This window comes from Lontra canadensis, unplaced genomic scaffold (assembly GCF_010015895.1).
Source record: "Lontra canadensis isolate GAN:19392208 unplaced genomic scaffold, GSC_riverotter_1.0 scaffold182, whole genome shotgun sequence".
Taxonomy (NCBI): Eukaryota; Metazoa; Chordata; class Mammalia; order Carnivora; family Mustelidae; genus Lontra; species Lontra canadensis.
The window spans coordinates 2,040,326-2,181,107 of record NW_022631176.1 but is presented as its reverse complement, the minus strand read 5'-3'; the positions used below and the strand labels follow the sequence as shown (position 1 = coordinate 2,181,107).

The 140,782-nt window shown below is 56.4% G+C and overlaps 2 protein-coding genes across 4 annotated transcripts; both read right to left on the bottom strand.

The window, feature by feature from the left end:
* Positions 1 to 154: 154 nt before the first annotated feature.
* On the bottom strand, positions 155 to 19,850 carry MMP17 (matrix metallopeptidase 17). Its single transcript, XM_032846895.1, has 10 exons — positions 19,707 to 19,850; positions 9,999 to 10,131; positions 9,134 to 9,263; positions 8,402 to 8,685; positions 7,557 to 7,733; positions 6,135 to 6,234; positions 5,437 to 5,519; positions 5,169 to 5,321; positions 1,055 to 1,312; positions 155 to 542 (listed from the first exon to the last, which is right to left on the bottom strand). Exons 1-10 carry the CDS (start codon positions 19,848 to 19,850, stop codon positions 217 to 219), a joined length of 1,788 nt encoding a protein of 595 aa, XP_032702786.1. The 3' UTR covers positions 155 to 216.
* Positions 19,851 to 30,271: 10,421 nt separating this feature from the next.
* Positions 30,272 to 97,213, bottom strand: SFSWAP (splicing factor SWAP). 3 transcript variants are annotated; one of them, XM_032846899.1, is made up of 18 exons: positions 96,838 to 97,211; positions 94,093 to 94,262; positions 93,379 to 93,510; positions 89,091 to 89,176; positions 83,167 to 83,392; positions 82,131 to 82,237; positions 81,573 to 81,705; positions 67,690 to 67,927; positions 66,544 to 66,675; positions 65,659 to 65,752; positions 64,503 to 64,671; positions 57,807 to 58,037; positions 56,599 to 56,789; positions 48,708 to 48,973; positions 41,984 to 42,109; positions 31,869 to 32,033; positions 30,751 to 30,823; positions 30,272 to 30,607 (listed from the first exon to the last, which is right to left on the bottom strand). In XM_032846899.1, exons 1-18 carry the CDS (start codon positions 97,053 to 97,055, stop codon positions 30,542 to 30,544), a joined length of 2,823 nt encoding a protein of 940 aa, XP_032702790.1. In that variant the 5' UTR covers positions 97,056 to 97,211; the 3' UTR covers positions 30,272 to 30,541. The 3 variants fall into 3 exon arrangements, with proteins under 3 accessions (XP_032702790.1, XP_032702791.1, XP_032702792.1); XM_032846900.1 differs by lacking the exon at positions 96,838 to 97,211 and having other exon boundaries at positions 94,140 to 94,357; XM_032846901.1 differs by lacking the exons at positions 30,272 to 30,607; positions 30,751 to 30,823; positions 48,708 to 48,973 and having other exon boundaries at positions 31,923 to 32,033; positions 96,838 to 97,213.
* Positions 97,214 to 140,782: the final 43,569 nt, after the last annotated feature.

Sequence of the window (140,782 nt, the reverse complement as noted above, 5' to 3'; positions counted from 1 at the left end):
CGGCCGAGCGCCTGAGGGACAGCGCCCTCTGCTGGCCTCTTCGCACCCCGCGGGGCACGGGGGTCGGCAGTGCGTCCTTCTCCACCAGGCTGGGGCCCCAAGGCCACGTGTGGCGCTGCAGGAACTCTTGGTCTGGGCACTGCAGTGGGGGGGCATCGCCCATGTTCGGAGAGACCCCAGCCGCGCCCCCTCTGCCCTCTCGCAGGCCGGCGGCGGTCAGAGCGCCAGGGCCCGGGCCGCCGTCCACAGGGCGCTCGGGGGCAGCAGCAGCGAGGCGGCCAGCAGCGGGCCCGAGGCCCCTGCGGGAGGAGAGGCAGCCGAGGTGCAGGAGCAGACCTCGAAGGCGTCCTCGGCGCGGCTCTGGCCGTGCTGTCCTGGCTGGGCATGGGCCCTGGCCTCTCCACCCGCCGCCTCCGGGTCCGCCTGTGGATCTCTGCAGACCAGCCAGTCCCGCGCCGTGGACTGCGGGTACCCGGGGGCTACCTCCAGCTCACCATCCAGCACCTTCCAGTATTCCTTGCCGCGGAAGAAGTAAGCAGCACCTGGGGGAAAAGAGACTGTGAGCTGTGGCCCCGTGGCATGCAGGGGTGAGGCCGAGGGAGCAGAGCGCAGGCCAGCGGGGAGATGGGGGAGCGGCGTCTTCCACGGTGGTCTGTCTCAGCCCTGGTGGCTGTCTGCAGGCAGCTGGGGCCTCCCAGGGAGAGCCTGGGGCACCCGCCAGGAGGCAGGGGGATAGACGAGAGGAACGCTCGCTCTCATACGGGATGTTTATTGAGGGTCTACTACGTGCCAGGCCGCTCTAGGTGTTGGGGACAGAGCGTTGAAAACAGAAAGGAAGCATCTGGCCCCATCAGCAGCCCTTGTGGGGATGTGTTCTCCCCTCTGCCAGGCGGGGCTGCACCACACGGGCCTGAAGCAGGTGACCGGGCTGTGTCTGCGGGGTATGGGGCAGGTGCAAAGGCCCTGGGGCACACAGGTGCACGAGCCAGCTTCCAACGAGCCCGCCCTGATCCCCGTTCCGCCAGCAGGGAGACGGAGCCTGCGTGGGGCTCACCATCAGACCAGCGCATGGCATCGTCGAGTGTGCGGGGGATGCCCCTCCACGGGGGGCTCCGGGCGGGGTGGCCGGGGTCCATGCGCCGCATGTGCTCATCGAAGCGCCAGTACAGCTCGTCCTTAAAGAAATAAGTCTTGTCATTGTGGGCCCAGGCGAAGGCAGCGTCGACGCCGCCCGGCGGGAGGCCGAAGTCTGAGACGGGCCGTGGGTATCCTTCCTCTACGTTATTGTCCTTAAATACCCAGTATCTGTCTCCTGGGGGTGAGAGAGAGCGCCGTGGGCCAGAGCTCGGCCCACCCCGTGGGGCGCAGGCTCCAGCCGTCCCTCTCCCTGTCGCCAGCCCCGTACCATTGCCGGCCCCACCATGCCCCGGGGGCCTCTCGTGTATTTACTGAGCACCTGCTCTGCGCCCGGCACGGGGTCGGCCCACCTGCCGGCAGCCTGAGGACCCGGGTGCTGATGAGGCACCCGCTCCACAGACAGGGGACAGATGGCCTGACCCCCGGAGGCCGGGGGGCTCTGACCCGGTGGGGCGTTGTCATCTTCGCGGGCAGAGACAGGAAGGCCACTGGTCAGGGCCTGACGCGGACACGCGGTGCACCTCTGTCAGTGTTCACAGAAGCGAGACGTTTAGAAATCACTAAGTACTTGCATTCCATATGTCAAATTAAAAAGAAACGGTTTAGGGGCGCCTGCGTGGCTCAGTGGGTTAAGCCTCTGCCTTCAGCTCAGGTCATGATCTCAGGGTCCTGGGATCAAGCCCCGCATTGGCCTCTCTGCTCAGCGGGGAGCCTGCTTCCCTCCCTCTCTCTCTCTCTGCCTGCCTCTCTGCCTACTTGTGATCTCTGTCTGTCAAATAAATAAATAAAATCTTAAAAAAAAAAAAAAGAAACTGTTTAGGGCATTTGGGGGGTGCACATCCTTGACTGTGCTCAGGAAATATCACTATGTTGTTCTGCCAGTCAAGTTCTCCCCTCTGGCCTGGCGATGAGCGGCTCTTTAATACGTAGGAGAGGAGCGGGGAGCAGGGGGAGGGCGGGGAAGAGAACAGGTAAAAACCTTTTGCTAGACAAAGGATTAGAACAGACATTTCCCCAAGGAAGATGCTGAAATGGTCAAAAGGCAACATGGGTCAATGCCTGAGGTCACTAATTAGAGAAACACAAATCAAAACCAGCAGGGGATATACCATCTCACACCCATGAGAATGGCCTCGAGCAGAAAACCTGAAAAGACAGAGTGTTGGTGAGGATGTGGAGAAACCGCGCCCTGCTGGAATATAACTCCGCTGGGAAAACGCTTTGGACGGTCCTCAAAATATTCCACACAGAGCCTCCGGCAATCCCGCTTCCCGGTAGATACGGGATGAGTCCGAGATGTCTTCGAGGGGTCCGTGCGCACCTGCGTTCCCAGCAGCATCACTCACAGGTGCCAAGAGGGGGCAGCACCCCAGGTGTCCACGGGTGGGCGGTGGACACACACCAGGTGGGCCGACCACACGATAGATCACCTTGAAAAGGATGTACGCCGGGGAGCGGGGGTCGGTGTTTCCTGGGAAGATGGAAGCATCCTGGAGGTGGACGGTGGTGGCTGCACACCGTGGGAAGGGGCACATGGACATGGTTAAGATGATAAAGTTTTAGGTGCTCCTTTTTTTTTTTTGACCACAATTAAAAGCACAATTTAAAAAAATCCTTAGCCAGAGACAGGAGACAACTGGACTGCCTGAGTGGGGAGGGGGCGCCTGTTGCAGACCCCCCCACACACGGCCCCCCTGCAGCTGAGGGGGGCGGAGGGCAGCTGTGCCCACAACGCAAAGGGCAGGAGACACGGGGCGAGGGAGGGCTGAGCCTGGAGGGTGCGCTTGCCCGGGTGGGCGCAGCGGACGCTGCCGGACAGCCCCCGCTGCGGACGGGGCGGCCTAGGACACATCCGTCCTCGTGGCTTCTGTGGAAGGAAACGTGCGAGAGCAGAAGTCGCTCAGGAGAAACTGCAGGGTGACCTGCCCGGGGGGCACCAGTCTGGACGCGGAGGACGCGCCCGGGGCAAGCAGACGCTGGGTAAAGTGTCCCGGTGTTGGCCGCTCCCTCCCACCGATTCAGGAAAACACAGGCCCAGAACCGTCCGCAGAAGGAAAGGAAGCAAACAGTAAAATGTGAACACGGGGGCGAAGCTGGATGACGGGCACGCGGCCTCAAGGGCTGTTTCTGCAACATTCCCGGAAGTCCGAGATCACCGCGCAGCGCTGTGGAGCCACCTCCCAGCTCCCGCGGGTGCCGTGAGCCAGGGGACAGCCCAGCGCGCAGCGGCTGCTGTCTGCGCAGAAGAGGGAGGCAGCAGGCGCGCCCCGCGGCCCCCCACGCGCGCCACACGCTCTCTCTGAGAGGCGGGGCCCCACCCAGGGAGGCCAACAGGCAGCACCCACGGCATTGCAGGCGGCGTGTCCCATTTGTCGGCTTTGCTCTTCCTGAAGGTTGACATAACAGGGGCCATCGACAGGGAGTCCCCCGGAGCCTGGCTGCCGACTCGCCCCGCGCATGGGGACCGGACCCACGGGAGCCGGTGGGGGTGGACCGGCCACCCCGACAGCTCACAGCTGACAGCTGCCCAGCCCCAACCAGGTGTTGGCAGGTGACAGGCAAGAGCGCGAGAAACGTGCAGAGCATCTGCTACCTCCTCAAAGAGACGGGCCCCCGTTCCGGCGCGAAGACCGGCTGCGGTGGGCTGACAGTGCTCCCCCAAACGCACGCCCACTTGGGCCTCGGCGTCAGACTCACGGAGGAACGGGGTCTTTGCAGGTGAAATTAGTTAGGAGTGAAGTCACGCCGGAGTCAAGGGGTCCTCACATCCGCTGACTGGTGTCCTTGTCAGAGAGGACGCACGCGACGGAGAGGACGCAGTGAGACACACAGAGGGACAGAGCCCGGAGGCAGGGCCAGGTGGCGGGGGACAGTCTCCCACGCAGCCTCAGAGGGAACCAGTCCTGCAGCACCGGGCCTGGGGACTCGGGCCTCCACGGCTCCTCTCCCTGCTCGGCGGGACATGGACACGGGAAGGGCGGGGGGGCGCAAGGCTGACCAGCTCCATCTGCCCCGCTGGCCCGCACTCAGCTCAGGCCCCAGGCGGCCACACCGTCTGAGAGCTGGATGCTAGTGCCGCAGGGGTCTCCCGATGTTCAAATGTTGAGAAATAACCCCAATCTAGGAGACCATCCCCTGCAGGTCCCACCTCCCTGCCATGGCCTTGGGGTGCAGGACCAGGAGGCAGTGATTCTGCCATCAGGGGGCCCACGGTATGTGGCTCTGGGGGTCCCCGGGTGGGGAGGGTCAGCCTCTGGAGCCTGCACAAAGCTGGGCTGGACAGCCTGGGTCAGGGCAGGAGCGTGGCTTCAGCCCGGGGAAGTGGGGTGGCTCACCCCAGAACACAGCGCACAGGGCAGCACATGTGTGACGGGGAGGCACCCTGCCCGAGGTGCCCACATACCTGTGGGACTCCTGCCGCAGGCCCGGCATCCAGCCCGCGCCCCAAGAGCAGGCAGTGCCTCCCCAGTTCAGCCCAGGGAACCCTGCCCAGGGAGTGGGGCGTGGAGGGGTACAACACCCAGCTGGCAGCAGACCCGTCGTCGTTGTCATCCACAACCACGGGGAGCCCGTGGAAGATGTGGGACCTGGGCGGGGCTCCCACGGTGCAGAGAACAAACCCAGCTCCCTCCCCGTGGGCACACACCTGCACTTCTGGGCTCCCGCACCCCACTCTGGCCTCACCCCCTCCTTGGGAATCTGAGTGTCCAGCAGGATGGTTCTTGCCTTTGCACTGGCCATTCCTTCTACCTGAATGCTGTTCCCTCAGCTCTCCCTGACCCTAACTCCCTCATCACGTGCAGGTGCCAATCGTCTCCTGCGGGAATGAAGGGGGATCCCTGCCTGTGTTGCACACCCAGCAGCGGCCACGGCCACCAGGGTGTGAGGACACAGTAGGTGCTCAGTAAATACACTCAGGCCTTGTGCCCGTGAGTAAGCTGTCCCCGCCCTGAGCAAACCGCAGGGCTCCCGGGGCATGGCCCAGGCCCCAGCAGCCCTGCGGGCAGAGCGCCGGGTGGGGGTCCGCCCACCTTTGAAGAAGACGATCTTGTGGTCGCTGGTGCGCTCGTACACGGCATCCACGCTGTCCAGGCGCGGCGGCAGACCCCGCCAGAACCGGTGCATCTGCGCGGGCTGCAGTGACACCAGGTGCCCATCCCGCGTCAGTCGCCAGAAGTACTTTCCTGGGGGGACAGGGAGGGTGTGGGGCTGCAGACCCCCATCCCCACGTCTGCACCAGAGGGGGCCACCATTCCATTGGTCAGCCACTCACTGGGCCGCTGACCTGGTGGTGGTTACCTTTGAAGAAAAAGGCCTCCCCGCGGATCTGGGCCACAGCATCGAAGTCCGTACTACAGCGGTGGGGCACGTCCTTCCTGGGCCTGGGGGCAGAGAGAGCCAGGGGGCCTGGGGAAGGGGCTTGGGGGAGGGGCAGCGGGAGGGGTGCCTGGGTGGGGGAGAAGGGGATGCTGGGGCTGGGGGCAGAAAAGGGGAGAGGGAAGGGGGAGGGTGTGAGGGAGGGAGAGGTGGGGGCTGGGGGCACAGACCCAGGCGGGTTGGCAGGAACCGCCTTCCTGAGCCGCTCTGAGGAGCTGGGCTTTACAAAACCCCGGAAAGAGCCCCCACATCACTGCCTGCAGGCTCGGAGATGCAGGACGATGGTGTGTGCCAAGACAGAAAAGGGAATTAAAGGGAGTTTTGTGTGTCAACTACACTTAATAACCAAAAACCCACAGCCTGCACCCCTTTTCCAGGGTCCAGAGTGCGGGAGCGGGGCATCGGGGAGCATTATGGGGAGCATATCTGGGATAAAGGTGAGAGGTTCACCACCTCTGTTGCCCGGGGTCGGGGTGAACAGGTGCCCCTCTGCCGTCTGGGGTTTAGGGAAAGGGATGTGGCCCCCAGAGCTGTGGCTTTCTCAGAAGAGCCGGGAGGCTCTGAGCCACAGTCAGGGGTGGTGCCGGCCATGGTGTGCAGACCAGGGGCCCATGGCTTACGGGGAGTTGGACCGATTGTCGGGGGGCTCTGGCAGGAGCGGAGGCTCCTCAGGTTCCAGGGCATCTGGCTGCGCCGTGGGGGACACAGACTCCCGCACGCCTGTGGGGACAGGAGGACACATTAAACCTGAGTCCGCCTCCCTGCAAGCCCTCCCTGCTCCCCAGGACCCCCATACGGAACTGCGGCCACTGGGAGGCAGGCCCCACACGTGCGCAGGACCCAGAGCATCGTGGCACGAGTAGGAGACATACAGGTCCCCAGGAACGCTCCTTGACCTCTATCCCCCCAGGCCCCTTCGTGGGGAGAGAACCCAAAGAACCAAACACAGGGGTTCCAACCGAAACTCGTCTGTGAACAAGCACAGCAGCCAAAACGGGGGAAATGCTCCGTGTGTCCACCAGCTCGAGGGGACAGAGAACGCTTGGCCACCGAGGGAAGGAAGCGGTGGCGTGGGACGTGGGCGGGCGGCGGGCAGCCTCGGGAACAGGGCGCTCAGGGAGAGAAGCCGACACAAAAGGCCACACAGGTGCGTTCCATTTGTGTGAGAAGTCCATGGCCATGCACACACACAGAAAGGAGGTCGGTGCTGCTGGGTGGGGGGAGGGGAATGGGCTGATGAGGAATGTTCCAGAACCAGGCAGAAGTGGCAAATGGGCAACACTGTGAACGTGGTAAAGGCCACCGACCTGTATGCCCTGAGTGGTTAATGGGGCACATGTTACTCTCGTAGAAGAAGCCCAGAGGCTACGGAGGGTGGAGGGCACTGGGGACCTCGCGGCAGTGGGGGAGGGGCTGCCACGGGCAGGAAGGGGAGCAGGGTCTGGCCACGGTGCCGGGGGCACACTGGGGTCGGGGCAGGGAGACCAAAGCCGCACACGGGGATGGGACCACCGTCTCTGGCCCAGGCTGGCAGGCTGGGGCCTCCTCCTGTGCCAGTTCCTGACATGTCCACAGCAAAGCAGGTCCCCAAGGCAGGCTCTGTCGGCTGCCACAGGCCACCCAGCCTCCCATCTCTAAGTGGGGATGGCTGGTGCTCCCTCATAGGTGTGAAGACGGGGCGCTGCCGGGCACACGTGTGGTCTGCTCAGGCCTGGGGCGCCGTCCCTGCCCGCCGTGGTCACCGCCGACAGCTGTCTGGGGGCCGGCCCGGGATCTCGCCCAGGGCTCAGAGGCTCCGGGCGAGCTCTGTTAGCAGGACTGCAGGCGCCGCATCCAGGGAGCCCGGCGACAGGCTGTTTCCTCACCCCACGCGCACAGGGGGTGCAGCTAAGGTGCGCCACTCAGAGTGTAGACACTGAGCTCGCGCAGACGGACAAGACGGAAAAAGCCCTCCTCCTAGGGCGTTCTGTGTGCCGGGGGTCCCCTGACTTTCCGTCCCCATCCCTGGGGACTCTTGTGGCTGACTCTGGGAGAGGACTCACCATACAGTTGCCAGACTCGCACCCTGTCCTCGTAGGGGAGCCGGTAGTGCAGAGGGTCGCCCACCGGGCCCTGGTAGTAGGGCTGCATGATGGAGCTTGTGGCCGCCACGTGGCTCAGCCCGATGGCATGGCCAAACTCGTGGACAGCCACTGCAAACAGGTCCATCTCGTGGGTATCTGGGAACACGGGGAGCAGTGGGTCAGCGGAGGGACAGCCAGCTGGGCCGGGCCACAAGGATGGGACAAGCTCGTGCAGAGGCTGGGGGGCACCCATGGGGAGGGGTGTGATGTGAGGGGTTCGCTGTCCTGGTTCCTCCAGAGTCCCTCCAGGGGTCTACAAGGGTTTCTTGGGCCTGAGCTCCTGCCATGCAAAGGGCCCACAGGCGCTATGGGGTCCTTGCGGGTTCCTCAGGCTGGGACCGGCTCCCCCCAGGCGGAGTGTGGACTGACCCCACAGTGGCCCCCATCTCTGGGCGCATATCTGTGCCCTGGGCCACATGGCTCCGCCCCTTTGCCCACCTTGGGCCTGGGGGCCTGTTCCAGGGCTGGTGGGGCTCACGGAGTAAGGGGACGAGCGCGTGAAGGCCCACAGAGGCTTGCAAGCTTCTGCCGCCTCTTGGAAGCTGGGACCAGGGTAAGGACCAGCCCGCTTAGCCCATCAGGGGGGAGACACCTCGAGCCGCGCCTGTGAGCCCAACATCAGCCAGACATCTGGACGGCGGGGGGAGGCCGGCCTCCCTGCGTGGGACAGACACACGCCGCTCTGGGCTGCGGGGGCTCTTCCTCCCCTGGGCCTCTAACCCGGGGGGTCCCTGGGACTCAGCCTCAGCCTCAGCCTGACACACCTGAGGAGCGGAAGGCCCAGGGTTCGTCATCGTCAAAGTGGGTGTCCCCCGCGGCATGGTGGTCTCCGGGGAAGAAGGCGTGGGCCACTGTGCCGCCAGGGCCATCGAAGGGGTAGGCGTCGTTGTGGTCGGCCGTGGAGAAGTCGATCTGGATGTCCGCTGCGCTGCCCGCCACCTCGTGGAAGTTGAGGGGCGTGATGTCGCTCCAGACTTTGAGGGCATAGTGCATGAGCGCCCGCACTGTGTCGCGGCCCAGGGGCGAGTCCCGTGGGAATGTGCGGACCCTGGGGGGGTAGGGTTAGGGACCGAGGTCTGTCCACCAGGTGCAGGCCCTGTCCCCACCCCGGGCCGATGGGGGCTCCCACATCCTTCCCCAGGGCTGCCCATCCAGGCCTTGTTGGGAAACAGGCTTTTGCGGATGGAGTTAAGAGTGAGACGAGGCCTCCTGCATGGGGTGAGTCAGAGGACATGGCAGGGGATGCAGGGACCGGGGAGAAGGTCGCAGTGGGTCGGACGCGGCCAGCAGCACCCAGCAGAGAGTCTGGGGGTGGTTCCCCCACCGGCTCACCATGGAGCCTTGGAAGGAGCCAGCCCCGCGACCCCCGGACCTCCGGCTTCCAGCCTCCGGAACTGAGGACACACCCCCCATCCACGAAGCCTGGCTTGCGGGGGCTTGCTTCGGCAGCCCCCGACACTGGGCCCCAGAGGGTCCGGCAGGCGCAGCCCACCCACCTCCAGGACAAACTCCGTCTGTTCCACGTGGTCGGAGATGGGGCCTGGCGCCTCCTTCGCGCTGGGGCTGCGGCCGGGAGGTCGGGGAGGGAACACCGCGGGGTCTTCATCAGCGCCAGGGTAGCCTCGTCTGCGGGGGCAGGTGGGGGTCAGGTCCCCTGGAGCTGGCACCAGGCTCAGGCCCTCTTCCCCATTCCCTACCCGGGGCTCCAGTGTGCCAGGCCTCACCGTCGGGGGAATGTCCACGACCAGGACAGGGGCCACGCAAAGCATTTACTAACCACGGCAGTGCCTGGACCCATCGGAGGGGTCACCGCAGGGCCCTGGCCGTGGGAAGCAGCACGGCCCCGACCTGCATCCCACAGGCCGATGCTCCCGGCGGTGCAGAGCACACGCACCTGGCCAGCTCTGCTGTGACATGGACATTCATGCCTCCTCTGAGGCCTGGGCACAGAGGCGCTCCCTCCGCCCATGGAAGGGGCTCTCCAAGCCAGGGGTTTGTTGCCAACATGTAAACGCTGGTGCGCTCACATAGACACCCCAGATTTCAACTGGGACTGTGGTTGGGCAGATCCCGCCCCGACAGCTGGCCCCCTAGGCCCCCATGGGCTCAAGAGTGTGAGACCCTGCTAGACGGCATGCAGATGGGTCTGGGCACAGCTGGCTCACTCTCACCACACTGCACCCACATCTGGGGGTGGCGAGCGTGCTGGGGATCCCATGTCCCCAGGGACAGCGGGCCCAGCCCTAATCCCACTCCCCACAGGCAGGCTGGAGAGGGCCAAGGGTCCCAAGGGGCAGCCAGGGTGGGGCGGGGGGGGCAGTCAGGGGAAACCCCATCTCCCACCACCACTGGGGGACTGACCCAGGATGCCGGTGGCCTCCAGACCTCCGAACCGCTGCATGGCCACAATGGCCTTGGTCAGCTCCTCCTGTGTCTGCAGCTGCCCTGTTGTGGGGTCTGCCGGGGGCAGGTAGCCGAACCTGCTCAGCCACTCCTGAGAGCAGAGAGCAGAGTGAGGCGTGGAGGTGGCGGGCTCAGCCCCACAAGAAGAGCTGCCTGCCCTTGAGGTGAGGGGCAGGCCTCTTCCGGCCCTGATCACCACCGGCCCCAGCCCCCCATTAGCCCACAGGGCACCTCGTGCCCCCTCTTTAAGTTACTTTATGGACAGATGCCGGAGAAATATCTTAATAAACTTGATGCCCCTTAGAAGGGGTGAGCTTATACAGTGCACCACCTGTACGACTGTCCATGGCAGCCCATCCCACCTCACTTCTCCTGAGCCAGGACATACCCAGGGCACACTTGAGAAAGTGAAATTATAAAAAGGTTATTACATGTGGCAAGTGCCAAATTTAGGCCCGGAGCCGCCTTGGGAGGCAACAATCTAGGACCTGAGGTCTGAAATCTACACTGAGGAGGGTAGTAGGCTCAGACTTGGCTTTAAGAATCCTGTCATGAGCCACCCAACTCTGAAGCCAGGCTGTCTGGGCCACCAGTTTCTTGGGCACCTGGGACAAGTCCCTCAACCCCTCTGGGTGGTCTCCTTGCCTGTGGATGTGAGGGTACCATGAGTTAGAACACGGAAAGTGCTCACAGTGGCGCCTGGTGCAGGTGCTTTAAACCGCATACATGGCATTGACAGGGGACAGCTCTGCCAAAAAGCGCCCTGGCACTGGGGTCCCCTGAGCCAAACAGGAAGCAAGAATGGGAGGTGACCCTTCCCCATGGACACAAATAGAGCCCCCTCCCCAAGCCCCAGCACCTTCACCCTTGTGGGGGGATGGGGACAAAGGGCGGCGCTGACACCATTCATTGGGGGAGCCTCAGCTTCAACCCCCAAATGGTGTCACACCCACTTCCTTGCCTAAGTGACATGAAAGCCTCAGGCCAGGTGGACAGCGGTGGGCTCCCCAGTGGGTGAGGACCCGTAGGTGGGTGAGGGGTGAGGTTGCAGGAATTTCCTGAGCGCCTCCTCCCCCAGGTCTGGCTCCAAGAAAGGAAGCAACCTGCACACCTCTTTGTTTTTTCGTGGCTCACATATGCTACCTGCAGGGTCCCCAGAAGCTTCTGAGTCTGCGGCCCCTGCCAGTAGGACCCCTGCCCAGAGGCTCTGCCCCCACAGAGGGCCCAGCAGGTGCTCCGTGGGAGGGAGTCCACACTCCTAGAATTCTCAGGAGCTTCAATGCACCAGGAGGAGCCACCTCCATGATTTGCATACAATTTGCATACACCTGCAGAGAACCAGCCAGATTCCTCTCTTTCCAGGAAACACAGTCTTTCCTGGGTTTCTCTGTTCCTTTAACCCCTCAAACCCTTATTGGCCCAGAACTGCCAGTCCTGACAGAAGACCCCTTAGAGACTGTGCGGACCTGGGGCCCTCGGAAGCTGTCAGACATGACTGGGTAGTGGTGACAGTGACTTGGTCCTTGATGGACAGAAATCAGGAGACGCTCCTGATTAGAGGGGCCCGAGGAGTGATGCCCTATGCTCAGACGAGGTGGGCATCGGCTGAGACAAGCCCACCTCCCCACCCCGCCCAAAGATCTAACCCCCCTCAGGGTTAAATCTTTGCTGACCCTGAACACCCCTCTTCCTTTGGGAGGACCCCCTTCGCATCACTTGGAACACATTAAAGCGTGTCTATCTCAGGCTCCAAGACAGGACATGTCCCGTGACAAGCACCCGGCTAGGCATGAGAGATACTCAACACAAAACATGTATATTTGAGGCTATATGTGAAATTGGGAAAAATTTCACAAATATTTGAAACTTGTGATTTTGCAGTTTTCTTTCTGAATGTCAACACACACACACACACACACACACACACACACACACTTACACTTCAAAGCCCTGCTGCTCAACACCACAAGGCTGCCTCCTCCAGGAAGCCCTCAGGAGTCTCCTGCTGTACTGGATGCCAAGCAAGGGTGCCAGCCCCCACCCTCCTCACTGGGGATGGATCCATCCCAGCAGGTGCCTTCCCCTGCCCAGGCCAGCTGTTTCTGACCGGCTGGGGCTGAGGTGTTAGAGAGAAGGACCACCCCCCCCCCACCGCCCTGCCCTGGCTGGCTGGCCTGTGGGTCAAGGTAAGAGCTGGGTCTCTGCACTGAGAGGCTCCATGTCCCCCCCTCACAGGGTTCTGTGGGGCTCAGGAAGGAGTCCTGGCACCCCATTCCTGGGGTCTCCAGGGAAGTCTGGCAGGAGACTCCCATTTTTGGGTTTAGAGAAGCCAAGAGCACTTCAGGCGGTTTTGAAACATTTGTCAATACCGAAAAGCAGGTTTTAGCCGCCGGTCCAAGTGGCCAGCCCGGGTTAACTTGCAGAAGAAGGGGCAGCTGAGTGCAGGCACAGCCCCAGACAGGGACGGCTGCCCCCAAGGTCAGTGGCCACCCCCACTTGCCCTGGCCCTGGGAACACTGTAGCCTGAGGCACCCCCGTAGTGCAGGACCCTGAGATGGGGCCGAACCTGAGGGGTTGGCCAGGAAGCCCCCACCCGCAGGCAAGGGCTGGGGGTTTCTGTGTCCTCAATCACACTTCCCACCTTCCCCCAGTGTGGGTCCTCCTGATGACATCAGCATCACAGAGCAGTCCCATCTGAAGCCCCAGCTGTCTCCTCCCTGGGGCCCCCAGAGGCCCCTGCAGTCCTGGGGGGGGCAGGCTTCTGGGTCCATTCCTGGACAGTGCAGGGTGGGAGGGTGGGAGCACCACACCAGCTGGCCAGGGGAGATCCTAAGGAGGAATCTGACAACAGGATAAGCCCCTGGTGGGTGTGGGGGGACGCTGGTGGCCGTTGGCCCTCGGGTGGCCAGGGGGATGGGATTGGGCCTGCCAACCCGTGGGGTACCTGCCCAGGCCAGTCGTCGGTGGAGGCCCAAGTATCTGGAATCCAAAAGCCCTATTCGGCGGGGAGGCTCAGTGGCCCCGGCAGAGGCAATAAGGGGTCCTCCGGAAGAGGGGGTGGCTAAGACCCGGCTTCCTCCACCTGCCGGCTCACCTCCGTCTGGGGAGGAGACTGGCAAATTCCCAAATGGCCCGGCTTCCTTTTTCTCCCCGGGCAGCGCTACATTTTGAGGCCGGGGAGACTAACGGGTGCGAGCAGCGGGGGCGTTAACCCGGGACGCGGACGCCAGGCCAGCGCGGCACCGGTTCTCGGGTGGGAGTGGCGGGGGTCGCAGCAGGGGCCAGACGCTGCTCCTGCCTCGTCCTCGTGGGCACCCGCCGCAGAATCCCGTCCTCACCCCACCCCCGGGGGGTCCCGGCACCCCGCAGTCACTACGGAGCCCGCGGGGTGCACGCCCAGGCGCCCCTCCCTCTGCGCCCACCCCGCCCTCCCTGCGCCGTCGCCACGGCGACCGCGTCTCCAGGGCAACCAGGCTGCAGCAGCGGAGGTGAACCTTCCAGAAGGCCGTGGGGATGGGAGGGAAAGAGGAGGGGAGTAGAGATGCAGGGGTGCCCCAACCCCGCAGCTGCTGCCCCAGCCGGGAGGATCCCCAACAGACGAGGAAACGAGCTCTGCCTCCTCCTAGGGACCCCTGAGCTGAGCTATTACCCAGATGGGGAAACTGAGGCTGGGGTCATGGTGCCTGGTGCCAGGCCCTGGCAGGACACGGGGCAGTACATCAGGCTGGCCTTTCCTGGTTCGCACACACGGCCCCAGGCCTCTGGGCTTTAATCTTTCCCTGTGTGCTCATCACAGTTAATACCGGGGCGTCCAGCTACATCGCCAACAGGTCTAACCGCCCTCCCCACTCTTCAGAGTCTCAGGGAAGCGCTGCCCTGGCCCCAGGGCAGCCCCAGCAGGTGGGCACCAGGAAAGCAGACCAGGGGCTGCCGGAGAGGGATGGCACTGGGCTGCGCTGTCCTGTGACTCGCCAAGCCCACAAACACAAAGTGCTTACTGTGTGCAAGGTCTCATGTGGTCCTCCCCACTGTCCCACCATGTGGCTGCTGTCGTCCCCACATACAGGTCGCAGGTGGGGGCCTTTATAAAGCCTGTGGTGACCATGATCCCCTGGAGCCGGGCCTGGGTGCCTGTAGGTGTACCAGGGACCATGGCCGTGGATGGCTGACCTGTGGGCCCTTCCCCTACATGGCCCATCTCCAGCTGGACCCCCCAGCCTCTGGGGGGCGGGGCACAGAGAGCAGGTGTCGTTAGCATTCGCGGCTCTGCTCAGATGACGGAGCCCAGGCTCAGAGGCTGCTGTGGGGCCGTGCTGTGTGCAGACGCCAAATCCCCCACCTCACGGCAGTGTGGCTCAGGAGCCGTGGGGCTACCAGGCAGTGGCTTCGGAGCACCCTCAGGCCCCCAACACTCAGAGGATGCAGAGCAGAGCCCGGCTGGAACCCACACGGTGCCAGCTCACTGCCCGCCCGGCGCACCTCCACTTGGCACCCATTGGGGGGGCAGCGTGCCCACCACCTCCACTCAGCCCCCGAGACGAGTGCCCCCCCACCCCCGTCACATGTCCAGCCAGCAGTGGAGCCCGGAGTGGTGGTCTGGCGCTGTCCCTGTCTGGCTTGTTTTGCCAGGGGGGCTGTTATAGATCCTGAAGGGGAGTGACCCGAGAGGTCCTCAGGACGGGAACCCCGGTGCTTGTCCTCCTCTGGGAGCTGATGGTGGGAGGCTGCCGGAGACCCAAGCCCCAGTGTCAATCCCAGTGTCTTCCCCGTGGGGATGCTCCTAGGTACCCCCCCTGGACAGCCCTTCATTCCCTGTCCAGCCACCTGTCTCTCCCAGGCTGGGCACTGGCTGGGCCGGGCACCCTGGGGACAGCGAGGGCCTTGGAGAGCCCGCCCTGCAGACAGGGCTCTAGGCCCAGACAGTGTCCTAGGACACAATAATGGGGAGCAAGCAAACATAGCAACAGTGACACCGGACTGTGACTGTGTCGTGCGTGACCATCTTTAGCAGAAGTGATCCCAACAGCCAGCAGTCACTGAGACCTCCTCCGTTCGCTAACCGCTCCGTGCTCATGACACCCCTCAGGGCAGAGCTCCGTGAGGCCGGGGCTCATCGCCTGCAGTGTCCAGTCCATGCCTGGCGCACAGCAGACACTAAGTAAGGACTTGCTAAATAAATCTGCTGAGGTGGGCACCATTATCCCCATCTTACAGATGGGGACACAGAGTCTAGAGAGATTAGGACATGTACCCACAGTCACCTAGCAGGACAGGGCAGGGTTGGGACTGGAGCCGGTGGGGGGGTTCTGGCCTCAGAGCCTATTCCCATAACCTCTGTGCTAGGAGGGGACGTGGCAGGGTGCAGGCACTAATTAAATGGTGGTCAGGGAAGATGTGTCTGGCAGCCTGACAGCAGGCTGAGACCTGGAAGATGAGAAGCTGGTCAGGTGACAAACCCTACAAAAGTTCAGGGAGGTGGGCATGGCAGATGCAAAGGCCCTGAGGCAGGAAGCAACCTGGGAAGTTCCACGGAGAAAGGAGTTCTGTGGATTGTAGGAGGGAGGCGGATCACAGAAGCTGGCCACCGGGAAGGAGTGGGACCTGAGTCTGTGCGAGTGGGGAAGTCGGGCTGTGAGTCCTGCCAGACCACTCTGTTCTGCCCTCCTGAGAGCTGGACAGTGCTCGGGGGACACTGCTCTGTTTATGGGGAGCAGATGCCTCATCTTCCATGAGCAAAGCACAGACCCTACACCCAGAGCATCTCACTAGAAACTCAGACCACCACCGACAGGCAAGAAGCACACACCCCTGGAAGGCACTGTGTTAAGCCCCTGCCAAGCCCCAAATCCTGTGCAGCCTTCACTCCACCACCCCCGTCCCCAACACGCAGGCCGCTTACTCCCTGCCAGCGCCGTGGAGAGGACTGCAGAGGCCTCACCAGACCATCCCAGCAGCCCCGGCTCACAGACAGGAGCCTGGGGCCCCTGGGCTGGGTCCGGACCACCCTCTGTCAAGGGCCCGCATGAGAGGAAACACGTCCTAAGTCCCCAGGCCAGCTGGTCCACACCCCCAGGGCACAGCCCTGCCCACAGGATACTGGCTTGAAGGACAAAAGCTCCACAAAGACTTCTTTCAGACTGGCCTGAAGCTCCAAAGACAGTGGGTGCTGGGGGGCAAGGACTCCCTGCAGACAGCATGCCTGGGGGGGGCGGTGCTTGGGAGGGCTGGGGTGGGGGTCTTAGGTCCTTCACATTTATTTTTATTTTTTTAAAGATTTTATTTATTTATTTGACAAAGATCACAAGCAGGCAGAGAAAGAGAGAGAGAGAGAGGAGGAGGCAGGCTTCCCACTGAGCAGAGAGCCCGATGTGGGGCTCACGATGTGGGGCTCACGATCCTGGGATCATGACCCGAGCCGAAGGCAGAGGCCCCAAACCACTGAGCCACCCAGGCGTCCCAGTCCTTCACATTTAAATTCAACCTCCCACAGAGGTGCTGGCAGGAGCTTTCCCTCTCCAAGGCTCAGGACAAAAGCAGGCTAGTTCTCTGCCCTGGGGGTGAGTGCAGTCTGGCCCAGGCCCAGGTGTCTGTCGCTGAGGTGTGCGAGGGACAGTCCCGGTCCCAAACCAGGTCTGTGACTTCAGTCCCGAGGGTGCAGGGCCCACAGGCACCCCTGGGTGCTGAAACTGAGGAGTAGGGACCCAGAGGCCACTGGTGAGGGTGACTGTCACCCCTGCTGCAATCAGCCCCTGGGCCAGGAGGGGGACACGGGGCTCACACTCGCTCTGAGGTCCTGGCTGGCGACGAGTGTTGCCACTGTCCAGCCTCATCCTGCCCATCCCTGAGGGGCCTCCTGGGGCCTCCTGGGCCATGGGAGGGTCTTGCCCCTTCCTGGCCATTCTCAGCCACACACAGGCCACCTGCCCTGGAAGTCAGCGACCACAAGCTCCGCCAAGATGCCGCGTGGTCCGGGGCCCTGGGAACTTTGTGGCTACAAGCAGAAAGCTGACAGAAACTCCAGGGGACTGCCAACACGCAGGGCGTCTCCTTTCACACCGCCCCCCACGCGCGCCCCCCCAGGCCCGGGTCCCCCTCATCGGCAGGTTGCAGGTGCCAAGTGCTCCCAGCACTGCTGCCGGCTTGGCAGAGTAGCAGTGGCCTGCCCGTCTGTGCCCAGGGCTGGCTGCAGGATGTGAACGTCCGGATGAAGCAAGCGGGGCTGAGCCCCGAGCATGGGCAGCCCCAGACATCCCAGCACCGAACGGGCTTCCAAGGGAATACAGCCGGCGCGGAGCAGCGGGCAGCGGCCCGTCACCCACAAAGATTAGGGGCCCAGGTCCCCACGTCCTTTTGAGTGCCCAGTCCACCTCCAGAAGGATTCTCAGGAAGAGAGGGAGGGCAGGGAAGATGGGATTTCTCCCGCGCGCCCTTCTGTGTGGCCCAAATATTGTGCTACGCTACGACCTACCCAGAAATTAAACAGCGAAAAGCTGGGACCCAGCAGGACTCCAAGTGGACAGCCCTGGGGAGCACAGCGCACTCCTCTGTCCTGCGCCCGAAGGCCCCGGCTGGGCGCAGCAGTACTCAATCCGGGTCTTTGTCCCAACTAAAGCCGGGGGTTTGCTGGGCAGGCCGGCCTCTCCCGGACACCAGCCAGGGCTCCAGACCCGCTGGGCTCACCTCGGGCAGAAGCTGGTCACACTGACAAAGGGGCCCTTCTCTTCCCTGGCAGCCCCAGATCTGAATGTGCAGAGTCAGTGAGCCCCGGGCAGGGGGTGGGGGGCTGGTCTACGGAGGGGATGGAAAAGAGCCCCCTCCTCCCCATAAATCCTGCCTGCGAGCCTTCCTGCACCTCCGGGTCTGGGGCTCTGAGCTGTCATTCCCCAGAAAGCCGCCAGAGGCCGCCCTCCACCCACAAACGTGGGCAGGAGGTGGGCCGGCAAGGCCACACCAGGAGGGACAGTCCTGCCTTCCCTGGGTGGAGGGCCTCCGCTGTTTCCCTCCGCTGTTTCCCCACAGGGCCAGATGCCGGGGCCCTGCTGTCTCTGGGGCTCCAGGCTGAGAAGCCCTATCCCCCCACCCCTCAGTGTACCCCCCAGAGTTTGGCCCAGGACTGCCTGCCCCCCACCCCCCTGGAAGCTCTGGGGAGCCCAGGGAGGGAGACGAGGAGGTGCCCAGGCAGGGCTGGGAGGAGTGTGCCCACCCGTTGTCTCCGGGCAGGCAAGAGAAAAACTTGAGAACTGCAGGGGATCTGAGAAATGAACTTGGCCGCATCCCGACTGACGGGGGATGGAGTTGGGTCCTCCTTAGCCTCCGGAGCAGGGCCTTTCTGGGCGGGAGAGAGGACCCCGAGACCCACTGCCCCCCTGATCAAGTGCTCCAGGAGCAGGTCCAGGAAGCCCCCAGCTACAAAGGAGCCCAGAGAGCGTGAACTGAGGCACCCCAACTTCAGGGCAGTTTGGCTGGGAGGAAGCCCAGTACGGGGTCCCTCAGGCATCTGGATGCCGTCTGCAGGGACTGTGGCTGTGCCCTCCCAGATGGCTTGGAGCACTTGGCCAGCTGGGCGGGGGTGGCCCCAGCCTGTTTCTCAGCCAGAACCTGTGGCCAAGTCCTGCCAAGTCTATGGAGCTGCGGATGACTCCCAACAGCCCCCATCCAAATGCCCCCGCCTGCCTGAACCCCGCCTGCAGCCTGCAAGCTCCCACAGTGCTGGGAGAGGGGTCGGCCTGCACCCCTCAGGACACCGCTGTGGGCCGTGTGCGGGGATGGGGAGGCCGTGGCCCCAGTCGCATCCCCGCATCTCAGCAGAGCAAGGGCAGCAGCAGGGGCGGGAGCCCCAGAAGAAATCGTTCGGATCCAGCGGCCCCTCGCGCCCTCCCTGGCCTCTCGAACCTGGGGACGGCGACCTATCAATCCTCCGGGTCCAGAGGAGTCTGACCGGGGGAGGGGTGCGGGAAGAGGCCACTGCCGCCGCCCCCAGGACGGTTCCCAAGGCAGGGAGACAGCCGGTGTTACGGGAGGGGGCGTTGGGGACGGCGGTGGGGCCGCATCAGAGCCTGGGAATGGAAGGGGGACCCCATCAAGCTCAGACAGGGCCAAGGGGGCGGCCGAGCAAGGCTGACCGCCCTGGAGGCGGAAGGGGACAGGGAACATGGCCAAGATTCATGCCCAGCGAAGGCAGGGGGCCACTTCTCTTGCTCCCCAACACCCTACGCCGAGCAAACTCGAGAGCCCCCGGCTTTCCCGGGCGCCCACACTCCGCAGCCCCGACCTTTCCTGGGTGGTGGGTGCGCGCCCCTACCCCCCGCCACTCCCACTGGGAACGCACGCGGGGCGCACTGCCTCCGGCGGCTGCGACGGCTGTCCCACTCGCCTGGGGTCCCCCTTCGGGGCCGCTCCAAGCCGCGCACAAAGGCTCGGGCCAGGAGCCTCAAGCTCCGCTGCCTCCGGCGGCTGCGGCGCGCGGCGAGCGCAAGGAGCCGGGAAGGCACGCGGCGCCCCTTTCCTAGCCCCGGGTGCGCGCGCGTCAGCCGCTCACCCTGCGCCCCGGCCTCAGCTTTCCGCCTAGGAAATGGGTCCAGGGCTCCCCGAGCTCCGGCAGGCGCCGAGGGGCACGGGCGGGGTCTTCCCCAACCGCGGGACCCCGTACGCCAGCCGCGCACTCACCACTCCGAAGCTGAGGTCCTCCGCGCGGGGCGCGGGCGCGCCCCAGGTCCCGCGGGCCGCCAGCGCGAGCAGCAGCAACGGCAGCGGCGGGAGCCGGGGCCGGGGGGGCGACGGGCCGGGCCCGGGGGCAGCGCGGCGCCCCATCCCGCTCGCGGGGCCGTCGGCGCGGCAGTGCAGGTCCCCGCGCTCCTGCGCCCCGCTACGCCCGGCTCCCCGCGCCAATGCGCCCCGCTCCGCTGCTCTGCGCCCCTGCACTCCGCGCCCGTGCGCCCGGCTCTGCTGCGCGCCGCTCCCGGCCCGCCCGAGCCCGGTGCACCGCCTCCCAGCGGCGGGGCGGGGCATGCTAATATATGCTAATTACCACCGGTAGCGTTCGCCCCGCCCACCGCCTTAAAGGCCCCGCGTCCCGCATGGGTGCTTGGACCCCACCCGCGCCCCCTGCCTCGCGCGTGCACCGGGGACTGGGGCTGCGGCGGCCGGAAGGCAGGAGATTTCCGAGTGTCCCTAGACGGTCTCGGGGCGGCGGGTGGTACGCGGACGGGGCGCCCCCCGGGGACTGACCCGGTCCCCCCCGCCCACCCGCGCGCTCCGCGGACCCGGACCCAGACCCGGAGCCCGGATTCTCGGTCATGGTTGGGCACCCCAAGCGGCAGTCGCAGCACGCCCTGCAGACGCCTGGTGGAGCCCTTGAGCCGCGAAAGAAAGGGGTGACTGCTGGGAGGGGGCGACCATGGGGGCGGGGAGGGGCGCTGGCGGAGCGCGAGTCTCCTGGGGCCTGGGCTGGGGAGGAGGATGGGAATGCTGACGTTTACTGGAGCTCAGACTGCGTGGGGCACATGTCCAGCCTGGCGCCTTTATCATCTCATTGGCTTCTCACAGCATCTCAAGTGATGGGAACGGTTATTCCCATGTTTCAGACAAGGAAACTGAGGTCTAGAGAAATTAAGTAATTTGCAGGGCGGGGGGGGGGGGGAATGCTGCGAGGTTAAGAGTTCAGATGCAAAGGTCCCCACACCTGAGTGAGATTTCTCATCCTGCTGGTCTACAACGGCTTCCCAGCCACGGCCCCTTCACCCCCTGGTCCCTGCTGCTGCTGTCAAATTGAGGCCCTAGGTCAGGAAAACTGAGTCCCAGACACTTCCGCTGGATCCCCATCCCCCAGTCTGGGAGGGTGTGGCGAGGGCTGGTTTCCAGGCAGAACCCCCCCTCACCATTCTTCCCTGTTACTCTTAGAGCCTCAGTGGCCCCTTTCGGAGCGAGGAGACCTTGCACCTGCTTCCGAACAGCTCTGTACTGACGCACTGAGACCCCTTGCAGACAGGCAGCCCCGCACACACTGACCCTTCACCGGCACATCCCCAAATTTTGCTCATGTGCATCAGGACAACCTGGTTGCCAGGGGCAGAGACCAGCTCAAACTGGTTCTAGTCAAGGAAAGAAAATTTAGGGTTTTATTTATTTGGCTGGGACAGCCCGAGCACACTGAGGGCAGGCAAGGCTGAATCAGGTTGCACAAGGACCAGACCAGAACTCAGCTCCTCCCTCCATTTCTGCGTTGGCTTCATTCTCTGGCAAGGTTTCTCTGAACGGCAGCCAAGATGATGCCGGGCAGCTTCAGCCAACATCCTTGCCATGGTGCAAGCCCAGCCACACAGACCCACAAGCCACAGACCCAGGGCCATCTCTCGCAGATGATGTGGATTGTGTGTTTGTCCCTGAGTCAACCATGTGGCCCGGGGATGGAAATAAGCTGATCTGCCTGTGTAGCCCATGGGAAGGAGGGGGTTTTCTAAAGGAAACTGGAGGTGCTGCAGTCAGATTAAGGAAGATGGATGGCAGGCAGGGCTGGATCAAGGAGCTCAGAAAGGGAGGCCGGAGCCGTCCACCCTTGTGTAAGGGTTCTTCCTGCATTTGAGGGTCTGGAGCAGGATGCTGGGGCGGGGTGGGGGTGCTCATTCCAGTTGGTGCGCGGAGAGGTAGCTGTGACCATGGCCTCAGGAGCACAAACATAAGTGTGGACCTTAGGTGGGTCTAGACGGTGGCTGGCGACCTTGGCGAGATCTGAGGAAGCTGGGCTAGGACACACTTGGGGGATGTCACTTCATGGCGGGGGCCATGCCACCCCAGCTGCTGCTCCCTCTTTGAGCCTGCCGCTGAATTCTGGCGTTTGAACATGGACAGAATCCAAGCACCAATGAACAGCCACTTTTCACTGTCAGATGGGTGATGTTGGAAAAGTGATATATCATTGTGCACCCAGGGTGTGGGATGTGGAGACTTTGGGGCCATGGGGTGGGGGTGGGGTACAGACGTGCTGGAAGGCCATCAGGGAACAGCTATTAAAATTTAAAAAGTACATTTTCTATGGCTAGCATTCTTGGTGTCTGCCCTAGAGAAACACTCCCATCTTTGCATGAGAAGGTGAAGGCAGGACGTACTAGTTCGCTGTCAGAAGCTGCCCGCATGTCCATGCAGGGCTGACCCACTAAAGCGGGACAGCGTGTTGGGTCGCTTGTGCCGGCTGTGGCCCAGGACTTGGCTGAGGGCGTTGCCCTCTGATGTGTGATCGCTGGCGCGGGGATGTTTCCAGCGAGAGAAGCAGGCGCCTCTTCTAAGACCCAGGAGGTGCCCCGGACAGACACACCAGAAGACAGAACTACCTGGAAGTCAGAAAGAAAGGACTAGGGGCGCCTGGGTGGCTCAGTGGGTTAAGCCTCTGCCTTCGGCTCAGGTCATGATCTCAGGGTCCTGGGATCGAGTCCCACATCGGGCTCTCTGCTCAGCAGGGAACCTGCTTCCTCCTCTCTCTCTGTCTGCCTCTCTGCCTGCTGTGATCTCTGTCTGTCAAATAAATAAATAAAATCTTAAAAAAAAAAAAAGAAAGAAAGGACTAGATGGGGGTGCCCCAGCGGGGCCACCCACACACCTTGTTGAGTGAAAAAAACAAAGTGTGGGAAAAGAAGTCAGAAAAAACCCACACAACAACAAGAACATATAATGATATAAGCCTTCCAAGCTCTAGATCCAGCCTTGTCTGCCATTCATCTCCCTTTCTCTGGTGTCAGCATCTCCAATTTCCTTTAGAAAATACCCTTTGGCCCCTGTCCGCCCAGGGGTTTGGGACGCAGACCCCAGCCACCTGGAGCATAGAAGCCAGGATGGGCCCATCCTTCCTTACCATCTCCGGGCCACATGACTGGTTCAGGGCTGCCCCCACAGCCCACGTCCTGCAAGGAGGGACAGCCCTGGGATGGTGGCTTGGGCTTGCTGAGCTGGACGGATGGGGGCTGCAGCTTTCCTGGGCTCTGTGTGTGTGAGAGGGAAAGTTCTGGAGAGAACCCACTCCAGCGTGCGGTGAGGACTCCAGGCAGGAGGGCAGGGAGCAGCCTCAGGCCCGAGTTCTACCCATGTCCTCCACTGGGCGCTGCCCCTGCCACTCTGTCCCGGGCCCTGAGTGTCAGGCCCAGGAGTGGCGCTGGGAGATGCTCCAGGCCCTCGCATGTGACCTGCCCCCTCCAGGGACACTGCCTCTCAGGGGCTCCTTTTGCCCTTCCTGTTCCTAAAACCCTGGGCAGGTTCTCTGTCCCTGGGATCCACCGCCTGGGGTCTGCTGCTGGAGGGACGGGGGAGGACCCCGGGAACACAGCTGGGGGCGGGGCAAGGCCTTCAGCTTCTCAGCCTGCTTTACCCTCCTACCGGGAGCAGCTATTTCTGGTTTGCTTGTGTAACTGAAAATCAGTAAAGTGAGAACAAGAGAAGTGTTAACTACGTGTGTTGGATGCAAAAGGCAGACTTACTCAAGGAGGGGCCCTCCTCCAAGACCGGGGCTTCCAGGGGAGGTGGTGCCCTTAGACCAGGCCACTGCCTTCACTCTAGCAGGGCGCTGGGGCTCGGGCCTTGAGGCCCTGCCCTTGTGTGGGGACACGAATCACACAGGCAAAGTGCAGAACACAGATGCCCTGTCCCAACCCTCAGGATCCCAGAGCAAGGTCCCTCATGTGGCCAAACCGGCTGCAAAGCCCCGTGATCAAGTCAAAGATCTTGGGATGCGACTGTCCTGGAGGGTCTGGTGGCCCAGTGTCATCACCAGGGGACTTACAGGAGGCAGCAGGTCACAGGACAAAGGAAGCGGTGGCCAAAGTGAGCCAGCAGCTGGGGATGAGGGTGTCCCTGACGGCCAGTAGCCCTGGAGCCCCGCGGGCACCTGCTTTCACCCCAGCAAAGCTGAGCTCCGTCTGTTGGCCTCGGGGCCGTGAGAGCCCGACTGTGTCTATGCCAGTGAGTGTGTGCTCAGTGTCACGGTGGCCACGCAAACCCTTACTTGTCAGACAGGGTGGCAGTGGGGACGGGCAGGACAGTGACAGAACATGGATGGTCAGCTCAGCTGGGGCAGGACAGCCCGTGCCCCGTCCCTGGGGCAGCCTCTGTGTGTCAGAGGAGCCAAGAGGGAGGAGGCCGGGCGGTGGGATCAGAGGGTGAGGCGATGTTAAAACATGTCCTTAAGGGGCGCTTGGGGGGCTCCGTTGGTTAGGCGTGGACCCCTGATTTCCGCTCTCCCTCTGCACCCCCAGCCCCAGCCGCTCTCGCACAAGCCTGCACTGGCATGCACCTTCTCTCTATTTAATAGATCTTTTTTTTCTTTTAAAGATTTCATTTATTTATTTGAGAGAGAGACAGCACAGGAGAGAGAGAGGGAGGGAGGGAGAGAGAAGGAGGGAAGGAGTGAGTGGGGGAGGGGCAGGAAACCGAGTGGGAAACTCAACACGGGGCTGGACGCGGGGCTTACCCCAGAATCCCGGGGATCATGACCTGAGCCAAAGGCAGACGCCCAACTGATTGAGCCACCCAGGCGTCCCAATAAATAGACCTTAAACAAAAAATTAAAATATGTCCTGAAACTGTGACTCTTGTCCCAGGGAGGCACTGCCCTCCGCTCTAGACAGAGCATGCCTTTGTGACCGCTTTCACGAGCAGATGGGCCCGAGGACTCATGTGATGACTTCGGAGCTGGCTTTGCTGGGTCCCTCTGCTCACTCAAGCAAAACATTTCCTGGCAGGGGTTGGGGGGAGGGAGAAAGGGGATGGGGAGGAGGGGAGAGGAGGAGGAGGAGGGAGAGGGAGGAAGGGGGAGGCAGAGGGGGAAAAGAGTGAAGGAAGGGGAGAGGAGGGGGGAGGAGGAAGGGGGAGGGGAGGGAAGGAGAAAGAGAGGGCAAGGGGGGGAGGGGCTGGGAAGGGGCAGGGGGAGGGGACAGAGATTGGCCAGGACCAGGGCGGTCCCAGCCCCCCCCCCCATCTTTGCTCTGGGCTCCGGGTGCTGAGCCAGGGGAAGAGGGGCAAGGGCGCCTTCAGGGACCGTGAGAGCAGCTCCGTGCTGACGCTGTGGGGACGACCTCACAGGCCTCTAGCTGTACCAGCCCACTATTTGTCGTGTGTGCTTCTCACTGTCCTGAGGTGCAGGGCCCCTGCCAGGCGTGGCACAGCTCCCGTCCCCAGCCCCCAGCGGCAGGGCTGCAGGCACTGTCGTCGCTCCCCATCCTCAGGGATCCTGCCCCCTGCGTGTCTGCGTCCCGCTCTGCTCTCCGTGGGTACTCAGTCCTGTGGGCCGGCCTGGGGGACAGCACGTCACCTGTCCCCCTGCGCACGCAGTCACATCCCGTGGTACAGGGGTCAGAGTGGGGGCCAGTTCATTCCAGAGGGAGGGTGTGAGGTCAGGGAGTGGGGTCCTGCATGGAGGGCTCGGGTGAGGTCGCCATGGGAGTCAGGGTCCCCGTTGGTGTCTCGCTGTGCTTGGAGGCACAGCCCGCTCCTCACGCCCTGCCACACCTCTGTCCCGGGGCTGGTCCCCGTGCCCAGGCCGTGTCCCCCAGGAGCTCCGCAGTCCCTCTTTGCACCTGGGCGACCTCTCCTCCCCACGGCCTAGACCTCCCCGGGTGGGTCCTTGCGGGACCCGAGACGTCCCCCAATTTAAAAAGAACCACGGAGCTACAGAGTGGGAGGGTCTCTGCAGGGTCGTTCAGGGCCGCAGAGCGCAAACACCACCGGCCTGTGGATGGACCCCCGGGAGGGGGTGCACCCACCGTGGGTGGGGCCAATGTGACATGTCCACAGCCGACATACGGGTCACCAGAGGTTGGGGGAGGGGTGGGGAGTGACTGTTCTGGGGGAGGTGGAATGTTCTGGAATCCAACAGAGGGGGACAGATGCTGAAGCCATGCAGGTGCGCTTGCCCCCAGGGAAGGAGTAGTCAGGGCAGCTCCAGGCCCCAGAGCTGCATGTCCCTGTCTCGTGACCCCTGCACTCAGGACCCTGCTGCATGAGCGGCACCTTGGGGAGCTGCAAAAAGCCAAGTTTCCGTGGGCCGCCAGGTCTGAGTGGCGCGGGGATGTCAAATGGCTTCCAGAAGCAAGAGTGCTGCGGGCAAACCAGGACGCGCTGCTCTAGGGTACGCCTTTGGTTTCCAGCTTGTGGGCGACACAGATCACCACTGTTCCACTGAGGGCATGCGACAGGACAAGCGTCCAGTGAACACCGTGCTGGTGGGGAGACAGGCTCGGGGGGTGTCGTCTTGGCACCAGGGAGACGGGTCTGGGGGTGTCGTCCCAGGGCGGGGAGACAAGGCCCACGCGACAGGCGCTTCCTAACCGGTGCCTGGAGGAGCACAGCCAGGGCGGGAAGGCCGTGGCGCGGTGCGACTCTCGCCCTACACCCTGCTCAGCCCAGTGCTCCTGGGAGCTACAGCAACTACTCTGGGGTCTCGGGGTTTCTTTTAGAGCCCCTGAAGTGTGGCAAACGGTGTTCCCCCAGATTTACTTCCGCCCCAACCTGAGAACGTGAGCTGATCTGGGAAAAGGGCGCTGCAGATGGAAGCACACTTAAGGATCCCAAGAGGAGATCATCCGGCTGGGGGGCGGGGAGGAGTCCCGAGTCCGGGACTGTGTCCTGAGAAGGGGGAGCGGAGGGAGCAGCCGCGGGGGCACCTCCCCCAGAGCATCCAGTGGGAGCCACCGTGTAGCCCGCATGAGGACCTCAAACCCCAGAGCTGAGACAGTGGGGTCCTGTGGTTTGGGATGGCGGGCTGGACACTGTCACACCTCCTACCTGCCCCTGCACACACCCTGCCCTGCTAGTCGCAGTCAGGGCCGCCTTCCCTACGTGAACAGGGGTGGGGCCCTCTGCCTCACCGGTCAGGGGCGTCCCCTTGCATTCAGGAGACATATCGCAGCTCCTGGTCTGGTCTACGGGTCCTGCCCAGGCTCCTCATCCCCACCCTCTCCCCTAAACTGGCTGGAGCCCCCACCCTTCTGCTTCTCCCTGTCACTCAGGCGCATTCCTACCTCAGGACCTTTGCGCCAGCAGCCCAGAACCCCGCAGTGCCCCCGGACCCCTGCGGACCGTGTTACCTCTAGCCGGTCGCCGTCCCTGCCAGCGCCTCAGAGACGCCCCCTCGCTCGCCTTCTCTGTACAGCCCACTCGACGCCGACCTCACACCACTGCTTAAGACAGAAAGACAGTGTTGGCCGTCCGCCCGGCAAGTCCTGTGAAGGCTGAGCAGCTCGTGGAGACCTGGTTTCTTGGATGATGCGGTGAACCGTTGGTTCTTGGAAGCCTGAGTCCTTCCCACCTTCTTTGGACAGCAGCGCCCGATGTCCTGGGGGGGCTGGCTTGTTCCCACGGGCTTCGTCCGCTCCCGCCTGGGGGCCATGCTGTGCCATGCCCCCCGAAAGCCTGGGCTAGAGCTTGGATCCCGACCGTTGGAAAAGCCCGAGAAGGGCTGCCGCTCCTGGGCTCCGTGGGCTCGCACAGCTGCCTATCCCCTGGGCCCTAGGGAGCCACTGGGGCGCTCGGGGTCCCTTGCGGGAGGTCCTGCGGCACCGGGCTCCAGCCCACAGGACTGAAGATGCCGTCAGTGGGGGCGGGCAGAAGGGAAGGTGATCTGCAGGCTGCGGCCCACTCCAGCCCCCACATCGCGACGCATGGGCCACGCTGGGTCAGGCCCACCGCAGAGCACTGTGTTGGGTGGCCCTCGCTCTCACGCGCGCCGACAGCTGTGCCGCAACGTTCATTAAGAAGACACCACGGGAGAGGTTCACGGTCAGATACAAAATCGTTCCAAGGCAACGGTCACCCCAGCCGGAGAGGACGCTGGCCGGTGACGCGCCCCCTCGGGTGTGAGGACGGCCGCGGGAGAGGCCGGACAGCCAAGAGCAGGTCTGCCCGTGTCTGTGCAGGGGCGCGGGAGGGTGCACCAGGGTGAACGGGTCGCTCACGCCAACCCCCCAGTGTTGCTGGAAAGCGCCTGCTGGGGCGCCCCTGTTCCGGGTCCTTCCCACCGCCCGCCGGCTCCGCGGCTCTGTCAGGGGCCCTCCCAGCAGCTCCGGAGAGTGCCGGGAATCTGCCGGAGCATCGGGCTGCGCCGCAAACAGGCAGCAAGAGGTTCTGGAGAACAATTTTACTGGCCCATTTTTAAGAGCCTTAAAAATAAATCCAGTAAAGGGCGCCTGGGGGGCTCAGTGGGTTAGGTTAAGCCTCTGCCTTCGGCTCGGGTCATGATCTCAGGGTCCTGGGATGGAGGCCCGCATGGGGCTCTCTGCTCAGCGGGGAGCCTGCTTCCTCCTCTCTCTCTGCCTGCCTATCAAATAAATAAATATTTTTTAAAAATCCAGTAAAAATACGGCAAATTCATCATGAGAGAATCTTTCTAAACGGGGAAAACTCTTGACCCAACGCCGATGGCACTGTCCTCTGTGGTGGACTGCGTGGAAGCCGTCCCATGTGGAGCAGGAGGGCAGTGTGTCGGGCGGGGGGCACAGACCGGGAGGGCAGGGGTGCTGTGGCTACCTCTCCCGTCCCACAGAGCACGACAGCCTGGGGCTGGCACGCGGGCTCAGCGATGGTGGGGCAGAATGACAGACGTGTCCCACCACACGGCCCGTGTCCCGGCACCCCCCTGTGCAGCCAGCGCATGGTGGAGGCTCAGCAGGGGACCTGGGAGGGCCAGGAAGCCTGTGTGTGGGGCCCTCCGCATGTCCCCTTGTGTGACGGCCCCCAAGCACAATCCCCATGGCTCGTGCCTGTCTGGTGGGCTCTCCGGGGCACGCTGCTAGTGTCTATGCAAAGCCGGGGTATCCCTGGCGCGCTCCCAGAAGCCAAGTCAGACGGGGTCCGACCGACCGCAGGCACCGCTGGGGACACAGGGCCTATGCTGAGCGCCGCGGCTGTCCTGCTGTGTCAGCCCCAGCAACTCCCTCCCCATCCACACTTGCTTCCCGCTCCTTCAAGGGGAAAGGACACGGCTGAACGGCGCCCGTGGACAAGGAACGAGGGACAAAGCAAGGGCCTGCCCGAGGCCACGAGAAAAACAGGTACCATATAAGCAATGTCTGCACAGAAACACGGGACCTGCAACCGAAAACAAGGGACAAATTAGAAAAAAATGACTTAAAAATAAACGGTGCAGAAAGGACTCAGCGGGACACTTGGAGCGCTGGGACGCAGGCAGACGCTGAGTGACGGGCAGCCCAGCCACAGGGTCTGCTTGGCAGAAGAAAACACAAGTGGATGTTTCGGAGAGAAGCTGCTCCATGTCACCCCTGATGAAGAAATGACACATCAGAGACAGCGTCTGAGGTCACACTGCCCTGGGGAGGGAGCACAAGGGCACGCAGACAGGTTGGGGAAGAGCTTTCCGGACAGCACGTGTTCCCACGAACTCAAAGCTGCGACCGTCCTCGCACAGCCAGGGACCCACTCTGCAGGTAAAGCCGCCAGCAGGCCACAGGCTAACTCCTGGCGCACTCCAGTGGGGGACAGCAGCAGGACTGGTGAGCCGAGACGGGGCAGGGCCAGTCCCTGCGAGCCACCGTGGTGCGTCTGGAAGGCTCAGAGGACGGAGCCCAGAGCAGTATGTGAGGCTGAGTGGTGAGTGTCCAGATGCTGGCCAGTGGGCGCACACATCTGGACGGACACCTGGCAGTGGACGGGGGCTTCCTCCTCTGCTCTGCACCCGTCCCCCGGGCTGGGGGCCCCCAAAGACCCGCCGCCGGCCCCTCCCATCTGGGGCAGAAGGAGCTCCGGGGAAGCAGGCGGAACCCTGGGGACTGGGCCACGGACAGGTGGGGCGTGTGCACGGGCAGCAGACTGCTGCAACGCCGTTCCGAACCTCGGGCCACTGCCGGTAAGCCCTCGTGTTTGTGGTGTTTTGACTAAAATTGGACCAGGAACAGTGTCTCCCGCACGACCCGGCCTGCTGGCACCCACAGTGCCTGAGACCCTGGGCGAGGCAGCGAGTCCGCACTTTCCTGCCCGAGGGTGGATGCCTGCCCAGCGCCAGGAACCGGGGGGCTGAGCTGCGCAGGGCTCAGGTGGAGACGCGCGGTCTCCGCAGAGGATGTGGGGGCGGCTCAGGAGGGACCGCGGGCGCCTGCTCCTCCTGCTGCCCGGGCTGGGAGGTGTCTGCCCATTGCCGCCAGGCCGCCACCTCTGTCAGGACGCGACAGGAGACCCAGGACAGGTGACAAATGGTGAAAACGCACTCACAGCCAAATAAGGAAGAATCCGCCCCACAGTCGCTAGCTAGAAAAGGTGTTTTCCTCCCATTTTATTTGATAATACATTTTCACAGAAACATGATATTATTTACAAATATACAGGTAAGAGACTGCTGGTCAAAAATCTTAAACTGAAAATGTCATCAAAAATTAATTTACAAAAACCACCAACTGCCCAGGGGAGTCCTGGGGGAGAATGCGGACGGCGTGGGACGGGTCTGTGCGTGCGGAAGTGTCCTGGCTCTCCAGCCCCGCAGCCCGGCGCTGGGCCGGCGTGATGCCCGCGTCTCAGGAGGCACTGGTCTGCATGTTCTTGGAAGCGGCGAGCATCGCCCTCACTTTGGCCATGAGATCCTGCACGGAGAAATGCACGGGGTCCCTGTGGCTTCCCGCTCAGACCCGGCATGCGGACGGCGGGTACAAACACGTCGGTGGGACGGCCTGGTTGGGGACGCTGAGGGAAAGCCAGCCTCCCGGAGAAGGGGGTGCCACTTTACCTGAGTTATTTTGCTCTGCACGGAGGAGACAATTGCCGAGGAGATCTGGCCATCTTTTTCCTGAGAAACTCCCCTAATGTGAACAGAGAGAGATCACAGACTTGAAAAACACTTAGACGTGCTGTCGCTAACTGTTACTAGCGTGTTTAAAGATGCCAATGTTAAAAATACGTATTTTGCGTTCACGTTTCACGTTACAGATGTTTGAAACTTTTTGTAAACTGCAGCCTAATTCCGAGAGCATTTCCCGTGAACACCCTGTGAGCCACAGGTAGTGATGATGAGAACAGGACGGAAGTGGCGGAAGCTGGAGGTGCTCAGACTGGCGACCCCGTGGCCACGGGCGCTCCAGGTCGCGTGCCTGAGTCTGGCCTCAGCGGCCGCCACACACTCCTCAACCTACACCCGCAGAGCCACGTCTCAGGTCGCGACCCACCCTGGGAGCTGGCTGTACGCCTGCTACCTACGAACCCGTCCTCTAGTTTCAGGGCCCGCGACCCACATGGACGAAGACAGCGGGTCCGTAACCAATAATGACGGAGCCTCGCTCTGGAACCACCGGCTCTGGAGCCCCTGCCCAGCTCTGGGTGGGCGGGCGGCAGGGGCATCTAGCAAATGCTTCCTGACGGCCACAGGCATCGAGGACACGTACACCCGTGCCACTGGCAGGCTGCTCACGTGACGACAGCTGTGGACTCTGGTGTTCAACCCCTGACTCCTGTGGCCTGGGGCAGTGGGGTGACTGGGCTGGGTCCCACTCACCACCGACCCCCACGCCTGCTGACTCCGGGATCAGGCCGGGCTCTGCAGCTGGGGCCACGCCCGCCCCAGGCGGCCCTTGCTGAGGACAAAGGCGCCATTGTTGGTGGTTTCAGAACAGCTGTGGTCACACCAGGCACCATGTCCCAGTGGATCAGACAGTGGGGAGTCCTCTAGCCAGCACCTGGGGGGGTGGCCGGCCCACCCCGGGGACCGCCACGGAGAGGGCCACTGGGCGGGGACTCCCTCTGCTAGAGCCAGGGCATGGGGGCAGCTTCCAGACCAGTGCTCCCGAGGCCTGAGCCCAGTTCCGAGCAGCCGCGTGCGGAGAGCCCAGGCCGGGCTCAGGATGGGCTTACCTGGAGCGCTCCTGGCTGGAGCCCCGACTCTCCACGGGAGAGATGCTGGCCGAGTGGGCCGTGTGCCGGCGTGTGGCCTGCTTGCTCGGGGATGCCGACTGGGACCCAGCCTTGGACTCGGTCCGGGACCGCGAGCGCCTCTTCTTCTTCTTCTCGTGGGGGCTTCTGCAAGGAAAGTGGCTTCAGACCAAGACACAACAGGCTCCGGAGGAGCGGTTTCGAGCGTCTTCCCAGGGCCAGCTGGTGGGGTTGGCTAACTCCTTTTGAAAGCTGTGCACGTTTTACTTAGCTCGCAACTGACAGATGCAGCAAGTCACACACACGGAAGGAAGCCCCTCTCCCTCCCCAGTAGGAGGTCTGTCCATTTCAAGAGGCCTGTGGGGTTTGAAACACGGTCAGCACTTTATCTGCATTTAAAAAACTGAAGAAGAGGGGCGCCTGGGTGGCTCAGTGGGTTAAAGCCTCTGCCTTCGGCTCAGGTCATGATCCCAGGGTCCTGGGATTGAGCCCCGCATCGGGCTCTCTGCTTGGCGGCGAGCCTGCTTCCCCCTCTCTCTCTGCCTGCCTCTCTGCCTACTTGTGATCTCTCTGTCAAATAAATAAATAAAAATCTTAAAACAAAACAAAAAAAAAACTGAAGAAGAGTCACCAAGTGCCGTTCACGCTGCCTGTCTGCACACAGACGTGAGGACGACTCCTCGTGCAACATGGGGAGGATCACAGCCGGGGCCGTGCGTACAGCAGCTCTTGCTCCCTGACCTGCGCTCCTTGGGACTGCAGGGCCCGTCCCTGCTCGCCCAGCAGCTGACTCAGCCCACGTCCCCCTCCAGGGCCCTCCATCCCTCGCCCCTTGCAGACACAGCCTGCTCCCCACACTCCGGCCAGCAAAGCTCCAGTGCACACACTGCCCTGTGACCCTCCTGTGACTCCCCAGAGAACATTTCAGGAGGAGAAAGAACATATATGGGAGGTCCAGATGGGTACTGGGCCTCCCTGCTCTTGGCCTCTCTGTTTCCTCCGGAAACGATGGTCATTGCTGTTTTCAAACTGTGCCCCTCACACATGACAGACACGTGACCGGGAGGCGACCGAGTACTTGCCGGACGGTCTATGTGCAGTCGGTGCCGTCGTGAGACCCTCCCATGTGCCCACGTGGGTCCTGTGGGTGATGGGACTCACGACGGCAGGCACCTGTGTGTCTTCACGAGCTCGACGTCCAGGGCCAGCCCACATGGCCCACTCTGCTCGGCGCCTCTGAAAGGCAGAGCGGCTCCCGGACCCTTCCCCACCTGGCGACCCCACGGCCTGTCCACATGCCCGTCCGCGCTGCCCCCAGGCTCCCCACAGTGCTCTCACACAGAGGCACGCGTGCACACCGAGGAAGCTGTCGGACACTCGGGCGCGCCGAGGAGCGCGTGACCTGCTACCACGACTGTGCTCTCTCGCAGGCGCAGACGTGTGCTCTGCTGCCCGCTGTGGCAGTGACAGATCAGGTCCTCCCGAGGACGAATGTTCCCGGCGGGTGAGCGGCGGGAAGGACCGCGGGGCAGTGGGGCCAGTGCTCGGTGTCCCAGGAAGCGGCCCGCTGCTCCCGGAGCCCCACGACCCCATCGCCGGTCCCCGCTGAGGCCACCCCGCGCCGAACCTGAAAGAGGCCAGCGCGCTCGGCCGCTCTTCAGAGGCCAAGTCCAGAGGCCGCGTCCGTGGACTGTTTCCTCAACTCTGGTCACCGCTGGCTCCTCGGTTGGGTTGCTTCTAACGGACACGGGCCCTTGGCAGAGACACACGCCGCCAGCGCTCTCCTCCCTCCGGGCGGGCTTCTCGGCTGGCGGGGACTTCCGGGAGTGCGGGACCCTCCCTGAGCTCAGCTGTGTGCCTGCGGACCGCGCCGTCCTCCCTTCGGACAGCCGGGACAGCCGGCCGCGGGAGCGAGGTCCAGGGCACAGCGCTCGTCCCAACCTGCTGGCGTCCCTGCTGCTTCAGGGCGTCAGCTCGTGGCCTCCCCGGGAAGCTCGAGTGGGGAGCGGGCAGGGAGTGCCTCCCAAGCCTGCCCTTCTGTGAGACCGTGGTGCCCACTCCAGGTCCCCCTGCGCACACATGAGCGTCCCGTCTGCCCGCGCAGTCCTGCCGGGGCGGCACGGCATGGACAGGTCAGTTCAGGGAGAAGAAACCTGAGGGACGCCGACCTTCCATCCATAAACACGGGCTCTCTGTGTACTTCCGGTTCTTAGATTTCTCGAAAATGTTGGCGGCTTTCAGTATAGAGAAGTCGATGTGGGTATGGCTATGGTCACCTTCCCCACTGTTCCAGGCTGGATCGCAGAAGGAAACACTTCCTTTCCAGTCCTCCTGCCTTTCTGCCCTGTTCTCGCCCCGCTGTCTTGGCGGCCGGCTGCTGGTCCTGGGGGCGGCCAGCACGCCCCCATCCCCGCCGGACGCTTCCTCCGACTCCCTTTGCTCAGAGCTGTGTCTCCTTGTTTTCTTTCTTTTTTTTTAAGAGATTTTATTTATTTATTTGAGAGGAAAACAGTGACATAGATAGCAGGAGAGAGCACAAGCAGGGAGGGAGAAGCAGGATCCCACTGAGCAGGGAGCCCGAAGCAGGGCTCGATCTCAGGCCTCCGGGTTCATGACCTGAGTTGAAGGCAGATGCTTAACCATTTGAGCCACCCAGGCGCCCCTCCTTGTTTTCTTCTTGGTGAACGGTGAAGCGTGTGTCCGACAGCTCTCCTGCCTCTGCTGGGACGTCCTGGGACTTTCCTCCCTGACTCTGAACAGTGACTCACCAGGGTTGCCGGTGGACGGTAACGGACCTCGCAGTCCTCAGACAGACCCACTCAGCCGGGACGCGTCTCCTTGCACTACGCTGCTGGGCGCAGATTGCAGACACCCCGTAGGTCTCCCCACCTCTGTCCCTGAGCATTTTGGTCTATGAACACACATGCCCGTCTGCACAGTGCACGCCCCCGACACGCCCGCCGGCCTCGGTCTGCAGGAGCCCCCGCCACGGAGCCTCGCACCGTAAACTGCCAAGCGCTCCCCGTGTTCTTTCAAGATGGTCTGTAAACTGGTCTCTCCTCGCCCTTGAACACTTGTCAGAGTTTAATGACGGAAGTCATCTGGGCCTGGAGTCCGGTGGTTTTAAACGGTACATACATTCTTTGGCAGACACGGTTATTCAGAATTTTTATTTCTTCTGGTGACAGCGTGGTCACTTGTATCTTTCAGGAACTCGTCCACTTCACCCAAGCTGCCAAACTAACTAGAAACAAATTTCCATATTCTCCTTTTAACGTCTGTAGGCTCCTTCACTCTTGATCAATCTAAAGGAAGACACTGGTTTTTGACCATTTTCTTTTCTTTTCTTTTTTTAAAAGATTTATTTATTTATTTGACGAGATCATAAGTAGGCAGAGAAGCAGCCAGAGAGAGGAGGAAGCAGGTTTCCTGCTGAGCAGAGAGCCCGACGCGGGACGCGATCCCAGAACCCTGGGATCATGACCTGAGCTGAAGGCAGAGGCTTTAACCCACTGAGCCACCCAGGCGCCCCTTGACCATTTTCAAAGAGCCATTATTCAGCTTTACCGTTAGTCTGTTTCCTACTCTCTCCCCTCCTCTCTTTAAAAGAGGTCACGTACAGACGACACACAGTGTTACGCTAGTTTCCAGCCCCCACGCGAGTGCGTGACACTGTGCTCACAAGTGCAGCCACCCTTTGTCACCAACAACTCTGACTGGACTCCCTGTGCTGGGCCTTCAGCCCACGACCTCCAGGGCCCCGGCGGCGGCATCCCGCTTGTTCTCTGCACTGTGGGTCTGCTCGCTTCTGCAATTCCACAGACGAGTAAAATCCTGCGGCAGTCGTCTTGCTCTGACTTACGTCGCTCAGCACAACACCCTCTAGCCCCATCCATGTCACTGCAAATGGCAAGAGTTCATTCCTCTTCGATGGCCGTGCAACATTCCCCGGTACAGACCGCGCCTCCTCCATCCACTCATCGGCCAGCGGGAGCAGCTTCTTCTGGTTCAGCTGTTGCAAATACTGATGCGATAAATACGGGCGCACACATCGTCTCGTCAGGATTTTCATTTTCTCTGGGTAAATACCCAATAATGAGATGGCCCGATTGTAATTTTTTCTATATTTAACATCCTGAGGACCCTCCATGCTGGTTTCCAGAGTGGCTGCACCAGCACGCGTTCCCACCAGCAGTGCAGGACGGTTCCCCTTTCTCTGCATCCTCGCCATTCGTTTCTTGTCTTGTTAGTTTTGGCCATTGTGACAGGTGTGAGGTGCGATCTCACTGTGCTTCTGATATGGCTTGAACTCATGACCTTGAGATCAAGACATCAAGACCTGAGCTGAGATCAAGAGTCAGATGCTTTAAAAAAAAAAAAAAAGGAGAGAGAGACAGTCAGATGCTTAACCAAGCCACCATGGTACCCTTCTGCCCAGCTTTAAATTGGATTATTTTTTTTGGGGGGAGGTGTTAAATTGTATCAGTTCTTGACAGATTTTGGATACTAGCCCTTTATCTGATACGTCATTTGCAAGTATCTTCTCCCATTCTGTCGTTTGTCTTTTGGTTTTGTCGACTTTTTCCTTTGCTGTGCAAAAGCTTTTGATCTTGATGATGTCCCAATAGCTCATTTTTGCCTTTGTTTCCCTTGCTTTTGGTGATGTTTCTAGGAGGATGTTGCTAAGGCTGAGGTCACAGAGGTTGCTGCCTGTGTTCTCCTCTGGGATTTGGATGGCTTCCTGTCTCACACTGAGGTCTTTCATCCATTTTGAGTCTGTTCTTGTGTGTAGTGTCAGCAAATGGTCCAGTTTCATTCTTCTGCATGTAGCTGTCCCCTGTTCAGCACCATTTATTGAAGAGACTGTCCCTCTTCCACGGGATGTTCTTTCCTGCTTTGTCGGAGATTAGTTGACCATAGAGTGGAGGGTCCACTTCTGGGCTCTCTGTTTTGTTCCATGGATCTCTGTGTCTGTTTTTGGGCCAGTATCATACGGTCTTGATGATGACAGCTTTGTAGTAGAGCTTGAAGTCTGGAATTGTGATGCCCCCAACTTTGTTTTGTGTTTTTTTCTGATTGCTTTGACAATCGGGATCTTTTGTTCCACACAAATTTTAAGATATGCATTTTTCTATTTTCCTGATTTCTTTTTTTTTTTTTAAGTTTTTATTTATGTATTTGGCAGACAGAGATCACAAGTAGGCAGAGAAGCAGGCAGAGAGAGGAGGAAGCAGGCTCCCCACTGAGCAGAGAGCCGGATGCGGGGCTCGATCCCAGGACCCTGAGATCATGACCTGAGCCGAAGGCAGAGGCTTAACCCACTGAGCCACCCAGGCGCCTCTATTTTCTTGATTTCTGATCTTACCTTTATTATTTCTTTGCTTCTACCTACTTTGGGTTTAATTTGTTATTTTTCTAGGTTCTTTTTTTGAAGATTTTATTTATTTTTCTAGCTTAAGATAGAAGATTAGATCATTATTCTTAGACCTTTTTTCTTCCCTGATACAAACATGTAAAGCTACTAACTTCCTTCTAGCCAAATGAGCCCACAGATTTGGCTGTAACGTTTTCACTATCATTTAAAAATATTTTCTTTTCCTCGTGATTTTGTCTTTGACCTACGGGTAATTTAAAAATGTACTAACTTCCCAACATTTGGGGATTTTCCAGGTTATCTTTTTATCGATTTTTAGACTTGCGGCCACATGGTAAGGGAACACAGCCTGCACGTTCTGAGTCTCCAGGGACTTGCAGAGCCTTGTGCAACAGCACGGTGGACGAGCTAGCGTGCGGCTGTGTACGGCTTCCGTATCTGCACGGTCCGGCTGTCTGCCTGTCCCCAGTTCTCTCAGTGTTGCTTCAAGTATTTTATTTCTTCTTCTTACTATTTTGTCTTACTCATGTGTCAGACTGAGCGAGCGAGAGAGCACAAGGTGGGGGGGCGGCGCGCAGAGCAGGCAGGGGGAGAAGCAGGCTCCCTGTGGAGCAAGGAGCCTGATTAGAGACTGGACCCCAGGACCCTGAGATCATGACCTGAGCTGAAGGCAGAGGCTTAACTGAGCCACCCAGGCGCCCCTTCTACTTAGTTTTTTTTTTTTTTAAGATTTTATTTATTTATTTGACAGACAGAAATCACAAGTAGGCAGAGAGGCAGGCAGAGAGAGAGAGGGGGAAGCAGGCTCCCCGCCGAGCAGAGAGCCTGATGCGGGACTCGATCCCAGGACCCTGAGATCATGACCCAAGCCAAAAGCAGAGGCTTAACCCACTGAGCCACCCAGGTGTCCCTCTACTTAGTTTTTTTGAGAGAAAGAGAAAGAGAGCGTGAGAGAGTGTGCACACCCGAGTCGGGGCGGGGCAGAGGGAAAGAGAGAATCTTTTTTTTTAAAAAGATTTTATTTATTTATTTATTTGACAGACAGAGATCACAAGTAGGCAGAGAGGCAGGCAGAGAGAGAGGAAAAAGCAGGCTCCCTGCTCAGCAGAGAGTCCGATGCGGGGCTCGATCGCAGGACCCTGAGACCATGACCTGAGCCGAAGGCAGGGGCTTAACCCACTGAGCCACCCAGGTGCCCCGAGAGAGAGAATCTTAAGCAGACTCCACGCCCGGCACGGAGACCGCCATGGGGCTCCATCTCACAACCCTGAGAGATGAGGGCCTGAGCTGAAATCAAGATTCGGAAGCTCAGCGGACTGGGCCATCCAGGCACCCTGCTGCAAGCATCTGAAAGTGCTTCCGCGGGGGGCCTTCCCAGAGGAGCCCGTAGGCATGAGGCTGGCCCCCTCTGCAGCACCTCCCGTCGGCGCGGCCACCCTGCCCTTCTGCTCAGAACACGGCATGCTTCTCTCTCCCCGTCTTTTCATTTCAACCTACTTGCACACTGAAAACCTCTCTGCAAGCAGCTTAGCATTCGGTTTTGTTGTAGCTCAGTCTAAACCCTCTGTCCTGTCATTATTCTTCGTCTGCCGGCACTCAACACATGGGTTTGCAAGGGCTGTGCTGAGCCTACGTTCCTCTTGTTTTCTGTTGTCCATTCACTTTTCCCTCTCCTTCCCCACTTTTTTTTTTTTTTAAAGATTTCATTTATTTACCTGAGAGAGAGAGACAGAGAGAGAGAGAGAATGAGCAGGGGGAGGGGCAGAGGGAGAGGAGGAAGCAGAACCCCCGTGGAGCAGGGAGCCCGATGCGGGGTTCGACCCCAAGAACCTGAGATCATGACCTGAGCCGAAGGCAGAGGCTTAACCCACTGAGCCACCCAGGCGTCCCTCTTCAAGCAATTTTAAGGTTCTGCCTTATGTCCTCTCCTGGCTTTTAACTCCTTTTCCTTTGCAGCGGCTGCCCTAGGGAATGAAGACACGTGGGCTTCGCTGACGAGGTCTACTGTCGATGGGCAACACATAGCATGTAAGAGCCTGCCACGGCGGGTGTCACTCGATGCTCACGGACGTGCCCGGTGCAGCGCTAAGCGAAAGTGGTCGGTGGCCAACCAGCCGGAGCAACCACGTACTACTCACTCTAATAAGAGGACAGGGGCCCTGCGAGGTGTGCCGTGGTACGATGTGGCCATTTGCATGGATTCTACTCTTTAAAAAAGTTCACTATAACCACATCTTGATCTTCAAAAGCTCAGTACAAGGAACCAAGGATCCTTGGACAAAGAGCAGACCCCCGTGCTGGGGCAGGGAAAGCACTGGCAAGGCCTGGAATATTTGGGGCCAAAAAGCAACAAAGTGCTTCAAGAACCATGGGGCCACATGTGGGGTGGATGTCGCCGTCAGAGCTACACTGGCGATGGATTCGTGCGGCACCGACAAAAACACAAAACCCCAAACCAAAAGTCCACAGTGACACAAAAGCGAGGGGCGTGTATCTTCTGTAGAGAAGAAGACAGAATCTGAAAGGCACCACTTGGCCGTGACCACTGTGTGAACCAGTTTTGCGTCAGTGAACGCTAAGGCCAGTGGGGTGTTCGCACGGCATCTTGGTGCCATTGTCTGACAACCTGTGTGGGGTGTGCAGCATCACTGACAATGGGACAGGCAGCTGGTGGACACAAAGGAAGTGACATGTCACTTTTGTGGTGCTCCTGCCAAAATGTTTCCCACGAACCCAGCCACGGTCACACAGTAAGACAAGTCCAAGTCACGGGACACACAGGCAGGGGCAGGAGAGGTCGGGAGGGAAGGAGAGGTGGCCGGTGGAAGCACTCTGATCCTGCTCAGTCAGGCTGACACGCGCACATGCACGCCCCCTGCACTGTTTTCAACGGTGAGTGTAAAACTATCTAGTAAACCAAAAAAATTTTGAAACAGGAAGTCAGTGAAAGGGGCACTCAGAGATCACCTTGTAGAGATGATCCTTCAACTCGGGGGCTGAACGGGCCCCCTGCTGCCACGGGAAAGGAGCGGCCTCACCCCTGCTCTGCATGGAAGGCTGCAGGGGAGCGGTGACTGCTGGGTTCACGGGCTTGCACACGTGCCCTCTCCTGGCCCCACTGGACCCGGCGCAGCCTCCCACTGCCCAGAGTCGGGCGCTCGGGGGAATCCCACCCGATCGGGCAGGGAGTGCGGCTCTGTGGTCGGTGGAGCCTTCACTCGCTTTCGCACAACTCGTTAAAGCTCCAGCGATCACACACGTTCTCACATTCCTGACAGAACCGCCGCCTTCTCCTGAGGCGGCTCCTTGAACGCAAAGGTTAATTTGAGGCCAAAGCCAGAATGCTTCTGTGGGGAGAGATCTTCTGTTGCAGGAATTAATTTTAGACCATGTCCTTTACATACACCAGAGGTGACCATGAATTTCAAATGTTCAACAGTGACAAGGTCAAGGAGTACAACGGGAGGTGGACCTGGAGCCCATCACGCGGTCCGGGCCAGGGCGGGCGCCTCCTGTGGGAGCAGGGCCCCGGGCAGAGCGCACTCGGCCTGCGAGGCGAGCCCATCTGCCGGCTCTGCCGCCTGCACCCCTGCCCAGACCTCGCGGCTTCCAGAGAAAGATCACACTTTGCCAGCGAGCAGACTGCAGGCCCGCTTCCCCGTTAGGAACGTCTTTCCAGAGCTGTGGCCACGATAAGTCCCGCTGCAAAGGGGCCCCTGAGGCCGCTCGACCTGTGTCCTCTGCAGACAGGGAGGACCTGGGGAGGGCAGGGCCCCTGACACCTGCCATTCAGGTGTGTTGTCTGGGAGGCTCGGGAACCCCAAGTGTCCCAACTCACATACATGCGTAAGCAGTCACGAAACCGGAGCAAAGACGCGCACAACCCCCTGCCCCCGCCTCCTCTGGGCCGGTATGTCACGGGGACAACGATGCTCCCCGCCCAGCTACCTGAGCCGGGGCTCGGGCAACGCTCCCATGCAATGACACGAGAAATGAGAGCTCCTCCCTTCGGGGAGAAAGGAACAATGAGTGATGGGAGGCCGTGGGGTGGCAGCCCCCATGCGAGATAATGCTCTTGCAGTGCCCTATCGCTGAGATGGAAACACCTAGGGGCAGCCCCGTCCACCACCATGCTTGGCAGGCATGCCAGCAGGCCCCAGACAGGCCCACACGGCCCAGACGTGTCCCGTCACGGGGGCGGGGTACCAGGACTTTCCGTGCTGTGACTTGGTGCTGCTCTCTCACTGGAGGGGCTGGGGACGCCGGCGGGCTGGGAGTCGGAGGCTGGGGGCCAGGCGTCCTGGCTGAGAGGCCTACCGTAGAGGACACGGCAGCCGGTCTCTCTAGCATCCCGCGACCATGACAGCTGTCAAGGGGAGGAGCTCTCTCTGCTCTCAGCCCGGGAGGACTCTGTGGTCCTGCCCACAGCACCTGCTAGCCCGGGAGTGGCAGGGACTCACTTGGGACTCAAACTTCTCTCCTTTCATCTGTGTGTGCGGGTCCGGCAGGGTAGCTAGACCCCGGGGGCTGGTGCTGGGCACTGCCCGATGCCATCCTGACCCCAGGGACACAGAGGTCCCTCTGCAGTCAGCTCCAGGAGGAACAGAGGAGCTGCCAGGGGCTGAGTGTCTGCCGAGGGCCGCGTCCCCGGCTCGTGCCAGCCCTGCGGACACACGTTTGCATGCCCGGCACCACAGACCGTGTCTATGGACTAGCTGCCTACCTGGACCGGGTCCGCTTCCTGCTGACGCCTGGGCTGTTACTCATCCGGTAGGCAGTGGGGACACTCCTTTCTTCCCTCCGTCTCTCGGGAGAATGTGCTCTTCTCCGAGGGGACCGGGATCGTGACCTGGGCAGAGGAACAGAGGAGTTTTAGTCCGTGCGGCCGGAAGGCGATCACGTCCATGCCGAGGCAGCGATGGGCCTCATCTGGGTCTGCAGGTGCCTGACAGGTGCCGCCTCTGTGCTGCTGGGGGGCACAGTAGTGGCCCCCTCCCCGGCCTCACTACTCCACTGACATGGAACTGAGTCCAGGCGCGGAGGCGGACAGAGACCCTGCTCCCAGTCCAGGACACTCAGCACACTGCTGCCCAACGTAACCGGGCACAGCACGCACGAGGCTGGTCCGAACGGCCCGCGGCACCAATGCGGCCCGATTCCAGGGCTGACCGGCTGACTGACGGCCAACTCAGGCCTGCGGTTTCGCGTCCTCCTTCTGCCTCTGCGTTTTACTGCCCTCAGCCATTTTCAGCTCACAGACCCCTCGATCCAAATGACACAAGAAAAGCGCTGATGATTGGGCGAGCTGTTTCTCTTCGTTCTGAACACTGGCAGCAGAAGAGAGCAGACGAACCAGAGCCACTACTTCGAACCCTCTCTCGTTCACACCCTCCGCACGGCCTCGCGGCGTGAATGCTGAGCCGGCCACAGCAGTTCAACTCCCAGCACGCGCCTCTCTAGATAATTTACGTTTGGGAGATGCCCCGGATTAAAACCTTCCTTTACAATATCTCATTCTTCCTTCTCAGGTTCCTGGAGAGACACTCGCTCTATCTGGGCAGTGACCCTGTCCACTCAAGGCAACCGGTGCTCGGAGCACCGACTCCAGACCCTCACCCACCGGGGGTCAAGGCCCTCCGAGGAGGGTCCTGTAATGAAACGTTTAGGATTCTCCTTTTTTGTTCATTCAGTGAAATTACTGTTTTAAGAAGACAAAGAGTAAGCAGAAATCTGGACAAAAAACCAATTTCTTTTCGTTCTGTTTCTATGACAACCCATTCAAAAATAATATAAAGAGCAGTTTGATTTTGCCATAAAGGATTCCACACCGAATCATTTTAATTACAACCCCCCCAAATAACACACACCGTTGTTTCGAACATCAGCTTATCATCACGGTCCCGGCTCCTGCGTCACAGAGAACCCTGCATCCCTCCTGAGAAGATCAGCCGTGAACGGCCCCAGGTAAACCGTCATCGGCTTCGTCTTCTCCAGCACCACCATGTTCTGGCTTACAAAATGGTGTTGACGGTTTTTCTTCCAGACCTTTCCCAATATTTACAAACTACGAGAGTGAGGTCCATCAGACACCTCGACATTTTACCGGGTTTCCCCTCCAAAGAGCTCCGGGAGTCGGGGAGAGGAGCTGCTGACAGCTGGTACGGTCGGTGCTCCCGCTGGGCGAGGGAAGCTGCCGCGCTCTGGGCTCCGGGGCCCTGGGGAGGCTGGGGCCTGTGACATGAAGGCACACACTTTGCACGGAGAATTCAGGGTGCCGGCTGGGGTGGGACCAGAGCCCCAGAGAAAGCTCTGCGTAATCAGACCTCTACACCCATGCAATGCTCACACGGAGAACGATACACTGGATAATCAGGAAACGTGTATTAGTTTTTAGTGCCTGTGGATTCCTAACTCTCACACAACACCACTCTGCAGTGACCATCCCAGGTCTCTGAGGGGAGGTGGCTGTCCCCAGTAGATGTGGAGTCCTCTGGGAAAGTAGCCCGCTCAGTACCAAGGGCAGTAAGCTTCGTCACATGATACTTACGTTTTATTTCTTTCTTTATTTTTAGGTTTTATTTATTTATTTGACAGCGATCACAAGTAGGCAGAGAGGCAGGCAGAGGGGAGGGGGGGAGCAGGCTCCCCACTGAGCAGAGCCCAATGAGGGGCTCGATCCCAGGACTCCGGAACCACAACCTGAGTGGAAGGCAAAGGCTTTAACCCACTGAGCCCCCTAGGCCCCCCTTAGGTTTTATGTTAATGAAAGAAGCACTGATGTTTTAATTCTGTTAATGAGGCCGTTAATACTGGTATCGCAACAACGCCAGAAACAGGAGCTCTGTTTTATAAGTAAATAACCCGCACGACGAGGCTCAGACACTTTTTCTTGCGGCTCATAAATAGCGGTCTGCTTTCAGATAGCAGCGGAACGCAGCTCTTCACCTGAATGACAGTGCTGTTTGCAAAAAGCTTCTTTCCTCCTGCGTTTAACCACTGAAAGCATCCCCAGCCCCGGTCCCTCCACCGCTCTGGAGCAGCTCCTGGCGGGCATGGGGTAGCAGGGTCCAGTGATCACCGGCCTGAGCAGCCAAGAGCTCCCACAGCTGACCACACTCCACCCTCTGCCCAGGCAGCTCCCAAGGGGCCAGCTGTCCCTGCATCACTGCAGATACAGAGAGCCTGCAGGCATCTGCTGGGTTAGGGTCCACTCCACAGAATGGGGAACCCCTGGCCCTCACCCGCACGCTAAGCACTGAGCGTCCCCTCTTGGGAACCCTGTGTAGAATGAGATTGTATGAATGACCATCATTACCCCAATTTTGCTGGCGTAAGCTGTTTCCAAATATTAACTCTGACTTAGAAAACGTGTTTCTAGGGACACTTGGGTGGCTCAGATGGTTAAGCTTCTGCCTTCGGCTCAGGTCATGATCCCAGTGTCCTGAGATCGAGCCCAGCATCGGGCTCTCTGCTCAGCGGGAAGCCTGCCTCCCCCTCTCTCCCTGCCTGCCTCTGCCTAATTATGATCTCTCTCTGTGTCAAATAAATATAAAAAAAAAATCTTAAAAAGAAAAGAAAAGAAAACATCACTCTAATCCCTAGCTCGTCCCCAAGCGTAAGTCTGGAGGGAGCTGGGGACTGTGTGGACGCTGCCCCCAATACTGGGGACACAGAGTTCTACCCGGAACCTGCCCCCATTCGGCCGCCCCTTAAATACTGACGAGCCGATGGAACAGAGGCTGAAGGTGATCTTCTCTAGCGCTCTTCAAGTAGCTTCACTTTAAGCTTTAGAGTCTTACAAGATTTTAACAACATCTAACGATGAAAGCTCAATTTTTAGGTGATACACTAATGGCTTGAGTACTACTACTTCGTTCCATTTACAGCAGAGAACCTGGTGAGACAGAAGCGGAAAGCACAGAGAGGAGCATCTGGGTGCCTCGGTAGGTGGAGCCTCTGACTCTTGATTTTGGCTCAGGTCCTGGTCTCAGGGTCATGGGATTGAGCCCCGAGTTGGGCTCTGGCAGAGCACGCAGCTTGCTGGTGTCGCTCCCTCCCCTCTGCTCCTCCCCACCTGCGTGCGCTTTCTCTCTAATAAATAAATCCTCACAAAAAAAAGAGGAGGAAAAAGGTCTTACATTTCAATTAATGCTGATTTAAAACACACGAAGCACTATGCGGTAATCACTGCCCTTTCTAAGAAGCAACTTACTGATTTTGGAAATGGCCCGGCTGCCTCTAGAGACCCAGGGCCCTACAGCTTTGACGAGCTGAGCACTCGGACCGCAGGCATGCGAACGCCACTTACCTTCACACGGAGATCACGGCTGCTAGGAAAGGGCCTGTCTAACCCCAGCCTTCTATGCCTTACAAAGCACTTCAGTAATTCAGTATGTAAAAGAAAATACATTTCAACCACAGAACTCTGCAAGTACAAATACTGACCAATGAATTTGCCTTTTACTTGGAGGTGGCAGGAGTCTTTCTGAAATAATCAAGTCTTGGGGCGCCTGGGTGGCTCAGTGGGTTGAGCCTCTGCCTTCGGCTCGGGTTGTGGTCTCGGGGTCCTGGGATGGAGCCCCACATTGGGCTCTCTGCTCAGCAGGGAGCCCGCTTCACCTCCCCCTCTGCCTGCCTCTCTGCCTACTTGTGATGTCTCTCTGTCAGATAAATTAAAAAAAAAAAGTTTATTAAAAAAATAAAATAATCAAGTCATGCGTCAGGCCCAGGAACAGTCTGACGGGTCCCTTACTGTAAAGGGTAGCGCTATCTGAAAAGACAGTTGACAATATGACATTGTCTTTAGCAACTTCAAGATATGGTTAAAAATTGAAGTATTTTTCACACATCCAGATTCAATTACTGAGAACACCAGGGTCTCCTGGTTTAAATCTGCTGCAGTGTAAACCCACTGGGGTCATCCAAGCTGGCAGAGCCTGGGCTGAGAGAGCAGGGGCGACTGCCCAGGGACACATGCCGCGTTCCCAAACGAAGCAGACGCGCGGCTATCAGCTGCGAGCCCAGGCAGGACACCCCTGGAGACTGGCGTGAGCCGCCATCTCCTCTGAGCGGCCCCGGGGCCGAGGGACAGCTGGTCTCTCCTCTCAGCCCCGAGCCTGGCGGGGTCCGGCTTCAAAAAGCATTGTTGTCACACGTGATTTTTCAAGGCAAAACATCACGGATTACCCTTGGCGGGCTTTGTGTCATGATATAATTTTGATGATTTTATAACGAAGTGCACTTTGCCCTGATATCCTATGAACTGCCAGTCAGAGGCCGGAGGGTCTGGCTGCCTCAGTGGACGGAGAAGTCAGCCCACGTACACACAGTCCGCCGGAGGGAGCACGGAGACACTCAGCCACCACAACTAGAACAGCCTGAGTCATGAAAAAATCAGCTCTGGTGACAGGTAATTTTAACTGTAGGTCAAATTAAGGTGAAGCTGGCAGTCTGCCATCGCAGAACTCAAAAGCAGAAAATTTTTAACTTTTTTCTTATAACTCAAGGTTACACACTAAGAATTAGGATTTTGCTTTTTGCACTTGTCAGCATTGAACATACAGAAAAATATAAAATATATTCAGATACAAAGTATGTAACTCTGAATCTTTTCTAAAACAATGATTTAGGGGCGCCTGGGTGGCTCCATCAGCTCAGCTCACGGTCTGGGGGCTGCTAGACGGAGCCCCGTGTTGGGCTCTGCGCTGGGTGTGGAGCCTGCTTGGGATTCTCTTTCCCTCTCCTTCTGCTCCTCCTTTCCCTCTCTCAAAAAGTAAAAACCAAAAACAATTATTTAAAAAGTATTAAAATAGGGGCACCTGGGTGGCTCAGTCAGTTAAGTGTCTACCTTCGGCTCAGGTCATGATCCCAAGGCCCCGGGATTGAGTCCCGCATCAGGCTCCCTGCTCAGCGGGGAGCCTGCTTCTCCCTCTCCCTCTGCCCCTCCCCTTCTCATGCTCCCTCTCATGTGCTCTTTCTCTCTCAAATAAATAAAACCTTAAAAAAAGTATTAAATGACATATAAAATGCCTTACTCTATTACAGTCAATTAAAAAGCACATAAAACCTAGAACTCACAACTCAGAGTCAGACGAGCACTGCAGCTGTGATGAGAACAAGCTGGGGAGACGCTGGTGGCCACCCCCTCCCCGCCACCACAGCTGGGGATGGGCTACACTTGGTGCTCTATGTGCAGAACACTCGGGATCAGAGCACAGCTCGCGGCTCGCACTGCAGATGGGACGAGTTTCATCGTTGCCAGTCCCCCAGACAAGAGCTCAGGGGCGCCTCACGGTCGCCCTTGTTAAAGCCGTGCGGTGAAGGACAATGGGCCAGAATTTACCAGGCACGTTACTGCTCAGAGGGCTGGTGTGGGCCGACGGGACTTATGTCCACTACACAGTACCATTTAAGAAACTCTGTCAAAAAGAAACTTTAAAACATTTTGATATTTACCTACAAATTTCAGGGAGCTTCCAAAAATTGAAATGCTATCAGCAAAGTCGTTCATTTAATGAAAGAACAAGGTGTGTTGGTGTGTGTCTGGGTGTGCACGTGTGTGTCTGTGCGGGGGGTGTGTGTGTCAAGACGGAACTTCTGAAAAACGACCAGAATTGCACGCAGCCGAGGAGCAAAGGTGTTTACGTGGAGAAAATCCAATTTCACTGCTGCCACACTTGTCGGGCTCTGAGGTCTGGTGTGGCTAGAAACAGGGACGTACTCAGAGAGGCGGGTGCGTCTGAGACAGGATGCGCCAGGCGCGCGCTTTCCCAGGAAAAGAGGCGGGCGCGCATCAGCTGCAGAGGACAGATGCGGTCCCTGCAGGCCGCGCGCCGTGCCAGAGAGGAAGCCGGCGGACCCCACTCAACGCTGAGCAACAGGCTGCAGGCCGGGATGCAGGGTTTAAAGGCAGAGGTTTTAAACCTGCTGCAGTTGTTTCAGACAAAACTGCTTCACTGGGCAGTGAATTCTGTGACCCTTTAAGGGCCGCGGTTGTTTCTGCGGCCTCAAGTCTTCACCTGCTCTCACACCTGGCGGTTAAGGGCACCTCTTGTAGGCGGGCAGAAGGGCAAATGGACGGAGGGAAAAGACGGGTGCCGCCCGCGTGGACATTGGGCAGGAGCCGCGCCGAGCCCCCGTCACAGCACGCACACGGGCAATTAGCACGGGAAAGGCCACACGGACAAAACGAGACACCCCACCCTTGTGAGTTTTACATACTGAACAAACCTGCTAAAACTTATATAGATCTGTTCTTAAAAAACCTGGCTGTAGGTTTAGAAATCAAACTCTGAGACAACCTGGAAAGATGTCACGGGGGTTTGCAAGCTGGACCTGCAGGTGAGCTGTCAGGAGGTCTGTGCTCGCCCCTGCTGGCCCTGCCGCTCTGGGGAAGGAGGACCCAGCACCCACGGCAGTCCCGCGCCATGGGCGCCCTGCACACCCACCTGGAACGGCGCGCCGTCCGATAGGCACTGGGGAGACAGTGCTTTGCTTTCGAGTGGGACCTGGGCCTGGATTTGGAGGACGAGTGGTACTTGGGGGAGCGCGACCTTGTGCGAGACCGCTTTTTGTGCTTTTTCTTCTTCCTCTCCTTCTCCTCTTCCCTCGGCGGGTCCTTACTTTTGCTGGAGGGCCCTTCTGGGGGCTTAACGTCTGAAGTGGGCAGAGGTCTGCCTCCAGCCAGTAGCGGACAGGGCACAGAACTGGCTTCCTGGGGACAGAAGCAAACATCGGGATGTTAAGAGGAAAAGTAGGACATTTCAAAACGCGCACACATAAAATTTCAACGTTGGGGCCCTCATACCATTTAACGCACCAACACCTCTCAGAAAGGAGCACATCTTTTTCTATGGCTCTAAAACATCGCCCTGGTCTCCGGGGAAGTGGCAGATGCCAGGAGTATACTCGACAGTTTCCCCAGCCCGTGCTCGTTCACCAGCCCCAGCCAGCGGCACTCGACCTCATCAAGAACGTGGCAACAAGGACACCGAGGCAGGAAAAGAGCCGTGCTTGTGCTTTCATAAATCACTGCGACCTTCCACTGACCGAGAGATTCTCAGACCTCCTGCATCGGGCTTTTATGAATCTCTACACCAATCTGAGAGTAATTTTTGAAGGAAGACCTGAACTAAGAGGTTCCTCTTTGATTTTAAGAACCTTCCTTCTTTCCTTCCTGTGCCTGAGTTGATGGATGTTAACTGAACCCTCGTGGCCATCATGTCACACACACCTCGGCGATCCCGCCGCGGACCTCACACGCACGGTGCGTGCACCAGTCACGCCTCAGGACCAGCGGGAAAACATGGTTCTCACAGCAGTCCTCACCCAGGCAGCTCCACGGGCACAAGCCGGTCGGCATGTGCTGATCCAGCACGGTCCTGCACTCAACACACTGTTCACCATAAACCCCTGCATCCACGCGAAACACGCAGAGGTGATGCACCCCGAGGCCCCACGGTGGGAAGGCCCACAGGTGGACGAAGACGGGGGAGCCCGTCAGCTGCGACCGTCATCAGGGCAATGCCAGTTCTAGCAATTCCTTCTGAAGAGCCAAGTGTGCACGCTGCATGCCCAAGGTCCCATGCCACGGGACCCTGGAACGACCACGACCTGCAAACGACCCTCGAGGGCACTGGTCGCATGTGATGCAGCCGGACAGGAAACAGTGCTCAGCCTTTAAAAATAAGGTGGTAACCCTACGTCCACTGACGGTCCGCATCGTAGTGTAAAATATCCAAGTTCACAGGCACAAAACACAACAAACCCCAAACCCACCCAAACCCGAACCTGAAGTCCAGCTCGCGTGCCGCCTGCCCCCGTCCCCGAGAAAGGTCCTCGATGCGCTCTAACTGAACACCGCGCACACTGAGGGACGCCCCGCAGCTCTGCATCTGAACACCGGGGGCATCCGAGGACCCAGCTGGGACGCTCCGGGGACAGCGCGAGGCGGGTGTTGAGCCTGAGGGAGGGGTGCACCTGCGGGGCAGGGCCCGCGGAATCCCGCAACTGTTCCTGTCCTCTCCTTGGGTCCCTGTGGTCCACGTGGACAAGGCCCACTGGATAAGGGGACAATGCTTCCTGCTAAAGCCACACCCCCCCACACCCCAGCCACATCCCCACCTGCTGCTGGGGCCTGAGCTGTCACTTCTGAAGCCGAGCCGCCCCGCACACTCAGGAGGCGGAGATGCCCAAGAGCCGCCCACAGCCTGGTCGACACGCCAGGGCAGGAGATGGGCAGGCTCGGTCACAGTCTCATGCAGGCCGTACCCCCCCACACCCCGCCGCCACCCGTGAGCAGGTGCCGGCACCAAGCTCAGAGACACGCCACCTGGAGGTTTTCGGGCCGAGCCCGTTCTGCACTGACAGGATGGCGGGGGCGGGGGGACGTGTTTCTGGCGCTCCAGGCACAGGCCCGAGGCTCTGGCTGCACAAACACAAGGGCAGGATACCTGAAGGCCTCTCGGGTGTCCCATCACTCGCTAAGGGACAGGTGTGCATCACTGGCCTCTCAGCTACCCTGGAGGGATTCCTGCTACACAACGAGACAGGCCAGGGAAATTCAAGGGACACCAAGGGAAGTTTCTTGAGGACGCGTAATAGCGACTTGGGCCATAAAATTCTTTTAGAAAATGTAAGCAAAGTGTTTGGACAAGTGCAGTAGACACCTGTTCCCCTACATGAGCAAATCCTGCCTGTGTGGGCAACGGCCCTTCCTGCCCCCTCAATCCATGAATTCCAGAGGACACATACTCTACCTGAGTGGGGGACAGACCAGAACATTCCAACTCCCTGGTTGCTGTGCCATGCGGAGGGAGAAGCACAAGAGCCTAGTCAAGCTGTCCAGGATTCAGGTCTGAGTGGGCGATGAGGTGAGTCAGGGCCGAGAACGCAGCTGGCCAGGGGACGCTATGCCTGGAGGTGAATCCTTGATCTCTGAGGGGGCTGCACCATGCTCCCACGTCAGAACACGAGCGCTGCTCTCTACTGGTTTTGTTGAGCCACGTGGGGGCAGTGGGGTCGGTTCCTGACCCTGTGCCATCAGAGCCTGACTGCGCAGCAAGCCGGACTTTCAAACCACTAGAAGACAGACTCAACAGCCAGCCAGCCGTATCCTCTGTGCTTGGCTGCAACAACGGAAGCCGTGGCCCGTGCACGGTGGTCAGCTATTGGCCACGTGTGGCCAGTGCGGCTAGGGACCTGGATTTTGAATTTCACTTAGTTTTTTTTTTTAATTTTACATCTTTTTTTTTTTTTTTTAGATTTTATTTATTTATTTGACAGAGAGAGATCACAAGTAGGCAGAGAGGCAGGCAGAGAGAGAGGAGGAAGCAGGTTTCCTGCTGAGCAGAGAGCCCAATGCGGGGCTCGATCCCAGGACCCTGGGATCATGACCTGAGCCGAAGGCAGAGGCTTTAACCCACTGAGCCACCCAGGCGCCCCAGAATTTGACTTAATTTTTAAAAAAAGGTTTTATCCATTTATTTGAAAGAGACTGAGAGAAAGAGAGCCAGAGAAGAGTGCGAGTGGGGGGGAACGGCAGGGGCAGAGGGAGCACCAGCCCCTTTGGAGCGGGGAGTCCGGCACAGGGCCCAGATAGTGACCTGAGCCGAAGGCGGGTGCTTCAGTGACTGGGCCCCCCAGGCGCCCCCATTTAATCTTTATCAAGTTAAACTTTAATGACTCTGGGCGGTAGCGGCTACCATGTGGGACAGTGCACGCCTTGAAAACACCCCTGCACACAAATGCTGTTCCTGCCTTAACCAGAGTCTCCTCCACCTCGCCTGCTTGAATGTCATGTACCAGCAGCCTGGAAGACAGACTCCCGCGGCTCCCCACGCCCCACTCTGGGTTCCGACGGCGGCTGGCCGAGCCCTCTGCGACCCCGATCAAGGACAGGCCGACGGGAAGGCAGCAAACGAGCAGAGCTGCCTTCCTGGGCTGGAATGTCACTGTTCCAGCAATGACGAGCGAAGCACAAACCGGAAGGGGGAGGGAGCACACGGGCAGGTCTGAGAGGCACTGGGAGAATTCAAGGAGGGACTCTGGGAAACCTTAGTGCCCCCAGTTTAGGACACTGGGAAATGACACTAGCTCGTCCTTTGACCACAAAGAAGAACTCGCCAACAGCTGGCACGAACCCAACAACCATCACGTCCTGCCGCGGGGACACGAACTGCCCAGAAGCAGACGAGCAGGTACCTGAAGACAGGACCTCCCCTGGGAAGGGAGGCCGCGTCAGCTGTCAGAGTGGGGGAACCCGGCACACATCGCAAGGTGCGACGGTGAGTCTGACGCTGCAGACTGAAACACGTCCTCTGCAGCTGCCCGTCTGGGGGCGCCTGGGGGCCGTCGGCGAAGCCCCTGCCTTCGGCTCAGGTCATGATCCCGGGGTCCTGGCATCGAGCCCCGCTTCAGGCCCCCTGCTCAGGGGGAGTCTACTTCTCCCTCTGCCCTCTGCCTGCTGCTCCCCCAGCTTGTGCGCGCACTCTCTGCCAGATAAATAAAACCTTAATAAATAAATAAACCTGCACGTTTGAATCTCCATTTCCTTCCCGTCAGTCACATGTCCCGCGCGGCCCCCACCCACGCAATCCGACAGCCGGAGCTAAGCGCCCACGCTGTTCTCTGCGTGTTCTGCTGCGTGGGCGCCGCTGGTCACCCAGTCGCTCACGGGCCTGCACAAGGCTCCCGCCGGCCCTCCCGCCGACACAGCGGCCAGAGCACACTCCTCCCGTGGAATCGCTCTCCCTCGTCCGCGTCCCTCTGATTCCTGCAGACCCGGGGCGGTGCTGATCGCTGCTGCCTCAGGCGGCGGCACCCACCTCCAGCCCGTGCGCGACCCTGGCCCCGGACGGCCCTCCCTACGGGGTCACCTCTCACAGGACCAAGGCTCCTCAAGCCCAGCCAAGACGCCATCTCCGCCTCCCGGAGGCCCAGGCACATCCACACGCTCATCTGCTCGGCTGCCCTGCAGGACAACCCTGGGGGACAGATGCGACTGTACCGTCACCGGGTAAGAAACAGGCTCCCCATTCATCTTCCGAGGTGCGCTGGCGCCTTGACTACAACAGAGGCTCAACCAACAGAGGCTGATTTTTGTTCTCGCGTCCCTGCAATCGCTTGCTGGCCCCATAAACTCGGTCGGACCATTACCTTGAACAAAGTACTAGCATCTGAAGGTGTCCTGACATGAGCTGTTACCGCCAAATGATCACGTGACAATGCAAAGGGGCTCAGATTTAGGATCACTGGTTTCTCTTCATTCTGAACCAAGAGCAAACCCCAAAATGAGCCACGTACATGAATTTCTGAGGACTCACGTACATGCTTTTCTGTGCCTTACAGACTGCTCCACAATGCACTGCCCCATCTGTCCACGGCGGTAATCCCGCTCTATGATGTGAGGTTGTACCCGGTCACGGAAGACCCCCTTCTGACGCGGCAGCGGGGGGCAGAGCAGGCGTGTACTCCAGGAGGCCTCTACAGTGAGCGGGAAGGTGAGGGACCCGGCGACATGCACCATGTCTAGCTATATGCTCTTGAAACTAAATTCCAAGGCATCCAGGCCACGGCAGACAAAGAGGAAAACCACCAGGGAAACTGTCACAAAAAGCCATGCCCAGCGAGAGGCTGGCAGCCAGGAGAACATGTGGAGAGGCTATGGAGGCGGCCCTCGGGCGGCAGGGGCCAGGACACCAGGAGCCCCTAGGAAGTCACTCGTGTCAGGACAGCTAATGTACACGAGCTAACGGAACAGATGCCGTCTTTCCACCGGTCGAGACCGACAGCCGCCAGAGCCTGCTGACAGCCGGCTCCCACTCGGGTATTTTCACAGCCCCAGAGAGAGACAAAACCCGCCACAATCGTGTCAGGGCTCACTCAGTAGTGCCTGAGATTTAGGGGCCATTTCCATGGTCAGGGGCCCGTGCTATGGCTCCACTCACTGGAGTGAGTGCGCGGGACAGGGGAGCACGGTCACAGCCCTAAGACCGGGCCAGCTGCACGTCCGCCCAAGGCTGGGGCAGCTTATGGGCTGGCAGCAGGCGCTCACCCGATGAACACGCTCAAGCGCGAGCCCGACGGACACAGGGAGGAGCTCTGCGGAGTGAAAAGCCCGGCGCGCACAGTAACGCACAGGGTGCGGTCCTAGGGCTGTGACAGTTATTTATCTAAATTTTAAAAAATCGTTATTAATTTATTTAACAGAGACAGAAAGAAAAACACAGTAAGGGAGGGAACAGAAGCACGGGGAGTGGCAGAGAGAGCAGCAGATTTCCCACTAGGCAGGGAGCCTGATGCGGGGCTCGATCCTAGGACCCTGGGATCATGACCTGAGCCTGAGGCCGATGCTTAACGACTGAGCCACCAGGGCACCCCAGACTGTGACATTTAAATCTACATGTAGAAACAGATCGTTCTCCCTCGAGAATACACAAGCACTAAAACACAGCATTCACATAAAATGGGTTACGATTCAGCTTAAAAACCGACATCGTGAAAGGTGACCCAAGCTGGTCCAGGAAGCACCAACACCCCGCCTCCACGAGGCCCCAAGGGCAGCCAGGCTGACGGAGACGGACGGCATGGGCACCAGTCGCCCCCAGCCAGCGGTGCACGGGGCAGTTTCATTCGGGAAGGTACCAGGGTCCTGACCGTGGAGGATGGGGACGGCGGCATGCGACAGAAGTGTACTCAGTGCCGCTGAATGGTGTGCTCGGAAAGGGTTAAGATGACCAGTTGTAGGCATGGTAATTTTACACAATAAAAACTACAATGAATAAGAACTTGGTACTTCCCTAGGAATTATGAAACAGGAACACATGGGAAGGGAAGCGTGTGTTCCCCTCGGCACCTTGCCCTTGCACGTGAACGGTCTGTGTCATGCGTACGTGGTCCTGTCGTGGAAGTCGAAGCAGATGCGCTGCCATAAAGACCTGCGGGGTCTCGAGCCAACCCCTCGGAGGACATCCCCAGCTGCCCTGCGCACGGCGGCTCACACCGACCTGGGGGCCGCACGCCAGAGGGCCGTACCCGGGCCGGCAGGGGACCGTTGTGCCAGCAGCGGCGAGTGACGTGTGCACATCGCAGCCCACGAACGCAGGCGGACCCTCTCCAGAAGCTGCTTCCAGCTACACGTTCACATTGAATCTCACTTATGACAATTGCCAACATAATTATTTTTGTTTCAAAGCAATTAAAGGCGTTTACTACCATCTGCTACTACTGTTACGTTTCTGTCGAAACAGTGTAGGAGCTTCAATCTCTCCCACTAGGTCTGCAAGGGGAATGACCCAGTGACTTAAACAAGAACCATCAGCACTCATTTCCACGTGTTACGATTCAGAACACACGCTCGAAAACAAGAGAGGTGGGACTCGCCGTGCATGGATAAACAGGAAAAACCCCGAGCTGAAGCCTATCTCGCGTTTACAGGGAGGAATCCTGCTGCCGGGAGGAGGCCACAGGGCAGACTGGGGAACGCGGTGCACGGACGTGGAGCGATTCTGGCTGTGACCAAGTTTTTGCTCAAGCACAGCGCTGTCAGGAAGCACAGCTGTGGCCACGTGACAGAGTCGGCTCCAACAGCCCCACACGCAGATGTCCACGAACTCCGCCATCCACTCCGCACACACACGGCAGCAGACCGCAGGACCGCAGGACCTCCGGGAGAGTTCCAGCTCCCCGGCCCCCGTGAGCCGCAACCGTCCCAGTGGAGGCTCTGTCCCTCCCTGACCGAGCCCCAGACCGACTCCTGACGGAGACAGCGGGCTTGGCCGGCAGCAGGAGGCAGGAGCTGGGAACTCACCGTGAGGCTTTCCTCGGAAAACAAACACACCCAGCAGCTACATGCGGCCCAAATCCATCTGGAGTCATGGCCCTAGACTCTCAGAGACGTCCGGGTGATCAAGAGCACAGGGCACCTTCTCCGTCACCAAGAAAGGCCGCTCCAAGACAGGCTGCGGACCATGGGAAGCGCTGGCCCGAGCCCGGGGTCGGGGGGAGGAAGCGTGGAGGGCCGGTCATGGCCATGACCACGTCTGAGTTTGCTTTCGAATTCAAGTGCTGATGTTGACACGGACCCGAGCAGTCACTGTTCTGGCCAAGAGTGTCCCCAGGCGGACGTGCGTCCCTCCCAGGGAAGCCCCCTGCGGCCTCATGTGCTCGTGGGAGCAAAGGTTCCCAGCTGGGGAGAGAGGCCCAAGTCTCTGTGACGGCGCCGGGCACTTGCTGTGGGGGGTCTGGTGGGAGCTTTGGCCACGAGCTCCGGGCCCCCCGGGGCAGGAGGCCCACACTCACCCACTTCTACCCAGAATGCTGATGTGGACTTCAACTCACCTCCGCACTAAAAGGATTTTCCTCAACTTTTCCAACTTCTGCTTCTGGCAGAGGATTTTTTAAGGTCTGTAAAAATAAAGCTGCTTTCCTTTTACGTTCCGCTTGAAGCTGCTTCTCCTTTGACTCCTTAGACGCCTGGGCCAGCTTCTCTCTGGCCGCGGCTGCGAGTCGGTCCTCCAGCTTTTGCTTTGCTTAAGGAATAAACACAGAAGAAAGCAAATGTTTACAACACGTGGTCTCTTACAAACACCTTGCTATTTTGATTTTCGCAGGCAGTGAAAGGGTCATGAAATACAATGCAGTTTTCTAAAAGATTAACACGACCCAAATTTCGGGACAGACGTATCAGGCAAATTGAATTCTGAGAGACTTAGTTCAAAACGCGTATTATTTCTAACATTTCACCTTCAGAATCAAAGCCACAAAGTTGATGGGACTGCACAGCAGGGACAGCGGGGATCGGAGAAACCTCAGAATGCCACTCACCCCGGCCAGGGATGCCGCGTTACAAGGTTTACTCCCAACACGCACGGCTCGGTTTACGGCAGTCGGTGTGAATTCAGACACACACGCACAGAGCCGAGCCTGCCGAGGGACGGTGACTTGCACCAGGCCAGGTCTGAGTGAGGCATCCTCCTACGAATGTGGCTTCACCTGTGCGCGTGTGTATAGAAAGCGCAGCGTACACCCCGGGAGCAGAGGCAGAAGCTGACGCTGGCGTTAACTATGTGAGTGTAGAGCACGATGTGTTCTGGGGGCGGGTGGGAGGCCGGGGGGCACCCGCACCAACGCCACTGGTGGTGCCGGAACAGCTGGTGGTCTGGCCGGGGCCCGCGTCACCTTGAAGGGTCGGATGGGCTCACAGCAGGGCATCTTCTTGTCTGGTATGGGGTCCGAGCCGGGAGCGTAGGCCGAGCGTTCGGCCCAGGGCTGTGGTCAGAGCGCACAGGCCCCTACCCCCACGACGGCACTCTGGGCAGACTCTGGAAACACGCTGCCGGGGCGCTGTGTCTGCCGCTTAGTGAAGAGCAGTGCTCACTGCTCTAACCAAGAACTTTCCTCGTGTACAACACCCCCACTGGACCCCCGCGGTTCTGGGGTCTGAAGGCTGGAGGTCCCGGCTGGCAGTCTCTGTCCTGTGGGCTGAGCGGGTTAAGCTTGTGTTTACATACTTTTTCCTTCAAGAAGTTGAAAACATACGGACAAACCTTGCTTCGCTTCTAGCTCCTCCTGGGTCAGCTGAGGCCGCTTCTCCTCAACCACTACACAGGGCGGGGTAACTGCCGGGTTAGTGTTCGTAGCACTACTAGAACTTTCCGGGCCTTCTTTGCCTTCTTCATCATCATCACTGTCATCATCTAGCTTAACACGATTTTTTTCCAGGGGAAGTAGATCATTTTCTTTGGCCTTGATTGCAAAGCTTATCGGAGCAAATGAAGCTATTGAGAAAAGCGAAAACGGTGATAGACTTTTAGGTATCTGGAAGCACAGAGCAGAAACCCGCAGGGGCCCCACCGTCCACAAGCACATCGGCCGGCGGGGTAGCGTCTCGAGTGGAGCCACTTCTCACATGGAGGGAGGTTCTAGGGCTGCAGGCAGCGCCTGCGTGGTCAGAGAGGGCCGCTTAGATGCACGCTGCATGCAGGGGGGCTGGCCCGGCCCGTGGGGGGATCCCATGCACGCCTTGCTGGGACGCAGGCCCTGAGGGTGAGTCAGAGTCACTGCATCTATAAAGGGTCAGTTGCTCTCGGGGTTTTCCTTCCTTCCCCAGACTCAGCCTATGGCTGAATCTGTACAGGACAAACAGGCACATGATGCGACTCGACTACGGAAAGGCATTTCTAAAAAACCCCACTTTATAACGTAGCCTCCTGTTACAAAGCAAAAGTTACTGGGCCCGGTGCCTCATTCAGCAAACACTTTAACACGCCCCTGCTTCGTGGAAGACGTGCTGTCTGACGACTCCACGGTAGCCACAAAATGTCAGGTGGTGCCATGTTCTCCCCAAGAATATCTACGAATTTTACTAAGAGAAATACAAAGGCCCGAAAGGAAATAATCTTCCCCGTCCCCATCCACGCAACACTCGCTCGAGAGCCCCTGGCTCCTTCGGACACTACGGGGAAGGTGATTCTGAACGACACCTGCCTGACTGTACTGCGTTACTTCACTCTTAAACACCATGAATCATGACCTAATGAAAGACATTCAAGTAAACCACAGCAAAGGAAAATTAAAAAAAAAAAAAATTTATTTATTCATTCGACAGAGATCACAAGTAGGCACAGTCAGGCAGAGAGAGAGGGGGAAGCAGGCTCCCTGCTGAGCAGAGAGCCTGATGCGGGCTCGATTCCAGGACCCCGAGATCATGACCTTTGCTGAAGGCAGAGGCTTAACCCACTGAGCCACCCAGGAGCCCCTGCAAAGGCAAACTTTAAAGTGCAGCACACACCGCTGACTCGGAGAACGCAGGAAGAGGATCCGGGAAGGTATGCTCATCTTCTGGATGCGCCTGAAACTTTCCATTACGAAACCCGGCAGGCTTCAGAAGGGCTGTGTCTGTGGGTCGGCAGGGAGGGGGCCCAGCTGGCCCCCGAGGGCCCCACCATCCGCACTCTGCGGCTCCACACCGCGGAAGCCTTGCAGCACATAAGCACCCTAGGTCTGCCACATAACCACCTTTTGTCCGCAACTGCCTCGGGCTAGAGCACAGTCACATGCCACGTGCTGCGAAAGGCACAGCTGGTGAGTCCCCTGGAAAATCCGCGGCGCACTGCCTGTCCCCATGCACACCACACCCCACACAGGGGCCATGAAGACGAAGGTTCGTTAGGGGAGCCCACATTAAGTGCAGGACTGTTATACAGTCCCGTCTTCCGCAGACATGCTAAATCGTCTATGAGTGAGGGGCTACGATGTCGGGGACTCGGGAGGGCAGTCGGGGGAGTGGGGTGCTGCGCTCATCATGGCACGCTGAGTTTGTACACCCTGACATTTTCTGCGAGAAAACAAGTTTAATATTACCCTTTACCACCTATAGTAACACGATCTCCTTAACAACATATGGCCAAGAGACCTTAAAAGGCAAAATAATCACTTAAATGTCAATCAAAATTGCTCACGGACTTGGGGCTACAGCAGCACATCCCAAGATAACTTTAACGATTCTCAAAACATCTCTTCCTCCAGACTGAATAAACCAGCCCTCAACAAACGCCGCATTTTACACTTCCTATGCTAACAACACGCGTACGGACTCCAGCACGTATGCGTGTGAAACGCAAGGCCAAAGAGCCCCGTTACTGACACAGACGCTGAAGCGAGTCGGCAACGGCATGGGGCAAGGGGCCAACCCTGGGCCTCACCTAACGAACGCGCAGCCGCGTCCGGGATGCTGCTGGGCTTCCTGCTTATAGACGGGGAACCAAGGCTACAAAGGCCAAGTAACTTTCCCAGGGAGCTGAGCCAGGGAGCGGGGGACCAGAAACCCTTCCTTCACGTAAGGAACCTAGCCCGGTTCCCCCTGCTGCAAGGATGTGGCAGCTCTGGCCCTGCCTTCACTGGCATAGCCTCCCTTCCCCCGCCTGCGAGGGGCTGCTGCTTCCTCCTTCAGCCTCAGCTCACAGATGCCCGCCCGGCCTCTCTCCTCAACTCTTCGGGTTTCGCATCGTGTATCCGCAGCCTGCTCACCCTGGGCTGCAGGGCGTGGGGCCAGGGCTGCTGGGAGCCGGGCCGGGGAGCTTGGTCAGTGCGTGTGTGACGCACACAGTCCCCGGGCCTGCATCCTGCACACGTGTGCCCCCGCAGGTGAGGGACCAAGCCTGGTTACGAATGTCAGCCTTCGCATGGACTGCGTTCTCTACGGAAAACTGACACCCCAGGTGGACAAAACGAAAGATCAGCTGTGGCACAGACACGCAGGCATGCACGGGCACACTCGAGCGCTCCAGCCCGCTCCACTCGGGGAGCCACACTGCCGCGTTCCCGTGTCAGCAGAGATCATCTTTAAACACCGGAGCCTCATTTCTTGGTATGGGCGTTCCAGTGTATTTCCGTCCCCACGACTACGTCCGAGGGTTTACCTCTAGGAGCCACGAGCCCGCAGGGAGCGCTCAGTCGGGGCGCCGGCCGAGCCGCAGGTGTCAGGCATGAGCACGCGGCGGTTCTAGGAGCTGCGCCCGTGCGCGCTTGCAGACGGCACGACGGGCTCCTGCTGCCCTGCGCCTTTCCCTCTCGGAGCATTATGCATAACTTGATTGATTTGAGAGGCAAAAGACAGCATTTTGTTAATGCAGATGTATCTCCTGACCATCGTCTTTTCTTCTTTGGTGAGGGATCTGCCATGTCCTTGGTCTACTACTTCTTTGCCACGCTTTCCTCACTGGTCACTGAGCTCTTCCCACAGTGTGCACAATGCCCCTTCTCCGGCCATGTGAACGGTCACCAACATTTTGACATTTGTCATTTAATTTCTTTCAGGTCCTGCCCCCATCAGACCTCCTTACCTTCCTTAGGATTTATGGCTTCAATTTCTAGAAAGTCTATTCCAACTCTTAGATTATGAAAAAGAAACTGCCTTTATTTTCTTCCATCTTCGTGTGTCTATTTTAAAAAATATTTTATATTAGAGAGAGACAGTGTGTGCAGGAGCAGTGGGAGAAACAGAGGCAGAGGGACAAGCAGACTGTGCCCGCAGCACAGACCCTGACCCGTGAGATCATGACCTGAGCCAAAACCAAGTTGGCAACTGCGCCAACCAGGCGCCCCTTCATGATGTTTTTTACATTTAAATACATAATCTGGGGACGCCTGGGTGGCTCAGTTGGTTGGACGACTGCCTTTGGCTCAGGTCATGATCCCGGAGTCCCGGGATCGAGTCCCGCATCGGGCTCCCAGCTCCATGGGGAGTCTGCTTCTCTCTCTGACCTACTCCTAGCTCATGCTCTCTCTCACTGTCTCTCTCTCAAATAAATAAATAAAAAATCTTAAAAAAAAAAACATAATCTATCTGGAACTATTGTTGTGAGATGTGGAGAAGCAGTTGTATTTACTTGTTTTCTGTAACGGGAGGCCGGACTTCCAGCCATCAGTCAGTCGCACTGAAGCGCGCTAGCCACACCCCAGGACACACCTATGCCGACCTGGGATCTGCTGCCGTGGCCAGGCTCGTGGGCTCCCACCAGGGCGGTGCCCACGGAGTGCCCCCAGGCCCCACCTGGCTCCAGGCCGCCCTGCATTCCCTTGGGAGGCCAGGCTCCTCTTTCTTGCGGGAGCAAACTTGACCTGATGCGGTCCTGCCAGCTGCCTGTGTTCCGGGACGTCATGGAACGGTGCCGTCCCCGAAATTCTTCCAGACCGTGCGTCCATCACACCTGCCTCTTCTTGACACGACAGCAGCGATTAATTACTTTCCTAGACCATTTTTTCAGTTATTTTCAAATTCATTCAAATTTAGGGTTACGTGTATGATTCGCGTGCACTTCGAAAATGTGCTTTTCTTCATCCGTTGTCTGCTGTGTATCCACCGGCAAAATGGCACGCTTCACCGGCCTTTCCCTACATCCTCGCCGGTCCCTGCTGACATGCATTGCCCCCCACCCCCACCCCCGTGTTTTTTTCATTTTTTTAAGACTTCATTTATTTGTCAAAGCAAGCACACAAACAGGGGGAAGGGCAGAGGCAGAAGGAGAGGCAGGCTCCCCCATGAGCAGGGAGCCCAAAGTGGGGCTCGATCCCAGGACCCTGAGATCATGACCCGAGCCGAAGGCAGACGGTTAGCTGAGTCACCCAGTTTTTCTAGGTTTGAGCTGAAGGGCTGTCACAGGTTTTCTTTACCAACATAAGCATACAAAGCTATGTAAATTTTTGTTTGACATTTTTGCTGCATTTGATATTTTTTTGATAAATATTCTCATTGGGGGTGTCCGGCCAGCTCAGTTAGTGGAGCGTGCGACTCGATCTCTGGCTCCTGAGTTCAAGCCTCACATTGGGTGTAAAGAGGACTTAAAAGTATCTTAAAAAAAAAAAAAGAAGAAAAAGAAGAAAAAGAAACATTCTCATCATTCTCATCAGCAACACTGACTCTTGACTCACTATTCCGGAAATGCTGACACATCTGTTAAGAGTCTCTGAGCTCGGGAGCACCCAGAAGACTTTCCGTTCAGAATTCCAGACACCCCCTTATCGGCTCTTCTTGCCGCAGACGTGGGTGTGATGGGCCAATCGTCCTTTTCTCTGCCTGGGGACAACCTGCCCCTTTCTCCCTCTGGATTCTTCTCATCCTTTTCTCTGTCTGGGGGCAACCTGCCCCTTTCTTCCTCTGGATTCTTCTGGGCCACCTCCGTCTCCTCCCCTGTGAATCTGAGAACATCTTCAGCCTGTCTTTGCATCCACTGTGCTCCTGAGGCTTTCACCACATTGTACCATCCAGAGGTTGTTTCCAGGCCGCTCCCACAGGTGTGAGGCTACTGGCAGCGCCAGCCCTGGCGCTCAGTCCCGCTGCCTCCCTGGCACCCATGGGCTCTGCAGCTCCAAGCCGCACTGTCCCACGCGTGGGCCATGTGGTCATGGTGGTGTGGGGGCAGCCGTGGCTGAGGGGCAAGCCACCTGCCACCGTGTTCCCTGCTGCTCTGGCCTCCCACCCACCGCCTCTCTGGCTGGCAGAGGCTGCGAAGGCCTGGGGGACACCACCACAGAGTACCAAGGTGTTCTTCTCTGTGAAGTAAATTCCAGGTACGCTGGCCAGTGAATACCTCCCCCCACTTCTGAGGCAAGAACTGATTTTCTTCTCTATTACGTTCCTTTGCTATTTCAGCGGGAGTCTGCAGGTGGCCGGGAAGGGTGAGCAACTCAACACGTGTGCTTAGCTAACTTGTGCAAGGAGAGGCTCAGATATACTGAGTTTCCGGGAAGGGTGAGCAACTCAACACGTGTGCTTAGCTAACTTGTGCAAGGAGAGGCTCAGATATACTGAGTTTCCCCGGTCAGTTGTCCGTGCGGGCTGGGCTGGCTACTCCAGATCACCCCCGCCCCCCACCCAACACGGCAGCCAGAGGCAAAGCACCGGCCTTCCTGCAGTCCTGCGACTCTCTGTCCCCGCAGCTCGCCCCTCCCCCCACCCCACCTTCTCCTACACTCTGTAGCCGGCCCCAGCCCCATCGGCACTCCAGGTGATGCCCTCCCCAGGGTACCCTCAGCCACCCACTTGCACTCACTCCTCTGACGTGGCATTTGAGACGACCCAAGTCCCGGGTCCCCGCGAGCTGGCTATGGCTGCTACGCAAGCCGCTCCCCCAGGACCCACCCGCCACTCCGACCTCGCCTCCTGTGGGCGCCTGCCCGCAGCTCTGGCCGCGCAGCCTCTGCTGGGGACCGCAGCCCTGCCCTGGGGTGCCTGGTACTCCGCAGCCTCTCTCGTCCCCGCCAGGCAGGACTCACTGCAGCGTCCTACGTTTGACCCAAACTGAGCCTCCTGCTGGTGCACGTGCATGGCTTCCCCAACCCCGTCCTAGTGCACTGGCTCCTTCTGTGCTCGTCTGTCTGAGCAGGTGGAAAACTCCTGCTGAGAACTTAAGAGCCATTGTGGAGGGTGCCTGGGAGTGGCCTCAGGACCCAGAGTCAACTAATCGCACTGGTACCAGAGTCTGCACGTGAGTGTGGCTGCGGGAGTCGGAGCAGGAGCCAAACATCCGGGAACTGTGCTGAACCTTTCCATTAAACTCGGCAGGACAAAGCTACGCCTCGGCTGAGCCCCCAACCACATGGCCCCACGCCCCAGCCGGGGAAAGCGCTGCGAGGCAGGGGATCTACGACAGAGACCTCCCAGGAGTGGCGACCCCCTCACCCCCTCCCCTGGCCCCCGCCACGACCTCTTGTTTGCGAGGGCGGCACTGGCAGCGGCCTACCTTTGACCAGCTTCCCATCCGCCACTGTCTTACTGGACGACGCCTCCTTCTTCCCTGGGGGGCCGCCTCTTCCTGCGTCGGCCGAGTCCTCACACACACCCTCCTCCCCACCGTCGCTCGGCTTCTCAGGAGCAGATTCCGCAGGAGCCTCTTCCGGTGCGGACGCAGCCTAGAGATGAAACGTGGCGATCAACGGCGCCGTCAGAGACGCCCGGGGTTGGTCACAGATAGATAGACAGACTCCATTCTGAAACTCAGACTTGCCACCTTCTGCTACAACACAACACAGAGGGGAGCGTGAGGAGGTTTTCCCTGTGGAAGGACAGACTGCCTCTCAAAGCTCTAATGCCATGCTGGGGACCAAGGCGCACTGCCTCTTCCTCGGAGACAGGTGTCCGAGAAGGCTTTCAGACCCCAGGCGGTGCGCGTCGGCTGCACACGAGTCGTTTTTGCTCAGTCGGAGCAATTACAGAGAAAAGCCCGAAGAAAGCCACTGATAAGAAGCAAGGCCTACATCAGCTACCCAAACAGGTCTGAGCAAAACACGAGGGCACCCACAGAACTGGGGGAGCAGAGCAGGAGAGAGCACACAAGGACGGGGGAGCGGCACCCAGCAGGCCTCAGGGTCCCACGGGGGGACGCAGCGGCACGGCCAGCTGCCCCCCAGGATAAAGGCCCCACCATGGACAGCGCCGCAGCACTCGGCCAGGAGCCCACACGCTTATAGTTTACCTATGGACGGGTCGCTTAACGCAGAAGAAATAGGGAATGTGGCCTCCACCAAGAGCTGTTAAAAGTAACAGCCAGCCAAAACACTACGTGCTTCAAGAGGCAGGATTCTTTGTCCAGAACACGCTGATCACCCATGGACTGCCAGGGTCAAAGTTTTCTGGGGATGCCCAACACAGGCTCCCATCTGAGAGGCAGGAAAAGTCAGACTGCGCATGCTGAGCACGACCCTCCCAGACAGAGTACGGCCAGAGAGCCCTTCGCTACCTCCTGAGAACAAGTACAAACTATTCCCACATCTGTGCAGCAGCGACACAGAGGCTTCCGGTCTCCCCGGCCCCTGCGGACGGGAACCTGCGCGCCCCTGGCCTTCCTGGCCCCCGCAGATGGGAACCTGCACCACCCCTGCACCCCCACAGATGGGTACCTGTGCGCTGTCGCCCCCTTCCTTCTGGAGGAAGAATTGCTTCTTGAACTCGTAGTAGGCGTTATACTGGTGCCATGGCTGCAGGAACTCGAACCTAGGAGCAGAGACAAGGGCAGGTCAGCTATGCGGACATGCAGGGCACCTACCAATGGCTCGCTGTGAGCAGACGCGGTCCCACATACTCTCCAACGACTAACTCGAGCCAGTTATGGCAACAGCCGTGCTCAGTAGGATGGCCGGATCCTACCCACTTCTTGGACATGGGAGACAGACGCACAGGAGGTCCAACGCTTGTCTGTGGTCACGGGATCACATGTAAGTGCAACCCTGTGCTGATGGCTTCTACCCGAGGCATGGAACGTTATTTGATTAAATGGTAGACTCTTTTCCCTGGTTCTTTGTTTTGTATTTCTTTATAAATACACGTCTTTTTTAAACTGGTATTTTTCTACCTTGCGTATGTACTTTTCCAGTTTTCATTTTCCTTCACTTGGTTACCGTACAGTGTGACGTTTGTTTCAGGTGCATGGAGTAGTGACCAAACACTTCCATACCCACCCGGCACTCATCACAACAGGTGCCCTCCTTCCTCCCCAACACCTACTTCACCAGTCCCCACCCCCTAAATGGCAGATTCTCGAAAAGCAGGAACTCCAGCCTGTTTTAGTAGCTTCAACATTCTTAACTTAAAAAACTTAAAAAAAAAACAAAACAAAACCAAACCCCACCACACAGCTATAAGTAATTCAGCAAGGTAATTTTAAGACATATTTATGTAAACACGTGAGGATTAAAACATTAAAGAAAGGATTCATGTAGCTAGACTAAAAACAAGCTACGTGAGACGCCGCGCGCCTGCATCTGCCCCCGCGCTCCGGCCCTCACCTCTGGTCGTTCTTGGCACGAACGCTGGTCTCAAACTTGAGGCCGTTGCGAGCCACATACTCTGCCAGCTTGTCGATCACGGGCTGAATGTCAGGGGGCGGGGGGATGATGGCCGCCACGGGGGCAAGTGCACTGCAGAAAAGAGCTTCGTCACACTCATGTGCAGGGACCCCCCTGAGACCACCAGCTGGCCAACCAGTGCGGTGTGGGGGGCTCTCAGCGTCCGGAGACACATCTGCACACACACACACACACACACACTCACACACATGGAGGCTCTGAGCACAACTTCAACCACAAAGTCAGTTCCTTGAAAAGAGACTGAAGTATCATTTGCCAATGATAAAAATGGGGTTTTGTGGAAAATAAGACTTAAAATCACGAAAACAGGTTCATTTTTGCCCCTAATGTTTCCCTGCAATGATAAGCCAACTCTTAGAAGCAACCAAGAGTAAGTCACGCACGGAGTCTTTTTCACGTTAAAACAGAGGACATGCACTTCAACACACCCGTTGGTGCCCCCTTTCTCAGCATGGTCAGAAGGGAAGTCCTTGCAGAAACACCCGAGTGTTTGGTCCAATTTCAACCACAGGCACCTGGGCCCCTGACACAGCGTCCACAGCGGGCTCCCCCATTCTGCAGACCCCGGACGCTGGTGTAAGACAGGTGCGGGGGCCCAGTCCCTGGTCCACTCTGCTTTTGCTCAATGCCCAGCTGGCCCGGCCGCCAGCACCCACCTGCCTACGGCTTGTGGGAGTCACTTCCGTCAACTTTATAAAATCCTGTATTTCTCGCACATAACCGCAGTGTCCCTTCTGCCTGACTTTATGAAGTTCTGCCCAGTTGAGATGGTAACATCAGAAAGGCCAGCTGTGGGGGGTCAGGGCGGCATGGGTGTTAAGGACCCAGAAGTTATGGGGGGCGGTGGGGTGCTGAGGATGTGAGAGTTGGGGGTGATGTGGGGGTCACTGGGAGTCAATTTTCTAAGTGTTTACGTCACGATGATTTCCGCTGCACTATCAACTCCGTAACTCTGGTATTTGGACACTTAAACCCTCAGGCAACAGAGACCCTACAAGAGACCCAGGTTGAAGACCCCAAACCAAGAGCCCAGAAATGCCAGGCGACAGGCAGAAGTGGGCCTACCTTGTGGTGATGGTGGAGGTCACCCCGCTACTCGTCTCTGCTGTGGTTGGGGGGGGCGGGGGCGTGGTCCCGGGGGGTGGCGGGGCGGTGGTCGTCACCCCGGTGGAGCTGGGCACGGCCACCCCGGCAGGCAGGGTGCTGTAGTAAGTGGCCACGTCGACCCCCGGCGGGGGTGGCGCCAGGCAGTAGGTACCATCAGGCAGCATGTAGTAGCTGTAGTACATGGCGGCCACGGTCGCTGCGGGAAGACAGGTGCCATGTCACTCCAGCCGTCAGCAACCACACCGTTTTCTAGAATTTATTCTACTACAAGGCAGGCAGCCCAGGGAACACGTGATTTGGAGGAAGCAGGCAACGCTGGGACACACGCCCGGGGACACGAGACAGCGAAGGGGCAGTGAACGTGCCGACGAGAAGCACCCCTCCAGCAGCAGGTGCCGACCAGGCCAATGAGCTCATGCGGCTGAGCGCTGGGCTCCTTTCTTGGTTATTCCGGGGGAGTCGTGCTTCCCTCCCATGTCTGTGACGCCATCTGTGCTTGTGACCATACATGCCCCCCCCCCCGATGCACAGCAGTGGGCCTACCACAGCCCACGGACACAGGTCGCTGGGCACCTGCCATCACAGACAGCGACGCATGACAGTTTCCTACGTATTCTGGGCACATGTGCAAATATCTGTAGGGAAGCAGCCTATTGTTTCAATAATTAAAAGTCCTATCAGCTTATTCATCTTTTTTTTGGGAAAATTTTTTTTCAAAAATGAACTAAATCACAGAAGATTCAATGATCTAATTAAGAATTTTATTTCTAATCCTGTTACAGATATGCAAATGGTTCCAACTACACCAAGATTTAATTTCCTTTTCATTGCAGAACGGTGAAAAGATCTTTCCAATTAGAGATTTAATTTTGAGGGTGCCCGGGTGGCTCAGTTGTTTAACATCTGCCTTTGGTTCAGGTCATGATCCCAGGGTCCTGAGATCAAGGCTCCCTGCTCAGTGGCAAGTCTGCTTCTCCCTCTGCCTGCCGCTACCCCTGCTTGTGTTCTCTCGTACTCTCAATCCCTCTCCAAAAAAACAAAACAAAAAAAACCCCTTAAAAATAATTTTATTTTGATTTTCAATGAATTCACTTTTAATAAGAGCATTTATCAACAGCAGACGCTTCGACCCCCGTTCCCAGTGACGGGTACTCTGCAGGGAAACAGCAGCAGACCGCACCTTGGACAGCTCGGCCCCTGCCTTCCCCCCCAAGGCCGGAACAATGCACAGGTGATCAGGCTGCAGGGCCACCCACCGTGACGCGCTCTGTTAGCTGTGCGTGAGTTCTGAGCTTGCTGTCCTCTCTCGATGTCACACACCAACCATGGTTACACATTTACAACGAAACCCTGAGCTTTCAGTCAGACACGTGGTCCGGGATCCAGTGGGCGTGATCCCTGCGGGAGGGTGGGGCCCATCTAAGACTGCCGGCCGGAGGCAGGGGCAGCAGGGACGGCTGGAAAGGCACGGTCACTCTGTAACCCAGCACGGAGCACGTGGTGTTCATCAGATGGACAGAGGGACGCAGCGGTTCCAGTGGAAGCTTTTCCTAACCAAGCCAGGCGTTTGCACACAAGCTTACGCCTCTGTCAGATACGCTGTCCTTACAAGAATGCAATTAGAGCTCCTACCCACTCGCCTTCAGGCAGTCATGCTACCGGGGTCCTTCTTCTCAGCCCCCAGGCAGAGCCACCCCACAGAGGAGACAACATGGCATCGGCGAGAACAGAGCATAACCCTGACCTGCCTCGGAGAACACCCGTATGCAGCCCAGGGTCTCCGGGAGAGGGGACGGGACCCCTGTTACCAACGAGTCCAGAGTGTCACATCTCAGTGGAAGGACAGACACTCCGTTCTTATCTGGGACAGTCAGCCTCCTGCCCGAAAGCAAGCCAAAGTACGTTTTAAGTCACAGCCACAACCAATGAGCCATGTGAACGCATAAAAATAGAAGAGTTTACCAGTTCTGACAACCGGTGTGGGTTAGGCATTCTTCGTGTTAACAGAAATCAGCAAATGGTTTTCAGAACTGAGCATCAGGCCTTTGGAAGTACTCACACGCAGGCTAGCCATCAGTCCATAGGACTTTCCTGAACCATCCATCATGTTAAATTTAACCAGGGTTAAACACTGCGCCTGGCAAGCCGGCAGACTCCCTCAGGGACCCACGCTCAGAACCCGGGAAGATGCTGGCTGAGATAAAGCGGAAGCTCTAAGAGCACCTCCGAGCTCACAAAGAGGTGGGAAGATGAGAGCACGCCCAAACCTGCTGCGCCCTGGCCTGGCCCGCAGGGGACCAGAGCTGGGGGTCCCGCTGAGCCGGTGTCCCCAGCCACCCACGCAGCCAGTCTCTACCCTCTTGAGAGCCGTGTAGTGAGCCTTCCAGCAGTCTTCATCACGGCAAAGGCAGACAGGAGCTTGACGATCTCCGTTTACCTAAAAGTAATGCTGCCAGCCAGCCCACACCACCGCCTAGTGAGACGCGGGGTGGCTCGCTAGCCAGCAGGCCTTCTGGCGCGGGATGCAGGTACCACACAGGTGTAATGGGTCCCCTTTCAGCTGGATCCTCACTTTGAGGATTGTCAGGGAACACCTCAGGGAGAGGGTCCTTTCTGTCCTTTTCCCCCAGCTCCGGGGGCTGGGGTGTGACGGTGATGGTGACCCGGTGACCCGCAGCCCGACACACGAGCCTCGCCTGTCCCACCACCGCTGGATCCCACTCCCGAGAAGAGTGCCTCGCTCCCTCCCCTCGGACACTGGGACATCCCACAGTGTCCTCCATGGGACACGGCCCCCTCCCACCCCCCCAGGCCGACTCCAGGGGGCACTGTGAGATGCAAGGGCTCCACATCTGAAGCTTAGTGGCAGGCAGCGGGCACAGCCCTGGCACACGGCAGGCACTCGCCCGGCATTTCGTGAGTGCGGCCAGCTGACAGCTGGGCCGGGAGCCTTCCCAGATGCTCTGTTTACGGCACACGCGGCCTCACTAGATGATACAGAGGCTTTTGGAAGACCAGGGCTCGACGACGCTACAGACCCCTGAAAACGGCCGTCAGAGCACGTGGGTTTTTTGTACACGTGCCTTCCCCCCCAACTCAGAGACAGTCACCAACACCCAGTTCTGAGAATCGCTGGACCACACCACAGGCAGGGCAGCAGAGGCCTGGTGCTCCAAGACCGCGCTCCCTTAGGCTCCCGGTCGTGTCGTCATGGCGGGGCGTGGAGTCCCGAACGGCCACAGCCGCTCTCCCTGCACCAGGCTTCAGGGACATCACACACCTCGCCAGGCTCGCTGCTCTCCACACCTAGGCTGAATTTCTGGGAGGCGGGTGGGCGTTACAGGAAGTTGGATGTGGACGGCCTGGTCAACATCAGGGGAGCCACAAATGCCTACTCCGTGAATCCAAGAGCGAAGTTTCCACGGGCACCTACATCTCCTAAGGGCAGACACAGCTGGCAGAAAACAAATCCAGCTGCTTCAGGGCGTAAGGCACGTGCGGGAGCCCCTCCTTCCCAGACTGCAGCTGCTCAGAGATGGACAGGGCGTCCTAACGGGGGGCAGGGGGGCAGAGCAATACACCTAATTCCCTCCCAAAGCCCTTCTATTCAACTGGCTTCCCGCAAAAATCAGAGTCAATTTACTGATACTTTACGTGCTCTTCATCTCATATACATTTGACTCCCAGAAGAGAACCCTGGCGTTGAAAGGGCTCGGGGGGTGGGGCTGGTGAGCAAGCCCTTCCACATGAGCCAGTCTGAGAGCCAGTCCGGGGAAGACCAACAGCATGCGTGTGCCCTGAGCACGGAAACGGCTTCACCGAGAGCCGTGGAACCAACCCACCTGACTTACACAAGAAGCCGGGAGGCTAGAGTGTGCCCGGTGGCCCTGGGGCCTGGACTAAACCATCTCACCCGTCCAAATCCAGGTCCTGCAGACGGTCCTCCCCATGCCCCCCGCGGATGTTCCTAGTGAGTTTGATGGCTTTAAACCCTCTGTGTGCTTGAGGATTCCAGAATTCCTACCTCCAGCTCTGGGCTGCCTTGCACATTAACCGCCCACTCCACACCCGCACTGGGACGTCTGATAAACAATTCGCTCGGGTCCAGATCTGGATCCCTGCCTCCTCCCGGCACAGCCACTCTCTCAGGCAGTGCCTCCTGCTGGAGGGTCAGCTGCACCACTCGCTCCCTGCCCCGCCAGACCCCTGCTCTAAAGCTCCAGGAGCACTGCCTGTACCAGACAGAGCGGCCCCCCCCAACCCCGAAACCCTCCCCTCTCTCCCACCCGGGCCTAAGCCACATTCCCTGCCTCCTGTCCCACTGCTGAGGAGGGTTTACATGACTTCAAAATGTATTACTTTGACTCAAATAATTTAAAAAAAAAAATCTTAATTACAACCAGAGAGATAACGAGCGTCCGACTTTCCGCCTCCCTCTGAACGCCAGGGAGGAGGCCCAGAAACAGCCTTATTCCCGCTCCTCTTCAAGGTATTACTGCGTGTGTCCATCCAGCCACCATTACTAAATACGTCCTCGCAGGACAGAGGAGTCTAGGGGCTGGAGGCCCCACAGTATCCATGACAGACCAGTCCTGCCCTCCTGCTGCTTCAAGTGAGGCTATAAAGGAAACCAGATGAGAAACAAAGTAAGCTCAGACTCTGAGAATGGCCAAGACAACATAAAACCCTGTGAGAAGGACATGAATTGAGGAAGACCATCAGCACAGCCAGGGGAGGTCTGACCTGAGAGGATAGTGTTTAAGTCCAAGGAGGAGCCCATGCAAAGGCCCTGTGGTCAGATCCCACTTAGCACATTTCAGGAACAGGAAGAGCAGACTGGGGGGCAGTGGAAGTGAGCTTCTGGAATCTAATTGGGATGGGAAACCACAAGGAGGTTCTCAGAAGAGAGATAATGACATGGGGTTCACCTTCAGGATCACACTGGCTGCATGGGCTGCAGGAAGGCAGCACGAGGACCGGGGGCTGCAGCAGATGAGGCTGCTGATGGTCAGTGGCTGAGACCACGAGTGGACCTGGTGAGAAGCGCCAGACTTGGGGGGAAGATCCTGAAGGAGGTCCCCAAGGGCGTATAATGTGATTACACGTGGGTGTGAGGGACTAGAAGACTCGCAGGCGCCCGCTGCTCTGGCCTAAACTGGGGGTGTGAGGGCAATTCGGGGGTCCTGCTACAGAAGCTGTGGATTCAAGACGTCTGCTGCCCAGCCCAGGGGCGATGGCAAAAAGGCAGGGAAGCAGGGGCTACAGACACAGATCTGTATCAACAGGATGTGAGAACGTTTCCTGAGAATACAAACAACATACTTGAGAGCTGAATTTTACCAAAACTGGTCTTTGCTGTGTAGGATTTTCATATAAAAAGAAGTCAATAAAATGAAGACATTTATATTCAAGTAAGGTCTCTCACTAATTCTGGGACAGAGCAGGAGTTGGCAAATGTTTCCTACAAAGAACCAGACAGTAAATATATTACTCCTCGTGGACCAAGAGGCAAAACTGGGGGCATGATATACTCAGAGAATAAGAAAAAGTCCCACACATCTTTTAACTGATGAAATTCCAAATATAATAAAAATACCTGAGTGTTTTTTTGGGGGATACCGGTGTACAAATGGGAATAATGACAGTCTTCTCGCAAAGAATGACATTTCACTTAACTGGGGTTCAAAGCAGGCTGTAAAGATGGGTCGCACATGCCCAGGCAGTGCTGGACCCGGCCTGCAGGCCTCCCACCTGGCAGCTTCGTTCACGCTAGCTACACCTCCCTCCCCTCCACAAACTGGAATATTTGTTTCTGTTTTCCAAAAGTCACACTTTCAGACTCTTCTAACCTCAGCGGTTAATAACTTCAAAAGTATATTCAGACATATGGCAAAGACACAGGAGTAACAACTGTCCTCAGGCCCACCATTATCTGGGTTTCCCTGTATTCCCTTCCCTTCTGTGACCACACACTCAGGGGTTCCTGAGACATGGGTAGATTCTGGGGAGAGGATGGGAGGCATATTCTCAAACACCTGGGGTCTGATACCCGAGCTGGGTTCACAGTCATCTGGTAAACACACAAACGTGCAACACTGCAGACAATTTCCAGATCACAAATGAGGTGCCTTTACCCTACTTCACATTCAAGCTAAAGCTAGACTTCAGGGCGCAGAGCAGGGAGGTGAGGGGGGAGCCACTGGGTAAAAGAAGTGACTGCACAGGCCCTGGGGGCGGGCACAGCAGGATCACAGTCCTCCCTGGTAGTTAAGAGCTGACAGACCAGAGTCAGAATAAGTAATTTTCATGGTGATCTCACCATGTAACATAAAACTCTACAACACTACCTCTTCTTGGGGCGCCTGGGTGGCTCAGTGGGTTAAAGCCTCTGCTTTCGGCTCAGGTCACGATCCCAGGGTCCTGGGATTGAGCCCCACATCGGGCTCTCTGCTCAGCGGGGAGCCTGCTTCCTTCCTCTCTCTCTGCCTGCCTCTCTGCCTACTTGGGATCTCTGTCAAAAAAATAAATAAAATCTTAAAAAAAAGTCTTTAACGGGTGCCTGGGTGGCTCAGTGGGTTAAGTGTCTGCCTTTGGCTCAGGTCATGATCCCGGGGTCCTGGGATCGAGTCCTGCATGAGGCTCCTGGCTCAGTAGGAAGCCTGCTTTTCCCTCACTCTCTGCCTGCTGCTCTGCCTGCTTGTGTTCTGTCAAATAAATAAAATGTTAAAAAAAAATTCCCCAAACGAAAGACTTGTCTCAGTCACCAAAGCCTTAGACTATGAGAATCTGCATGGCTGCGGCAGTGACGAATGTCGTCCGTTCAGCTGGAAAACCACCCAAACCCGTCAGTTTCGCCCTATGAATACAGGACTCAGGGACATTCCACCAGGGCTTGAAAGCAATCGCTCTCTTCCTGGCAAGTAACACCTTCTTCTAGAAAGCTTCTTGTCTCCACCCACTACGTAAAGCCTTCAGCAGGGACCCTCACACAGCAAGTTTTGAGTTTTCAATACTGCATCGGTTTGCAGCCCGTTACATCGAAACGGGCTCTAGAGCGCTCTGGGCCAAGAGAAGGAGCAGCCCAAGTGGGACCTGGACCGCGGGCGGAGGCGCCTGCCGACGCGCGGGGACGGCCTGCCGACTGGGGCACAGCCGCTCCACACCCGCTTGGGGGCATTTTTGGGCTCTCACAGGAGAGCCCAAGACGGGCTTTCCGGACAAGGCTGCGCTTGGAAAGGAAGACAAAGGGTCTCGGAGGAGGCGGGAATGGTGTCCAGGAAGCGCCGCAGCGTCGGGAAAAAGGCTCAGACAGAGCTGCCAGCGCGGGCAGGACACGACCAGGAATGGGCGCAGAGCTGTGCGGCCCCCACAGCCCGGCAGCGACCACCACAGTCAGGACGAAGACAGAAGGCAAGCAAGCTCGGAGTTTTCGGAGCCGCAGAGGAGGCTGGTGAGAGAGAATTCCCAGAGCACGAAGGAAAGGAAAGGAAAGCGAGCCGCCCGAGCCGGACAGGGCCTGAGTGGGGCTGGGTAACTGGGCTTGCGGCCTGCTTCCGCGCAGCCCAGGAGAACTCACGACGGTTCTGCATTTCAGCCGCTGAAAACAAAACAGGACGTTTCAAGACACAAATGTCCTCTGGAATTTAAGTCCGGGCACCCGTGACCCCGGTCTGCTGCAGCCCAGCCACGTCCCCTCGACCTCCTGCCGGTGCTCGGCCCACAGAGACTGGGGACCCGCAGGACCCAAAACGTGACATGGGGACCTTCCCAGCAAGTCTGCAGACCGCACTGTCGCACTGCGAGAATGGAGGCCCCAAACCATACCTTTCTGGAACCAACACATTTTAAACTGCAACGGACAGAAGAGGTGTGAGCGAGAAAACTGGTCACCGACACGGAAGATGACGGACAGAGACGGACGGACCCACGAGACTCAACGGAAAACAGCCTCCAGGACCCAGAACCGAATCTCTGAATCTGTCTCCAGGACAACGGAGAAGTGTGCGCCAGGTCACCAGGCATCCAGCCAGAGCGTGCCAGGCCCCCGGTGGCGAGGTGGGGGAGCGGCCGGCCCCTTCCTCTCCCCAGCAACGTCCATGTCCAGAGCCCTCTTGGTAGCGCTCCTGGGCTCCAGACAATGGGACTGCGTTCGGTTCTCTCCGCCACAGTGCTCAGCGACGTGACCAAGCTCCGAGAATGGCGGCTGGGGGCAACGAGTGACAGCCAAGCAGCTAACAACTCCACACGACTGGTCGGTGGCGGCAGCCGGCTGGGCCAGGAAAGACCAGGCTGGATGCTAGCTTACAATGTTGGGGAAGGGAGACGCTCCCCGAGAACTGTACACCCAAACCAGCTTTCCTGTCTGCACCAGGGCAGGAGGCACTTCTTGGGCACGTAAGAACGCATGAACAAGACCCTCACCACACAGGTTCCTGAGGCCTGAAAGCGCAGAGGTGCCCCGGCGGAAGCCCAACCCTCAGGAGGGAGGCCAGCCGGCCGGGGGGCCCGGGCTGCAGAGTGAGCAGCGGCACGGCTCACGCTCTCACAACACAACACAAAGACGGCTTCCTGAAAATCCGGAGCTGGGGGGTGGAAAGGGAAGGGATTTAGGAGTATTTTAATTCCCTCCAGTTTCACAGTTAATTAAGGACATCTAAGATAAAAACAGAGCTTTTAAAAAAATCTACAATCTCAATCTCTTTAAATGTTCTCCTAATCTCCAGAACAGAATTCTTGATGTACGGAAGAAACTTTTATCTGAAAATCAGCAACCACTACCTTTTGATTTTTGATTATAGGGTCTTCTGCTAAATTCAAGTAAGATTAAAAAAGCTTACTTCTACTTTAACACAAATATCTCTCTCTGTACGTCCAACCTTCTCATCCCTGCTTGGCACAAAGCTCATCTTTGTGCTCCCGGTTGGGAGCTTCCCACTCTCCCTCGCCTCACCACACTCACATCAGTGTTTCCCGCTGCGTCAGGGATGCTCCCTCATGGTGAAACTATTTCTGGGTGGTGGAATCCTGGATAATATCTTTACTTTCTTCCTTCCATTTCCCTTCACTTACAATAAAGGCGTTTTTTAAAAAAAAGGGTTTCGAAGGTAAACAAAGCACTTCAAGGTCATGATTTTGCAGGAAAAAAGAAATGCCATGAACAACTCCAGCAAAATCACACTTTAAAAAAACAGCAGAAACAAGAAAATATCTAGTCTAGCCGCACAATACAGTTTAATTTCACTTCAGTTATTTATAGAATGAAACATGAAAAAAAACTGGGTTGGCATTTTATTTTTAAAAAACTGCATGCCACACCAGTGGGCAGTATTTCAGTATCCCTGTTTCCTGCATAATTAACTGTATTTACGACCCTCTTCAGCAAAGATTTACAGCTAAACAGCAGGAGAGAACCAAATAACAGAAAATGACTGTCAAGCTAACACAAGCAAATTGTTAGTTTTACACGTCTCTATTTAAGGTTCTTTTAAAAAAATTCTTTCCAAATAAAAACAGACGATTTTCTTCCGAGGATGCCTCTAACCAGGAAAATCTCTCACTGGAAAGAAGTCAATCCCAAGTAATGGCCTGAGGGGATTCTTAGTCCTGGGCTAAAAGAAAGAATGGGAAAAGCTTGGTGACTCCGGCTCTGATGGGCCTCGTGGGCCCCAGGCTCCTGTGGGAAGGGCTGACAGACAGTGCTCAGACCGTGCGTTAACAACACAGGCCTGCAAGAGCCCCTTGGGGTGCTGGGGTAGTCTCACAGAATCATCCCACCCATCCCTGTGCTTTTTCTGGGAAGGGGACAGTCACCAACACAGTCCAAGAGGCACAGCCCGGCAGGTGATGCAGCGGGTCCCCACGGAGCCCCACTCCTACAGGTCAGCTGACCTGCTGGAGGCGCTTCTCTCCTTCTACACCTGCTCCACTCCTGGCCCCGCCCCTGTGCACGGACTGGGTCCCCTCCGTCCTCTCCCGAGGGCACACAGGGCATGTCAGTCTCCCACCAGCACTAGAAATCTGGCTTGCGAGGACACTCCCGTAGCCCCTTCCTCCCGTGCGGGTCCCAGGTGGACAGAGGCCGCCAGCCCACCAGCACTCGCTCCCGCCGCGGCGCAGGTCCCACCAGCATGGCTTCTCTGTAACTTCTCCCATCACAAAGGACTTCAAGCTCACTAATGTCAAATAACACTTTCAACGGCACAGAAACCCTGACTGCACCCCAAGGCTTACACCTCTCGTGCTCGAGCATGCCGCCCAGGGCCCACGACCGTCTTGCATCCTGCACACGTGCGCTGCAGTCTGGCGCGACGGCGACCCTGGCTCGCACTCCCCGCGGGCTGGGCTCTAGAGCCAGCAGGAACGATGCCATTCGGGGGAACTGCGAGGGGAAACCTTGGAAAAAACTGTGTGGCCATGTTACCTCCCTGAATTACTCACACGGCAGTCTGCGTTTCTGCTGCACATTTTTCTCTCCCATTTGACTATAAAAGCTGCTGGTGTGTTAGACCCTTCTGCTTCCTCAATCAGTGTTTTTCTCTTAGCAGAATCTAGTCATCTGTTGGCTTAAAGAACAGAATCCTTCACTGGTTAAAGTCTCCTGACTTTGCAGGGAGCTGTCCACGCAGCACCTCCGCCCGGAAGCCACCAGGCTGCTGGGTAAAAGGCGGGGCTCTTCCCCGGGGACCCCCTTCCTTCCAGGCTGCCTGCATCTCCTTCCCCACCCACTTCCGAGCGTGGGTCTCAGGGCTCTGGCTCACGAACACTTGGAAGGCGCCCCTGGTTTGCGTGTGGGGCGAGCCGGTAACGGGACATGCTGCACCCTAGGGTCGGGAGGCTCCTCTCCAGCAGCCTGGGCCTGTTTTCCCAACAGAGCTCTCCTGTGAAATGATTTCTTCCACAGAAGCTACCGTGATGACATATTTAATTAAAATTTATGCAAATGGATGGAAGGACAACTGCTTAGAAGACTGTGCAGGGGGCGCCTGGGTGGCTCAGTGGGTTAAAGCCTCTGCCTTCAGCTCAGGTCATGATTCCAGGATCCTGGGATCAAGCCCCGCATCGGGCTCTCTGCTTAGCGGGGAGCCTGCTTCCCTTCCTCTCTCTCTGCTTGCCTCTCTGCCTACTTGTGATCTCTGTCTGTCAAATAAATAAATAAAATCTTCAAAAAAAAAGAAAACTGTAAAAAAAAAAAAAAAAAAAAGACTGTGCAGAACCAGGGAAGAGGACGGGGCATGAGAGCTGTCACATCACAGATGCCACCCAAACTCTGCTCTGAGTGCCGGCACCCCTCACCACACGGCATCCAGCGCGGAGGGGGGCCGTCCCAGGCGACTGGCCAACAGCCCAGCTTGTGTCCTCGTCACGAGATGGTTCAGGTCTGCAGGCACCACTTCTAGACCGGTTCTTAGCACAGAGCTGGTTTGAACCACCACCTCGTCAGGCCCCAAGAGGTCTTCCCTGTAACATTTCATGGACTACCAGACGGGACTCATTTCCCTTCACCGCGCCTCCTTCTCAAACCTTTCATATTCTTGTTTTTTTTTTTTTTAATAACCATAGAATCTACAGACGAAAACAAACATCTTTGAAAACCTGAATACAGGTGCTCACACGTACTTGTGCCAGGGCTCTTCCTGGAAACTGGATCAGTGTGTCCAGCCGTCCAGGCCTCTTACCTCACCCCACGAGCACTGGACCCTGGACCATGGCCGCTGCGGCCACCCTGGGGCTGATGCTATCGTAGTCCCCACTAGGCACGGCCCCTCTCCCTCTGCACAGCCCAGCTTCAGAGGGCCCGTGCTCAGGCGTGCAGTTCTATACTGTCTGCTGTCCAGTTTCTGGCCTCCCCACGTCGATGGGACGGCTCTCGCTTTGGTAACGAGGTGTCTGCCTGAAGTGCGGACACCTCACAGTCTGCCTCCCTAGCCTCTAGAGCAGCTCTGGGACAGCCTGTTGCCCTCGCGCCTGCGGCCCATAAAGGGGATGTCTACAAGCAGCACCCACTGGGCCACGTGTTTTCTTGGCCTGCCTTGCATTTTTACAAAATATGATGTGACTGCCGACACCTGCAAATCGAGAAAGTTCACCTGAACATTTTAGATTTCTTGCCTCTCTGCAAACTCTGGCACCCGGTCCCTGACTCTGGCACAGCCGCGTGTGAGCTACCACGGGTCCTGTCAGCGCTGTTCTTTCAGCTCTTGGGTTAGACAGTTGAGCTGTGAGGCTGAGCACCAGGCGCGAGTCCCAGACACCCTACCTGCACCCGCCTGTCAGGCTGTGCTGCGTGGAGGCAGGCGCTAACTGGCGCCCCCTGCTGGAGCACTTCCTGGGGGGGGGCTGGGGTCCCGGCAGGGAGTCGCACCTGGTGCACCTGCCTTTTGTCTGAGGAGGGACTGGCTGGCATCAGTGGGGCTCTGCAAGCCCATAGGGAGCCTAAGTCACAGAGCAGCCACCGGGCCAGCTGTGTGGCGGGGTCTCCCAACCCAGTGCCATGGGGGCAGCGCACATGCTGCCCACCACCACCCTCGCTACTGAACCCATGTGCTCCATGACACAGAGTGACGAGATGGGGATAGTCACCCTGCCCCTGAATTTCCTCTCTTCTGTGCCAGACAGTTCAACAGCTCCACAGACCTAGTGGATGCACACGGACAAGGTGTTTAACTTGCAGAAGTTCAATCACAGGTGTGAAACTGGAGAACGAGGAAGCCGAGGGATGTTCCACTCAGCCAACTTCCACGGTCACTCCTGGCTCCCACTCACCTGTGGGACCCTGTCGTCCACACAGCACTCCCCGCCGTGAGCACTGCAAACCCCCAGTCCTTCACAAGGCTTTCAGGATACGCACATTAAGTTCCCTCAAGTCACTGACGTGTAAAGCCTGCAGATGTCACTTCAGCCCATCAGTCACACACGGCCACGGGCCGCGCCAGCACAGGGGCGCAGGGGGCTCTGGCTACTATTTTGGACAGACACTCAAATAATGAGCAGCCTATGTCTTAAAAGAGAATTACTCTCTGGATGACCTCTTGCTCTCTGTGACGAGCTTTATGGATAGATCACCCAATCGGATCTGTCGGTGCAAGACCACGAACCCCCACAGCCATCCTGAAGCCTCTGCCCTCGTTCATCGTTAACTTCTGAGTAACTTTAAAAAGATCGGATAAAGAGACCGAGCTCCAATACTTTCAAAGGATTACTTGAACAAAACCTCAAGATTTGCCTTCTATTAATAATCTTCTGGTAATTAAGAAGATAAAAGGCCAGCAAGCAGGCTGGACAGAAGGGAACATACAAGCCAGAATGCTGAGGCACACATCGCACGCTAGCTCGAGCTGTCTTTTGCAGGAAAGCAACATGCGGACAGCGCCGCAGCCCGCCAGTGTCCACGCTCCCTGGGCTTCGTAACAGAGCTTCAACTTCAGTTAGGGCCGTGGCATGTTGGACTCCAGCCCCCACTGCAGGCCAGGAGACCACACGACACTGTCCTGTCTGCGAGGGTCAAAGGGAGGCACCAGGCATGGCTTCTTGGGTGGGAGGGGCGGGGCACCCTTCAAAGAAGGGCAAAGTCCCCAAACACCTGCTTTCTGTCCTCGCCCTTCTTCTTTACCCTTCCTGGAAGGCACGGCTGACACTGGACACAGAGCAGCCATCTGTCACCATTAGGGGACGCACGACAGGATGAGGCCACATACCGAGGACAGCTACCCACGAAAACCCAAGGGACCGAGTCCTCCCAGCACCTCCACCGGCCCCGTGCTGCATGCACGGCTGTCGTGCGGCCCGGCTGGGTTGGCTGTGCAGCAGGCCACGGGCCGGGAGGCGCACAGCGAGGTACTCACAGTCAGCGGCGTACTCCGCCTGGGAGGGCTGTGCACTGCCGTCCGCCGAGGGGGGGGTGGGAGCGGGGCTGTCGGCCTGGGCTTTACGGACCAGCGCGGCAAGGGGGTGATCCGGGTCCACCACCTTCAAAGGCTGCAGACAGAGAGGATGTGTGGTCACATCATTCCCATACCCGGAGTCAATGGGAACCCTTTTGTGGCCAAGAAGGCTCAACTCAACCACAGAACACAGTGTTTTGGAGCATGGTGGACGCGCTTCAGGACACGGAGAGAGCCCGAATGACCGTGGCCATGCTCTACGTGGCTGCTCGTGAGTCCCAGGGGAAGCGAGGGAACACATGGCTTCCACCTTCTAGTAACCACTCGGGAAAGGAAGGCCGGATGGCCAGGATTGTATTGCCACCCATAAAAGTGCGAGCCACCAAGCAAACAACAAAAATGCAAAACAGACTTTGATGATGATAAAGTAAGATACAAAAAAAATGGCCGCTTCGTGATTTCCCAAAACTAGACTAACACCAGTTCTGTTACGGCATAAAAAACACAGAAGATCGAAACCTTCATCAGCTCCTCCAGGCGGTTACACTTCTTGGAAGCGAAGAGAGACGGGTGCAGGTAACTCCCATCTCCTTCATCATCGTCATCATCAGAGCTGACCCCCGACTCTGGAAAGCAAAAGCGTGTTTCAAGATTCTGGTGTGTGGGGAGAGACAGGGCACAGATACGCGACGGGAACACTCAGAAGCAGACAGAGGCAGGGCTGCAGGCAACCGTGCGGCCGTTCTCCACCCAGAAAGCACCCCTGGGGAGCAGCCCCCGCAGCACTACGCCCGATGCACTTATGGAAAGCGCGGGACACCGTGGGCATGCATCATGGGCCCACCCAGCATAGCCGTCCAGCGTCCCCTAGTCTGGGGCCTTTGTGTTTTAACTTTTTAGAAAAATGGCAAAACGTGCTGATGGATGAAAGGTAGAACAAGGCAACAGACACTTTAGAAAACTAACAGATGTGAGAAAATGAGATCTGTAACCAAGGTCTGTACAAATGAATCTGAAAATCCTGTTTCCATGGCAGACACGTACAGATAGACTGCTGTCCCTGAATGTTATGCAAAAGTTACTTGGCCTTTGTGGTAAGAATTCCCAATTTAGATATTTGATAAAAACAACAGTTTAAGGTAGACACGAATAAAAAAGGGAGAGTAGAACTAACTCCCATTTTTGTGCACACGTAACTTAACCTCAGGCCCTAAAGCCGCGTGTGCGTGGATGGCGGGAACCATCCCAGGAGGCAGATTTACTCTTTTCTCCAGGAAACGTGAAACAGCCAAAATGAGAGGAAAAATTTCCAACCCAGATGACTGTGTTCTGTTAGCACCAATATTTAATTATACTTCACTGTCTCTGGAAGTAATTAAGATTCTAGTGTGTTGTCAAGATTTCCTCAAGGAGAGCTTCACCCCACCCTAAACCCCAGCAGCGGGTCTGATGAACGCCACAGTGGTGGGCCGCACGAACATTCTGGAAGCCCTGCAGCGCGGGCTTATCCCCAGCACAGGCCCCACGTCCACACAGGACACGCAGTCTCACATACTCTTTTTCTCTTCGCTTCTGTTTTCTGCCAGCACCGTATAGCGTCCTTCTTTCATGGCTTTCTGAATGAATTTGTAGTAGGGGTTGAGGTAGTGATCAAAGCGTAGAAAGTCGAATTGAGAGTTTCGGGCCTGCTTGGCTTTCAGCATTATTTCAAACTGTGCTCCCTGTTTACACACGAAATTTGCTGTGCGCTCGATGATAGCGTGCATCTTGGCTGTTGGTGGCTATGGAAAAACATACATATTCACATGATCAATCTTTCCTCTTTTTCACTGGCCACATGACTTAAAACAGAAGAAAAACCTCGTTTTACTGTCAAATACATGAAGTAAGAGACATTTCAAGGGGCGCCCGGATGGCTCAGCTAAGCGGCCGACTCTTGACCTCGGCTCAGGTTACGATCTCAGGGTCCTGGGATTGAGCCCCATGTAAGGCTCTGCACTCAGCGGGGAGTTTGCTCGTCCCTCCCCCTCTTCCTCCCCCAACTTGCATTTTCTCTCTCAGATAAATAAAGTCTTTAAATTAAAAAAAAAAGAGAGAGACCCATTTCGGTCAGAAGAGCCCCATTTGAACAGCCCCTGGTTGGTTCCACGACACTGGTCTGTTTCTGGATTCTGCAGTATCTCACGGGGAGAAAACTCACAGACCAAGGCAGGCCACTCCAGCTTTGAGCAGAACTGACTTGAGGCAACCTTTTTTTTTTTTCTTAAGATTTTATTTACTTATTTGACAGACAGAGATCCCAAGTAGGCAGAGAGGCAGGCAGAGAGAGGTGGGGGAAAGCAGGCTCCCTGCCAAGCAGAGAACCCGATGCGGGACTTGATCCCAGGACCCTGAGATCATGACCTGAGCTGAAGGCAGAGGTTTAACCCACTGAGCCACCTAGGCACCCCTCGAGGCAACCTTTTTTATATCAACTCACTGTACCTCCATATTCAACAGGTTCTGCGATGGGGTTGGAGGCTGTGAACCCTCAGAAGCTGTATGCAAATTATGTGCATGTGCATGTTTCTAGGGAGGGTGTACACATTCCCCCAGTTTCTCAAGGGTCTACACGGCACTCCTCTTGCCTTCTGAGCTGGGACTAGATTTCCTAGCTTGGGAAGCAGCCTTTTTGGGCATCTGAGGAAAGCCCCATGCGCTCACCTGCTCCTGCACCTAACTCACCCCCACACCACGTGGGCACTGTCTGGCCACAACAGGGAGGGTCTGTCTCACCCGCGGGAACAGAGGGCACCCTGTGTTCAAGTGAGGTCTGCCTCCAAGTGAGGTCACTACCAGGAATCAGACCCTGCCAACCAGTTTCCTGACCAGGCTGCGAAGTTCCTTCCACCACATGACACGCTTGGCATTTCCCACCCACCAACGGAGCTCATCAGACCAGACGCTGAAAGCCATACTCCAAAAATACTTTTAATAATAAGGAAGAGATTAACACTTAGAAATTACATGCAAATAAAGTGGGAAATTATTCATTAAAAATGGGCAGTTAAGTATTCAAGATGCTTTCCATAATTCCAGAACCACATCCTTCATAAAATTTAAATGTCTTAATTCTCAAATTTAATGCCTGAAGTGATACAGTCCTTCACACTTAAATAGGATAAGTATCTACAATTAAAGTTATTTACTGTTCCCAAAATAAACTAGATTCCACGTCACAGGCCCACTGTGCCTGGAGTACGGATCCTGAGGCAGACTTTCAACGGCTTGTGCTAACAGCAGGATTAATCTTCGGATCTGTGTTCCACGCACACGTCGATCATTAACAGTGAATTCAGAACAGTGACCTTGAAAGGAAACCACAATGGCCTCTGTGGAGAGGCGCTCTCCGCCAACCACACTAAGCTGCTGGTTTAAAATCCCTAAAAGGAGGCCTATTCATGACACAACAGCGTGGTGAAAAGACGCGGCCACAGCGCTGGTGACTACAGAGAGAGGCGTGCTGAGCGCACTTCTGGGCCTGCTCCCAGAGCAAGTGGGTAACATGCCCGCACCTGGTGGGGAAAAGTCTTTGCTCTCCTCAGCACACTATCCTTATGCAGGTCTTTTCCTATTTATACCACGAGTATCCCTACCACAGAGTGGGATTTCAAGGCCATACACGCGTATATGATATGTTACAAAAACTAATGATAAAGGGGGAAATGCTTGTCTTATATAGGGAGGCCTTTGGTGTAAGAAGGTGCCTGAGCCCAAGAAGATAGGCTCATGCCTCCTCACTCCTCCCAGATTACAAACAGAGCTCTAAAAACTGTGGGGTAGGCGGTGGGAAATGGAAGAAGGTGAGAAAGCCCACGCCAGTGTCTGGTCTCCTAATAGCTCTGGAAAAGCAGAGGGACCAGGATGGGGTGGCACGGGAACGGAAGGCAGGGTGAACAGTGACGGGCCCCTGGAGCGGCTGGGCTGGCCCTCTCCTCTGCTGTGATCAGCGAAGGAAGAATCAAATGCCTACTTCATTCACAGCCCAAAATAAGTATTACATCAAGTCACAATTCAATTGTTAAAAACAAACAAACAAACACAGAACTATAAATGCAATAGCAGGAAACAGGAAAATATTTTTAAAATCTTAGAGGAGTGGGAAGGGACTTTCAGAACAAAATTCAGAATCCTGGGGCTACAATGGGACCTAGTGACGTGTGTGACTCCATAAACACATCTACATTCTGCGAGGAGATAGATGTTGGAAGACAAGGTGCTCGGAGAACACGCACGCACGGGGCACACGGGGCACACGGGGCACGCTCATCATACGTGAACAGTCCTTACGGATCCCAAAGAAAAGGCAAGAACTCCACAGGATGCTTCCCGCCCCTGTCCTGGGGTGACAGAACGGCTGAATCATGATGACAACAACACTCTAATCTCAACACCCACCAGCCAGAGCTCTGAGCCATCTAGACCTCAACGTGTCTCCAGCGTGCGGCGGCCAAGCGCATCTACTCCCCAGGCACCCGTGCTGCGAGGACTGAGGACAGGAGCAAAGCACAGAGCACGTGGTTGGCTACTGTCACCGCACGGCCTTAACCCCAGAGGGGGAAATGTTGAGCATGATGGCAGTTACACATTGAGTCCTGGCCTGTTCTTCCTCTGGTTCATAGAGTGTGTTCAGATGAGCGTGTTTCCCCCAGAAAGAACTTCTAACCGGATCTGTGGGGCAGCAGCACTTCCAGCCCCCGTGGTTGACCAGAACAACCCTCCCTCCCCACTGCCAGCGGAGCTCTAGGTGTGCGCCAGGTGTGGGGCACACAACTGAACACGAGCAGGTGTGGGCAGAGTACACCCTGAATCAGGACCAGGCACACGGAGAGCTCAGGAGGTGACCAAGATGGGCATCCGGGTCCCTGAGAAGGGGACAAAGGGCTGAAAACACAACCCTGGGACAAACGATGCCAGGCTATATACCAAGGGAGAAACACAAGAAAACACACACAGACTCACTAGGAAAAGCTAAAACAAAGCTGTGAGGTCACTTTAGAGGCCCGGTAGGATGTGGAGCTGGGAGGGCTGCTGGGGTTTCGTGGAGGACACCACCAGCCATGGCCTGTCTCGAACACCCACCGACATCTGTCTCCCGAGTGCCACGATTTCTAACTACTCATCTTCACACAGCCCCACGGATCCCGTCACTAGGCTCTCCTCCAAAAGCCCAGTTTCAACATCAAGAACACTCAAGTACCTGCTTTCTTTACTGAGAGGGGCCCCCGCGCACAGAGGCAGCACCGCTCCCCCACCGCAGGCCAGAAGCTCCCACTGCAAGCACCGGTGTTCCACGCCGCGCCCCCCCCCCCCCCCCGCCCCGAACATCACAGTGAGTCACAGGCCACCAACCGCTGCCCCAAGCCCTGACGCCGGCACGAAGGGAATGACCCTCCAGCAGTGCCCCGACAGTGCTCAGACATGAATCAAACAATGTCCCACTTGAGAGGCCGCTCTGCGATACTATCACAAGAAACTCTTTAACATCAAGAAGGCAAATTACTATTCTGGTCTCCAAAGGGTAGCGACTATTTTTAGCTCCAGGAGACCATTAAAACAGCTTAGTGACGCTTACTCTGGCTGAGAATGCAGAGCCATTAAATACTTTAATAGAAAGTAAACAACGCAATAAAATCCATTATACTTCCACGTTTATATCTGCATAAAAGTTTAAAAATAAACTTTCACATAAAAATAAATAAAATTCCATATAGTCAACCTTAAATAAACGCTCTCAACATTAAATATAGGTAAGGGAGCAACTTGTTTTTAATGGGTCTCTCATGTAAAATAAATAGCACATTCCAGAACAAGAAGGAATATAACCCAGAACCACACACAGGAAGCCAGTAACACAAGTCTCAGGATAACCGACGTTCAACTGGCACGTTCAGCTTTAACTTAACGCTGGAAATGGGGAAACAAATACGATAATTCCACCCAGCAAAATCCACAGACATGGGGCGCCTGGGTGGCTCAGTGGGTTAAAGCCGCTGCCTTCGGCTCAGGTCATGATCCCAGGGTCCTGGGATCAAGCCCCGCATTGGGCTCTCTGCTCTGCAGGAAGCCTGCTTCCCCCTCTGTCTCTGCCTGCCTCTCTGCCTACTTGTGATCTGTCTGTCAAATAAATAAATAAAATCTTTTATTTTTTTTTAAAGATTTTATTTATTTGACACAGAGAGAGATAGATCACAAAGATGCAGAAAAACAGGCAGAGAGAGGGGGAAGGAGGCTCCTCGAAGAGCAGAGTCCAATGCGGGACTCGATCCCAGGACCCTGAGATCATGACCTGAGCCGAAGGCAGAGGCTTAACCCACTGAGCCACCCAGGCGCCCCAATAAATAAAATCTTAAAAAAAAAAAAATCCAGACATTTTCACTCCTACTTGCACAAAGACTGAGACAGCGAAGGAGAGAGAGGGTGTGAGTGTGTAAATGTAGGAAGGGACGGGGTCGAGGCTCTGCCACTTGCCATCGACACGTGAAAACAGGGGCTAGAACCTTCCACCAAGAATTTGGCCCCCCATGCACCCAGAGGCTCAGAACCAGGGCAGGCCTGCGTCCATGCCACTAGAAATTCAGTCACAAAAATGTCACGGGAAAAACCACCCCGAACACCTACATCACCCCCCCAACCCCAGCCTCTGCTGAGTACGCCCAGGCAACACTCCTGGCCCTCCACCAGCATGGCCACGGTCCTCTCCTGCGGAAAGGGGCCAGGCACAGCAGCTAGCATACGGGCCGTTAGCATTACATGACACAGAAGATACACAGCAGCCAGTGCAGGGCTGGGAGTGTAGGAGACCCCCAGAGACGCCCACCGTAACCCAGCCTGAACCCCTCAGGACGCAGCTGGAAGAATGTCGTGAGGGGAGCGTGAACCGCGCCACTCGGCCGGGCTCAACCTGCAGAGCACTCAGGCCAAGACAAGCTCTGCCCAGGCTTCCTCCGGAGTGCCAGGTGGCCTAGAGATGCCACCGGGCCTTCGTCCGCAGGAACGGGAAGCCTGGCTGTGAGAGCAGCAAGGTAAGGTAAAGGCATTTCCCTTAAGACCCCGCCAAAGCCACCCTGGAAAAAGCCGGGACAAAGCCACTTCCCCACAAGCCACACTGCCGTGATCGAGGCTGTTCGTGGGCCTGAATGGGGCTGACGGCTTCCTCGCCGCTCACCCTGACGCTTCCGCCGCGCTGGTAAATGTGCGGGCTTAGCCCTACGGCCCCCGCAGGCAGCTCCTTGAGTCCCTGATGCTCTGGGCTAGAATTCCTCCCTTTCTCTTCGGAGGAGGACAGGCAGGGTGTGGTCTGGTGTCCGTGACTCACAGATCATCTGGCAGCACCACGACCTTACGGAGCCGTCAGGGCTGCGGCCGGGCTCCATGCGCCCGGCGCTCCTGACCCACAGCGGGAACGATGGGCAACACCGGGACAGGAGGCACACGTACCAGCTCCACGTCAGGCGGCACGTTCAGCCCCACAGGGGCAATGAAAGGCTCCTCGTTTTCCTCTATGTTTTCAGCCTCATTTTTTTCTGTATAAAAAGAAAATATAAAACTTCAGAACAATGACCAGGAAGGAAGGCGGCCACCAGCAGTAAGCAACAACAGAGGGACCAGAGCGAGTGGCGCTCCCCGGATCTTCACCTTCACATCATCACCTCTAGAGACACTCACCCGTCGCCTCTCCCGCCCCGGCACGTGCCCGTCGGGCATTACCAACCCCCTCTGGATGAGGCCGCTGGGGCACGGAGCTCTCCCAGAGACCCAGCTCCAGGCATCTCCCCACAACGCGCCCTGCTTAGCGGGCGCTCAGCCTGCGGTCAGTTCTCCCCGCTCCCAGCTCTGTGATCTGTGTGTGTGTTTAACTGGCACTAAGACCTCCTCTGAGTGGTTTCTGCGGGATCCCCAGGGAGACAGCACAGCACGGGTGCCCAACCTCCACATGGCAGGCTGATTTCACCATCGAGCTGTAAAGCCCTTAAGAGCAACGGGCAAGACTTCTCGACACACGCAAACCACCTCCCTACCATCAATAACCAGACGCCTCTTTCCCATTTCCATCTACAAACAGCTCTGTCCGCTGTGGGTCACACAGGACACTGCTTGTCAGAGCCTCCCGAATCAGAGGGGACCTGCATATCTCGCAATCTCTCAGGGGATCACCTACTGAAAGGACATAGTGAAATGTACAAAAGCCTAAGAGAAAACTTATCAAAGCTAACATTATAAAGGATTTCAAGACACACACAGGTTTTCCTGCCCAAAAAAACCCCCCAAAAATATTAAACACGAAATCTTCATCAAAATCAACGCTTCCGGGGTGCGTGGGTGGCTCAGTTGGTTAAGCAACTGCCTTCAGCTCAGATCATGGTCCCGGAGTCCCGGGATCAAGTCTCGCATCAGGGTCCCAGCTCCATGGGGAGTCTGCTTCTCCCTCTGACCTTTTCTCGCCTCTCATGCTCTCTCTCACTGTGTCTCTCTCTCAAATAAATAAATAAATAATCTTTAAAAAACAAAAACAAAAACAAAAACAAAACACAATGTTTCCACCACATGTGGTTTCTTGATGAACAATTTTGAAGGTTTTCTATCACATCTAATTCTTCTACGAAGCCAAGGAGGGCTTATAAGCAGGTTTCACTGTACCTAAAAACCTGGGAATTCTAGTCGGATGAGATACGGGCAGATGAACACCGTCCATCCTGTCTGTTTCTGCTTAGGCAGCCTTCTTCTCCCCTAACAACCAGAGACACACTCAGACCTGATCGCTTCACGCGATCAGCAGCCCCGCAGCCCGGCAGCAGGGCCCAAATGGCCCGGTGTGGCTGCAGGACACCGGACACCCTGATTTGCAACGCGTCAAGGAGCAACTCCAAATCTCACAGTCTCCCTGAGCCTGGGGCTGCTGCTCCCGAGTAGCGGAGCCCGAAGCAAGAGCTGTGTGGGACACGAGGTTACACGGGGCTGCTCTGTCCTTACACACACCTTAATTTACAGAAAAATGGCTTTAGTAGCACAGAACAGAACATAGCCATTGCAACACTCAGATTCAACTAAATTCAAATCCCCTTTTTTCACAAAAGAGATCTTCGATAATGATAGGAAAAAAACAGGCAAAGGAGAATCTGCCATGCGGGAGGAAGAGGGGATGGTGCACAGACACAAAGCTGGCCGCCGCTGGCTGGCAGCATAAAGCTTCAACTGTCCCCAGAATGCCAAGACGGCAGAGTAACTTTGAAAATCAAGGAATATTTAGACCTGCTGATGGCACCGAAAAACCCAAAAACCAAAACCAAAACCAAAACCAACTATATATTTATATTTTTTAATAATGCAGCACTGAAGTAGAACTTCCTTATCAGTGGTACTGGGCACCAACCTGAATTCTACTGTGTGCAGGTACGTGTGGTGTTTTCCTGCATTAGCATAAGCGAAGCACAAAAGGCCGAGAGGTGAGTTTCACATGGGCCCGACTCTCACTGGAAAAACTGATCAGCAGGGCGCCTGGGTGGCTCTGTCCGCTGAGCGCTGGCTCTTCATTTTGGCTTAGGCCAGATCTCGGCTCCTGGGATCTGGCCCCACGTTGGGCTCTGCACTCGGCGGAGTCTGCTCCAGATTCTCCTTCTCCCTGTGCCCCCCACCCACCCCGCCCTGCTCAGGCACATGCTCTGTAGTGCTCTCTCTCAAATAAATCTATCTTCAAAAAAATTTAATCAGCATATAAGGCAAAGTCCTGAGGACGACTACAGAAAAGAAAACAAATTATAAAATACTAAAGAGAACTTTATGTTTAAGAGAAAGCATACTGTAACTTCGAGGGCAAACTAAATCACACTGAAATTCTTAAATTTCAGTAACTATAGAGAAGTTTAATTATACCGAGACAATATCCGACACGTGTAATAGGGGTTGGCAACTTTCGGGACAATGCCAGATGGTAAGCTCACTTCCGGCCACACGTGCCCTGTGGGCCAGCTACTCGACTCTGCGGTTGAGACACAGAGGCTGCCCAGACGCTGCGTGCACAAACCAGTGTGGCTGTGACTCCATGACACTTCTCTGACAAAACCTGCTGGCTGGGGTGATGGTGGCAGTGTGCACAGCTCTAATAGAGAACGTTAAGAAATTAGTATTATGGATTTTTCCAAAGATTGTTACTTGACCTTGCAAATGACATTTGGCTTTTATAAATTTCCATTCTTCAGGTACAAAGTTATATAGCACGTATTCCTTCCTTCTGATCAAAACCACTATGTGTTTAAAGCATACGTAATGCACACGATTCGGGAACAAAACAACAGAATCTACTATCCGGAACTCTAGCAGAGGTACGTGTGGACAGAGGAGCGAGCGCTTACTTCCGGACCTGTAAGAACATTCCCACTGCGTCCTCACTTCTGAAGGTGTGAAATGCCTTAACGAGGCTTTAACTGATCACAGTCCCAAAGACAGCTGGAAAGTCTTATCACAAGCTCCTAGGACACAGCCACACAGCCATGACCGCTGCCCACGACACAGAGAACAGGATGAGGGGAAGGGCAACAAGGAAGCACCTGTGCAAGACCGCCCTCCGGCCTGTCCAGTGAGGGCCGCAGGAGCCCCCAGGTGGCCGCACCAGGCTGGGCAGACCACGGTGCATCACGGAGCGGTCGTAACCACTTTAGACCTGTGAGGAGGTTTGCAACTGAAGGAGAAACCAATTAAGTCCCAAATAACCAAGTGTTAGCCCTAAAACCAACGCCCTGGTTGATATGATTCTAGTTCATTATTTTAAACATTCAAATAAAGTTAAACATTCGAAAAGTTAAAGTTCTCCTTCCCTTTAACGTTTTTATGTGTTTATTTTAAGCTCCACACCCAACGTGGAGCTAGAACTCTTGGCCCTGAGATCAAGAGTCACGTGCTCTATGGACAGATCCAGCCAGTGCCCCACACAGTTCTTCTTCCCCTTAAACAGAGTGTCCTGCACACAGTGACTCAGCCTTACGGTTTTCGGCTCACGTTGTCATTATCGATGTTAGCGTCTGATCGTTGCACAAGGCTGTGACAATGGTGCTCTCAGAGTCTACCAAAGTGGCAGGGTATCTGTTCCTGCGCTCACAGTCCAGCTACTTCGGGGCACTCTTTTTTTATATCCAAAGTTCCTAGAGTTAAAGCAGCAGAGTAGGATTTTAAAGTGTCCCATTTCACATCACTATGACTGTGCACCACCACACGGGCGCGCACGCTGCGGGTCCTACTGAGTCCAACTGGGGGGGGCAGGGGAAGGGTCCTCCGGCTCTTCCCTGCTGAGGAGCAAGGAACTCCTCAGCCAGCCTTCTGCTGAGCCCCGCTGTGACTTCAGGTGTGGAGGGCACAGGGAACGGGGTTCACTCGAGGGCAGTCAACGCCTACTCTACTCTCTCAACACCCCGAGGGCAAATCACGGGGTCTCATGAGTTAAGGAACAAAGACTCCAGAGTAAGTCATTTCCAGTTACCGGAGTCCAAGCGAAATCTGCGAAAGGCAATGAGGTCTAATGCAGACCCGAGTCTGCAATCAGTTTCCACCTCCAAGAACACTTAATTTTCTGGCTTCTAGCTCTGTTCTACCCTGAGAAGGAGTCCGCTAATGGTGCCTGCGTCGCTGTGAGGTGACAAGTACTCAGCAGCCGCACCCGTACCTTGAAGACTTTCCCACTGCGTATGCCATAGCCGCCAATGCTATGTCACCCGGCGCAGTGTTCTCCCCTCACCTCTCTGTTTAGAAGGTTCCTCCTCTTCTGTGGGCTCTGACGGGTCATAGTAGTCACTACCGTAGGTGAAGCCCACTGCGTTATAGCTCCCATCCTCTGCCAGGGCTTCACTCAATCGCTTGTATTCTTCCTCTTGAATAAAAATGAGAATTTTATTAACAAAAATAGAAACTTACTGAGAAAAATTTTATATATTTCTAAAGTTGTGGCTATCAGTAAAGCATACAACACACTTTTTTCAGCCTCTTTTGGAGGCAAAAACGTTTTTACAAATTCACACCTCAAATCTATTAATATGTACTTTTGCCAGTACACGTTTACCACAGATAGCAGAATACACGTCTTTTGTGGAAAATTTCTTCCTGCTGAGAAATTTGGGGATTAAGAACTGTATTAAAGATTGTTAAGGCAAAGACAAGAACATCAATTTTAGTTTATACGATACTGTTAAAGAAGAACAGTTAAAGAGTTTGGTTTTTGTTTTTTCAAATCCCAGTCTGCCCTCAAAAGCTGGGAAAATTCTTTGTGGCTCTCTATATATAAACTATCCTGAGGTCCTCTCAGAACGCAAAGACTCCTGTTTTTCCAATCCACTGGGTACTGTCAAGATAATATCAGAAAGAGTGAGTATAAAAAAATGAATGGGAGTAAATTTTAAATACTTAAAAAATTTTAAAAAGTTTGTTGCTTAAGTAAGTTTTTCTTGAGCAGTACCTTGCCTTGCCTCCTCCTCAAGCAAGTCCGTATGCAAGGCTAAATACCTCTCCTCATCACACAGGGCATCTATTCGTGCCTCCTCTTCAGAGAGCTGGTAATCGCGGTTCCACGTGGAATACTCAGCATCGTACTCAGAAAGGTCATGCAGGTGACCGCGCCCATCATATCTGTAATATGAACACGCTGGTCACTGGGAAGAAGTTAACGTCTAGGTTGGTTCGTGTGGGCTGTTTCACATATATACTTACCGATTAAAACAAATAAAAATATTAAAACAAACATAAAAAAATCTTCTCTGATTTATATTTAATTTGGCTAGTCACATCTCACCTACTTTTAAAACTCAAGTTATCTTAACAAAGTCTAAATTCCTTTGTATAATATGATAAGGCTTATAATTAAAGGTAAACAATCCTTTAACAGCATAAATGGTGCCCACTTCACTGGCAGTGCTTACCGTTTATGGTTTGGTCAACCATTCAATGCCATTTGCAAAAAAATAAAAACTAGAAATTTTTTTTTTCTGAGAAGTCAAATATCATAGCTTACATTCACACAAACCGAATACATAAATACCTATCCGTAAGAACCCAACGGTCGAAATTTCCTCGCTTCTTTCTGCTAGTCCCGAACTCTCAGGAGAGATCTTCACCAAAGAAACTTGCGTCCATTGGAGGTAAAATCTTGGCTAGGCTCGCCCCCTAGCCACTTGGCTGAGGAAATAAGTGCTGGGTTACGTGATAGAGAGACACACATACATAGGAACAGTGACATATACGTGCAGTTTAAGGAGGTTCACTGGAAACAGAGCAAAACTATTAGCAGGTGCAGTATAAATATCTTCTTCTAAACTTTACACCCCCAGGGAATCACAGACGTTAAGACGCATCCATGTTTATGTGCATGGACCAACAGGCACTGTAGCCAAATTAGGAATAAGAAGGGCACTTTTTGTTACGCTTTTAACATAAAGATTCAGGGAAGCTGCTGTTGATGTGCAGAATCAGATAATAAACGAGTGAGTTAGAAACACTCAGATTTAGGCTTGCAAAAACAAACAGAGACAAACAAAAGTCTGCCTGATTTTTTAATGCTGACTTTTGTAATGCGGACCAAAAAGTATAAAAAAAAAAAAAGACATTTACAAGAAAAAAGGCCAAAATTCCAGAGTAGCCAAGTTATTGCACTTTATTAAATTTCAAAATTACTTTTACTTTGCTGTAAACCTCCTTAACTTACAAATGTAGATCATTATTTGAAAATATTATACATGTACATGTGTAGCGTTTGCTCCCCATTAGTTTTGGAAGACCTCACTCCAATCATGTACAGAATGATACCGAAAACTGCGTAAGTAGCTCAGACTTGTTGCTTACCAAGCTTTAATAATAAATATCACAAGTAACACTTTGTAACACTTTGGAAAAGCAAGCTGCCTGACAACTCAGGCAACACTGATCACAGAAACTAAGGTTTAAAGGCACAGCATGTTTGAGCAGAGTATGGAGCATCAGGTCCAGACCTGCTCCGGCAACCCTCCCTTCCAGAGTCATTGTTGTCTAGATCTAACTCCAAACGGCAATGTCAGGGATGGAAAAAGGCCTATTTGGTCATGAATGTGTCCATTCTGGCCAGCTCACAGGTTATCCCTACAGTCATGTCCCAGGGCTTTGCAGAATCCAGCTTTAATCAAACGACGGGCTTCCTTCACTCGGAGACACTATTCCACAGTTAAATGGCTGGTCATCGTTAGCTTTTCAGTCCGGGCCCCAGACGTAGAGTTGCCAAACCGGCAAAAAACCAAACCAACAAGCCAAAACTCCAAGGAGGAGAAGGAAAGTGGGACTGAAAATATGGGGGGGCGGGGGGGGGGGCGGGGAGCAAACAACCTACACCATGTAATGCCATCCTTTTCAAACCAAACATCTTTAGAAATCCCCAGTCCCGGGACCCCTCTGCCCAAAGTGGCTAAACATCCTCCAGGGCGATTACCTAAAGCAGGTTTGATTTGAAAAGAAACACATCTGCGTCCCAGTTCCACCCCTCGGTTTTAAGAGACCGTGAAACCAGCCCTAAGAACACTATCTCTAACAGCAAAGCCAGTGTCTGCCCCAAGTCAATCGGCTTCCAACTGACTGGCACCTTCACCCTCGGTCTGAACCAAGTCAGCTTCGCCAGATTGTCCCAGTGGGGAGGAGGGGGCTGGCGGAATCAAATGTCATGCCGGCAAAATGCCGGCGCTCCACAAGGAGGGCGCAGGCGGCACACGAGCTTCAAGGCTAACTCTCGGGATCCAAAAGGTTTTCTAACAGCGCGGCCTCCGCGTGCGCATTTCGGGGTTGCCCTGTCACCACACGGAGCTGTGGGAGCGCCTCGAGTAGGGAGGCAGCGCACTACCCCCACGAGAACGCCGATCGGGAGAGGCCAGTGCACGGGCCGCTTCCACCGCGCGGAGTGGCCAACCGGAACCAGCGACTGGGGTGAGGGGTCGCGAGGGGCTGCAGGAGCAGAGACGATCCCTCCGGCGACACACGCGGCGCGCAACTCCAGCCAGTGTCTTAGGGCAGGTTTCACCGTCCCCCTCCCTCCAAAACCTGGGGGTTGTAAGGACAGAGGAGGGGGTCCCCCAGATCCCCGCTGGCTCCACAAAACCCCTTTTTAGTCCTGGCCATCAAGTCAACATCAGACGAAATCAAGCGGGCGAGGGAAGGGGAGGACCGGCGGGTGGGGGGAGGAACCGACCTGTCGATGAGGATCTTGTGGTCCCCCATCCAGGGGATGAGGTGCTGTCCCTGCTCCTGGGCCAGCGCCCGCTCGTCATCCCGGAACAGTTTGCAGGCATAGCCGAAGACCAGCAGCTCCACTCGGTTCCCCCCACCGCCGGCACCGCCGGGTCCGGCCTCCTCCTTCGCGCCGCTTTTCCTCTCGGCTTTGGCACGGCCTCCGCTCGCGCCGTACATGACAGCGTCCCCGGCGTCCAGGCTGGTCCTCTTCTGCGCCGCGCGGATGTCCCCAATGCCTCCGCCTGGCCTACCCCCTCAGTCAAAAGCGCCGCATCCCGGCCCCAAACTCGACACCGCCGCCATAGCGGGCAACAAAATGGAGGAAGCGCAACTTCCGGCGAGGGGCTGCCCTACTTCCGGCGAGCGGATTCCGCAGATTCGCTACTCCTTGGAGCCGTTCGAGGCGCCAGAAAGTGTTTTGGTTCTAGCCTTTTGCATTCGGAGGCGTCGCCACGGTAGGAGCTGATGTGATCAAAGGATAGCGCATGTGTGGTGTTCGTTTACTCAGACCGTAGTCCAGAGCAGTGGCGAAAGCGCGGCGCCGGATTACGCGCTACCTTCATCGGGCCTGCTGGGCGCTGGGCGGAAGGAGGGCGGGGGCTGCGCAGGCAGAGTGCGCGGCTCTCTGGGGCGGCCCCTCCCTGCGCCGGGGCGAGGTCTCCTGGTACCCGTTGCTGGGTCGTGGGTTCGGGCCGAGGGCTGGGGTTCAGGGGCTGGGCCCTGGGGGACCGGGAGATTCTGGGGCTGGGGATCTCTTGGGCTGGAGGGCTGGGGGCCCAGGGGCCGAGGGGCAGGAAACTCGGGGAGCGCTGGGTCTGGGGGGCCGTGGAGCTCTGAAGGTAGAGGCTGGGGCCTGGGGGAGCCGGGGGAACTCTGAGGCTAGAAGCTGCGGGGGAGCGGGGAGCCCTGAGGCCAAGGGCATGGGGGCCAGGGGGCTCCGGGGGTTGGGGGTCGGGGGGCCGGGGAGCTCTGAGGTTGGGGGCCAGGGGGCTGGGTAGCTCCGAGACTGGGGGTTGGGTGGTCGGGGAGCTCTGAGCCTGGGGGCTGGAGTTCAGGGGACGGGGAGCTCTGAGGCTAGAGGCTGGGGGCTGGCAGGGGAGCTTTAAGGCTGGGGGTTCGAAGGCCGGGGAGCTCTGAGGCTAGGAGCTGGGGGACCAGGGAGCTCTGAGGCTGGGGGCCAGGAGCTGGATAGCTCCGAGCCTGGGGGCTGGGGGCTGGGGTCGGGGGACTGGGAAGCTCTGAGGCTGGAGGGCCAGGGAGCTCTGAGGCTGGGGGCTGGGGAGACCCGGGGTTGGGGGCCAGGCCCTGCCCTGTCCAAGGCAGTCACTCCAGGTTTCTGAGGCCCTGGTAACTTCTGAGGTCCTGGGGATCGGGACCTTCATCCCGTCCATCTGGGAATATTTCCGTAGCAGAAACCAAAGGGCTTAGCAAGCCGTGAAGGCTCTCCCGGTAACCCGGCTTCAGGGTGTGGGGACTCGTGGGAAAAATGTAGTCGAGATTGGTACAGAGGGCCTGGTTCTGGGAGACCAGCCACCTGGATGTGGAGTGACTGCTACTCCTCCTTGGCCTCGGTTTTCCCACCTGTGTATTCTGAAGGAGAGTGGCACCTTCCAGTCCAGCCTAGACCTTCAGGGCAGACTGCCCAGCGGCTGGAGTGCAGAAGCACTTCTTGGGGCCCCGAGCACTCTCCAAGCTGCGCCTCAACTGGCAGTGAAGTAGATGTTCTTTCCGCCAGCCCACATCTCTTGTCTGTGAAATACAGCTCTTTTCGCTAATAAGGTTGAGATAAGGTAATGCATATAAACGGTAATAGGGTTTTAAAAATTAAGCCACGAGCAGTTTCTACCTCAGGGCCTTTGCTCTTGTGATTTCTTTGGCTGTGTCACTCTTCTGGCTTTTTCTGGGCCAGGCTTCCCATCCAGGTCCCAACTCTGTCCCCTTTTCAGCCTGGCTGTAGGTGTGCACACTAAGTAGAATTTCCCGCACTGGTCCTCCCTTCTTGGGGTTGATCTGCCCTTGGAGCACCAACCACTGTCTCACATTACATCCTACATATAGCTCCCCTCAGTATTTGCTCCAGGAGAGCAGGAGTCTTGTGGGTTCTGCTGAGCATCCCAGTTCCTGGGCTAGGGCCTGGCACACAGTTGGCCAAGCATGGATTTCTCTCTGTAGAATGAACATGACAGAGCCATGGTCCTGTCTGGCTCCACAAGGCTGCCTTGCTACCACTGAGGGAGCATACCGTAGCTTTCTCAGTTGCTCGGTAAGTCCCACTGGATGCTCTAGGCACCTGCAGGTCTGGTGGGATGCTGCCTCTGCTTCGAGCTTTTCCTGGAGTTCAGGGAGCTGGGTGAGGCCCAACGCTCCCAGCCAAATTCCACCGGTCCTTTGACCTGTAGGGATTCTGGGAGCCTTCAGACCCTGTGCAGATGGCCTTTTCAGCCTGGCATGGGATTTTGAAGACCTGGGTTGCACTCCTAATCCTGATTTCAGTTCCACTGGAATTTTGAGTTCCGTTCTTTCTGAACCTCTCTTCTCTGTAAAGAGGGGACAGGACAGGACTCTGTCCTTCGGAAAGCTGCTGGAGGTCATAGCACTGATAGCCGAGGATGTCCATTCTGCCCCAAGTGTGTTTGCAGACAAAAGCGCTGAAGCATGTGTGTGTTGGGGGACGTGGGAGGTTAGCTGTTGAACCGGTTCGGTGGTGTTTGAACTATGGGCTGCAGTCTGTTGCTGCCTATGGAATCCATTCAGAGGCTCGTAACCAGCATGAAAACAACGAAGAAAAAGTCCCTATGTTGGTTCTCTGCATTTCCAAGTGAATCTTAGAATTAGCTTGCCCACTTCTTCCCAGAAGCCTCCACATGTTGCTGCTGAGATTGCCCGGGGAGGGCTGACACCTTGGATGTTTGCTCCTCAATCTACTAGGCGTGCATCTGTTGAAAATTCCGTCAGTGTTTACTCACAAACTCGTGATGCCTTTTAAGTCCCACTTGCAAATAGCTTGTCGCAGAGAAGACGGTCTTAAAACACTGAGTGTGTGTGTGGCTGCCTCGTCCAGCTCTATTATTTCTCGTTCTTTATCTGTAGCTTGGTTTGGATTCCTGACCTGGACAATCATATGGTCTGTGACTGATGCCCACTTTGCTTCTTCCCGGTCCCACCCTCTCTTTGCCGTCCAGTCATTCCTCCATTCTCTCTGTCCCCTCCTCGTAGCATGAGCGCCTCTGCTCTGACGGAGGACACGTGGACGTCGTGCACATGCTCATTTGTTCCTGATCTCAGTGTGAAGGTTTTACCAGCTCCACTGTTGAGTGTGGCTCAGGGTGGGGGTTCTTGGAGACCACCCTTTATCAGAACATTCCCTTGTATTCCGAGTTCATTAGGTTGCGTGTATGTGTATTTTAATGAAAGATGGTAGAATTTTATCAAATGCCCTTTTTGCAGTGAGATGATTATTTGATTTTTCTCTTTTAATCTAATAAGTGAATTACACTGATTTTCTCTCTTTTTTAAAAAAAGATTTTATTTACTTATTTATTTGACAGACAGAGATCACAAGTAGGCAGAGAGGCAGGCAGAGAGAGGAGGAAGCAAGCTCCCTACAGAGCAGAGAGCCCAATGTAGGGCCCCATCCCAGGACCCAGAGACCATGACCTGAGCCGAAGGCAGAGGCCCAACCCACTGAACCACCCAGGAGCCCTGCATTGATTTTCTAATGTTAAAGTAACCCTGAGTTTTTCAGATCATCTCAACTTGGTCATGATATTTTATTCTATATATATACATTGCTGGGTTTGATTTGCCAATGTTTTGTTTAGGACTTTTTGTTGTTGAGAGGGGAGAAGACTTACAGTTGACAGAAGTGCAGAATATGTAAGGAGCTTGTATGAATCAGTAAGAAAATTAATTAAAAAATGGGTGAGGACACCTGGGTGGCTCAGTCTGTTAAGCATCCGAGTCTTTGTTTCAGCTCAGGTCATGATTTCAGGGCCGTGAGATTGAGCCCTGCACTGGGCTCCACGCTCGGCGGGGCATCTCCTCGAGATGCCCTCTCTCCCTCTGCCTCCTGCGCACTGGTGCGTGCAGTGTTTCTCTAAATAATAATAATAATAATAATGGTGAAAGATTAACAGAGGCTTTTTTAAAAAGGACACGTAAATGACAATAAACACATGGAAAGGAGCTTAATCTCTGTCAGGGAAATGCAAATGGAATACCGTTTGGACCCCAGAAATGTAAGCCCCAACGTGAGTAAGAGGGGTATGGACGGACAGCAACACGCACCTTCATCAGCCCCTCGCGGGTGTAAGTGGGTAAAACCTCTGTTTGGTTTATTCAATTTTTATTCTGTTTATTTGTTTCCTTAGTTTGTTTATTGCTACAGCCACAGCAGGAGACCTGGAGACAGATGTTTCTGGTGCCGTTCGTTGAGTGGCCACACACTGGGAAGAGCCCGTGTCCGTCCGGAGTAGAAGGGATGAGTAAATTGCGGGGTGTGGAGATACGTGATGGGATATAACGCAGGGAGACGGGCCGCCATGGTCGGCAAGAGCGTTGATGGGCCCTGCAAACGATTTTGAGCAAAGGAGGCAAGATAGAAAAGTGCAGACAGTGTTGGAGTACACGCACGATTCCACGCATAAAAGGCAAACAGGCGGAATCCCCCTGTAGTGTTTAGGGGCGCATATGTGGCTGGTGAGGTTAAAAAGAAGCAAAGTGGTGTTACAGGTGTTACAGCGGGGGAGGGGGAGGCAGACAGTCACCCTAGGATGCTTGGTCACCCTGGGATGCCGTTTGCGTTGCCGAGCTGGGGGGTCACTGTGTGGGTGATCAAAACTGTCAAGTGCCGTTTTCTCTAATGCCTTTAAAAAGGAAAAAGGACATCCCAGCTGTAAGTTGTTACTACTTTCTATATTTTAATCTCAGCTGCACCCACGCACACACGACCGTACTTCTTAGGGGGCTTGCTGTAAACATTTGGAAGCTGCTTGTGCTCTCTGGAAGGCGCCTTCCTGTTCTGTGATGGGGCGTTGTCACCAGCTTACGTGAGCTTCGTTCCCACAGGGGAGTGCGTGTCCGGGGACGCAGCCGGCGTCTCACGGGGAGGGTGGGTTTTGGGCAGGACGGCAGCCCCTTCCCTCCCTGCAGAGGTTCCTCATCTGTGGGACTAAGAACCTAGCGGGGCGGGGTCCCCCCTGCATGCTAACTAGTCATGGCTGGTCTGGGGGAGGCAGAGGGAATGCCTGTCCTAGGATCACCTACGGTGACAGGCAGAGGCCGGAAGTCAACAGTCACAGGAAATGGGTCCATATGTCTAGATTTTCTTGACAGTCCATTGTCTTGCATTTATGTTCTGTTCAGCTGAATGGGATCTGATCTTTATACACGTGGAAGGGCTCCTGTGAGGAAGGCGGTAAGTCAGAGTGACGGGCCCTGGGTCCCAGTTTGGGTTCAGGGTGATGAAAAGCAAACCAGTCGTGCCATCTTGCCCGCATACCCACTGTGTGTCAGAAAACACGGATTTGTATCCCAATGGCAACAAAAATCCATGACTCCGCCTCGGTTGGGAATTTTGTTCCGTGACAGATGACACAGCGGCCTCCAGGAGCCGGATGGAGTGGAGAGCTGTGTTTCCAACGAGGTGCTTTGTCTCCTTGAATAAAAGGAAGATTCTCTTGCTAACAAAGAATGGGTGCTGGGAGGCCCAGCCAGCCCCAGCAGCTGCGTTTTACATTATTCCCACTCAATGTGTAATCAAGTGGGAGGGGAAGCCACGTAAACACATAATTACTGCAAAGGGGCGTCCGGCCTGTGAATCTGCAAGTGCTTGGCTGGAAAACAGGAGCGCGTGTCCCCGAGCGCTTCGTCAGTCAGGTTTCAGTCTGGAAAACAGGCGGTTCGATGGAGGGAAGTTAGTGAGCACATAGTGAAGTCCCAGGGAGAGCTGCAAACAGCTGGGCCGGGCAGCCCCAAGCCCCCGCCACGCTCCAAGGGAGGAATAGGTCAGCAGTGACCCCCACCGGCGCCCAGACGGGGCCCCTGCGGGAGCTGGAGGCAGGAACTGAGGAAGAAACCACACCTGATGATGGAGAAAGCCCACGGCCTGCCCCCCTCCTCTTGCCCTCCGACAGCCACACGGTGCCACCATTGGCTGGAGCCAGGCGGAAGCCAGGGCCGAGCCCTCTGGGACACGGGGCCCAAGGCAGTGGTTGATGAGAGGACTGAAGACTGCCTCACCCCGGAGCACCTGTGTCACCCACTCAGTCCCCACAAGGCTGTGTTACAAAGAAGGCAGTGGGCCTTGGAGTCGTGTGTGCTGAGCCTCACGTCCCCAAACCAGGACAATGACAGTTTCAGACCTCCCAGAAACGAACTCCAGCTGGTCCTTCAGGACCGCCTGGTCAGCGCTGGTTGGGTCCTGTTAGACCCCTGCCTTCCCCCGAAGGGAGTAACGTCGCCATAACCAGACCGCTTTTATTTTTATTTTTAAAAATTTATTTTGGAGAGAGTGAGAGGATGAGTGGGAAGGAAAGAGGCAGAGAATCCCAAGCTGACTCAGCCTGGAGCACAGAGCCCTACGTGGGGCTCGACCCTGTGACCCTGAGGTCGTGACCTAAGCGGAAACCGAGAGTTGGACGCTTTACTGGCTGAGACTCCTGGGTGCCCCAAGAAACCCACTGATCTGTGTAGTGATGGCCTCGTTCCTGCTCCCTCTGCCTATGAAAGTCCGCTCAGCTCCTCGGAGCTCCTGTCTCTCTGCTGGCTGGATGCGGCCCGAGTCTCAAACCCTTGAATCAAGTCAGAAAGACCTTTACGGTTTGGCGAGTTGAATTTTGTTTTCTCACAGCCTCTTCCTGAAGAAGGTGCCGTGCTGAGCTCGTGGGCCCGTCCAAGGCTGCGGACGGGCAGGGGCCTCCCAGAGCCTGTGCTCCTGCCCGAGGTGGAGGTGGCGCTCTGCGCTGGCTGTGAGGCACGCACAGCCCGTCACTGAGAGGCTCAGAGCCGGGAGTGCACATCTGAAACGCCTGGGCAGCTGGGACACAGCAGAGGGAGGGTTTTCTTAGGATGTTTTCTCATTCAGTCTCTGTCCGCCCAACTCTGCCATCCTGTCCGTGATAGCAGGTGTCTCGGTTACCGTGTAACCCAGACTCGCCTCCTTCAAGCCAGTGTGTTTTTGGTTTTGTTTTTAAGATTTTTTTTTTTTATTTGACAGAAACAGTGAGAGAGGGAGAAGCAGACTTCCCAACAAGTAGGGAGCCCAATGTGGAGCTCGATTCCAGAACCCTGGAGTCATGACCTGAGCTGAAGGCAGGTGCTTAACTGACTGAGCCCCCAGGCACCCCTCAAGCCGGCGTTGTAACCGCCGAGTCTGAAGAGGAAGCCGGGTTGTGCTGAAGATGGTAGCCTGTGCATCAGCTGGAGAGGTTTTATGGTAAAGACCACATGCTCTGCCCTTAGTGACCAGTTCTCTGTCTTCCCACCGTGTCATTTCCAGAGGCTTCGAAAGCTCGGGGAGAAAAAAAGCACTCTTTCAAAACGAGGGCAGTAGCAACACACCGAACTCCAAATGCACAGATCTACCCACCCCCCGGCCCGTGCTGTTTGCTAGGCTCAGAAACTGCCACAAGACAACCCCCCAAATAAGCAGCCCAGTCTGCCCCCCCCTGCTCTGGCCCACGTCATCCCCAGTCTGTCCCTTTGGCGTGAGAGTCTCTGGGCCGTCGTGGGGCAGCCCTTTGGGAAGCATCTTTGTTCTCACTGGGGCATGCGCTCAGCTCCAAGGCGTGCCAGCCTCATGCAGCTCTGCCGTGTCATGCCTCAGGCTTTGGTCACCTTCATTTACCGATCACACCGATTCGCTGATTAGATAGGAGACTGTTTTACTCCTCACCAAATTCTTCCCGGTCATACTTTCACTCACTGGTTGGTGTGGTATTCGGGCTGGACTCCGGGCACCATTCCCGAACTGGCATTTCAGTTGAGCCATCAGGCTAAATTTGGGTCAGACATTACCCGGGCCTGGGGTGCCCTGGGGGACTTCAGAAACAGGAGTGTGGTTACCTTCGTGTGGTCTGTGGACCCCTGATCGTGGCTGTCCTGTGTCTTCCATTGCCTTGAACTCCGACCAAGTCGTTCTGTTAGACACGGAGGGCAGCAGCCCACACACATGCACTGTGAAGAGGTCTCAGATGGCCGAGGGGCTTTGCAGGCATGATGAAGTTGAAGGTCTAGAGATGGGGAGCCTGGATTATCAGGGGGGGAGCGCAATGTGACTGCCAGGGTCTTTATAACCAGGAGGTGGCCATGGGCACATCGGGGGAGCAGACCACGGGAACATGCAAGCAGGCTGGGCGCTGTGGCAACCTCTAGAAGGGAGCAGCAGAAAGCATTCTGCCCCCCTCCAAGGCTCCCACAGAACCAGCCCTGCCCACACCCGGATTGGAGCCCCTTGAAGGCTCATTCTGGACTTCCAGTCTCCAGAACTACAAGATGATACATTTGTGTTGCATTAAAGCCACTGAATATGTGGTCATTTGTTACGGCAGCCTCAGGAAATCAATGCATATGGTGGTAGCCCCATATGTAACTGTTCGAGGAACCGCCGACGTCTTGCACAAATGCTGTGCCACGTGCATGCCTACAGCCTGCGGTGTGGTCCGTCCCGTCCGTCTGAGCCATTTTAGCGGGTGTGAACCTTGCTGTGGTTTGGATTTGTACTTCCCTAGTGACTAATGAGGTTGAGCATCTATTTTTTTAAAATTTTATTTATTTACTTGAGAGCAGGAGAGAGAGCGAGTAGGCGGAGGGGCAGACAGAGAAGCAGACTCCCCGCTGAGCAGAGGACACGGGGCTCGAGCTGGGACCCTGGCATCATGACCTGAGCCGAAGGCAGACGCTTCACCGACCGCGCCCCCTGAGCATCTTCCCATGTACTTATCAGCCATGCAGGTATATTCTCTGGTGAAGTATCCCCTCAAATCTCTTAAAAATTGTGGTATTTTTCCATATATCAGGATATACTGATTGGCTTCCTTCTTGAAATGAACTAGTTCCTTGTTTTATATCACAGTAGCTGAGTTTTGCCTGTCTTTACACTGTAGATAAACGGAATGCTGTAGCGTCTTGGTCCTGATAATGTCTGTGAGTCCTTCCTATCGGGCTCTTCTCTGGGCTGAATAGCACCCGGTCGTGGTAACAGCATCATTCATTTATCCGCTGTGCTGTTTCGGGCATGGGACCGGTTTGCATTTGGGTGGTCTTAGAGACAGCGCTGCTGTGAGCCTGCTCACGCCTGCCTTTCGGGGAGCACTTACCCTGGCATTTGCCCATGGCGGGGATTGGACCAGGTGGTTCTGTCATCGGGCATTTCCCAGGTGACCCTGTTTCCGATCAGGGCAGACGCCACCGTCATCCTCTCGTCGTCGTGGCACAGGCGAGTGTCGAGGTTGGAAACCTGGACCGGGGATGGGGTGAGACCAAGGGTCTGCCGGCGTGCAGATGACTCGGCGAATGTCTGCTCGGGGCGGCTCTGCTCCGCACCACTGCAGAAATCACGTGGCCTCAGCTGTGGCCGGGGAATTTATTTAGAGCCACGACCGTTTCCCTGGGGGACTGGGGGGGCGGGGGGGGGGACTCCACCTGTAACTGGTAGACAGGTGTGAGCACCAAGGCGTTCCCACTGTTGCTAGGTTACCTTTGCTGTCTGTCAGGTGAACCTGCAAAGGACCAGGTGGCAATGGTGGCCTCAGAGGGCTCTCTCAGGGACATCCTTAGCCGAGCCCACACCACAGCCAAACCTCTTCTCCAGATCAGGGACGGAAGCAAAGCAGTGACACGCTGTCTTTCCCGGAAACACTGAGCCCAACACTTCATGATCTGCTTCCACCAGGGGCAGATACGGTTTTGGCAACCCGGCTATGGACCAGTTCCTTGTCCTTCCATCTTCCTGAAGCAACCTGAGTGTTTTGAGTCCTGAAAATGATCTTTTCCTCAACCACGGGTATTAAACTCAGGTGCTTACAGGGGCCAGACGTGATGCTCATGAGGTCACTCAGTGCTAGAAGGGGGAATTGGGAGCACCTCTCTCTAGAATTGAGAACCCTTGCCCCCATGCCCAGGGGCTCAGGGAGAAGCTGAAAGTCTGGTCTTTATGTGCACCCCCCTTTTTAAGTCAGAAAAAGCAGACCCAATAAAGCACTTTCCCTCAGGCCAGCACTTTGCAGTCTCTGTTCTGAATGCTTTTGAAGGGGATTGAATCCGCAGAATAGCGTTTCAAAGCGGAGGCTCCAGTGGAGAGACCCCAGGGAGAGCCCGAGTGCCACCGGCCCTTCTCCCTGTCCCTGGGCATGCACTGAGAAGGGCACCCTTGCCAGGATGCACTCCCCCGGAAGAGGGGTGGCCCACCCATGGGCCGATGTGACTGAGGACCATTGTCCTCCCGCTGAAGGGATGGAGAGGCGGTGTGATGGCACTCAGCCAGGGTGCCTGTGGGGGCGGTGTGGGGTGGGCTGCGTCGGGAAAATTCAACTGGTGAGGGCCCTCGGGGTTCCAGTATGGGACCCAGACGCAGAAGAGCAGGGGGCGGTCTGACTTCACACCCTGTCTGGTGCCCGAGGTGGGTGGTCTCAGTCAGGGCTTCTGTGACCCAGACTCTGCCTCTGACAACTCGGCCAGGGCCCTGCTGGCACCACAGCACCCTTGTGCAAACCAGGGAAAGGCCCCTGCTCCAGGGAACACCTAGCTACCTGGCCAGTGCACCACGGGCTCCTCCTCAGCCCCCTCGTGCCCCCTCCTGGTCATCCTGAGCAGTGCACAGCCTGCTCCACCAGCCTGGGCGGCCCTGACTCAGCCCTTGCAAAATGGGCTTGAAGCAGCTTGAAGGTTGAAAGCACTCCAGGCCTTCCTTCTAGAAATTCATCCCAGGGAAGTAATCAGGAGTGTATGCCAAGATTTATGATTATAGCAGTGTTTATAATGGTGGAAAAATTGGAGACTATCTAAATGTTTAAAAATAGGGCTCCATTAAGTAAATTATTGTGCAATACTCTCCGAGCATTCCAAGCATGCATTACGAATAATGCGCTAATGTGCGCAAGGACGTCTGTGCAAGGACATGCATTGTGGGCTTATTTGTCGGAACAAAAGGCTGAAGTAGACGTCTGCTGTTAGGGACCCACCTGAACTGTGGGGCGTCTGCGCAGCGGGGCTCTGCCGTCTCCCCATGGCAAGGGCGCTGCAGCCTCAGGACGCGGAAGGATCCTCCAGATGTTTATGAAATGTCCAGAGGCACGCTACCCTCTGTAAAAAAAGACGTGCGGTTATAGATGTAGGTGCGTAAGCGCGTTTGTGCTCAGGCTCTCTTGCTGAGGCCAGCAGCCCACTCTGGCTCACATCCCTGCCCTGGGTGCCCCCGGCACTCTATTTAACCATGGGACTTAATTTGGGGAGGAAGTAAACAAAACATATCCTAATATGCAAAAATAACGGGGTGAGGGCATCTTGTCAGCTTGGGGATGTGTCCAGCCCTGCCAGGACAGGGCCTCCTCCTCTGGCCCCACAGGATCCTCCCCACTCACCCTTTTCCTGCCCCAGCCCTGGAATTAGCTCTTCCTCCTGAAATGATGGACACACATGCCCAGGGAGTCCCTCCTTCCTGTCCTTCGAGGGAAGCGGCACATCAGTGCTGTTAGTATCAGAGAGCCCTTTGTGGGGGTGAGGCCACAAATGCGGGGGGAGGATGGGTCACAGAGGACTCTGGCCCGTGGATACCGCGTGCTGCCTGGGCTGAAGTAGAAGTTAGATCAATCTATGCACAATGCGATGGGCCTTGGGTCTCACACTCTGAATTTGGGGCTGGGACCTCTCCCTCCCGGGAGCTCCCTGCACGGCTGGTTTGTCTGCCCTGCTGGTCCGCTCCTGGGTCCCGGCTCCACCTCCCACCTTTCCTTTATGCCCTCTGGTCCTGTCAGACCCCCGGGGCCGCCCTGGGGTCCTGGGAGATCCGCAGTACCCACTCCTCCTGCAGGGGCCTCCTCTAACTGTGGGCTCCTAACGAGAGCTGCCTCCCGGTCCCTAGACACAGGGCCTGGGATGGGCTTGCTCACCATGAGGGGGGACGATTCCACGGTCAAAAAGCAGGCCCTGGGTGTCACCGGCATGTCCAGAGAGGAGCTGTCTTGGGAAGGACCTAGGGCCTTTTCCTCATTGGGTCCTTCTCTGGGCATAGGCAGAGGGAGACAGCTAGAAGTGTGTCTCTTCCCCACCCCCAAATCCCCTGCCTGTCCCCAGATCCCCCCTTCAGCCTAAGCTGGCAGGTCACTCTGAGAACACCGCCTAGTCTGTGGTCTGTCTCTCCTGAGGCAGGACAGGGCACAGCAGCACGGTGGCCCATCTTCCAAAACCAGGTCTCTCTGCCATCACTTGGCAGGGACTCCGGGAAGCCCGGAGGAAGCCCCCCGGAGGGCAGGACTTGAGAGGCAGGGGAGGAAGCGCTGCCCGTCCAGCGAGCAGGATGGAGACTCCAACAGCTTCGTTGTTCAGGGCCGGCCCTCCTCCTGCCGTCTGGGGTCAGCGCCAAGGACCAGGCCATTTTCTGCAACTGAACAGATTTTTCTGTGACATTTCCTTGATCATGTGCAAATAAACATTTCCCCAATTGGGGACATTTCAAGCTCTCTTTGAAGTGTGCTGGAGGTGGACGTGGCTTCCGCGCTCACCAGGCAGCAAGGACCTGGAGGGCGCCCCCGTTCCAGTGCTCCCTTCCAGGAGCGAGGAGACCCCCTTCCGGATGCCCGTCTTCAAGGGCTGGGCTCGCCGGGTTTGGTCAAACCAGAGGACTCCGGCTGCTGCTGGTGTTCTCACGCAGCGACCCTCCGGCGGTCCACGTGGCTCGGCGCCCGGTGGCGAAGCCCGGGTGCGCGGGTGCCGGCTCCTCGCGGGGGAGCCCCAGAACCCCGCACGGCCCACTCGACCAGGCGAGCATCCACTTGCAGGGAGGGCGCGGGACCCCAGTCCCCGCTGCGTGTCGCGAGGTCGTCACCGCCCTTCCCCCCGGGGAGCGCGCGGCGGAGGGTTCCGTTCTCGTCAGCACGAGCAGGACCGAGAGGGGGGCACCGGACCCTCCCAGGGAAGACCCGCCCCACCCCCTTCAGGACAGAAACTTGTCACTTACAGCCCCGCCCAGAGCTTGCCCCGCCCTTTCCCAGGGGCGTGGGGTGGGGGAGGGGCAGGCCGCCTCCGACGGGTGGGCGGGGCCGGGAAGGGGCGGGGCATCTGCGGAGCCGCGCCCACACGGACCGGGCTCCGCCCGCTGCTCCGACCCAAGTGGGGTCTCCCCAACCATTACTTATCAATCGCCAAGGTTTTGGGTTTTTGACACACGACGCATGCCAGGGGAGTTGCGTTCGGTGACCCCACTCCCGCGGCGCCTCGTGGGGGCGGGAAGCACGGCCGGAGTGCGGAGCGCGGCCATCCGGAGGCTGACGACGGTCTGTACTTGGGGGACAGCCGGGCTGGCTCCCCGTGGGCGTGTGAGGGGCATTTGCGGCGCAGAAGGAAGGAATCCACGTGTTGCGGCCGGCCCGCCGTGCGCCATCAGGAAGCTTCCCCTCCCTCCCTCTTGTCACCTGTGGGCCTCAACCTCAGGCCCTGCACGGGTCCCCCCCCCCCCACAGCCCAAGGTCGCCTCCCGCCGTGACCTCACCAGCCCTCCAGGCCCTCCAATCTCGCATGCTCTCCAGAAAGACCCCTTACTCGTCCAATAGCTCCTGCAACTGCCCGAATAGGACTCTGATTGGTCTGCATCAGGTTGCATGCCCAAACCCCAAATAACGCAGTGGCGGGGGATGCTGGGCATTGTTGGGTGACCCAGGTCACAGCATTCACGTGTAGGAAAAGGCAAGGGCCCTATATACACCAGAGCCTCTGGCGGCAGAGAGTGTCAGCCTCCAACACTAGAAGGGATAGGGAAAGGAAAACCGCAGGTGCCAACTGTGGAGAGTGACCTTTACTGAAGGCCGCCTGGCACTCAGTGCCCACGGGTGCGCCCCCTCCCTACACCAGCTCTCTGGTTCCTCAGGAGAGTCTGTCTAGCGAGCCCCGGCACTGCATCCATCAAGGGCAGGCGCTGGAAGAAGGCAGAGAGCCCTGGTCTACGTGGGACCCAAGTGACACAGGAAGGCTTTCCGTGCGGGGAGACTCCGGGGTGGGGGGATTCCTGATGGAGGTTCTGTCTGTCCCATCACTCGGGCCCAAACCCCTGGGGCGGCAGACGAGGCAGGCCCTCCTTTTCCTGCTCTGGGCCTGCTGCCATTTCCTGCCCTGGGATGAGGCTGCAGCTGGTTCCCGTGTGACCCTGAGCCTGCAGCGGCAAGCGGACGGGGACTCCGTTGACACCCCCGGGCAGCCTCGTGCCCACATCACCAGCTGTGGCCCAGAGTCTGTGCCTGCGCGCTGGGGGCAGGCAGAGGAAAAGCCAGGATCCCTGCTGGAACCAGAGCTCCCCACAGGCCGGGGCTCCAGGAGAGGTGGCTGGACCCTTGCTCTGGGGCAGGAGGAGGGGAAGGGCGAGGCTCAGAATTCAGCGGCCCTGGGACCTGGAGTCCACCACCGGGGCAATGAGGCCACCACCGGGCTCTCAGTTTACCTGCCCTGTGTCTTAGGCTGGCAGTGCTGACGACACGGGTAGAGTGGGTGGGGACGGCATGGACACATGGGCGCTCTGCGCTCCCTGGGTGGTGGGTGTTCATCTGACCTCACCTCTAGAATCTTGCCCCTCCTGGGGGCCTCTCCTTCCCACTTTGTGGTGGCTCAGCATTGGTTTCTCCAGTCCAAATCCTGAGCTCATTTCAGAACTCCTGAGGTCCTGAGCTCATTCCAGAACTCTGGAGGTTCCCACTCGTCATCTGGTCAACCCGGATCAGGCCTGTAGGCCCGACTCCTGCTGGGCTTTACATACCCTAAGTGGAGGGAGCCACACTTGGCTTGTCCATGACACATTTTTACTGAGTGTGTGCTATGTGCCAAGACAGCTGAAGTGGAGGGCACACGCCAGTGAGGACACAGGACAGCCCCGCCCAGCAATATGCCCAGCATCGGGTCACACCCAGACTGCCCCTGCAGCGTTGTGAATCCTGGGGGCAGAGAGCATATCCACCAGCCCCATCTCCCCTCTGCACCTACTGGGGCGCGGGGGAAGGACCTGCCTCCTAGAGCTGGAATAGGAGTGTCAGAAGACAGGAGTGTCAGAAGATACAGCTGGGGGCCAGCTTCTTTCTGGAGCCGTGCGTTTGGATCTGTGGGTTTGCCTCACAGAGCAAGAGGGTTCTTAGAGGGTGTGGGATCATCCAGCTGGGCTCTCCAGCCTGGCGGGAATGTGTCTGTGGCCACGCTCTGAGGTTCACAGCTCACTCTGAGTCCCTGTGGAGTGACAGGTGCCAATATGTCTCCCTGGAACCTTCAGGTCCCCCCGAAGGGGACAGCTCAGGTCCGTGACATTGTCACACCTGTAGGCCCGAGCACTCTGGTCCAGGCTAGATGCCCCTCCATAGCCCCTCCTCCCTGGCATCCCCCTGGCAGACCCCAGAGCCTGCTCCTGCTTTGGCCCAGAGGGCCGGGCTGCGCAGGTCTGGGACCCACGTCCTGGAGGGGCCTGAAACGGGTCAGAGCCATGACACAGGTGAGACCTCACTCTCGTGTCATTCTGTCTTGCCTTTGGGTGGAATCCAGCCATGGACAGTGTGTATATGTGCGCGTGAGTGTGTGTGTGTGTGTGTGTGTACGCACGTGTGTACCCACAGCTGAGCGAGAACAACCCTGTTTGAGCACTGCCGTTGATCTTGCTGGACCCCTGACTGAGGACAGATGGACAGAGAGACAGCACGTCCACTAGAACCCACGTGTTTGTAGAAGCACTGTTCTCAGCCAGATAAGCCAACAACCTCGTAGGAGAGATGATAGTGTAGTGCATGTGACTCGCGTACAGCAGCGAACGCTCAGAAGCACAACTTACACATGGCGAGTCCATCCCAGAAGGCCTCAGGCCCCGGGGTCATCATGAAAGTGGGCAACACACCATCCACGACAGACCATGTGTCTGGGAGGAAGCCTGGGGCTACAGCACAAATAAGCCAGGGGGAGAGAGGCACGCACTGAGGACCCTGACCCGTGGGCGGGAGGGGCCCCTGCGGTTGAACCCCAGGGCCCCATGCAGCCTCGGTCTGGGACTGTGTGAGCGTAACCCGCATCATGGCTCAGGGCGCCTCTGTCACAGAGGCCGCCGTGACCACACAGGGGAGGCCAGAGCTCAGGGCCTGTGCTCCTGGCCCGTCCCACACACGATTTCACTCACTTTGCTTTGTCGTGACCCATTCTAGACCGTCAGGCCCCAGAGTCCAACGTGGCTTTAGACTCTGACTCTCTAGGAGACTCCTTTCCTAAATTAAGCTGAATTCCTGAATGCCGCCTGTGCCACGGGGACATGTGTGGGCGTTGCTAAGGCTCTGTTCCCATGGAGCCGGCACCCAGCAACTGAACGTGAGGTGCCCCTGGAGGTGCGTCAGCAGAGCTGGACTCTGGCTACGTTTGTCCGTGATCCCCGTCCTGGGGCATCCAGGCTCCTAACCTCCTCTCCACCTGCACCCAGGGCCCGGGGCCAGGTGCCCACGGCAGGGCCACACCCTACTCGCTCCTTCTCCCTGGGACGTGGGAGCTCACTTCTGTGTCTGTCCCCACGGGAGCCTGCTCGCTCCCCTCGTCACCCCACAGAGGGCGTCTAGGGTGGTCACAGAAAGTAGAGAGACCTTATCCTCTTCCTGCACCCGCCTTCCTGAGCTTCTGTGCCCCGAGGCACTGCCCTTGCCCCTGCCCCTGCCCCTGTTTTCTCCTGGTCCTTCCGGGACTGGAAGCATAGTTTGGCTTTCCCCCAGCCGCCACCACGGGGAAAGGCAGGTGATGCTGCTCTAGAAAGTGCGGGAGGCTAAGCGCCCGCCCAGTTTCCTGCATCAGGTCGGTGGGAATGAGCTGACCATTACCCTTCTCCCTCAGAGACTTGCTCCCCAGAGGATGGGGTGGGGGCCCAGCTGGGACAGAGGGATGGGCCCCTGCTGTCCCTACACCATCCCAGGCACCAGGCGTCTACTCCCCTGGCGCCAGAGGGGGAGTCACTGTCTCTGAGCAGCCGACCAGGGCTCCTCCTGACTGTGATGTTCTCACCATCACGGGAACACACAGTGGTACGTGACTCTCACCTCCATGTCAGTAAGCAGGACCTCGATGCCCCCGCGGGAAGCGCCTGCTGCCCACACAGCCAGGGGGTGAGGACAGGAGCCAGGCAGACAGACTGGCAGATAGACAGGCAGACAGACAGCCCTGGTGAACACTCGCTGGGCTTTCTGCCAGCCGTGGGGCCGGGAGCAGCTCAGTCCCCATGCAGAGCCCTGTTTGCTCTCCTGGGAGCTGGGGCAGGGGGCGTCCCCTGATGTGCTGACCCCCTCCATCCTCCACCCCCCTCACACCCCCCACTTTTGTCCCTGGGAGAAGACCCCCCACCCCCAATTTCAGGCTTGTGGGCAGGATGTAAACTCTGCACCCCTAGGCCTGCAGCCAGGATCCGAGGGGACCCCAGACCCGGGGAGTCCCTGAGCTCCATGTCCTGGTCACAGGATGGGATCGGGATGGGGACCCACCCAAGTAGGCCTGGCAGATGAGATTCCAGGATCTGGGACTTGGGAAGGTGGGCGAGGAGGGCAGGTGCGTCCTGGACAGGAGTGGACATTTGCACCGGGAGGGGAAGGTCACCTCCTGAGGACAGCACAGGAGGGCAGAGAGAATGGGGCACGGGGACAGACCAGCAGAGGTGCCCGGTGCACCCCGTGGGCCCGCAGTCCTGGGGCCTCAGTCCCTTCCTTTGCTCTTCTGGGGCTCCGGCCTGACCAGCGGTTGCACAAACTTTACGAGGACGCGCTCCTGTGGCTCCCAGAGGCTCTGAGTCACCAGGGGGGCCGGTGCGGATCCAGCTCAGGACCTGCTTTCGGCACGTGGGACCCGTGTCCTTATGGCTCCTGGAGAACCCGCCTGCGACCCCGCCGCCCTTGCCGGCCACGCCTGCTCAGATGTCCAGGGCACAACGCAAACCTCTAATTTGCCGAAGCCGCCGCTGTTTTCTGAGCTTGCGTTTTCACTGGCCGCTGCTCCGCGCCTGAGTGGTTGTTCAAACGCTTCCGTGATGAGAGAATCCGGCTCCTTTCCTCCGGGCTGCGCTTGAGGTCCCTGGGCACCTGGTGGCCCAGCCCAGACGTGGTTCCGCGTGCGCAGAGCAGCCAACCCGAGAGCCTGCCCGGCGGCTCCCCTGGTCGGCGCCCAAGGGCCATGGGTCTGGTGGGGGCAGCTCACAATCCAGGGACCCCACCCTCAGGCGGGCACAGGGGAAGGGAGGAAGAAGAACTCATTCCTTCAGTCATTCATTTGTTTCTTCAACACGTGTTGGTTGAGTCCCTACCTTGTACCAGGCACTGTTTCCTGCCCTGAAAGCACAGCCTTGAATAAAACAACCAAACCCCAGCCCTCCTAGACGTTCTAGTCAGGAGGTGAGACCGACATTTATTTCACAGAACACACAGCGTCAGCTGGCGACTAGAGGTCTGGGTCAGAAGGAAGAGTCAGGGAGTGCATAGGAGGAGGAGGATGCAGGGCTGCCAGGTGCTGTTGGCCAGGTTGTGCACTGCCCAAGTCTGCCAGTACAGTTCCCATCAGTCATCCTAGAGTTATGCCCTCACAGGGCAGTTTCCCGGCAGATGGCAGTAACGTGTGTGAGGAAGGCCTGCTTGTAGTTTGCCCCGAGCCACGTCCTGGGCTCACAGAGGTGGGAGGAGTGGGGGTCTTGTCAGGATGACACAGAGTTGGGAATGTCACTTCCAGGCAGCTCTGCTGCCCTCAGGCAGCTTCTGTCGTGGCACTGCCTGTCCCAGCCCCCAGCAGGCTCAGGATGAGCCATCAACTCAATGCCCTCAGTCCCCACACAGGAAGAGAACTCCAGAGGGAGGGAACAGCTTGTGTAAAGGCCCCGAGGCAGGGAGACAGGTGTCTCAGGGACACCAGTGGCCATTGTGGTGGGAGGGATGGAGGAGGAGGATGTCTGCAGCTGGGAGAGGAGGCGTGTCCTGACCCACAGGTCACGGGGAGGAGTTTGGATTTTATTCTCAGTGTATTTGGGAGCTACTGACTTAATTGTTAGGATCAGTGCTGCTGTGGGGCTGAACCAGGGCAAGGGGGAATGGGTAGAAGGGATTTCTCATTTCTTCCTAATTACACCTACTTAAACATGATTAAACTTTCTCCGAAGCGAGCAATGCCTAGCTAGCTGATTATATTTCGTGGGCACATCGCACGGGAATGCGGGCGGCATCAAAGCTGTCGTTCTCACGCGGTGTGCACCACGGTGTGGGGTAGCCGTTGTGATAACGACATTGTAAATTCTCAGGCAGAGTCTGTAAGGGTCCCGTCCACAGCCGGTTTCAGGGGTGTTTTCCCTGTTCTGTGAACAGCAAGAGCGGGAAATGGTCTCTGTGTGTTATGGTGCGTAAATCACGGTGATGTTTGCTTGTACACAAGCTTGCTTATTCTAGAAAATGCTCAGCTGTCATCTTTCCCCCCACAACGGGGCATTGTGTCTACACCCTAGTAATGGGCTTTATTGAGTTCATATTTATTCTCATCATAAAAGAAAACAGAATTGACTTGTCCTAAAGTCGTGAGTTTGGGAAATCCTGGAGGTGAGGAGGCGGTGGCCGGCAGCAATGCCCACAGCCTCCCAGGTACCTGGGCGGGGACAAGACCTGGCCGGGGGCCCCAATTCCACGTGGAGGGTGCCTGAGTCCGATGGGCTCTGATGGGCCACCTGGCCATGCCAGAAGCCACCCTGGTGGCAGGAGGATGAGCTCCCCCATGGCTCACACCTGAGCCCCGTGGGCTTGCGTGGACACGAAGGACCCAAGCCCACCCTGAGCTGAGAACAGGGCCCAGAGAACAGCACTGGGACAGGGACCCCTTGCTGGGGTGTTGGAGGAGCAGACGTCCACGTGGCTCCCCACCGAGAGCTCCAGCCTGCGTCTACACTGGGTGGAGGTCCCAAGGATGTGGTTTCACCTCTGTCCCTCCCCTGGACGCCCACGAACAGGACTCTGCCTGGACCTTGCTTTGCTCATGCCCTGAGCCAGCAACAGCTCTGCCCCCTGTGCCCTCCTGACTCCCGGTCCTGTGCTTCACATCAGGAGTGGGCTCCCCAGCAGAGAGAGGGGACATGGTGCTCCATGCAACCCCCACGGAGGGTCTTGGTGAGTAATTCACATGTCAGCCCAGCTGGGCTGTGGGTCCCAGGTATGTGGTCAATGTTTCTGTGAGGGCGTTTCTGGATGAGGTTGGTTGTGACATCAGTGAGAATCAGTAAAGCAAGTTGCCTCCATGGTGGGTGGGCCTCACCCAATCAGGGGATGGCCTGGAATGTGTGTGTGGGTGGGAAGGACTCACAAGGAAGACTGGCACGGCCCCCACCTCCGTCCCTCTCTGGACGGCTCCTCTGGAACGTGATACCTCTCTGCCATCCATCAATAACCCTTCCTGCCTTTTCTGCTCTGGCTTCTCCCAGAAGGGACAAGCTCTTCCCGGCATCATGGGATTCCAGGAAACCTCTCAGATTCCATGTGTCCCAGCACCGGGACCATTGGGACACTCAGTGCACAGGGTGCAGGTCCCTGCGTCTGGGGACTGAGTGGGCATGTCCGGGTCTGAGGAGGGCTGGGATTTTGTGTCCAGCTGTGTGGGCAGAGAACGTTTCTAAAGCTCGCAATATTTCCACAAAAATTCCTTCCCCAAATTTATGAGCCTGAACAGCACATTCATTTTTGTGATACAGAATGAAATAAGGCATCCATTTTTCTTGTTTCTCTTTTAATTCGCTAGGCACCATGTGCATTACTCCAGCTTGTCAAAATGTTTTAACTCATGGACGTTTTCAAAAAAGTATGTGATTAGCACGAATACGGAGGAGGATGCCCTTTCCTGAGAATAACCTTGGGGATGATTCCGATTTGTCCTTGAGGGGCCATCATGGGGACAGGAGAGCCAGGATGGAGCAAGGGGCAGGAAGGGGCCATCCTGGACAGAGAGCCTCCCAGCTGCTCTGCTCACCTGCGTCCACAGACCTGGGCTCAGCATTACCCTTGACTTAAAGGGCTGTTGGGGAGGAGGAGTAGTTGGCAGAGGGTGGGACAGCCTGGTCAGGGGACCCCTGGAGCCTCCTCAGCCTCCTGCAGGAACCCTGTTTGTGGCCTGTAGTCCTGGGGCCCCACAAAGGCCTTGACACACAGAGTGGGTCCTGGAAGGGTCCAGATGTCCCTAACCCATGTCCCAAGAGTCCCCAATGACCCCATCCTCAGGTCCTTTTGCCTCCCTGGGCAGTGGCAACTCCTGTGACCCCCACAGAAATGTCCTAGGAGGTGAGCACATCAGTGGCTTATTTCAAAGTGATCCAACACCTCTCTTCTGATGTCGATTCCTGACTGCCCTTATCCAAGCATGATGTGAATACTAATCATCATCTATTCCAGGAAACAGAGATTGTAGATCAGTGAGTCTTCTCAGGATGCTGGGCCAGTTGGGATCTCAGTTCTGGGTCAAGGGACCCACCAGTGTCCCCACCTTGTCCCAGGGATGTTCATGCTCCCTGTGGTGGACTTCTGTTAAGGAGACGCTGGGAGAAGAGGTGGGGATCAGCTCCTGTCTTATATAGAGGTGTCCAGGACAAGAGGGACAGCTGTTGGGTGAGGGAAAGCTCCACATCACCAAGAGTGTGAGATAATAATAATGATGGTAGTAATAGTAGGCACACCTTATGCTCCATGCCCTCCCATGTCTCTATCACATCTCTTCCTCTCCCTGTCAAGAGATCCCATCATCCCCATCATGATCACCAGCACCATCATTGCCACCACCACCATCGTCACCATCACCATCATCACCACCATCATCATCACAACCGTCACCATCATCACCATCATCATCATCACCACCACCACCATCACCATCACCACCATCGTCACCATCATCACCACCATCACCACCATCATCGTCACCATCATCATCACTATATCATCACTATCATCACCATCATCATCATCACCATCGTCACCACCATCGTCACCATCACCATCACCACCACCATCGTCACCATCATCACCATCATCATCACCATCACCACCACCACCATCATCACCACCATCATCATCACCACCATCATCACCACCATCATCACCATCACCACCATCATCATTCCTACTTCACAGCTGAAGAAGCCCAGCCACAGGGAGCTCAGTGATCACCACATGATAAAGCAATTAAATTGCTCCAAAGCTCACAAAATCCCCCTTTCCCTTTGGTTTTCCTGGACCAGCATGAGCAGTGGTGACCCTAGACTGACCCAGCTTCATGTGCCCAGCAGAAGGAAGGAATGGGAGGGAGGGTTCACCTTCATCTTTTCAGGCCATGACCTGGAAGTTCCTCCCACGACCTCTGCTCACAGTGCATTGGCCAGGACTGGTCACATGGTCACTAGCAATGAAGTTCAGCTGGGAAATGAAGTCTTTCTTCTGGCCAACCAGGTTCCCTGATCCTGGTGGGCTTCTAATACCCAGAAGGGGAAGATGTTGAGGGAAGAGCCTGGAGCCTGCATTTCTAAGTTCCTGGTGAGCTCATGCTGCTGGTCCACAGACCCCAGGCTCACATGCAAAACTTTAAGTGCTCAGACATTCCTGTGTTCTTTCCCTGCGGGGGGCACCTGCTGAGGCTCGAGTGGGATGTTCCTGTTTGATCCTGTGACTCATCAGCATCCAGGGGCCACGCTGAAGAGCTTTCGATTGACCCCTGAGGACAGAGCTGCACAGTTCCTTCAGCTAATTACTGTAGCGCTTCCCGTGGTGCCCTCCACCCCTGGACAGTTGCCAAGTCACCTGGTGACTGTTTGTTTTCCAGACATTGATTCGATGTGTGTTATGAAAGCAGAGAGCTGGCTTAGAAAGGGGTAATTTTTCCTGTTGGTATCAAACACACTCCATGCATCACCAAGCCTGCTCATTATAATTTCAAATGTGCTCAGAGAGGGGAACCTATAATCTTCCCCAATCTCTGCCTCAAACTTCAGAGGGGCAAGAATCTGGGTTCCAGCAGGGGCACGTGAAAATGCTGAGCCCCTGCATGAGGGCAGAGGACCCCTGTGGCACTGTGGGCAGAGACTCGTATGCCTTCAGGGTGCAGATGGTACTGGGAAGGATGGGACCTCATTGAAAGGGATGCCCTGCCTTTCTCCGCACATGCCCGGATGTTGGTCACTCCCCAGTGGAGTGTGACAGAGCACCTTAAATGTTAATTCCACAGGACTCAGGGCTCTGCAAACACAATGATGTCAGGTTGCTGTCCTCTGCACTGCTCGGGCCCAGCCAGGGGAGGTAGTGTAATACTTTCCTGGGCGTCAGCCGTCTACACATGGCAGTAACCAATTGGAAGGACTCACTGACCCGGATCCAGCTTCTGGGCATCCCAGTGTGGTGGGGCAGCTCCCGCCGTGCCCCTCCTCCTATGACCACACTGTTCCACGCGTGGTGGGGTCAACCCCCAGCCGTTAGGACCATCCAGTCCCGTAGGGTGAACCAGAACTACCCAGACAGGTCATCATTTAACCAAATCTTGCAGTTAAACCCTGGAGATATTTAATTCCATTTTTTCCCTCCAGGCTATCGTTAGTTCTGTCAACATTGTTGCGGGTTCCCTACATCTCACTGTCTCTGCACACCCCCCCACCCCGTGTGAACATTCCCCCAGGGTCAATTCTGAGAAGAGGAATTGGTGAGCGACAGGGCGTCTGTGGTTTCTGTTCTAATAGGAACACCCGGATGGCTCTCCACAAAAGGTTATTCAACCTTGACGTTCTCACCACCACGATACAAGAACCCTGGTTCCACATTCGAAGCCAGACAACCATATTGAATGTTTTCTGGCTGTCTGTAATCTCTGTCCTGTAAATTGTGTGCTTCTATCCTCTGAGTTTCTGTGCGCTGCTTATCTTTCTCGGATTACCGTGTGAAGGCGATTACATGTTGTACATGCGAACCCCTCTTTACAAGTTGTGTGAATGTTTTCTCCCAGTTTGTGGGTAATCTCCCAGCTGTATCTTCAGTCATGTAGAAGTAAGAAATGTTGGTGTAGTCAAGCTTATGTGTTCTTTATTTTACCTTGCTGCATTTAAAAATTTTTTTAAATTTAATTTCAATGTAATTGACATTTAGTGTATTATTAGTTTCAGAGGTAGAGTTCAGTGGTTCTTCCGTTGCATATCACACCCAGCGCTCACTCCATCATGTGCTCCTCTTAGTGTCCATCACCAGCTATCCCAGCCCCCCACTTCCCACCCCTCCAGCAACCCTCAGTTTATTTCCTAGAGTTAAGAGTCTCTTTCTACATTTTTGTTGTTGTTGTTGTTGTTCAAGGTCTTTTGTCACTCCAGGTTACATTTTCTTATACCTTTGTCCAATTGTTTTTATAGTTTTGTTTTATATTTAGGTCTTAAATCCATTTTAAATTACTTTGGGAAATGAGGTGAGGTTGAAGATTAATTTTATTTTCCCACAGTAATAGACAACTATGGCCACATCGTTTATTGCCATCACTCCCCTATGGATTCAAAGTACTTCCTTTCTGGTCTGTTAAACTCATGTAGGTTAATGTCTCTGTTTCCGGACTTTTCTTGATATTCTATTGATCTGTCTGTCTATTGATATGTCTGCGCCTGCTTTATACGCAATGCATTTGTTATATATATAATGTTGGGAGAGAATTGCCACTTTCCTTCTTGCCTTTCTTTCTTGTCTTTACAGTTCTTGCATGTTTTCGAGATGAATTTAGAATTGATTTGTCAATGTCCCCGAAACTTTGCATTGAGGCTTTGATTGGTGTAGCAGTGGAGACACGCATTAAAACGGGAAGAATGTCAGTGATACGATTTTGAGGCTTTCTGTTTACAAGCACAGCAAATGTCAGCTTCCTTTTGTCAGGGCTGTTTTATAGGCACCTTTGTAAAAATCTCCCATTTTCACCAGACTTGCTCACTTATGTTAAAGGTCTTGCTGCTATAGTAAAGGGAAATTTACTTTTTTCGTTTTTATTTTTTTAAAGTATTTTTATTTATTTATTTATTTGACATACAGAGATCACAAGTAAGTGGAGAGGCAGGCAGAGAGAGAGAGAGAGGAGGAAGCAGGCTCCCCACCGAGCAGAGAGCCCGATGCAGGGCTCGATCCCAGGACCCTGGGATCATGACCTGAGCCGAAGGCAGAGGCTTTAACCCACTGAGCCACCCAGGCGCCCCTTATTTTTAATTTTTTTTATATTAACATGTCATGTATTATCTGCTTCAGGGGTACAGGTCTGTGAATCATTAGTCTTATACAATTCACAGCACTCACCATAGCACATACCCTCCCCCATGTCCATCACCAGCCACGCCATCACTCCCACTCTCCTCCCCTCCAGCAACCCTCAGTTTGGGGAAACTTACTTTTTCTGTGGAATCTTCTAGTTATTGCTCATCATGAAGACAGCTTTTATTTTTGTATTTTGAATTTTCCTCTAAGTCCTAATGATTTGTGATGTTGAGTAATTGCCTTTTCTGTGTACATAATCACATTCTGTAAATACGGATGATTATGTCTCTTTTTTCAACAACTACACATTTTTCCTTGTCTCATGTGTTCTCCACAATCTCCATCCAATATCCTTTCTAATAGGGATATCAGACCTGTTTACTAGCTGCTTGACTTCAGTGGAATAGCTTCTTTTTTAAAAATTTATTTTATTTATTTTTTATTTTTTAAGATTATATTTATTTATTTGATAGAGAGACACAGCGAGAGAGGGAACACAAGCAGGAGGAGTGGGAGAGGGAGAAGCAGGCTTCCCACTGAGCAGGGAAGCCAATGGGGAGCTCGATCCCAGGACCCTGGGATGATCACCTAAGCCGAAGGCAGAGGCTTAACAACTGAGCCACCCAGGTGCCCCATGCTTCTTTTTTTTAAAGAAGTATTTTATTTATTTATTTATTTATTTACCTATTTATTTCAGAGGGAGAGAGACAGAGACAGAGACAGAGAGAGCGCATCAGGTAGGGAAGGGGCAGAGGAGAAGGGAGAGGGAGGTAAGGGAGAGAATCTCAAGCAGATTATGTGCTGAACTTGGAGCCCCACGTAGGGCTCGATCTTATGACCCTGCGGTCATGATCTGAGCCAGACACTTCTGAGTGAGTCACCCAGGTGCCCCCAGTGGGACACTTCTGATCCTTCTCATGACTATGACAAAAAATGAGCTTCTATAAGTTGTCCAAATGTTTCAGGTTTATTAAGACCTTGGTTCCTGGTCAAGGTCTCGAAAGGTTTGAAAAATGATACATCCAATTCCTGAGCAGATTGAAAGGATGTTGTTAAAGTCAACCAGAGCCACTACCCAAGCATCCCACCTATGTTCCTAACTCTGGGCAAGTGAAGAACAGCTCACCTCTGGGGGAAGCTAAGAGGGGAGAAGCCCCGGGTGACCGCTGAGCTTCCACAGCCCTCACAGTGCTCAGGCCAGAGCCACAGGGAAGATCAATGCAAGGCAAATCCGCCCACCACTGATCAGCTGACACCCTCTCTGACCCTCATCTCAGCCCCGAGAGCCGGTGTTATGATGTCACTGAGCAGAGGAGGTCCCTGAGTCTCAAGACGTGTGAGACAGTTTGGCCAAGGCTTGTGGTCCGTGAGATTTGGAGATGGGGCACACACCTGTCAGGACCATGGTTCTTCCCACCGCAGTGCAGAAGGAGGTAAGGAGTGTGAACTACGGATAGCACTGATAGAAGTACCAGATATTATGAGTAAAATGAAATAATTAACCCTAAACAGAGTTCATTGAGGTGGCTCGTGCTTTTCACATACCCAAACCTGGACAAGATTGACTGAGGCCACTGTGCAGCCAAGAGGAGAAGGACATCTTCTAGAGGGAATGGGCTTAGCAGCCACTTGCCGTCCCCCCGCCCCGGGAGGAGATCCCACACTGAACCTGAGGACCAAAGACCTCCACCAAACCAGTGAAGAGAATTAGGACAGAAGGTGGTCCCGTGATATTCAGTCACAAGCTGCCTCCTCTTTTGTGGAGCAGTGAGTGGCGCATTTCAACCTAGCGTTCCAGAGAAACAAGAAAGCAAGCACTTGAATTAAAGGTAAATCCTGCAAAGTCTTCAGGTTTACACATTCAAATCTCTCACTGCAGATGAGCTGCCTGCCTCAGGCAAGTCTGCAGTCATAGAAGACCTTCTCGTAGGTTCATCCGACTCATCTGAAACCACCTGCGTCCCCCAGGAAGAACGTCACTCATGGGTGACATGGCAAGTTGTACAGTGCAGGACTGCGGGGCGGGGCGTGGCCAAAGCCTTCAACACAGTGAGTGCCTGTCGGTATAGATCATCAATAAGGACTCGTGTCTGGTCCTTAGAGGACTGTGTGTACAAGGAAGTAGCGATTCAGGTCCCGTTCTCCATGGAGAGGGCTCTGGGACCAAGCGATTGGCTAAGAAAGATCTTCCAGGCTCCAGGTCTCGGTGATGTGCAAGTCTTGGAAAGCACGGGGGAGACACCATGGTAAAGGAGCCCACGTCCCCCCATGGCAGCGTAGTGATATTCGCCAGCTGTGCCTGGTTCTTACCTTCTGTAGGCACGGAAGGACTGCACTTTCAGGTCTCCTGGGGTCGGGTGGGGACAGTGACGGGTCCTGGTCACAGAGTTTTGAATAGACATGACACATGTCATAGCTAATGAAAGCATTTAATTGCCAGCGCGGGACTCCGAGGGACCCTCTTTCCTTCTGGCACACCGGCTGGTAGCATTCGACATGGTGGCTGCTCCCTGTGCGTGACCTGGATGACATGTCACAGGACCAGAGGAGACCTCAAACATCCATTGTTCCGGTAGCAGCCTGGCCTCTTCTGACCACCACACCTCCAGTTCTTTTCCCCGTTTGCACACCAGTGTGGAGCATTTCCTTGCGCGTAGTGGGAGCTTGGTCAATAAGGATGGCAGGATGGATGGATGGATGGTGTGACGGTGCCGTAGCCCTCAGCCCAGCAGTGGCCACCGCTTCGTCCTGGAAAGCTGGGGGCTAGCAGGACTTGGAGTCCCTCCTCACTCGCATTATGCCCATGAGGTCATGCTGCTTTGCAGGTGTCACCTTACACAGGACCAACCCTCAACAGGACACACAGGCAGCACCCTTGTAGGTGGTGCTGGCCAGAGGAAGACCTGGTTCCTGGCCAGTATTATCTAGTTTTCACATATCTAGTAGCCTTTGGCTATCAGAGCGTATTGCTTTGAGCTAAACATTGACTTGTTCCAGCTCCGTAAGGAAGCATGCAGCATGTGCAGCTCCGTGTGCGGGAGTGTACTGGCTCCTCTCCTCCAGGAAGAAATGTGACACAGTGCCTGAGCCCAGGCTGCACGGGACATGGGGAGAGGAAGGCGTATGTTCAGAAGGAAGGGGAACTAGATTCTGAGGTGACTCCTCAAAGCTGACAGTGTATGTGTGAGTGTGCATGTGAGTGCACATATGTATATAAGCAGGCAGGCATGAGTGTGGGTGTGTATCCGTGAGTGTGCATGTGAGTGCACGTCTAGTATGCGTGCTCGTGCATGAGTGTGTGGGTGTGCGTGCATGTGGCTGTGTATGTGTGCACATGTGCACGCATGTGTGTATGGGCGTGCATGTCTGAGTGTGCATGGGTGTGTGTGCATGGGGGTGTATGCGTGTGCTCACACACCAGCGTGAGTGTTCTTGTGTGTTTGTGTGTAAGTGTGTGTGTTTCTGTGTGTGTACGTGTGTGTGTGTTTGTTTGTCTTTCCTCCTGACGGTCAGGAGTCACACACCGACAGAAACACACACTGTTCATTAGAGGCGGTCGAGCCCATGAAAACACGGGACAGGATTTCAAGCAAGCCATCAATGCGCATGCGAGAGCAGAAGAAAAATGTGAAGGGAGACCTTTGAGTGCAATTAGGAAGTGCCATTATGGAGAGGAACAACTTGCAAGTGTCCTAGGAAGACCATTAAAAGCAGAAGTTTAATAACTGTGCCTGTTGTCACTGGTGGCATAGCAGGCAGGTGGCTCGAAGACTAGGATCTGGATGAGAGTCTTTGTCCCATCGCCTAGCAGGTGAGTCAGCATGGCAAATTAGCTCTTCCTCTCTGAGTATGAATCACTTGTAAAACTGAAGCACTTTGCGGTGATGTTTTAAGAACAAAGCAGCATCTCACACAGAACTGCTGGGACAGAGCCTCGTGTAGGCGCTCTGAAATGTCTCACTCATGCAGCTGCTGCTTATCATCCCATGTCCTTGGAGCCGTAGGACACCACATCATTTCATTCTGGAAGATGCTTCTCCTTCCCACGTAATTTCAGCCTTCTCAGTAGAGTCCTTTTCCTCACCATGGTAATTGGCTAGAACAGGGCTGCTGACACCACTAGACTACACGCAGAGCTCCGAACTCGAATCCAGAGGGAAGAATGTTACCTGTTAGATGTTTATGCGTTATGTTAGAAGAATGAGTCTCTACGGAAGTCAGTGGCTGGGGTCCATGGGAAAGAGCCAGTGTGAGGTAGAGGATATTAAAATTTGCACACAGAGGGGCCCTGGGTGGCTCAGTGGGTTGAGCCTCTGCCTTCAGCTCAGGCCATGATCTCAGGGTCTTGGGATCAAGCCCCGCGTTGGGTTCTCTGCTCGGCAGGGAGCCTGCTTCCCTTCCTCTCTCTCTCTCTCCGCCTGCCTCTCTGCCTACTTGTGATCTCTGTCTATCAAATAAATAAATAAAATCTTTAAAAAAATAAAAATAAAATTTGCACACAGAAAGAAAGAGAAGATTGCATGCATATGACAGAAATGGTGAGACAGAGGGACAGAGACAGAGAGACAGAGACAGTCAGAGTCAGAGACACACACACAGAGAAACATGGTTGCTACTGAGTACTAACACAATTTCCTCATTTCCTTGAGGTTTACACCGCTCACAGAGGACCCTCTTCCAAAGCTCCAGCAGCAAAAGTAAGTCTTAGAGTCAACTGCCCAGAGATGCGGGATTGTGATAGGAAACGATGCCTAACACGCTTGTCAGCCTCAAATTCTGCCTAGACAAGGGACGGCAGTGAGCTCTCAGGAAACCAGCTCCTGACAAGACCCGTGACTTCCTAAATTTACCAGCTAGATGGTAACAGCACTGAAATACATGTTCCCTCATCTTTCATACTCTGTATTGAATGTTGACGCCTTATTACCTATAACCCCCCAGACCCAAACACCTCACCTCACGTGTCTTTACCAGCCCCTGAAGGCCCAGCACAGTGTTATGAAGGGGAGGACCTGATAAACATTTGCTGAGCTGGTGGATAATCACATTAACATTATTTCCACCCCCATCGATCTTAGAGTCTGCAGACGAGTGAGCGAATCTGGAAACGCGCTGCGTCTCAGTGTATGCACTGTCTCGGAGGACATTCAGGATAAAGGCATCATCTCCCCAGGCTTCAGCTCAGAAGCATCTTTTTAGTCAGAAAATCTCTTGCATCGCATACTTTTTTTTTTTAGATAAAAAAGGATTTTATGTATTTGACAAAGAAAGAGAGAGAGCACAAGCAGGAGGAGTGGCAGGCAGAGGGAGAAGCAGACGCCTCACTGGGCAGGGAGCCTGGGTGCCGGACTCAATCCAGGACCCCGGGATTGTGACCTGAGCCACCAAGACGCCCCTCCATCGTGTACTTTCAAGCTCCTTCCTGTTGGATTTAGGCCATGGAGGAATCCCTAACATGACACCTGCTTCTGCCAGGGTACCCCCACGTGTGTTCCCCGTGGGTCGGCAGCCCCACCCCCATCCTGGTGTGCCAGCGGCTGTCAGCACCCTGGACAAGACCAAATGCCCAGGTTGGACCCAGAAGCTACTCCGTCTTGGAGGGAGGTGCTGAGGAAGGTTCCATCGGGAGACCCTAACCCAGGAATGATGTCTGCAGGCGACTGACAGGAACTTTTGAAAAAGCTGTGAGGACAGAGAGGCTTCTGGGGGAGGAGCGGCTGAAGGCCACCACCTGGGGAACCTCTGGGTGGCTCATGCCCGATTACCCAGGGCACACCCTCGCTGAGGTCGTGTGGGCAGACTACTCCAGCGTCGCTGCCCCTCCCTGGCTGGCCGTCTCCTAGACAGGCTCTGTCGGGCCCAGCACAGGCATGTAACTATGCACCGAGAGCTGGACCTGAAAAGGACAGAGGAGAAGGAAACATTACCTCTCAATGTAGGGTGGAGAATTTCCAAGACAAACACATACTTGCCTCTTTATAAGACTCAAGGTGTCTTTCCCTCTTCACTGCCCTTCTGGGGGCCATGGCAGGAGTATTAGTGTAGCCCCACTTCCTGCATCCTCCTGGCTGCTGGGACCTGCACCCTCGGCCCTGGGCTCATTTCCTGGCTGGCAATCACTCTGCTGGGTCCCGTCTCAGCTCCTGCTTTCCCTCTACGAACACATGTACACATGCATATTTATTGATCTATTTATTTGCTTTTGTTTGATGATACCACTGCAGTCTATTTTAATTAGAAAGTTCACCATGGGCCAAGCATAATATATACTTATTTTGTTTGACTACTTTTGAAAACAAAACCACCTAGAATCCCCCATAGCTAATTAATCAGCCAAGATTTGTGTAATAGCAAGAAGAGTGAAAAGCCTTGATTGCATCCACCCAGATCAGCAAGGGGGACATGCAGTGAATGCATTCCCAGCTCTGTGTGAGCCCAACTGACTAAAAAGATCACCCCTGGGGCGCCTGGGTGGCTCAGTTGGTGAAGCATCTGCCTTCAGCTTAGGTCATGATTCCAGGGTCTTGGGATCGAGCCCCGCCAGGTGGCCTCCCAGGGGCTCCCTGAGCAGGGAGCCTGCTTCCCCCTCTGTCTCTGCCTGCCTCTCTGCCTACGTGTGCTCTCTCTGTCAAATAAATAAATAAATAAATAAATAAAATCTTTTAAAAAAGAAAAAAAGAAAAATTCTGAAAAAGGATTAAGAAATAGAGGATAGGGACACCTGAGTGGCTCAGTGGGTTAGGCCGCCGCCTTCGGCTCGGGTTGTGATCCTAGGGTCCTGTGGTTGAGTCCCGTGTCAGGCTCCTTGCTCAGTGGGGAGCCTACTTCTCCCTCTGCCTGCAGTCCCCCTGCTTGTATGCTCTCTCTCTCTCTGACATATAAATTTAAAAAAAAAAAATAGATCACCCAGTCCTCCCTGGATGGTAAGAGGGCTGTGGTTCAGCCTGCGTAGACAGAGCTCAGACAGCAGGATGATAAGTTTCCTGCACCTCTCCTTCTGCCTCCTGCTTTTCTGCTTCATCTCTGTCTCCTGCAGAGACAGCAAATAAGCACCCCACTGGGCAAAGGTAACTGCCCCAGTCCCTGAATTACTTACACGGAGATGTGATTACATGATGCCTTCTGCGACGTCCCTCCCATCCCTGCTGCTGGCTGCTCCATCACAGGTGGTTACGGATCATTACGGAAGTCTCCATCAGGGAGATCTATTTACTGTCCTAGATGATTCATCAATTAATCCATCATTAAAATAAGAAATTAAATTTGATCACTCACCCAATTAAGATAATAATAATCTTACCTTGGAGTTCTCTCACGCCCTATCTTGGATCCTGCATGAGGTCCACAGGCTCCTACTTTCACACAGACGCCCACAGCTCCCCACGCAGCAGCCTGGGGTCCCTTCCTAGCATCTGTCACCCTAAGCCCTCCCTGTTCAGACCCCAGGAGCCTCCACCTGCTCTGTGTAACATGCTGTCCAAAATGTAGGCACAGGTGCCTGTGCTACTGAGGACCGTTCTCTGTGCGTAATTTCATTGTACGTAGTGTTGCAGAGTGGGGATCTAGGCCCTGTCCATCTTTCTGCCCATCCCAAGCACCAAACACATCACCGCCCCTCTGGGCCTCAGCCACTCCATGTGACCCTCCAACACCCTCAGGAGGAATGTCTGAAGAATGAGGAAGGGAGTTGTGCAGCCCCCTGGAAGAGGACAGACAATCTGCAAGGTGACAGCTCTGTTGCTCCCCCTTCCCACCCCCCCACCCCTGGTCCTCTGGATTGCACCTTGCCCCCTCCATTCTGAGCAGCCCCCCACTTAGTCGTGAGTTCTGCACGTGGTGAGTGGGAGGGTGGGAGCCCTGAAGCCGATGTCCCCTGCTCACGTCCTGACTCTGCCCATCTGCTGGGGGCAGGAGGGATACTTACCCTCTGTGCCTCAGTGTCCTTACTTGCAGAATGAGGGCTATGGATGCTGGGGCATGAACTCACATCTCCTGAGGAGAGTGGGGGATTGCTCCCCCCCAGGTGGCCTCCCAGGGGCTCCCTGCATCCATCCCAGAGAATCTGTGAGGTCTCCCAGGGCTCTCCCCGCTCCCTTCCGGTCTCCTGCTCCTGGGCGCCAGCAGCGCCTACCCCTCCCTGTGCTCTGGTAATCTCCCAGGTGTTCGGAGCCCGGCTGGAGCTGGGACACCGATGGCGGCCCAGCTGAGCACAGTCTGGAACTCCCTCCGTGAGCGCAGGTAGACTGCAGGGAGCACTCCTAGGGTCATCGTGAGATTTTATCTGCCACTTAGGGGAAAGCAGAACGTCATGGCCCCGGAGTTCTAACTGTGCTGGGATGGAAAGCCATGATGGGCAGGGGTGCAGGACCCAGAACCAGGCTGCAGCAGTGGGGAGCAGTAGGGCAGGAAGGGCCCGGTCCTGACCATTTGGGGGATGCAGGCTGGTGTCCTGTTCCGAACTGGACCCTCTACAGGAGGGTCGGGAGGCAGGGGGTGGCTGAGCATTTACCACAGCAAACTGCTGGGTCCACCCGAGGCGCCAGTCCTTAGGCCAGGACCGCCGGCTTCGCAGTCCAGCAGGTAGCAGTGCCACATAACCCGCTCTGGCCAATGGGCTGTGAGCTATGGAGGGACTGTTTCCAGAGGCCCCTCTTTTCTCCCCAGAGGCGGCTCAGTCTCCGGGGCCGCACAACACGTTCCATACACCCCGCATTGCCAACAGCCCCCGTGGCGAGGTCTGGGCAACCCGTTTCTTCTCTTCCGCACAACAGAGCTTGGTGGGAGGGGAGCCGAGAAGGACCCCGGACTCTACCTGCCGCATGGCCGTGTGCGGGTCACTGAGGTTGGGGGCTGTGCTCCCTGAATCAGACGGTCACAGTGGGAAAGTGGATATGGGATTGCTGAAGTGGGTGTGGGGAGGGGCTGGTGGCCACGAAGGGAGGTCAGGGTCAGTCTGGCTCTGATGCTGGGGGGACGGTGGAGGCCTCACGAGGACGAGGGTTGAGGGAGCAGGAGGAAAGGATGGGGAGCAGGGATGAGGCTGGGGAGGCAGAAGAATCAGGAGTCACAGACGCATCAGGGACCCTTTGGCAAAATGTTCTCGCACCTGATTGGTCCCGAGGGAATCACACCCCAGTGTCTGAACCAATCAACCTGCCGGGGAGGGGCAGGGTGCTGATTGCCTGGGGCTAGGTCACGGGATCTGCCGTTGGCTTGGGGAGGTCCTCACCCATGTGGTCTGAGATCTGTTGGCGGGGCCTGCTTCGCTCCGTTACAGGAACTGGGGGAATGGCAGAAGAGACCCCTGCAGAATGGGCGGTTCACCTGCTCTACAAAAAAGAAGGCCACCGCGCTGGCAGCGAGGACACCCCAGGACCACACAGGTCTTGTGTCCGTGCCGAGCTTTGGACCCCAACTGTCCGGCTGAGCTCTGACCACTTGCTGCACGGTCCTGGGACATGCATCAGGACTTGAACCCCACATCAGCCTGGGAGCAGCTTAGGGCACGAGGGATGCTCGCCAGGGCCCACCCCCCCCATTCTGTTCTTTACCCAGAGCCTGACAAGGAGCCCAGTCCATCCAGGGTCCAGCAAGCAAATGCTATGAAATTGTCCCCAAACGCTAACCTTAGAAACAGAGCTGTAAGGTCTTCAGGAAACTCATACTATTTGTAACTAAAATGATCATCCCCAAATCTCAAGGATGAGGCACATAATGAACAGTGAGAACTAATCATCTTTTACAGTAAGCATCAAATGACTATTAAAAATTACACCCCCCCCCAACTTACAGGGTCAGGTCTTTTGGACACAGCTGCATCCGTTTCCACAGCTGTAAGTATCAGTGAGTCCCGGAGAAAACCCCAGTCAGAGGAGGGCAGACACTGACTTCGAAGCCTTGAGGCTGCATGCAGTCTCTGAGGCTCCCACACATGGGCTCCTGTCCCAGGATGGCACCCTGGCTCAAAGTGGGTGTCCAGTCCCGCAGGCAGACGTGAGGTCCGTCTTGACTCCTTCAGATAGCCTCCGGGTACCTGTATCTCCTGACCCACCTTCTTGGGGTGTAGGGATCGATAGGGTTGTAGCAGGAGGACAGATGCTCACCTGTTCTGTCTGTGCTGAGCTCCTGAGATGACCTGATTGACCTTGTTCCATTCTGATGGGCCCGTGCCCTGCTGAATACTACCCGGATAGAAGCCACCCCATTAGCGTGGAAACCCACCCCTATCACTTCCCTGCACTCCATTCCCTCCTGATTATTAGTTTCTGGTCAAGGATTCTGCACACTTAAGAACCCTGTCGACCCAACTGATTGTCTGTATGGAGAAAAGTGCAGGAAAGATTGGGGAACACGAGGAGGGCAGACCAGGTCTGTGTTTATTTTAAGTCCTGAAGTCTCCCTTAACTTACAGATTCTTCAGAGCCAGATGCCTAGCCATCTGCATAAAGCACTCTCTCCTGGAAATGAGTCCCCAGGCCTCCCCAAAGGCCCATTCTTTATTGTAAGTGAGGGCCATATCCCTGCTGCTGGAACATTCCTTCTGCTATTAGTATCCAGAGAGAGAAGGCTGCCTTGTTCGCTACTCTGCTATTGTTAAGACGGCAACAATCCCCAAAGCAATCAACAAATTCAATGCAAGACCTATCAAACTTCCAGCTGCCTTTTTGCAGAAATAGATAAGCTGGTTCTAAAATTCATATGGAAATCCACATGGGTGATGGTGAGTTGGGATGGGGAATTCCTGGAGAGTCAGGCTCTGTGGACAGCACGCGGAGGAGTGGGTGGAGAAGAGCTCTGGGGTCACAGTGGGCCTGAGGCTGAGCAGGGGACTGTGGACAGGGCAGGGACATTCAGGTCGCTGGGCAGCACCATCGGGAGGAGTAGAAACTGAAGTGGACGGGTCCTGTGACTTCAGGTGGGTGCGGGTCACCATGAAAGGAGGCGGAGCCAAATGAGGGGGCGGGCCAAACTTAAGAGGGGGCGGGGCCAGGTGAATGTGGGTAAGGCTTCTCTGTCTGTCCCTGTGGAGACCACCACGGGCTTCTCTCCTGCGGACATGTCCCCTCTCGGTGTTCCCTGGCCCTATCACAGTGGCCCCAGCACATCGGGAGCAGGAGAAGGGGCGGTCACCTGTGCGTGAAATGATGAGTTCCCTATGTTCAGGATGGTCGAGGGGTTTATTTTGGGGAGGAGGAGGAGCAGGTGGAGGTCACCATGAAAGGTTGATGGCACCTTCAGAGATGCTGGTGTCCCCGGGGTGGCCATGCCCCAAGACAAGAGCGAGCTCACAGCCGCCCTCTCGCCCACGTCCCCGCCTCCTTCCGGCTCCTCGGGTTTGCTCTGTGCTGCACGCGGGGTCCCGTCCGGCTCTGTTGGTGCCTTGTTCACCGAGAACTTCAGGACTTGGGGACACCTGGGCTCGGTTGCATGCTGCAGCAGGCGGTTCTGATGGTAGCCCCGTGTGACGTCCCAGCGGTGTCCTTTCCCATGGTGCTGACCCAGGAGCTGCCAGGGGAGGGTCCCAAGTCCTCAGGACAGAGGATATGGGAAGGACACTATTGGGGAATGCCGCTCCCTCCTGAGGGTCCCAGAATCCCACAGGGACAGAGGAAGGACGGGCAAGCTCGTTTTCAGAGATGTGCGGGCCCCGTGTTCCCCGGGCTCCTGGTCCCCAGGGCTCCGCGGCATCTCTGACCCTGGTCCCAGATGGCCCTGGCACATGCTGACCTCCTGCTGTGCTCAGCTGCAGGTGCACGGAAGAGGCAGGTTTGGGGGGTTGGGCTGTCACGTGAAGATAAAAACGAGCTCATGCTGGCATCACACGGGCGCCTACATCATATGGTCAGGACGTGTCCCTTGACAGAACAGACCAGAGTCCAGCACGTCCAGCTCAAAGGGCCTCATGTGACTGGAAGGTCCGGGTAGGAGGGTGTTCCGGCAGCATTTGGACAGGGGAGGCGGGGGGAGGGCCTGGGTCAGGGCCTTCGGGGTGTCCTCAGATGACCTGACTGACACGTTGAACAAGGGCCCCTGTCGTCCCCACGCAGCCTGGGGTGAACGGTGAGTGCAGCACGCGGGTGTGTCCTCAGTTTCCTCATGCTGCCCAGCTCTCCATCACTCACATACTGCACACATGTGACTGTGTTCAATCTGGGGGATTTTCTGGGTTTCCTGTTTTAGAGCTGTGATGCTCCATTTAGTGGGTCAGACATGGGGTTTTCTTGTCCCACCACGTGGCACCCGAGCCGCCGAGTGGGGATGGTTTGCCCTCTGCAGGACTCGAGGGCAGAGATGAGTGTCCCGGGTGTGCTTCCTTCAAGGGCCCATTTGTGTTGGAAACAGGGACTCGTCCTGGAGGCGATCCTCCACGAGCACTTCCACGGGGAAGGAAGGCAGTGAGCGATGGAGCTGCACCTTCATTCCTCCCCAGTTGTGTTGGAAGGATGCCTCCCTTCTCCCTCCTGATGTCCCTGCTGCTCACCCAGCCCAGAGGGGCTTCGTGGAGAGGGAAGAGCCAGGCCAATGGTCTCTGACTCACACACACACATATTCACACACTCACTCACTCACACTACCCACCATTTCAGAGGCTAATAGCTGTTTCCAGCTGGCTCCCTGTCTGAGCAAGGGGGTGGCCATGGGGAGACCCTCAGAGTGTGGCTGTTGGAATTCATGAGCAAAGTCACTTCAGGCACCCTCCCCCCGGCCCCAGGCTATCGCCCTGCCCGGTGCTGCCAGGGAGCTCTGCTCCTGGCTTTCCTTGGAGAAGGGTAACCCCCGTGTACGTGGGTCTGGGGACCCCCGTGGCATGCACGGGGTCACATGGAACAGTGCTCGCCTCCCACTTGTGCTGAGCATTCCTGTGGTCCATGGCTGCTTCCTCCCTGGCCTGTCAGGACACCCCTGGGTGGGGTGGGGGTCAGTCTTGTCCTCTGCCTTTCCAGGGCTCAGCTCTCCCCACACACACATGTTCTGCCTCCATGTCCCCATGGGGAGCCCCTCTGCATGACGTCTCCTCCAGGCTTGAGGGGAGCTGCTGCCCAGGCTCTAACCAGAACCTCCCATCAGAAAGATGTTTCTGCGTTGCTGTGACTGACTGGTGTGACCTCCCAGGCTGTTGCGGGATGGGTGGAACCAGACCTGGGAAGGCTCAAGCAGGTCCATCCAGGGGACATCTCTGGTCGTGACCTGGCTGAGCCCAGCCCCCGGGGCCTCACTCTAGGAAAGGGTCTGAGGCTGCTTTATCATGTCCCTTGTGAGATGGAAGCATCTAGGAAGTGTCAGTCCAGGGTCTACATGTAAGTGAGAGCTCAGCACCAACAGTGTCTACTGACAGTTCTGCAGCTGTTATTCTGGAACATTCCTGCTACCCATCTGGAGTGCTGGTGACTGCAGAATATTCTAGGTCCCTGATGTCATTTATCTCCTGAACATGCAGGTAAATTATGTCCTTATGTGACAGTGACCATGACCCTGGATGGCCTGCGAGCAAAGCTTCCTTGTCTGGGTGTAGCTGTCCTCCTCTGTGGCATGGGACAGTCTTCTGGGTGGCGGGCATGTGCGGAGGGGGTCGTTCAGTCTGTGAGTGTATGGGAGGGGGAGAAGGGAGGCAGCTCAGTCCATCAGTTTAAAAAAACGAAGTCACAGAGGTACTTATGATTAAATATATCTTCCCCCCCAAATCTGTCACCACTCTGTGTTGAAGACACCAGATTTAGACAGTCTGTGGGTGTCTTTGTGGGAGCAAATCACATCTATTCATTGCCAGGAAAGGTTGATTTGAAAATGGCTCGAAGTTATCCATGCTAAAAATGAACATTTCATGAAGAGTAATGTGATTGAGTGACAGCCTGAGCCACATGCCCACCTCTTGGCTTGGAGTGTGGACATGAAGAAAAGAACCTCAGGCTGTGTCCAGGGAGAATTTCCATTTCTCCCAAAGGAAATCCAGTAGGAGAGGGAGGAAAACAAAAAACAGAGAGGCAGGGTAGGAGCCAGTTATGAAAATCCTTAAATGGAAAAGTCAGGGAAGATTCTAGAAAAGCTTAACTGCTGGTTGATGTAGATGCACTGAGCTGGAAAAGAGAGCAATGTAATGCTGCCTGAAATCACCTTCAGTAAGGGGTTCAGGAGTCAAGTTGAAAGACAAATGAAGGATCATTTCTGTAGCCACACACCCGCCCTCATGTCCTCACCAGTGGGATTATGTATATGGGAAACGCAGTGGGATGGCCTCACTCCTGGAGAATTTCTCAGAACAGTTAGCAGGGTAGACCAGCTGTGGCCAAAGAGAGCCGGTTGGAGGGCCTGGATTCTGGTAAAATCAGGCTGCCCTGAGCTCCTGCCTAATGGGAGTGGAGCTGAGGCGTCATGATTTCCCGGAGACAGAGGTCTGGGAGCAGTTCCCAACGGGACGGGCCTCTTGGTACCTGGCCCAGGAAGCCCCAGTTCGGTTCCTCTCCTCTGCCTGCCTGTGGTGCCATGTGTGCGGGCACACACCTGTGACATGGACCCAGCAGGGTCCTCAGCCCCCACCTGCCTGTCCTGGGGCCGCTACCGAGGGAGAGATCCACCCTCCTGGGCTGCAGGGTGGTCCTCCCTCGCCGGTTTAGGGGCGCAGAGCGGTATCTAAAGAGCCCCACATGGGCAGTGGAGGGATCGGCCACGTGCCAGCCGCGTTCTCCGGATGCGTCCGCCCTCTGGTTTCCTTAGGACACGGATTTGGGTTTGTAGCTCTGGGTGTGGCCGGAATTCCGGATTTCCATCAGGCCTCTGGATGATGCGGATGCTGCCTGTACAGTGCCGACCCCCCTCCGGGAGGGATGGGGCCCCATCGCGTGCCCTGGGGGCCGGTCCCAGAGCGGCTGGTGGGCGGTGGCGCCCCTAGGAAGGGGCTGCAGGGACGAGCACTGCGCACGGGACACCTGCCTCTGACACACACCCGGGGGAAGATGAGGGACCTCCAGCTGCGCCTGGGAAACCAGGTGCCAGGGACACAATGGTGTCCTGAGAATGAGCTAGTATCTCGGGGAGTCTGGGACAACAGAGCATGGGGTGCCCAACAGAAATCATGCTGTACCTGGGGCTCTGTCTTTAATTCTTTTGTTTTTCCCTCCTTTTCATTATTTTAATTCTTGAAGGTGTTATTACGTATTATTATTTTTCCTCCCTCCCATCATTGCGCCCCCTTCCCGGCTCCACGTGGACACGAGCTCTGGGCACCAGACCCGGCACTGGTGGGGTTTAGGGACCTAATGTCAGCTGCCTGGCCCACATGTCTGGGAAGACCCAAGCTCGAAGGCTGGTTCCCTGGCGGCTCCGCCCCTTCCCCAGAGCCCACCCCATTGGGCCAATCTGCTCACGTAGCCAGCCTGAGCCAATCCTGCTGCAGAGGACCCCGGCCATTATGCTGATGCGCTCTCCTGAGCCAATCACTGTGCCAGAGTCGCAGGACCCACCCGAACTGTGGAGACTAGGAAGGGAGCCTGGCCCCGCCCCTTCCCTGGGTGGGGCAGTGGGGGATGAGGGCACGTGACCGAGGATGCCAGGAGTCAGTCACCGCTCACACGCAGAGAGATGGCCCTCTGTGTCTTTGATCCTAGGTCCCCTGCCGGGTGTTGGCCATGCTCCTGCACTACTTCTTCCTGAGCGCCTTCACGTGGATGCTGGTGGAAGGGCTGCATCTCTACAGCATAGTGATCAAGGTCTTTGGCTCAGAGGACAGCAAGCATGGCTACTACTATGGGATAGGATGGGGTAGGTGGGGAAGGGGTGGGGCAGGAGGGGATGGGATGGGGCAGGAGGGGTGGGATGGGTCAGGATGGGTGGGATGGGGCAGGTGAGGGATAGGATGGGGCAGATGAGGGTAGCGGGGATAGAATGGCATAGGTGGGGCAGGTTAGGATGGGATGGGGCAGGTGGGGAAGGGGTGGGGCTGGTGGGGATGGGATGGGGCAAGTGAGGGTAAGGGAATAAGATGGGACAGGTGGGGATAGATTTACTTTTCATGGGTTTATTGTACATGAAGATAACGTGTTTTGTGCTTTGAGCTGGCAAATTTCTTTGAGGAGGAAATGGAGGTAAAACACACCTCTCTGCTTCGGGCTTTCTAGGTGTGCATGGCTTCATTAGACCCCTGGAGGGAGGAAGATGGAGACATTGGACTTCAAGGAGCCGGTAGAGAGTAGGGGTCCTGAAGGAGGGGCCACAACAAGGAGGGGTAGGGATGCTGGTAGACAAATTGTCCGTCCTGTCCTGCAGTACGAACTGAACCTTTTATATCTTTTATTGAATGGGGAACTAGGTGACGGGGATCAAGAGTATGCTTACGGAGAATGCCCGGGTGGCTCAGCTGGTTAAGAGTCAGACTGTTGATGTCAGCTCTGGTCTTGATCTCAGCGTTGTGAGAGTGAGTCCCAGGTTGGGCTCCGTGCTCAGTGAGAGTCTCCTGGAAATTCTCTTTCCCTCCGCCCCCTCCCCCGCATGCTCTCTCTACAAAACATAAAATAAAAGTACACTTATCATGATGCACACTGAGTAATGTATAGAACTGTTGAATCATTGTACACCTGAAACTCATAACACTGTATGTTCATTATACTTGAATAAAAAATAGAGCAAGGAGGAAATCTGCTCCATTTTTTGCAAAGTCGAAAAGAAAATGTGAATCTTCCCTTTTGCAATAGATGTGCTCCTCACAAGGGATGGACTACAACAGGTTTTTACCAGTTTGTGATAACCAGGATGGGGCATAGTCATGAAGATGAAGTCTCTCTACTTCCCCTGTCTGTACGGTTGCTTTACTCCAGGACTCTAGGGCAGGCTCCATAGCTCAGTGGTTAGAGCACTGGTCTTGTACTCCAGGACTCTAAATCGTGGTTGCGAACCCACATGTCCACCGGGACCAGACAAGACACATACACCTGTGCAGTGGCTAGGTGTAGGAGAATAGGCTGTTGGGGGTGGGGCAACACATAACCCCCCTGAAAGCATGTGAATTTAAAAAAGTTCATACCCTATTGAGTCCAAGTAAAGCAGTTTTGAGATCTGGACTCAGCACCCCAGCAGTTTGGTCACAGACTCCTGTGTGTTAAAATGACACCATGGTTTCCAAACCCCACAACTTAAATAGACCTGCATAAAGGAGATTTATTTTTTTAAAGATTTAATTAATTAATTAAATAATTAATTAATTTATTTAGAGAGAGACTGCATGTGAACAAGTGGGGGGACGGGCAGAGGGAGAGAAACTTCAAGCCGACTTCCTGCTGGCCTCGGAGCCTGAAGTGGGCCTTGATCTCACAACCCACGAAATCATGACCTGAGCCGAAACCAAGAGTCGGAGCGGTCACTGATGGAGCCACCCAGACGCCCTGCATAGATGAGATATTCTATAAAGCCACGCACTTTCAGGTGGCATGCGGATAGGGTTATTTTGTAACACCTTAGGGTTATTTTGTAAATTCAGATTATTACTTTCTGGGTGCAGAGCTCAGAAAACCCTTGTAATTCTGTCCCTCTAAACAAGGTCTGTGGAAAGCACTAGTATTTACAGCAATGTGCTCAACAGCTTTGGGCTTCCTCCGTCTCCCACCACCCTCCAACGGGCTCATTTATTACGGCTGCCGGAGTGACAGCAGCTTAGCCTCAGGTGGCTCAGGTGGCTGGGAAATTGGATGATGCTGTGTTGGTGCCGAGCTCAGGAGGGAACCGGGGGATCATTAGAACAGGCTGGAACTCCCCACGGTGAGGACTGAGCTGGGTGAAGAGCTCCAGTCGACCCCAGGTGTTCACAGCATTGCTGGAGGCAGGTGTCTCTCCATCCTCTCCCCTTGCTGATCCCTCACCCACACAAGGGAGGGAGCAGACTCCCTGCCCACTGGACACGTCCTGCCAGATCCCCCCAGGCCACCCTGCCCCAGGCTTTCCTGGGGACAAACCAGCACAGGCATCACCAGCTCCCCCAGTTGCCTCCAGAGTCGCTCTAGTGCCCTCAGAGGCCACGGTGTAGGCCTCCAGTCAGCCCAGCTGCCATCACCACTGGCTCCTCCCCATCCTGGAGGCTGTAGCTGAGAAGCCATGCTCTGGAGTCAGGAGTGGGGACAGGACCTGCTGGGGACATGCAGGACAGCTTTTCCCTCACCTGCCTGCAGGCTTCTCCCTGGATTCATCCAGAACACAGCCCACATTCTCACAGTCTAACCTGAGACAGAGGGAGTCTGATCCTGGGACATCCTCCAGTGGTCCATGCTGGCCTGAGGACAGGCCTTTTAAAGAAGCCATGTATGTGAAGCTCAGCCTTGCATGCACCCTTCCAAGCTGGGTCAGAGAAGTGTGAGCAGCTGCGAGCGAAAGACATTTCTGCCAGACCCCTTGCGGAGCCGCAAGTCTGCTAAGGGACTGGCTGGGTTTATGCCCCAGGGTCCTTCTGGGAGG

What these genes read in the sequence shown, in the direction of transcription:
- SFSWAP (XM_032846899.1), bottom strand. Translation starts at nt 97,055, where the DNA reads ATGTACGGCGCGAGCGGAGGCCGTGCCAAAGCCGAGAGGAAAAGCGGC. An exon ending in GCCTGGAGGAGCTGATGAAG is followed by an intron (nt 81,706 to 82,130) that starts GTTTCGATCTTC and finishes CTCTGTCTGCAG; the next exon opens with CCTTTGAAGGTGGTGGACCC. An exon ending in AAAATCCTTTTAGTGCGGAG is followed by an intron (nt 48,974 to 56,598) that starts GTGAGTTGAAGT and finishes TTCTGTCCCCAG; the next exon opens with GAAGCCAGTTCTGTGCCCTG.
- MMP17 (XM_032846895.1), bottom strand. Translation starts at nt 19,850, where the DNA reads ATGGGGCGCCGCGCTGCCCCCGGGCCCGGCCCGTCGCCCCCCCGGCCC. An exon ending in GGAGGCCACCGGCATCCTGG is followed by an intron (nt 9,264 to 9,998) that starts GTCAGTCCCCCA and finishes CTGCCCCCGCAG; the next exon opens with ACGAGGCTACCCTGGCGCTG. An exon ending in GACAATCGGTCCAACTCCCC is followed by an intron (nt 5,520 to 6,134) that starts GTAAGCCATGGG and finishes CTCTGCCCCCAG; the next exon opens with GCCCAGGAAGGACGTGCCCC.